Here is a 144179-nt window from a genome sequence, read left to right as displayed (position 1 = left end):
GGTGCTGCCCTGGGGGAGTGGCACTGGGTTAGTTGAGCCAGAACCTACTGTCTTCTCTCACTTCTGCCACTCCGCCATTGCACTGGCAGTCACCCAGCCAGCCCAGACTGCCGCCGCCCAGCCTGAGGTGGTACAGTCTACAGCCGAGCCTTCCAGGCCCAAAGTTGGTCGAGGGCATCCTGCAAGGCCATCTGTAGTCTCTGGCCTTGACACAAAGCAGCCTTCAACCAGCCATGCTCCAGCCACAGGGGACACACTAAGTATTAGTATTAGTACTAAGGAGGAGTATTAGAATAGGTTAGCGAAAGAGGGGATATAAGGAAATGCACAAGGGTGATTCATAAATACACAATTATACATTTTACTATTGTTTTCTAAATTTTGATTGTAATGTTTGCTGTTGTCTCTCATTTTAGTTTGGGGGCTTTGGTGTGGAAGGGCAAATTGATGTGGTTATGGGAACATCCAGAGGAACTGGGAAATGGGATGCAAATCATTGGAAACAAGCTCTAATGAGATGGTTGTGGACCTCCCTTGCAGGATCATGCTGGAGGCGCTGCCTCCTCCATTGAGAGTGTTGCTACTCCTGCTCCTCCTCGTCCTCCTGCTTTGCTCCTCCTGCACCTCCTGGTCCTCCTGCTTCTCCTGAGGTGGTGTGGCTATGCCTGGTGGCAATGGCTGTGCCCTCCTGATGGCCAGGTTGTGCAGCATGCAGCAGACGATGATGATTAGGGACACCCTTCCTGCGAGTACTGGAGGACTCCTCCCGAGCGGTCAAGGCAATGAAACCATTGCTTGAGCACTCCAATGATCTGCTCAATAATATTCCTGGTGACAGCATGGCTCTCATTATATGAAGGCTGGGCAGGAGTGGTGGAGTTGCGGAGGGGAGTCATGAGCCAGGTGGATAGCGGATAGCCCTCGTCTCCGAGCAGCCATCCGCGAGCTTGTTGTGGTGGCTGGAAGAGAGCTGGCACAGGATTCAGGATGAAGGCATCGTGGCTGCCGCAAAGATATCGGGTATTGACGGTAAGAATTCTGCTGAGGCTCGAGGTCTGGTTACAGGATATGGCAGAGCTCTGTGACCACGTCCTTACTGAAGTGCAGTCTTTGAACACACAGTTCCTCAGTGAAATTGATGTATGAGGACTGCTGTCAGAATACCCTGGAAGGGTAAGGTCTCCAGTTGCCAGGCCTGTTGTGCCTCCTCCCTCTGACGACGTCTTTCTCCCTCTCTCTCTCTGCTTTTCTCCTTGTCTTGCTCCCTCTCTTTCTCTCTGCCTTTCCCTCCGTCTAAGTAACCTCTGATGGTGACATTGGAGCAGGAGGTCGAGTGCCAACACAGCCGCCATGAAACGAGAAAAATGTTGGTGAGTCAAATCTGCCCTGAATTAAACCAAGCAATGCTTAAGAGCCAGAACAGTCCTTGAGGTCAAAACTGCTACAATCTTTGCAGCGGGCACCCTGCCGATCTGTCAGCAATCTGGAAATGATAATGGCCAACGGAAATTTTTTTGACAAGGTGGTGCCTTTAAATAGCGCTTCTCCAGTTGGCTCCCACCTGCAACTCAATAGCTGAAGCTGTCGTTGTCAGCACCAGGCGGGAGCTGAGGGGGAGAGGCCGAATTTATGTTGGGGAGCGGTAATGAGGCGGTACGCACGCCGATGACATCATCATCACCGGGCACCTCCAAGTGGGGTGCTACCAGCAGGAGCGAGGCGCTACCTGGGCGCTACCTGGTAGCAAAAGTGAGGCCAATTTCGCTGGGGTTGATCTCCTGGGTGAAAACAGATTTGCGCCCCATTAGAGTCGCCGGAGGCGCTAACGGGAGGCGCAGAAGCGGCCAATTTCGGCCCTTATGATTCTAAAATAATGTTAAAACTATCATTAAAACTACCAAATAATGTTAAAACAATGATAGTGGCAATTTTTTTGCAGCATGTACTATGCTTTTCTTTTAATTTAACAAACCTTGGTGGGCAACGAGGTGGCGGGTCCCGACCCCGTTGCTGTTTCCATCCCGGCCTCTGAAATGAGTTTCCCAAGATTGGGCTCATTAAGCACCGCCCAGCACATTTCCTGGCCAATTAGAGGAAGCAGAACAGGTGGCATAATTTGATGACGCATCATCAGCAGCTTTCCTTAAAGGGACCATGGCCAACTTTAGTTTGAAATTTGTGCTGTCAGTTTTCTGCAGCATTGAGGTGCTGCAAACACCAACAAGCACTGCACAGTGGTGCACAACTGCACCCAGACTCTCCCATGACATGCAGGGAGGTCCTCTTCCCTTCCCATGGGCAGAAGAGACCTCCCCAGGAGATCAACACAGACTGATTGCACAGGAGGACACAAGCAGGGATGTGGTCAGGAGGACCTGGGTGCAGTGTCACAAAACCTTTGATGATCTCAGTAGATCACAAAACGTTAGTACAAAACCACACTCAACCTCTTCCTGCTGTGCCTCTCATCACATCCCCATCACTCTACCATTCCTACCCTATTCCTGCAAATCCTTGCTCACACCAACTAACCTTGCACCTCCACCCATTCCACTTTATCTACATTATCTCATCCCCATCTCACTAGCCACCCCTCACATTCACCCTCATTCTAGTCCAATCATACCAACTAACAACACACTTTGGTGTTTTATGCAATGTTGATGTAAAATTTATGTTATTGTGTTGTCAAACATTGAAACCTTATTTTTCAACACTTTGTATTCTTGGACAGGTTTTGAAGTGGCTTAGTGAGTTGCAGTGAACAGTGAGACATAACGGTAACCCCCACAATGGTGATGAGTGTGAAAAGAATGCCTTAGGCATTGCAGGGATGCTTAATGGTGTTGGTGTGGGGTGGTGCCAACCTGGTGCACCATGTGGCAGCCAGAGTGTACAGCGTCGTGAAGTAAATCTGGCCTTAGTGGAGCCATCCCTGGCCTCCCAGGCAGCAATGTGGTTGAGTGCTGATGCCCTGTGTCCTGTGCAGCATCAGCTGATCGCGGAGAAGGTTGGTGGGTTGTTGTTGGTGCTGCCGGTGTGCCTGGTGCTGCTGGTGTTGGGGATGATCGTGGCGGGATTCTGAGGATCAAGGTGAGAGAGTATAAAGGGCACCCATGCTAATGGAATAGATGGCAGGTAGAGATGACAGAAGCGATCTGTCAATGGTGAGAGAGGTAATTAGGTCAGAATGGATGGAAATGTGTGTAAAGACTTGCAACATGGTCAATCTGTTGTAGAGATGCAGCGAGGAAGAGTTTGTGGATGAGGGAAGTTGTCCGTGTAATGTGAGAGCTTTTACTTTACATTTGAAGCTGTCAAATCAACAGCTGATTCAATGGCCACTGAACTCCCACCTCAGCTTGACAGACGTGATTCACAACCAGCATGGACCTCGTGGGCGAGCTGTCAGTGCAGAAGTTGAGCTCAAATTCATTCTTAAGTGGCTCTAAATAAATGACCTGAATTGGGACCCTTGCTGTGAACCCGTCGCTGCCTGTCGGGTCTGCTCAGCGCTGACAGACGCTACATTTGTTAAAGGAGCATGATGGCAGGTTCACAACGGGGTACCAACCAGCTGGGCAAAAAAAACATTTCCATCCGACCCGCCATCGATCGCCATCTGAAACTAGCTCATTTCAGTAAGTTGTCACAGCTAAAAGTGTGTGTGGCATGCATACCTCAAAACTCGCGATTGGCTCAGAAAACCACTATCTCTTAAGTTAATGATGCTGATTCACTCACATATCCCTCTGTCACCAGACAAGTGTGAGCCAGACTGCAACAATAAAGTTCCATGTTAAATGAGCGGAACACTGTAATTTTGGATGACCCCCCTCATGAAAATTTAATCTGAAAGGTGGATTGATGAATATTTTAGTGAGCAGAGGCCATTGAAAAAAAATCAACAAACTAGTTTATTCTACAGATTATACTACTGAATGGAGTAGTAAATTCTGAATCTTAATTAATTCCATAACATTCCCCGTAACATATAAAACAGTGAAGCATGTCTCAATCTCATTGTTTGCAATCTGGGGATTTTAAACAAGTACCCTTCTTCTGGAAACGAACTTTATCCCTCTAGTGGTGTCTTTTGATTTGCCAACTCTGGCAGACTTCCTCCCCACACTGTATATTTCAGTCTTTTATAATTCTTGATTGAGTATGAGCTGAAATGCGTTTCCGACCACATATCCACGGCATAACTAAGACCGCCTATTTCCACCTCCGTAACATCGCCCGTCTCCGCCCCTGCCTCAGCTCATCTGCTGCTGAAATCCTCATCCATGCCTTTGTTACCTCTAGACTTGACTCCAATGCACTCCTGGCTGGCCTCCCACGTTCTACCCAACATAAACTTGAGATCATCCAAAACTCGGCAGCCTGTGTCCTAACTCGCACCAAGTCCCGTTCACCCATCACTCCTGTGCTCGCTGACCTACATTGACTCCCAGTTAAGCAATGCCTCGATTTCAAAATTCTTATCCTTGTTTACAAATCCCTCCATGGCTTCGCCCCTCCCTATCTCTGTAATCTCCTTCAGCCTCACAATCCCCCAAGATATCTGTGCTCCTCAAACTCTGCCCTCTTAAGCATCCCTGACTATAATCGCTCAACCATTGGTGGCCATGCCTTCAGCTGCCTAGGCCCTAAGCTCTGGAATTCCCTCCCTAAACCTCTCCGCCTCTCTACCTCTCTTTCCTCCTTCAAGACACTACTTAAAACCTACCTCTTTGACCAAGCTTATGGTCATCTGCCATAATTTCTTCTTATCTGGATCGGTTTCAAATTAATTTTTTTGTGCCTTGGGATGTTTTTACTATGTTGAAGGTGCTATATAAATACAAGTTGTTGTTGTTGTTGAGTAGGCAGTGCCAAGCAGCCTGATCTCTGACCCTCTCCTTGTCCCGTGGTTGGCCAGTACGGCTGCCAGTTAAACTAACTGCCACCTCTGCCCACCCCACATACTATTGCTAGCTAATTGGAAAGTAATTGGATTTTCCAATTTCAATGTGCAAATGTTTGTTGGGATGTTGCTTAATAAACTTCCAGCATTTTTCATTTTTCATTGTAAGGCTACATAATTCAGCTTCAAATTGTTAAAGGAACTGCTTGTCCTTCATAATGAAATAGTTGGTGGCTATCAGCAGATTATATAACATAAGGAAATCATTGGCTCGGTTTATTTTCTTGTACTATTCCTATTTTAAAAGGGCACTTATGATATATATAAATGAACATTACAATAAACAAGAACTCTTCCACAACACAGGATTGACCTCATTTTTCACATTGCAGACCTCTTTATTTAAAATAAAACCTGCTCAATATTGGCAAGTAAACTATCAGGGAAAGTGATCTGATCTGGGATAGTCTTACAGTGCTCCATTACAGTTATTAGAGATTTTTGCATCCAGGTGTGAATATTTTGAAAGAATCTATTGAAATGAATGAGGAAGAACTGAAAAAAACAGGAAGGCTACAGGGATGAAATTTAGATGTGTTCATTCCCTTCTCAAACATAGGATTTGTACAGTTGGCCTTTGGCCACAGACATTCCTTGGCTAATCCGTGCTGAGTGCATTCTAATATACTTTCATGATCCTCTGCTTCGAGATGAAAATTAAATTGTAATTCGATAACGGCCAACACAAATCACCTTTCTTTTAGGAGGATGGGGAAACACAAGTAAATTAAAGAAATGTTGAATTTATATAAGTCTATTTTTTTTTATCTAGCTTTATCAACATCTTGTTTCCTTTAATCCCTAACATCAGTTATTAAAAATGTACTGCTGTACAGCAGATAGTAGAAGGGACCAGCACGAAGGCAGTGACTCTGAGTACAAATGGTACAGACTAAGGCTCTTAGAACAGCAATAAATCTTTCATATTTTCACACAAATTTTCACCTTTAATAAATCTGTGTCAAGTGAAAGATTTATAAATAAAATTGTGATAATAGGAAGCAATAAATCTTTTCATTTGGAGCAAAACCCAATTGCAATTGATTGGAATTTTAATGGTCCATTGTATCTCACCGACTACCAATGTGCCCTTTTCAGTTTTTTTTCTATTAACTGTAATGTGGTAAGGTATTGTTCAATTTATTATTGTTATCCAAGAAGCAGTAGGGGAAGTGAATAACAAGGAAAGAGTACTATTTAACAAACTACAAATCCACAAATAATTTTGTGTTTGTTTTTTTCTGTTTAGCCAAGAGAAGAATAGGGAATTGTTTTACATTAGTCTTAATGCAGTTCCAAGAATAATTACATATGCCTCAATAGTTTGGATATTAATCTAATAACTGTAAGAGCAGTTACAGTTTATTATGCACACTGTTAAATAATAATCACGTAAGCAGGTACAAGTAAAGAGTCAACTAAGGCAAACAAGCGTACAAAGCATGGCCGAGAAACTGGTTTCAGCCCTTTTCCACATGAAATGTTTGAATAGCTGCTGCGTCTGGAGTGTGCACCTGAAAACGGAGGCCCGAGGCTTGATCCATAAAACCGACAAGCTGCGGAAGCCAATCTTGAGTCTAACACAGCTCACCAGTTGAAGCCTTCTCAAGTAAGTTCTTGTTGGGGGGAGGCGGGGTAGTGGCTAGTTAACGAAAGCAGAGGGGGGGGGGTGTTGGCTGACAGCGGCTTTCAGTAGTGCTGTGGCTTCCAGGAGGAGCACTCCTACTATTGCGCCCCCTGGCTCCATGTTGAAGGAATTAAAAATTCAGAAACGTATCTGTTCTTTGGCAACGTTTAAGGACACGATTAGTATATTCAAGCAGCCTATTGCTTGTTTCAGACAGCCACCCAGGCACTCGGAGTTGGCAACTGCCAAACTTCTGAAAGGATTGGGCAGGAGGTTGATCCCCCCTACCCCCACGTGAATTTTGTGCCCGTGAAATGGGAGTGACAAGGACCAATTTCCCCCCACCCTCTTCTTTTAAATATGGAACAGGAACCAAGATGGGATCTACAGTCAAGCTTGCTTTCTACAAGCTGGATAATGTATGTAACAAGAATGGATTCATATCATGTTACAATAGAAAGGGCAACACTTTCCCGAGAGCCCCTCAACGCCCGAATGCCCACCCAGAAAAATCACTAATGTTTGGTAAGTAACGCTGGAGAAAACTTCCACTTTTAAATTAAAACTAATTAAAACTAATCGCCCGGCAAGAAAATGGATCTTGCACCAATATTCTTGGCGGTTTTCTCGGTGGTTAAGGGGAAACTAAGTAAAACGGGCATTTTTTAAAACATTTAATCTGAGGCTGCACTTGGGCCTAGGGAGGAGAGAAACCTTTAAAAAAAATTTCACTGAAAGAAAAAGTTAAAAAACATTCCCATGGCACTTTTTCATCTAATCGTCATTTTAATATTTGTCATATATCCTACATGGCTACTGTTGGTACTATCACAAGGTGTGCCACCAGAGGGCACAGAAGTGCGAGACTTGTAGGTTACCTGTACAGGTGTGCCTGGCCTACTATAAAAGGCAGGCCACCAGGAGTGATCCTCACTCTGGATTTAACAAATAAAGTACTAAGGTCACTACAGTTCAAGTACAACACATTGCCTCGTGGAATCATTATTAGAGCATCCAAATGTTATATATGTGAACTTGTATTTACTCCGTACAGCCACCAGAGGGCTCATCCTCTGGAGTCCCAAGGGATCCCATAATCCCTTGGGAGCACAGGTATTTAAGGAGGCCTCACAGGTTGGAGAGGCATTCTGGAGAAAAAGCCTAAGGCCACACTTTACTTTGAACTCACAATGTTCAGTCTTACTCTTTCTCCATACATAACAACTGGCGATGAGATACAGAAGATAGCGAACCCAAAGTTGCAGAGAACAGTGGGCATCCTGGAGAAATTCTCGGAGGGAGATGATTGGGAAACTTCTGTGGAGCGACTCGACCAATACTTCGTGGACAATGAGCTGGATGGGGAAGAGAACGCTGCCAAATGAAGGGCGATCCTCCTCACCGTCTATGGGGCACCAACGTATGGCCTCATGAAGAATCTGCTCACTGCAACGAAACCCACGGAGAAATCATACGACGATTTGTGCAGACTGGTCCGAGTGCATTTGAATCCGAAGGAAAACATTCTGATGGCGAGATATCGGTTCTACATCTATAAAAGTTCTGAAGGCCAGGAAGTGGCGAGTTATGTCGCCAAGTTAAGACGCCTTGCAGGACATTGGGAATTTGAAGGACATTTGGAGCACATGCTCAGAGACTTTTTCATACTTGGCTTTGACCACAAAACCATACTTTGCAAACTTTTGACTGTAGAGACCCCAACCTTGAGTAAGGTCAGAACGATAGCCCAGGTGTTCATTGCCACCAGTGACAATACGAAGCAAATCTCCAAGCACCCAAGTGCTGCTACAAGTACTGTGAACAAAGTGATGTTGTTTTCGAATCGTAACGTACAGGGCAGGTCACACATACCTGCAGCTGCACGTCCACAGATGTCTCAGAGTCCACCATCAAGGCCATTAACACCATGTTGGCGCTGCGGGGGTGATCATCATTTCCATTCATGCCAATTCAAAGGGTACATTTGCAAGGGCTGTGGAACAATGGGGCACCTCCAATGGGTGTGCAGGTGAGCTGCAAATTCTGTTAAACCTGCAAACTACCATGTTACAGACGAGGAAAGATCCATGGAGGATCACGACGAACCATAGCCTCAGACCGAGGAGGCAGAGGTACATGGGGTGCACACATTCACCACGAATTGTCCCCGATAATGCTGAACCAAATGGACTCCCAGTTTCAATGGAGATGGACACGGGTGTGAGCCAGTCCATCATGGGCAAAAGACTTTTGAAAGATTGTGGTGCAACAAGGCCTCAATCTAGTTTTAACTCCAGTTTGGATGAAATTAAGAACTTACACAAAAAAACTGCTTCCTGTAATTGGCAGTGATACCGTAAAGGTCTCCCATGATGGAACGGTGCACAAGCTACCACTCTGGGTGGTACCGGGCGATGGTCCCACGCTGCTCGGCAGGAGCTGGTGGGAAAGATATGCTGGAACTGGTACGACATCTGAGCGCTATTGCCCGCTGACGACACTTCATGTTCCCAGGTCTTAAATAAATTTCCTTCACAGTTCAAACCAGGCATTGGGAAATTCCAAGGAGTAAAAGTACAGAGCCACCTAATTCCGGGGGCGCACCCCATCCATCACAAGGCAAGAGCAGTACTGTACATAATGAGAGAAAGGGTAGAGATCGAGCTAGACCGGCTGCAAAGAGAGGGCATCATTTCACCGATCGAGTTCAACGAGTGGGCCAGTCCGATCATTCCTGTCCTCAAGGGAGATGGCATCATCAGAATCTGTGGCGATTACAAAGTAACTATCAATCATTTCTCCCTGCAGGACCAATACCCACTACCAAAGGCCGACGACCTCTTTGCAACACTGGTGGGAGGAAAGACGTTCACGAAGCTGGATCTCACTTTAGCCTACATGACGCAGAAATCATCGAAGGCCCTCACCTACATCAACACGCACAAAGGTATTTTTGTTTATAACAGATGCCTGTTTGGAATCCGATCAGCGGCGGTGATATTCCAGAGAAACATGGAAAGCTTATTGAAGTCGGTCTCCCAAACCATGATCTTCCAGGACGACATCTTGGTCACAGGTCGGATCGCAGTCGAGCATCTGCAACACCTGGACGAGGTTCTTAGTCGACTCAGCCATGTGGGGCTCAGGTTAAAATGCTCAAAGTGCGTTTTCCTAGCACCTGAAGTGGAGTTCTTTGGAAGGAGGATTGCGGCGGACAGCATCAGGCCCACCAACGGGAAGACGGAAGCCATCAAGAACGCACCGAGGCCACAGAATGTGACGGAGCTGCTGTCGTTTCTGGGACTCCTGAACTACTTTGGTAACTTCTTAACGGGTCTTTGCACACTGTTAGAACCACTGCATGTTTTACTATGAAAAGGGGACGTATGGGTTTGGGGCAAAAGCCAAGAAATTGCCTTTGTAAAAGCGAGAAAATTGTTATGCTCAAACAAATTGCTTGTGTTGTATTATCCATGTAAGCATTTGGTACAAGCATGTGATGCGTCGTCATATGGCGTCGGGTGTGTATTGCAAGAAGCTAATGATTCTGGGGAACTACAACCGGTTGCTTATGCATCCAGAAGTCTGTCTAAGGCTGAGAGAGCCTACAGCATGATTGAGAAAGAAGCGTTAGCGTGTGCCTATGGGGTAAAGAAAATGCACCAATACCTGTTTGGGCTAAAATTCGAATTGGAAACTGACCGTAAGTCACGTATATCCCTGTTTTCCGAGAGTAAAGGGATTAATTTCAACACATCGGCCTGCATCCAGAGATGGGTGCTCACGTTGTCCGCATACAACTACGCCATCCGCCACAGGCCAGGCACAGAAAACTGCACCGATGCTCTCAGTAGGCTGCCATTGCCCACTATAGGGGTGGAAATGACGCAGCCCGCAGATCTAGCCATGGGTATGGAAGCATTTGAGAGTGAGCAATCACCAGTCACTGCCCAGCAGATCAAAACCTGGACAAGCCAGGACCCCTTATTATCTCTAGTCAAAAGCTGTGTGCTTCATGGGAGCTGGTCCAGTGTCCCAGTGGAAATGCAGGAAGAGATAAAGCTGTTCCAGTGGCGCAAAGATGAAATGTCTATACAAGCAGACTGCCTTCTGTGGGGCAATCGAGTAGTGATCCCCAAGAATGGCAGAGACACCTTCATCAATGACCTCCACAGTACCCACCCATGCATCGTAATGATGAAAGCGATAGCCAGATCCCACGTGTGGTGACCCAGTATCGATGCGGACTTAGAGTTCTGCATTCACAGATGTAATACGTGCTTGCAGTTAAGCAATGTACCCAGGGAGGCACCGCTAAGTTTATGGTCTTGGCCCTCCAAATCGTGGTCTCGGGTACACGTCGACTATGCAGGCCCGTTCTTGGGTAAAATGTTCCTTGTGGTTGTAGAGGCGTATTCCAAGTGGATTGAATGTGAGATAATGTTGGCTAGCACATTCCGCTGCCACCACTGAAAGCCTGTGGGCCATGTTTGCCATTCACGGCTTACCCAATGTCCTGGTGAGCGACAACGGGCCATGTTTTACCAGTGCTGAGTTCAAAGAATTCATGACCCGTAATGGGATCAAACATGTCACATCTGCCCCGTTTAAACCAGCGTCCAATGGTCAGGCAGAGAGAACAGTGCAAACCATCAAGCAAGGCTTGAAAAGGGTAACTGAAGGCTCGCTGAAGACTTGCCTATCCCGAGTCCTGCTTAGTTACCGCATGAGACCCCACTCGCTCACTGGGATCCCACCTGCTGAACTGCTCATGAAAAGGGCACTTAAGACAAGGCTCTCGTTAGTTCACCCTGATCTACATGAACAGGAAGAGAGCAGGCGGCTTCAACAAAGTACATACCATGATAGCGCAAATATGTCATGTGAGATTGAAATCAATGATCCTGTATTTGTATTGAATTATGGACAAGGTCCCAAGTGGCTTCCCGGCACTGTCGTAGCCAAAGAGGGGAGCAGGGTGTTTTGGGTCAAACTTTCAAATGGACCCATTCACCGGAAACACCTGGACCAAATCAAACTCAGATTTACGGTCTATCCTGAGCAACCCACCTTGGACGCTACCTTTTTTGATCCCCCAACATACACCACAGTGGCAACCGGCACCACGGTTGACCACAAAGCAGAACCCATCATCCACAGCAGCCCAGCAGGGCCCAACACACCATGCAGCCCAGCAAGGCCTGCTGCACAGCAGCCCAGTGAGAACCCAACAAATGATTCATCAACACCAGCTTTTGCACTGAGACGATCAACCAAGGATACAACAATTGGTGACGAGATTACGAATTTTCACACGAAAATGGCTACCCTTGGTTAGTTGCAGCTGTTTGTCGATGGTGATGATTGGGATGCCTTTGTGGAGAGGCTCGAACATTTCTTCACAACAAATGACCTGGCAGGAGACGACCTGGCCACACTGGCTGTTCAGCGCAGAGCTATCCTGCTAACTAGTTGTGGGCCCACCGTCTATGGCCTCGTCAGGGACTTGCTAGCACCAGCGAAGACAACGACCAAGATGTACGAGGAGCTTGTAACCACTGATCCATGAGCAACTCAAGCCCAAGGAGAGCATCCTTACAGCCAGACACCGGTTTTATGTCCATTGACGGCCCGAAGGCCAGGAAATCGCATAATACGCCGCAGACCTCAGGAGGCTGGCGGCACTGTGTGATTTCGGCAACCACCTCAACGAAGCCCTGCGGTACATTTTTGTCATTGGAATCGGCCATGAGGGCCTTCTTCATAAGCTACTGTCGGCGGATACCAAAGTCACACTGCAGAAGGCCATCTCTGTGAGCCAGGCATTCATGACCTCAACCTGCGGTTCTAGGCAGATGACTTACTCTCAGGACTCAAACATGGCAGGTACTGTGCACCAAGTGGCGCCTTTTAGAGACTGGACTGTAGAACACGAACCCTCTCAGGGGAGAGAGAACAGGCCCCCGAGTCCCTTAACTCAGAGTCCGCCAAGGGGGGCCAATCGCGTAGCTCCATGCTGGCGTTATGGAGGGAATCACAGAGCTCACCAGTGCCGCTTTAAAGACTATGTATGAAAGGGCTGCAGCACAAAGGGCCACCTCCAGCGAATGTGTAAGAGAAAAATGACTCACTGTGTCGATGAAGAGTCTGCAGATGGCCATGAATCCAGCGCGGATTATGAAACGATAGGCAGAAAGTCAGCTCAGACCCACGACGAGGTATACAGCGTGTTTACCTGCACCACCGAGTGTTCCCCATTGAGGATGGAAGTCGAGATGGATGGTTTTCCAGTCTTCATGGAAGTGGACACCGGGGCGAGCCAGTCAGTGATGAATCAAGATGCCTTTGAGAGGCTATGGGACAATCAAACTGAACGACCCAAGTTGGTCCTGGTCCAGGCAAAGCTGCACACCTACACCAATGAACTTATCCTAGTCATTGGTAGTGCGAATGTAAAGGTACTCCATGATGGCGCAGTGCACAAGTTACCTCTGTGGATTGTTGCAGGTGATGGACCAACGCTGCTCGGCAGAACGTGGATGGAGAAAATCCATTGGAAGTGGGAAGACTTCACCCCTCCAGCGATCAATGTCCTCCGCGTTCGGAGGCACAGCAAGCCCTCACTTGAGGTTGGATCCGGTACCAGAGAGCAGACCAGCACAGCACCCGAGGCACAGACCGCTCAGCATGACTGCGTGGAGATGATCCAGCTGAGACGACCTGAACATACCTTCCAGGCTCCAGTGGTGCTGAAGAAAAAGATGGCCGCGGCCAGACCACGAGTTGCAGCGCTGATGGAGCACCACGTGGCACCAAACGGAGAAGAGGTTTGGGGTAAAGAAAGCAAGGCTCTCTTAAAGAAGGCCTGCAACCCACTACAATTAAAGGGACAGTTCCATACACTCGAGCAATGCAATAGCAACTGTAAGTTAGAGATAAAATGTGTAACTGATGATCAGAATTGTGCACATGCAACCAGTGAGGAAAAGTCGCGCGATCGCGATCGGAACTACAGAGTATCCACAACAAGTAATGAAAAGTTGTGCGATGTAGGATTTCAACTGCACGCAGCCAGTGCAGTAGCCTGCATCCCTGGGACTAGAGTTATGCACCATGGAGTGTGGCCACAAGCAGCCAATATACATGAGCTGCAGAGCAAGCGATCTCAGGAGGGCAATGGCACCGGTATCGATACCCTGCCCATGATTGGCTTCACCTCTCAGGCACCAAGCGCCATGAGCCTGAAAGAGCAAACTGTGCTAAGGCGCAGTCCCCAGACCTCGCCACCACCAAGGCCATACCTGGAAACGAAGGGCCACCCGCTGCAGTCCCCCTGAAGGGGACTGGGACCAGCCAGGATCCCAAACCAAACACCGCCCAGGCCAGCGAGTCAGCAGTTCCCTGTGCACTGCTAGACGACAGCTCCTCAGGGAGCAGCAGTGAGCCAGGACACAAAGAAAGGACAGGGAGATCACAGGCATCTGTGAACCTGCCCGACGCTAGGAACCGCGGCAACAGCCCCGAGAGCAAGCAACTTGAGCCAACCAGGTTCCCACTGCCAGCACTGGGCACCGCACCACCACCAGACTGCAGGGACAGCATCCAGCAGTTCTGGAATTAGTTTGTCCTTACGCACCGGTTACCAATCCCCAGTACGCATCGATAATGTATCTCATCAGTCTAACGTACTTGCCTTACAATGGAACCACAAATGTAATGCAAACTTGTTTTTCAGAACTTGAATGTATATGAATGCAATGAGCCTCCGGCATAATCTATATGTGGCGGGGGTGGGTGGGGGGAGTGGGGAGGGGGGAGAATGGAGTGGTCAGGGACACACACAAACAGCAACCATCAGCACTCTACTGCACCAACCACTCACCCAAGATTGAAACGACCTGCCAAGGATCAACCAGATAAAGCCCAGATAGAGCTAAGCCCAGAGCACAGTCAATGCAGAGGCGATTTGCACTAAAGGCTTAGGGGAGAGTGATGTCATGGTACTATACAAGGTGTGTCACCAGAGGGCATAGCAGTGGGAGACTTGTTGGTTACCCATACAGGTGCACCTGGCCTAGTATAAAAGGCAAGCCACCAGGTGTGATCTTCACTTTAGAGTTAACAAATAAAGGACTAAGGTCACTACAGTTCAAGCACAACATATTGCCTCGTGGAGTCATTATTAGAGCATCCAAGGATACAACAATATTTTAAAATTCTTTGCAGATTACTCACCTACCATCCTGTTTAAGCAGCTTTTACAGGGCAGTTCCCTCGGCGATCTGGATGGGCTTCCTTTGAGACAAAACTTATGCCCTGGCGATTTTCTCGGCGGTGCACGTCGGCGGTTTGGTCCCTGCGGGAGATTTCAGATTTGGGCGATACCATTGAAAAACAGAAGGGAAACTTTCGCCGGGCGGAAGAACAGCTGTACCACCAAGAAAATCGTCGAGAACCTGCCAGAAATGTAAGGAAAGTTTAACCCATAAAGCATTATGAATATATTTATCTGTCATTTCCTCCAGAAATCAAAAAGATATTTTCTTTATGCTCCTTTCATAATTATAAACTTATGACTGTGAGATCCTAAGTGTAGTATTGCAGAATTCAAAAATAGTTTACCTGTAATAAAATGTTAGGATAACATCGAGGTTGGAAAGAATAGAAGGCAAGGTAAGGTAATCCAAGAAGATGCTGCTAAACCTGCAATTTAAAAGCCCGTAGTTTGCAGGAGTGAAGAAAGACTGAGAGATGAGATTGTGGAAAAGAATAGGCAGAGCAAGAGGTTGTGTGGTGAGTCTTGAATAGTGGACCCCTGTTTGTTCAATTTTTTACATTATTGACTAGTGAATCTGATACAAAAAGAGGGGTATGCAGTTTTAGCAATATTGTTTATGCCTTGTAATACTGATGTTCAATGTCACAAACTGCTTAAAATAATGAATTATGTTTGGTGCAATGCGCACTGTTATGTTTTTTTTAATTCATTCACAGGATGAGGGCATCGCTGGCAAGGCCAGCAATTATTGGCCATCCCTAATTGCCCCTGAAAAGGTGGCATGAGCACCTTCTTGAACTGCTGCAGTCCGTGTGGTGAAGATACTCCCATAGTGCCATTAGGTCGGAAGTTCCAGGATTTTGACCCAGTGGCGATGAAGGAATGACAATATATTTCCAAGTCAAGATGGTGTGTGACTTAGAGGGGAACTTGCAGTGGTGGCATTCCCATGTGCCTGCTGCCTTTGTGCTTTTAGATGGTAGAAGTTGTGTGTTTGGGAGGTGCTGTCGAAGAAGCCTTGGCAAGTTGCTGCAGTGCATCTTATACGTGGTACACATTGCAGCACGGTGTGCCGGTGATGGATAGAGTGAATGTTTAAGGTGGTGAATGGGGTGCCAATCAAGTGGCTACTTTGTCCTGGATGGTATCAAACTTCTTGAGTGTTGGAGCTGCACTCATCCAGGCAAGTGAAGAGTATCCCATCACAGTTCTGACTTGTGCCTTGTAGATGGTGGAAAGGCTTTGGAAAGTCAGGAGGTGAGACACTGGTTACAGAATACGCAGCCTCTGACCTGCTTTTGTAGCCACAGTATTTATGTGGCTGGTCCAGTTAAATTTCTGGTCGATGGTGACCCCCAGGATATTGATGGTGGGGGATTCGGTGATGGTAATGCCGTTGAAAGTCGAGGGGCAGTGGTTAGATTCACTCTTGTTGGAGATAGTCATTGCCTGGCACTTGTGTGGCGTGAATGTTACTTGTCACTCATCAGCCCAAGCCTGAATGTTATCCTGGTCTTGCTGCAGGTGGGCATGGACTGTTTCATTAACTGAGGAGTTGTGAATGAAACTGAACATGGCAGTCATCATGAACATCCCCACTTCTGACCTTATGATAGAGGGAAGGTCATTAATGAAGCTCTGAAGATGGTTGAGCCCTGGACACTGCCCCGAGGAACTCCTGCAGCGATGTCCTGGGGCTGTGATGGTTGACCTCCATCAATTACAACCATCTTCCTTTGTGCTAGATATGGCTCCAGCCAGTGGAGAGTTTTCCCCCTAATTCTCATTGACTTCAATTTTACTAGGACTCCATGATGCCACACTCGGTCAAATGCTGCCTTGATGTCAAGGGCAGTCACTCTCACATCACCTCTGGAATTCAGCTCTTTGTCCATGTTTGGACCAAGGCTGTAATGTGTTCTGGAGCCAAGTGGTCCTGGCGGAACCCAAACTGAGCATCAGTGAGATGGTTATTGGTGAGTAAGTGTCGTTTGATAGCACTGTCGATGACACCTTCCTTAACTTTGCTGATGATTCAGAGTAGCTGATGGGGTGGTAATTGGCCAGATAGGACATACCTGGGCAGTTTTCCACATTGTCGGGTAGATGCCAGTTTTGTAGCTGTACTGGAACAGCTTGCTAGAGGTGTGCTAGAGGTGTGGCTAGTTCTGGAACACGTCTTCAGCACGGCAGCCGGGATGTTGTGATCAAACACAACTGCTGTTCTGTGCCTGCTATAAAGTCCTTACTCAATGGCACAAAACCCACATGAGGCACATTCAATGGACAAGGTCACTCTATGACCTGAACCTTTATTCACAGGACCAAGAAGTGATGACCCTGCATGGGACCTCCCTTTATATACCTGGATGACCAGGTAAGGAGTGTCTTCCACAAGTTCATCCCCTGTGGTCAAGGTGTGCATTGCTTAAGTATATACAGTATTGCAGTGGTGTTACATAGAGGTTACAAACATGACATCACCTCCCCCTCAAAGTCTTATTGGGATCATAGGTTAAGTCTTTCAGGTGGTCTACGCTCCCTCGTGGAGCGCCGCAGTTGAGCCTTGGCGTAGTGATTCCGGCCTGTCCGGGCTGACCGCTGGGACTGTGCATGTTGCTGAATGTTCTTGTTGCTCATTCACTGGCGGTGGTGTGAGTACCATCTCATGCTCTTCCTCGGGCTCCTCAGTGTCTATGCTGAACCTTTTTTTTACTTGGTCCAGATGCTTACGGCATATCTGCCCATTGTTAAGTTTAACCACGATGACCTTGTTCCCCTCTTTGTCTATTACAGTACCCTCAAGCCATTTGGGCCCCATGGCGTGATTGAGGACGAATACGGGGTCATTTATTTCTATACATCTCCCCCTTGAATTTCGGTCATGGTACTCATTTTGGGACTGGCGCTTGCCCTCAACTATGTCGGTCAGGACTGGGTGAATGAGGAACAACCGAGTTTTGAGTGTTCGTTTCATAAGTAGCTCAGCGAGCAGGACCCCCATGAGTGAGTGCGGTCGGGACCTATAGACCAGCAGTAGGCGCAATAGGTGGCATTGAAGGGAGGGTCCTTGAATCCTGAGCATGCCTTGTTTAATGATTTGGACCGCATGTTCCACCTGGCCATTGGAGGCCGGCTTGAACAGTGCTGTCCTGACATGGTTGATGCCATTGCCCGACATGAACTCCCGGAATTCGTAGCTCGTGAAACATAGGCCATTATCACCAACAAGGATGTCCGGCAAGCCGTGGATTGCAAAGACTGCACGTAGGCTTTCCGCAGTGGTGGATGTCGTGCACGAATTCAAAATGATGCACTCGATCCATTTCGAGTACATCTACCACAATGAGAAACATTTTTCCCATGAATGGGCCCGCATAGTCTACATGAATGCGTGACCATGGCCTGGTGGGCCAGGGCCACAGGCTGAGCGGGGCCTTCCTGGGGGCATTACCCAGCTGGGCACACGTCGTGCACCTGCGAACACAGTGTTCCAGGTCTGAATCAATTCCCGGCCACCAAACATGTGACCGGGCAATGGCCTTCATCAGAACGATGCCTGGATGCTCACTGTGGAGTTCCCTGATGAATGCCTCCCTGCCCCTCTGGGGCATGACTACCCGGCTGCCCCACAGTAGGCAGTCAGCTTGGATGGAGAGCTCATCCATCCGCCTGTGAAACGGTCTGACCTCCTCAGGGCATGCTCCGTGTGCGGGCGCCCAATCCCCAGTCAGGACATATTTCTTAATCAGAGATAGGAGGGGATCTCTGTTTGTCCAGAATTTGATCTGGTGGGCTGTGATGGGGGAGCCTGCACTGTCAAAGGCATCAACGGCCATGACCATCTCAGCGCTTTGCTCCGCTGCCCCCTCAGTGGTGGCCAGTGGAAGCTTGCTGAGCGTGTCAGTGCAATATTCTGTGCCAGGCCGGTGCCGGATGGAATAGTCATAAGCAGCCAGCGTGAGAGCCCATCGCTGTATGCGGGCTGACGCGTTGGCATTGACAGCCTTACTGTCTGACAACAGGGATGTTAACGGCTTGTGGTCCATTTCTAATTCGAACCTTCTGCCAAAAAGGTACTGATGCCTTTTTTTTACACCATAGTCACACACGAGTGCCTCCTTCTCAACCATCCCATATCCCCGTTCCGCTTGAGGGAGCGACCTGGAAGTATAAGCCACAGGTTGTAGTTGGCCCTCAGCATTACTCTGCTGCAACACGCACCCAACCCCATAGGACAATGCATCACATGTCAGAACCAATTTCTTACAGGGGTCGTACAGGGTCAATAACTTAGTTGAACAAAGTAGGTTCCACGCCTGATTGAAAGCCCGTTCTTGACAGTCCCCCCAAAACCAATCACTACCCTTACGCAGGAGCACGTGAAGCGACTCCAACAACGTGCTTAAGTTCGGCAGAAAGTTCCCGAAATAGTTCAAAAGTCCCAGAAATGAACGCAACTCCGATGTGTTGCTGGGCCTGGGCGCTTGTTGAATCGCCTCTGTTTTAGATTCGGTGGGCCGAATCCCATCCGCAGCAAACCTCCTGCCCAGAAACTCAACCTCAGGAGCCAAAAATACACATTTAGACTTCTTGAGTCGCAAGCCTACCCGGTCCAGTCGGCGTAGCACCTCCTCCAGGTTGTGGAGATGTTCCTCGGTGTCACGACCCGTGATGAGGATGACGTCCTGAAATACGATTGTTCCAGGAATGGACTTAAGCAGGCTTTCCATGTTTCTTTGAAAAATCGCGGCCGCTGATCGAATGCCAAATGGGCACCTGTTGTAAACGAACAGTCCCTTGTGCGTAGTGATGGTGGTCAGTAGTTTAGATACATCAGCCAGTTCTTGGGTCATGTAGGCTGAAGTAAGATCCAACTTGGTAAACAGCTTGCCGCCTGCTAGCGTGGTGAAAAGATCCTCCGCTCTCGAGAGTGGGTATTGGTCTTGTAGGGACATCCAATTGATAGTGGCCTTGTAGTTGCCACAGATCCTGACAGAACCATCCGCTTTCAGGACGGGAACAATGGGGCTCGCCCAGTTGCTGAATTCAACGGGCGAGATGATGCCCTCTCTGAAAATGGTCCAATTCGCTCTCAATTTTCTCCCGCATCACATACGGCACCGCTCTGGCTTTGTGGTGCACTGGTCTGGTGTCTAGGGTGATGCGTATCACTACTTTGGTACCTTTGAACATCCCGACGCCAGGTTGAAAGAGTGACTCAAATTGTTGTAGGACTTGTGAGCATGAACTGCGCTCCACAGATGACATTGCGTGCACATCCCCCCATTTCCAGTTCATCTCAGCTAACCAGCTCTTTCCCAATAGTGCGGGACCATTGCCCAGGACAATCCAGAGTGGCAGACGGTTCACTGATCCATTGTGTGTGACTGCCAACATTGCACTGCCTAGTACTGGAATGATTTCTTTGGTATACATCCGTAGTTGTGTCTCAATGCGTTCTAGTTTGGGTCTACTGGCTTTGAGTGGCCATAGCGTTTCAAATTGTTGAACGCTCATGAGTGATTGGCTGGCCCCCGTGTCATGCGTACAAGGATGCCGTTTAATAAAACCTTCATCATCATGGGTGGCGTTTTGGTATATGAGCTGTGAATGTTTGCCACATGAACCCGCTGAACTTCAGCGTCCATTGATTTGCCCCAAGAATCATCCTGCATCACAGACCCCTCTTCTGGTCCATCCACCTCGTAAATTAATCTGGTTACAGGCTTCCAGCACATTCGAGCTAAATGGCCACTGAGGTTGCAATTTCTGCAGACAAATTGTTGAAACCTGCAAGTCCTGGCAGAGTGTTTGCCCCCACACCTCCAGCATGAGCTGAGATTCCCATTGTTGTGAACAAAGGAGCTATGACCCGGCATTCCTCACTGATTGTCCCTTTGACTGTCCTTGAGTACCCTGTTAGTGGGTGTCAATGGCCCCATCCAGGACCGCATTGTCCACTGTGATGGCGTAAATGTTTGTTCACCCTGCCATTGTCTCTGTTGAAAACCTGATGTGGGGTCTATTGCTGCCTGGTGTGTGTCGAACTGCCCTTGCCTGCCTGCGGGGCTCTGAGTCGCGTTTATGATATTGACTCCCTGATCCCCCGCCCCGTTGGAGGCAGAATTGCATGCATATATTATTTTGGTTTCCTCCTCCCCCGCCATGAAAGTCTGAGCCATCAACGCCACCGCTTCCAGAATCAAGTCCTTGGTCTCGGTTAACTTTCGGAAAATCCCCACATGACTGATGCCCTCAATAAAGAAATCCCTTAACTTCTCCCCCCTGCAGGCATTTGTGAACTTACAGAGGCTGGCCAACCACCAGAGGTCCGCAACGAAGTCCAGTATGCTCTGTCCTTCCCGACGTCGGTGGGTATAGAATCTGTGTCGGGCCATGTGTATGCTGCTCGCCGGTTTGAGGTGCTCACCGATTAGTTTGCTGAGCTCTTCAAAGGTTTTGTCCGCCAGCTTTTCGGGTGCTAGTAGGTCCTTCATGAGCGCGTAAGTCTTAGGTCCACAGCTGGTCAGCAGATGGGCCCTTCGCTTGTCGGCCGCTGCATCTCCCAGCCATTCTTTCATGACAAAGCTTTGCTGGAGCCTCTCAATGAAATCGTCCAAGTCTTCACCAACACAGTACCGTTCCTCTGTGCTACCGGTGGCCATTCTCGTGGGTTGTTGATTCCCGTTTCTCGTCGCCAATGTAAAGTCCTTACTCAATGGCACAAAACCCACATGATGCACATTCTATGGACAAGGTCACTCTATGACCTGAACCTTTATTCACAGGACCAAGAAGTGATGAGCCTGAGTGGGACCTCCCTTTATATACCTGGATGACCAGATAAGGAGTGTCTCCCACAAGTTCACCCCCTGTGGTCAAGGTGTGCATTGCTTAAGTATATACAGTATTGCAGTGGTGTTACATTGAGGTTACATACATGACACCAGCAATGTCTCATAAAAAGCAATGAGTAGCTAATCTGTGTTTTATTATGGTTTTGGTTAAGGAAGAAAGATTGTCCAGGACACCAGGAGAACTCTGCTTTTTGAGGAAAGCCATGGAATTTTTAATACTCACTGATATAGACAGGACCTTGTTTTAACCTCTCATCTGAAGGTTGGCACATTCAACATGATCAGATTCCCTCAGTACTGTATTGTTGTGCCAGTCTGGATTATGTACTCAAGGCTTGTTGCAGGGAACCAGAAATGTTGCAAACTGAGCTAGAATCACAATCTAGGTTCAGGATATTGAATGTTTCTACATAAGTGTCAGTGACTGTCATTTTATCATTTTTAAAGGTGTACAATTAGCTCAGGGATTTACTTTAATTAATTCTCACTCTATCATATCTATATCACAATGGTAATCGATCTTATGGACTGTTCTCTCTTCTCCTTTTAAACACCAAATATACCACCCTGTATGTTGTTCCTCCTCTCAATGGGCTAGAGTTTCCCTAACTTGTTTTTCTGGCGCCCTCACCCGAGGTGCGCCATTTTTGTCCGCCTCCAAGCGCGCCGAAAAAAGACGTCGGTATTCTGGCCGCTGCCCATCCTCTCTTCAGTCGTGGTGCAGCGTGGCCCAATGGATTGGGGGCGGAACCATGTCCCGGCGCTGAAAATAGTGCCGGGACCTCTGTACATGTGCGCTAGAGTCTACACGCATGTGCAGTAGCTCCTGACAGGCTGAATCTGTGAGTACGCGCTGCAGGCTGTGTGGGAGGGGCACGAAGCACGCCATCACTAGCCCTGGCCGAATGGCTCCCTCATCGGCAGCAAGCTGCATTCCCTAAGGTAGGACTTCTATTTTTTATTTGTATTTTACTGATTGATTTTGGTGCTTTAGGCGCAGGGTTCCTTCTATTTTATTTGTTAATTAATTGCATATTACTTTTTGTGCTTTGTTTGGTGCTTGGTGGTGCTTTAAATGTAGTTACTTGTGCCGATTCCTTAACTCTACATAAGGTTTTTCTGTGCGGACGGAGGTGGCAACATACGCTGGCCTAAATTAGTTTGGAGTAACTATTTGCTGGCCAAACACCTAAAACGGGGGTAAGTGGCTGGGAATGCCCCCTTTTGAAAAAAAAACTGAACTAAAAAAAATCTAACTAACTCACTTACACTGGCGCAAATTAAATGGCCAGAATTGCAACTAAAAAGATAGTCCAGAAAAATCAAGTTGCTCCAAAAAAAAGGAACAACTCCTGGGAAAACTTAGGCCCTATATCCTTACAGTGTTGAACTCTGTCAAAGTGAATGAATGACTAGGAATCTAGAATCATAGGGGGAGAAATTCGTTCGTTAACTTTTTAAATTTTGAAAATTTAGTGGCAGGCGCAAAGGATTCTGAACTTCTTCTAAATTGGGCTTTATCGCCCCAGGAGGGAAGGTGGCGGTAAATCAAGCACTAATGGCCTTAGTGGGGCGATACAGGGGCACTCCACCCAGAGTGCTACCGAATTTCAGGTGACTTGCATTCAGCAATCATTCTTCAATCCTTCACACTGGCTCATTCCAGCTCTTAAGGGGAAGGTTCTATCAAGCTGCAGCTGCTCATTTTCACCATTCTTACAACTGAACTTGACCTGAGACCAACTGAGAGACCTCATGGCTATGGCTGCTCCTAATCCAGAGTGAAGGGAGAGAGCTCGTCAGTTTAATGACGCCGCATTCGAGGCATTGGAGGGGGCAGTGGAACCAAGGAGGGAAGTGCTGCTCCTGGCAAGTGGAAGGAGGCCATTGCCACAGGTTTTCAGAGCACTGTGGAAGGAAGTGACACAGGAGGTTTTGGCCTGTAGTGACGTGGAATGCAGCCGCACAAAGTGCTGTAAGAAGTTCAGTTGGGTGGTCAAGGCGAGTACATGCTTCAACAAGTCCGACATAACCAGCATCTGAACCTTTGTGCACACTGCGCAAACCACCACTCACCCACCAAACATCTGCAACGACTTAAACTCACATCCTCATCTCACACCTTGCCTACAAACACAACTATTCAATGACAGCAGGCATATCTCCCAGACACAGAGCTCGACTCTGACTCACACACCTTCCTTTCTTTTGCAGCCCAAGCTGGCCCATAATAGGAGGGAGCAGCAGAGGTCAGGTAGGGATGAACCTCAGCTCCAGCAGCTGTCAGACCTTGAGGAGCGAGTGCTGCGGCTCATTGGGCAGCAGGTGGTGGGTGCCGTGGTTGTCGGCAACATCAACCCCTCTGGGCAACAACGGTATCTTTATCCCCTCTCCTTTTCACATCCCACTTCACCCTCATACCAGAAGGCTTTATCACTTCCCAGCTCCTGATACTGTCTGCATTCCCTGCTCCATTCCTGCCCCCTGCCCTCACCTTAACTCGAGTCTTGTGCCTTTATGCTTTCAGATAATCAACCAGCAGATGACCAGCCTCTCCCTGAGACCCCCGCCCCCATCCCATGAGAGTGATGAAGAAGAAGAGGAAGATACATTGCATCTCTCACCCACAGGCACCACCTCAGAGACTGGCACTACCTTTACCTAGCTTAATGGAGGGGTCTGCACTGGGTGATGCACCGGGGACGAGTGGGCTGCAGCAAGGCCAAGGGGAAAGAAAGGGTAGCTTGGGAGCCAGCTCCCTGGAGGGTGAGTTCACGCACGAGTTCTGCTGCACAGGACTCAGATGAGGATCTCGATGGGGAGGCATTCACAACAAGGGTGATGGCCATGCACTCCAAGATAATAGGTGCAATGGCAAGGATGCCTGAGAACCTCTCGGCAATGGTAAGGAACGTGGAGGAGTCCACCTCCAACATTGCACCGTGGAGCCCATCATTTCCAGTCTGCAGCCGATGGTGGACTCCCAGAGAAACTGTGGGGACCCTGACCTCATGACGCATATCAAGGGTGATGTGGCAGCTTCCATTGCAGCACAGGCAGGAGCAACGCAGCATCTTCGTGCTGTAATGCAGAGAATGGTTGCTGGCATCGAAGCACTCATGCAATATCAGCTGGATGCCATGCGAGCTCTGACACCTTTCATTGTTACTGTGTCCACCACAGTTGATCGCCGATCTCACGGTGTCACAGCAGCCCACCAATATGTGCTCTGGCAGATTGGTGGGGACACTGAGGTGCTGCCCCGGGGGAATGGCACTGGGTCAGTGGAGTAGGAACCTGCTGTCTTCTCTCAGGATGACAGCATTCCTGATCCCACCATTGCCACTCCGCCATTGCACTACAATCTAAAGCCCTCTTGATGGATGGTTGAATAGGACGATCCACTGATATTTGTGATCCCGTATGTTCTTAGGTTAACAGGAGAATAACCTATATCACGTAACAAAATTGAAGATATATGATCAGGATTATAAGCCTGTAAATATTATGGCTAGAATTGTTCTGTGTGCAATAATGACACCGTATGTTTGGTGCTTACAGTGAAATGCTTCTTTTGGCAATAATGCTACTTTTAGCATAATTACCACCAGACTGCATTTTCTGCATTGAATTAAACCCAGCCATAATAGATTAGTGCACAGTGACTAAATGCTAATTAATCACTAATTAATGGGTGAACTAACTAAAATAAGCCAGGATGCCATTCTTACCATTTTTATGTGCAGTTAATTTGTGTGCTATAAGTCACATTTAATGTAAGATTTAATACCTCCTATGCTATTAGTCTAATCCTTACTCATAAACCTGCCATTTATATTCTCCTCAGTATGAATTTGCTATGATTTATGTAACTATTGGGATTCATTAACATTTATTGTGATGCTGGAGCATTTTAGGATTTAAAAGAAATCCACGATTTTCCTAATCTACTTACGAACGGGCCCAAATTTCCCCAGGAGTTGCTCCACTTTTTTTGGAGCAACTAGATTTTTTTGGAATAACTTGAACATCGCAATTCTCTCCATTTAAGTGCTGCAGTGTAAGTGAGTTAGTTAGGTTTTTTTTTAGTTCCGTTTTTTTTTAAAGGGGGCGTTACCAGCCACTTATGCCTGTTTTGGCCATTTAAGCAAGTTTAGCCAGCTAAAACTTACTCCAAACTAAGTTGGGCCAGAGTAAGTGGGCACTTTTGTATGTTCTGAAAAACCCTGCGGTGAGTTAAGAGACCAGCGCAGGGAGCCTCCAAATGACAGTGTTGTGATAGGAGTACTAGTATTTTTTAAATCCCAAGCAGCGAGACTGGACAGGGTATAGGTGCTATCAGCCTGATTAAACTGAGTATATTTTTATTAAAGAAAGCTAGATATTAAAGTACTGGAAAATCTTTGAAGATTCTTTTCTCCCCCCCCCTCCCCCCTTGCTGGATCAAAACTCTTCCCCTCCCCAATCGGATCAAAACTCTTCCCCTCCCCCCCCAATCAAAACTCTTCCCCTCCCCCCCACCCCCCGCCGGATCAAAACTCTTCCCCTCCCCCCCAATCAAAACTCTTCCCCTTTCCCCCCAATCAAAACTCTTCCCCTCCCCCCCACCACCCGCCGGATCAAAACTCTTCCCCTCCCCCCCAATCAAAACTCTTCCCCTCCCCCCCAATCAAAACTCTTCCCCTCCCCCCCACCCCCCGCCGGATCAAAACTCTTCCCCTCCCCCCCACCCCCCGCCGGATCAAAACTCTTCCCCTCCCCCCCCAATCAAAACTCTTCCCCTCCCCCTCTAATCAAAACTCTTCCCCTTTCCCCCCAAAACTCTTCCCCTCCCCCCCAATCAAAACTCTTCCCCTCCCCCCCACCCCCCGCCGGATCAAATCTCTTCCCCTCCCCCCCCAATCAAAACTCTTCCCCTCCCCCCCACCCCCCGCCGGATCAAAACTCTTCCCCTCCCCCCCCAATCAAAACTCTTCCCCTCCCCCCCACCCCCCGCCGGATCAAAACACTTCCCCTCCCCCCCCAATCAAAACTCTTCCCCTCCCCCCCACCCCCCGCCGGATTAAAACTCTTCCCCTCCCCCCCCAATCAAAACTCTTCCCCTCCCCCCCACCCCCCGCCGGATCAAAACACTTCCCCTCCCCCCCCAATCAAAACTCTTCCCCTCCCCCCCAATCAAAACTCTTCCCCTCCCCCCCCAATCAAAACTCTTCCCCTCCCCCCCCAATCAAAACTCTTCCCCTCCCCCCAATCAAAACTCTTCCCCTCCCCCCCAATCAAAAATCTTCCCCTCCCCCCCCAATCAAAACACTTCCCCTCCCCCCCAATCAAAAATCTTCACCTCCCCCCCAATCAAAAATCTTCCCCTCCCCCCCAATCAAAACACTTCCTCTCCCCCCCCAATCAAAAATCTTCCCCTCCCCCCACAATCAAAACTCTTCCCCTCCCCCCCCAATCAAAAATCTTCACCTCCCCCCCAAAAACTCTTCACTTCCCCCCCCAAAACTCTTCACTTCCCCCCCCAAAACTCTTCTCCTCCCCCCGACCAAAACTCTTCCCCCCACCAACCTGTCTCTTGTAGCCCTCAGTGCGGGAAGGCAGCGACCAGCCTGTGCGGCAGGCCACTCGGCCTGGGATAGGGGCGGTGAACATCACATCATCCCTTCGGCCAGGGATAGGGTCGCCCGGAGACCGGATGCGCTGGGAGGGCCAGCAGCTACTGCACACGTGCGCAGTGGAACGTGCAGCTGCCGGCACTCTTTTTGGCGCAGGGCTATAGCTCCGCCCACCACCTGTTCTGATGCGTTGCGCCACAGGCCACAGACCTGGAACCAACGGGGAGAATACGGAGGTAAGAAATCTGCGTCATTTCTGTACTACAAAGTTGCCGCACCTCCATGAGCTGCGCCGTTCCAGCAGAGGGGCCAAACTTGGGTCCGTAGAGTCTATGTAAAAGGCGGGTATGCAACTGCAAAGAGGACTCCATCATACAAGTTTTATGAACTACCTGACACAAGGCAGGACACTTTCTAAAAAGAAATAAGATCTCAAAAGATAAATGAACACTTCACAAAACACTCCAGAAACGGATAGTGCAGCACATAAGATGACCTCGAAACAGATAATCCTCTATTTGTTTTTAATTTTCAGCATTGAGAAAAAAAACACTTGGATACAAAATGATGAGAAATGTTTCATTTAATAGCTCATCAAAGGATAAAAAATAAATAATTTGTATAAATTGGATAGTAAAAAGAAAACAGAAGAGTAATTACCTTTATTCTGGTTACACTGTAAAATGATGAAAAGTGCTTGATTTAAAACTATGGGAGTGGCAATCACTACAAAGATCCTTCACAGGGTTAGCCTCAGAATGACACAGCAGAGTGACATTGGAGGGGTCAGCCTTGATGAGCAATATGCATGATGCCATATTGCTACTCAAGGTTGATCCCTGCAATTCTGCCAGGCCATCCTGTGAGAGGACCCTGAAAAGGATTGGCTGATGACATCCCTATGCTGCACTGAGAAGAGTAGCTTGTTTTGGGCCAATATAATCAGTATATATAGGACAAAACCAGCCTAACTCACTTTAAAGCTATTGTACCCTCCATGCTCTCTAGTTAAATCAAATCATGCTCTCATCCTTCTGAGGTAGGCCCATGGAACACCCTGAAGATGAGGTGTATACTTCCTTGTTTTTTGGTTTCCTCGGTGTGTTGGATGCTGGTTGTTCAGGCACCCAGTGAGAATCACTCACCTCTCCTTTGCGTCAGTTTTTTCTTCCTCATTTTGCCACCATTTATATCCAACAAACAACTTTGTGCTTTAATTATTAATTAATGCCTTTGCACTGTGCATCCTTTCACAAGCTTTATAATGGGTAATATTTTAAAATACAGATGAACATTTGATATGTGTTATATATCCAGTTGAACTCTAAAGGTCAAATTACATCAAGTTGGCATTTTTCTAGAGTGAATAGCAGGCCACATGTTAAAATATATATTTTTAAATCCCTCGGATTCAAGTGGTCTCCTCCTCACTCGCGGGTTCAAAAGTACAACCATTTTTATTTCAGCACCAGACAAACTTTTCTTAAAGCACACCTTTACCCTAAACTATTCTTCATTGACTTTATCAGGGGAATTTTAACTCCCCTCTGCCCATTACAGTTGAGAGAGGGTCAACAGGGTGTTAAATCTCAAATTCGCAAAACCCAAACCCAACCGCCATGAACGGGCCTGTTTCCAATTTAATGACGGTGGATATCGAGGCGTCTGAGTAACCCACACTGGAGAGGCGAGTCTGTAATTATAATCTTTAAATGAAGCTCCTCTCACGTGATTTTGGCAGCTATTTGAAATTAACACCTCCTTGATGAGTCTCCCGGGCTCGGGAAACTTGTCAGTAAAACAGAGGTGAGATTTAACGTGTAGGATTCACAAAATTCTGGGACCCTCTATTCAATGGACATGTGTCTGGAATTTAAAAGGGAACTGTGTTAGACTTGTGGAGGAGAAATGTGGACAGAAATATCTCACTATTAGGCGCCTTTGGACTAAACTAGGGCCTTTTAGATTGAGTTTGGACATTTAAAATTGTATGCTGGGTCTGCATAGGGAAATGGGATCCCTATAGGGCTGCTAACCCACCAGCAAGGCAGGCCCCAGGGAGACATTAGCAGTCTAACAAAAGCCCACTTACTAGGGACCAGATACATACATATTTTGATAGTTCTCAAAATGGCTATACAGAAAAACTCTGGCATCAGCAAAACACACAATGGACAGTATCAAGACAGATCACATTCTAACTGCACCATCCGAAAACCCCATCAATACTTTTGGGAATCTTGTATCATGCTAATGCTCAATCAGCCCACCAAAATTCACACAAAGGGATCACATTAGAGTTGATCAGCTGACAAAATCGCACAAAAGCAGTCATCAAAAATCAATTGTGCACCTGAGTTTTGACGCGAAAGTTTAAGCAGCCTCTCAGGTATAACTGGGGGCCTTGCTGGTAGCTTGGGTGGTAACCTTTGGGCTGAGGAAACACTTTTGAAGAAATGTACCCGAGAACACTCTGGAAAAGCACTTGGACTCTGGGCTCTTTGACTCTGGCTTTGAAACATCTAACTTGCCACACGAGGTTACAGCAACGCAACAAGAAGAACCGAACAAGAAGTCTCGGAGTCACTGAAATACCAACAATCATCCAGCGCTGACTCAAGGAAAAAACTTATTTACCATCAAAACGTTGACCAGTACCGAAGACACCGCAACCAGCCAAAGAATCCACAAGATTGAGGAGAGAGAAAGCAGTGTGCAACTGGTCTAAACTGCGGAGAAATCCTTTGGTGAGTGTAGTCCCTGCAATTTCAGAGCCTAACTTAGTTAGTGTAGTGGTGGGAGGTGGTTTGTTTTTTCACTGCATAACCTTCGTACCCGTTGCGTATACGTTGTCCCCCCTTTTCTGTACATTTTGTTATATACTATGAAGTTAATTAGTGTGGTGTGCTATTTTCTAAATAAAATATTTGTTCTTGCACCAAACAGCTGTCTGTCTACATCTATCACATCCCCTAAATAATTCCAAGCCCTAGACCCAGGGAGTGGGACGATTCGAACTGTCAAGGTCAGTAAAGGCTGACAAACCCACCACCCCTACATAATGGCGAGCCAGGTAGGAGCTTTATACAAAGGATGTGAGGATGTTGACTCGGTTCTGGTGGAAAGAACAAAAATGGAGAAAAGAATCTCCGAATATGTATTTAAGAAAGTAAATATTACCAAAACGTGGGTCATAAGCCTGTTACAGGCTGAGCGTCCAGTGGACGCAGCTGCTAAGTGGACTGAGAGCAAAAACCATAAAAGGTCAATAGAGAAGGCTATTTGGTTGGTCTGCTACCAAAGACAGATCCAGTTGCTGGATAGGAAGGTCAAGAAATTGGTAGCAGAGCTCCGGGAATCCGAAGAGCACTCAGCCGTAAGGGCTATGGCAGGGGAGAAAATGTTTGAGGAATTAACTAAACAAAAGTATAGCAGATTACAGCTAGAGGAGACCCACAGGAATAATCAGGACTATTTCCAATGCCAAGTAACAGAGGCAAAGGGGAATGAGCTAGCACTGCGGGAGGAAAATGCCGCCTAACAAAAGTAATAAGAGAAGAGGAGGAGAGGATACGGGATGTGCAGGCAGCCTATAAAGTAACCAGTAGCAAGGGCTTTGGGGTGGAGGATCACAGGCCCTATGAGGTCAAGATAAAAAGTTTAACCCAGGCCCTATCTAATGCTAAGGGGATGGTATGCCTGATAAGCCCAAGCGCTCCGAAGGGAGACGTGCAGGAGCAAGGGGGAGTAGAGGGGGAGAGGGATAGAGTGGCAGAAAGGGGCATCCAACCACCGCCTGTAGCCCTATCGAGGTTAAGCCTGGCAGTGCAGAGAGAGCGTATCACCGAGGAAACACAAGGGGTGTCAGGACCGGGGCCGATGTGCCCGATCCAACAACAAAAGTATGGTGCCGGCAACGGTGGTCAGGGACAAGGGGCCCTGGAGAGCTCATTTGTAATCCCCCATGGAACCCAGCAGCTCCGGGCAATGGTAGCTCATTTAGAAAAGTTAACCCCTCAAGGGGACCCCTCGGTCCATTTTATGGACATATAGCAGGCAGCCGCTATAAACGGCTGCGATGAGGCCGAACAGGCTAAAATGCTGCTTTTCTCCTTGGATCGCAAGGTATACCAGACCCTCTCTGCAGATAGCGAGAAGGGGCAGAGCACATACGCTGTGATCCAAGAAGAGGTGTTAGAGGTTCTGGGCCTAAATGATGGAAGTCCGTTTTCCCGGTCGAGAAAACCCTGCAACAGGCAGGCGAAACTCCACAGGCTTTCACAGGCAGGCTGTGGTCCGTCTACGAGAGAGCATGTGGAGGAGATCTCGACCGGGAACACCTGGACTGGAAACCAACAGCTTGCTGGCTTCGCAGCCTAGTGGCTAACTGCCTGCCACGAGTAAAAGCTAAAGCCGAGCTATGGTTCCAGCCCAGAGACCCCACCGCTACCGAGGAGTCAGTGGTTAGACAGTTAACCCTGGCTTACTGGAACGGCAGAGGGACAGTTGAGGCCCCACAAAAAGGAAAGGTCCACGAGATCCAGCCCAGTAATTCCAGGAGAGAATGGCACCAGGAAGGGAGGAGCCTTTCCTACTTAAAGAGTACGTGCAATGGGTGTGGAAAAAGTGGACACTGGCATAAGGATTGCCGAAATCCTTGGAAAGATAGGGCAGGAAAGGAACCCCCACCCTTAAAGGATTCCCCTGCCACAAAAGGTTTAACAGCCCCGGCCCAAAAATCCAGACCTGTGGCACACAATCCCTCTGGCATTCGAAGAGATTGTGGCCTCGCTCCGAACTATGATAATGGGCTCAGGGAAGGTAGCTGTAGCCACCAGTGCAACCCCATCTGCCCCACCTAATCCTGATCCATGACTAGAGCCAGCGCAGCCTGTATACCTGTGCCCTTTACAATATGATGAGTGGAAACGGCCTTGCGTGAAGATGGAGGTGGAGAGGGTTAAAGGGACCTATCTGCTAGACACTGGTGCTTCCAGCACCATCGTCTATGCAGATAACCCAACCACCTCACCTCTGTCGAATGGAGCCCCGTATTCCTTGGTAGAGTTCACAGGTAACGAGCAAGCTGGCTCGTTTTCCATTCCACTATCAATTGATTTAGGAGCACTCCACACCAAGTGGACGTGTGTCCTAATGAAGTGGGAAAAAGTGGGAACAGGGATCCTAGGCGCAGATTTCATTATTGGCCACAAGATCCTAGTGGATCTTAGAAATCATTGTCTATGGGGAGCGGTGTGCACGGGGGAAGAGAAAGAAGTTGTAGTGATCCCAGGGATACAAGGCAAAGGGATCCTATGCACAGTAAAGCCAAAAGAAGGCTATGACCTCGAGTTACTGGTCAGCAGTACCCCCAGAGAGTATCAGGCATTTGTGTGGGCAAATCTCAGAGCATTCGCCACCCACAAGCATGATTGTAGAAGGGTAACAGGGGTCGAGGTTTGCGTAGATGGGGATCCCATGGCCAGGCCCCAAAAATTATAATTTCCCTAGGGAGGCGGAGGCAGACCTGGAGATTGCCCTGGGTTCCCTAGTCACACAGGGAGTGTTGAGGCCGATAGCCACCCACGTGAACTCACCACTTTGGCCGGTTAGGAAACCGGACAATTTGTGGAGAGCCACTGTGGACTACCGGGTCCTCAATCACAATATCCCAGCCTGCGCGCCCACGGTTCCTGCAGTCGGCGACCTAATTGGAAGCATACCGGCATCTGCGTGCACCTCCACGGTGCTGGTTATCTCAACGGTTTTTGGTTCATCCCGTTAAAGAGAGGGGACCAGTACCGATTTGCTTTTACCTTCAAGGGCCAGCAATACACTTGGAACTGCCTTCCCCAAGGGTTTCATAACAGCCTCAGTATATTCCACCAATGCATGGCCAATTGTCTAAAACACTTCAGCAAGCCCCAGCAGTTGGTACAGTATGTGGATGACCTGCTTCTATTCATGAACAAGGGTGAGGAGCACGGCCCACTGCTGGCTGAACTGATGGGACTGCTAACGGAAGAGGGTTTTAAAGTCAACCCAAAGAAGGCGCAGATCGGCCAGACAGAAGTAAAATTCCTGGGTCTGACTGTGTACGCAGGCGAGAGGGCTATAGATAAGACCAGGATAGAAGCAGTGCAGGAATTGCCAGCCCCTCATTCTGTTACTGGAGTAAGATCTTTCCTAGGGCTTACCAGTTACTGCAGGGATTTCATTGAGGCCTACGCAGCCACAGCAGCCCCTCTACTCCGACTCCTTCACAAAGGAGTGGAGTGGGACTGGGATAAAAGCTGCGAGGAGGCGTTCACTCAATCAAAAAAAAACCTGCAAACCGTGCCAACTTTAGGGGCTATTGATGGGGATAAGGAGTTTTTCCTGGAGGTAGCAGCCAGTGGGGATAGCCTGAGCGCAGTGCTGCTTCAGGAGCGACATGGCCAGCTCAGACCAGTGGTCTACTCCTCCAGGGTCCTCACAGATGTGGAGAAGGCCTACTCCAACTGTGAGAGACACCTCCTCGCCACTCATTGGGCGGTAAAAATATCCCTTATCTTTATAGGGGGGTCTCCAATTACGCTCCTCACCCATCACACACATACCCAAATGCTCCTAGATGGGAAAATTAAAGAGGTGATATTGAGCAGTGCCCGCATTGCTCGCTGGACCCTACTTTTCTCCCAAATGGACTCAAAGGTGAAAGGTCTTTGCGAGCCTAGACTAGCGGCCAACATGATCTACTCAGGGGTGGCCCCATAGGTGTTCCATAGAAGGGTATGGGATGTCAATGTAGGATTTCGGGCCGAGATACATCCCACAGGCTGCGAAATCTATGTTGATGGCTCCAGCACAGTGTCGGCAGGTGAGCGACTCACGGGCTGCGGGATCTATGACCCACGGGCAGGCATTGCCCTGGCGATTAAACTCCAAGCACCATGAGCGCCCAGCATGCCGAACTGTCGGCGGTGGTGTACGTTGTGACCCACCCCAAGGAGTTCCCTACCCCGTACGCGATTTGTTCAGATAGCATGTTTCCCTGCAATTCGTATACAGAATACCTGGCCATCTGGTCCCATCATAGGTATACATCTGCGGACGGGAAACCCCGAGCAACCAAACCGTTGCTGGAGAGAATCATACGGGCTATAGGCAGTGAAGGGCAGGTGTATATACATAAGATAAAGGCCCACTCAAAGGCCGAAACTCGTGGGAGGGTAGACAGCGGGCAGACACCCTAGCTAAAGAGGATGTTTGTACGGGCAGTTTCTGGGACCCGTACAATTTAGGACCCGTGGCAGCAATTAGGGGCAGAGACAGGACACAAGGGAGTGCATGGGTAGCATTGGCCCCAGACCTTAAAATGGTTCAGACGCAGGACTCCACTCTGAGATCTGTCTTCAGTTTGCTAACTAAGGGGGAGAAAGTAGAGTGTCCGTACGGCGCAGCTAAAGTGGCTGTAAAGGAAGGCATGTTGTTTCATGGGGATCAGTGGATTGTTCCGCAGCAGCACCAAAGGGAATTCCTCCAACTGGTCCACAAGGATCCAGGAGCTGGATACCCCGGACCTGAGACCACCTGGCAAAGGGTGAAAAAGGCAGGGTGGTGGCCGGGACTCAGGGAGGATGGCTGGCAGTTTTGCTCGGAGTGTTTGGTGTGTGCAGCCATCAATCCTGACCCCCAGAAAAAGGTGTCCATGGGGCATATCAGAAAGGTAGAGGGACCATGGCAGTCGATTCAGATCGACTACATCGGGCCCCTACCCACTGCCCAGGGAGGATATAAATACTGTCTGGTTTTGGTAGATGTTTTCTTCAAATGGGTGGAAGCCTTCCCGTGCTGCACAGCAACCGCACTAGGGTCAGCTAGAATTTTAGTCAGGGAAGTGTTCTCCCTGTGGGGACTTCTACAGTAGGTGGAGTCTGACCAGGGAAGTCATTTTACCAGGAAGGTGATGCAGCCCACCCTTAAGGTGCTCGGCATCGAAGGGAAATGGCATGTCGCCCACAACCCGCAGTCATCGGGCCCTGTGGAGCGAATGAATCGGACTATAAAGGAGAGGCTGTGAAAGGAGACGGGAGACTCACCCAAGGCATGGGTGGAGGCCTTGCCGTTGGTTCCTAACGGGGGTTTGGGCCAGCCCATCGAAAAGCACGGGGTATTCTCCACACGAGCTTATGATTGGCCGGATCATGCGAACTCCCATCCATGTACTAGTCCCGGTGCTTACTGAGGGCCAATTCAGGGAAGTGAGCCGGGACAGCTTCACTGAGAATCTGTTTGAGCACCTCAAACAGATTCACTGGCAGGCTGCTGGTAACATGGGGAGGCAGCACAGGAGTAATCGATTGCTGTTGGAACCCCGTAGACACCACGAATGGGCAGTAGGGGATCAGGTGATGGTAAGGAACTTTGCGCGGGTAGGGGTTTTTGAAGCACTGTATTGTGGCCATATAATATTGTTGATAAAGCAAGCCCCATGGTGTACGCTGTCAAATTGCCCCGCTGCACAAAATGGTTCCACATCAACCAGTGCAAGCTGTAGAACCCAGGGTCAGCTAAGCACAAAGGGCAGCCGGGAGGGGTGAACCGTCCTCAGGACAAGGGCCCCCAGCCGGCAGCCTCCGACTGTGGGGGAACCGCAGGGGTAGTGGGGGCAGACTCACAGGCCGTATAAATAGGGGCCGTGAGCTGCATTACTGGAGGGGCTATCCCACCTATAGTTTGGGACTCGTACAAGCCCCAGGTACTCAAAGGCCTTAGAAGGACCTTCCACACCCCACAGCCCAAGTTCCCATGGTCCCCTACGCTACGATACAGACTGCTCCGTCCCAAGAGGGACTCCAGGAAGCAAAGACTGCGGAAGGTGGGCAAAAGGTCCCAGGCCTGCAGTACCCGACTGTAGGGAACCGGCAGAGGAGGCAGCAGCCCCACCGATCATCGTCTCTGAAGGGAACGAGCCCACAACAGAGGTAACAGCCCCACCAGGCACTGAATCCGATTATGGGAAGCCTGTGGGGGAAGTAGCAGCCCCACCGGACATAGGTTCCGACTATGGGGAACCAACAGGGGAGAGAGTAGTCCCACTAGCTTTAGGGTTAGGCACTGTTCATTGCATAGAGGGAAGGACCATCCCATCTATTGTGTGGAACTCGGAAAAACTCCCGAGTACCAACCCCGTGAGAAGGAGTAACCAAGTCTCACGGCCTAGGATGCCATGGACAAATGCTGTCTAGATACCGCAGAAGGTGCAGGACATCCAGGATGTAACCTGGCCACCCGGAGATGGGTGGCTGCATATAGCTTTGGTTTAAGTTAGTATCTATGTTAAAGGGATTTTGAGTTTTAAGATAGTGGTTTGGTTTTGGATTTTAGAGCTTTCAAGTTTAAATTTGAATAAGATTACCTTGTAGCCAAGCCAGAGAACGTTTTCTCAAAGGCAAGGCTGTCCGTTGTATGACCCCTCCAGGAAAGCCAGAAATGATGGAAGGAATCCTGTTCCTACTCGCCCTACTGGGGGCAAGCACCGGAAAGAGAGGTGATGTCGAGGAGTCCCAGATCTTTGGGTGCTGGGGTGGAAGAGCGGCCATCGTTACTACTCGAGGCGCGAGTGAGGTTGCCATTGCCGAAAGCAAAATTCACCAGAACCCTCCCATGTTTGGGCTCATTCGAAAGGAAATTTAATTTGGGACTATCTACCGAAAAGTTTGGAACTCTAAAGTGCTTATGGAAGAAATTACAAACTTTAATAAAATTATGAACTTTTACAAGACAAATTCAAGCCTGTGGGCGGACCTAGGGAACAAAGGAAGCCCACTTGATTATTGGAACTGTCTGGGTGTGAGGACTGAGGTAACCTGTCTGGAAGAAAGAGTATTTGGAAATCTTCCTCCATAAGAGATATTACCATCACAGTATCACCCAGCGATAGCTCCCCATCAACATGGGTCTGGACAAACCATTTTCAGCATATACATCCCAAAGAGGCCCAATCCAGCCTGTATGTGAAAGACTAAGCACAAAAGGACATTGCAATTACCAAACTAATATTTCCATCAGGAAACAGTTTTTCAAAGATCAACCCACGCAAGACATATCAACTTTAACGAGCCCGACAAAATATTACAAAGAAGAACCAAGCCCGCCAAAATTATACAAAGGATTGTGAACAGATTGGGCGGCAAGATTAGAACACTGAAATCGTATAACTGACCCCTGTTTTCAACAGAGGTTAGTGAGGGAGAGAGGTGGACGCTACTACCTCATCAAGACAAGGAGAGAAACCAACGTGACTGTAAAGTCCTGTCCCTTTAGTACAGATTCACACGAGACATGTAGCGAAGTCAAGGTCACTCTGGACCTGCACCTTTATTTCACAGGCTGGAATGCTGCAGTTGCCTGAGACCTGTCCTTATATACCTGTCTCTTGCAAGTGCACCCCTGGTGGTAAGGTATGCTGGTGGTTACAGGTCATGTATAGCATGTTAGGATACAGTTATATATAATAATGTAAGATACATGACAGTGACAGTTGTAAAACTCACTTCTCCAGCCTCAAAGTCTTGAAGTCTTGAAGGAAGGAAGAACCTCACCATCTACCATTAACTATCAAAAGGATTGGTAAGCATAAATCCCTGCCACCCTGGAATCTAACCTAGCTAGAATTAGGTACTGGGAGGTGGAACGTATAATTTTACTGCAAACCCCTTTGAATGTGTAGTGTATGGTACTTTATTAGTGATTATAAGTTTGACCTTGTAACTTTCCTTGTCTTGTTCTTTGTTAGAGTGATTGTAAGTTTGGCCTTGTATTTTCGTACGAGAGTAGTAGGCCTGTATTACTTTGACTATAATAAAACCAAAGTTCTTTGCATCAAACCAGCGTCCTCTGCATTTTTGTCACACCCCACAAATAAATCCAGAGTACAGAACCCAAAGGAGGGGGAGCGATTCGAAACCGCTCAAGTTGGTCGGAAGGGAACCTGACCCCCTCATAGAGACCACAACACTCCACCCTCCCCCCCCTTACAAAATGGCGACCATGGCATGACTCTGGTACATGGGGTGTGATGTAGGGAGTGCTGGTTTGGGGCAAATAACCAAAATAGAAGAGAGGATTTCCTCCTATGTGTATAAGAAAGTGAAAGTAACTAAGGAATGGGTGCTTAGTCTATTGCACACTGAGCGTCCGGCTGACGCTGCAGCCCAGTGGACAGCAAGTAAAGATTACAAAGAAGCAGTAGTGAAAGCAATTTGGTTGGTCTGTCTACAGTGACAGGTCCAGCTGCTAGACAGAATGAATGAAACATTACAGGCAGAGTTATGGGAATGCGCAGAGAACTATCAGGAAAGGGTTATGTCAGACGAAAGATTATCAGGAGAACTCAGTAAGCTAAAACAGGAAAGAAGCCAAATAATGGAAAGGTTTAAAAACAGCCAGGACTATTTTCAATGTCAGGTTACCGAGGCTAAAATTAATGAAAAGTCACAGAGGGAGGAAAGCACTCACCTCACCCTACAAGTAAAAGAGCTCCAGGAAAGATTAAAAGGTGTGCAAGCAGCGTATAAAGTAGCTAGCACTAATGGGTTTGAATCAGGAGACCACGGTCCCTGCCAGCAACAAATTAAAAGTTTAAACCTTGCTCTGTCCAAGGCAAAAGGCATGGTATGCCTAATAAGCCTGGGTATGCCCCAGGTAAACCTGAAAGAGAAGGAAGATACTACCTGGCAACTACCAGTGGCACTGGTGATTATACCGGTGCATCAGCAGGAGGGTCAAATCAGTTGCGGGGTGGACAGGGATAGTGAACCACCACCACCTGTAGCACTGAGTTTCAACTCGGCTTGGCCGCAGGGAAGAGAGGGAGGGGAGCCAGAACAGGGAGAGCCAGAACCAGGGCCAATGTGCCCGGTCCGGCAACAGAAGTTTGGCCCGCCCACCCTTAACGGGGGTCCAGGGCCGCTGGAAAGTCAGTTTGTGGTCCCCTACACTCCCCACCAGCTTAGGGCTATGATAAGCCACCTGGGAAAGCTAACTCCAAAGGGAGACCCCTCGGTTCACTTTGCGGAAGTGGAACAGCAGGGGATATTAATGGGTGCGATGATGCAGAAATGGCAAAGATGCTTCTCCTATCTCTAGACAGCAAACTGTACCAGTCCCTCTCTACTGAGAGCAAAAGAGGACAGAAAACACTTGCTGCCGTCCAGAAATACATTTTAGAAGCTATGGGCTGCAATGACAGGAGTCCCTTCTCTAGAGTAGAGAAAACGGTGCAGCTCACAGGAGAAACCCCACAGGCTTTCGCAGATCGACTGTGGCCGGTGTACAAAAGTACCTGTAGTGGGGACATAGACAGAGATCACTTAAACCCGGACGAATTAGCACACTGGCTCCAAAGCCTAGTAGCTAACAGTTTACCCAGAATAAGAACCAATGTTGAGGCCTGGATCGCCCCAAAGATCCCCAAGCCACAGAACAGGGAGTGCTTAGGCAACTGACCCGAGCTTACAGAAACGGCAGAGGGACAGAAGAGCACCCACAAAAGGGAAGGGTCCTCGAAATCCGACCTAACCAAGACAAGAGAGAATGGTGCCACGAGGGGAGCAACCCCTCCGATACAAAACATACCTGCTTTGGGTGCGGAAAGAGTGAGCACTGGAGAAAGGATTTTAAAAATCCTTGGAAGAATAGCACAGGAAAGAATTCTCCAGCCCCTGCCCAAAAAACTGAGACAGATAAGCCAGTCCCTCCCCACTTATTTGAGACCTTTTTAACTGCGCTCCAAGCCATGTTAGATGGCCCAGGAAAGGTAGCCACCGCCACTGGTACCAAAATCCCATCTGCCCCCTCCCAACCAAAACCGTGACTAGTACAGGCGCAGCCTGTCCACCTGTGTGCCCCCGAGTATGATGCGTGGGGGAGACCGACCGTACAGATGGAGGTGGAAAAGGTGAAAGGTACTTACCTGCTGGACACCAGTGCCTCAAGCACCCTTGTCTATGCAGCTAACCCCGCCACCTTACCTCTGTCTAATGGGGTCCCCTTACAGCTTGGTGGGTTTCACAGGCACTGAACATAGTGGCTCATTCTCCGTTCTGCTCTCCATTCATTTAGGTACACTCCACACGAAGTGGACTTGTGTCCTGATGAAGTGGGAGCAGGAAGGGAGAGGGATCCTGAGGGCTGACTTCATCCTAAGCCACGGGATCCTATTGGATTTAAGAAACCACTGTCTTTGGGGGTCAGTCTGTATGGGACAGGAGAGTGAGGTGATGGTTATCCCGGGAAAACAGGGAAAAGGGACGGTGTGCACCATGAAACAAAAGGAGGGTTATGACCTTGAATCACTGGTCAGCAACACCACGGTAGAAAATCAAGAGTATGTGAGGAAAAACTGATAGAGAATTCAAACAGGCTGCAAAGTTGAGAAAACACAGACCTCTGTCTACATGAGAGATGGCACATTTCATTGAGCTATAACTCCGCTTGACATTTCAGGATTTTTGGCAGAGAGCCAATTATGGGAAGACAACATATCAATTGAGCCAATAAAGTCAGTGGCCGAGGTCACGATTGTAAATTGATCCAGAATAAGTACAGACATTTTTGCCATGTGTTTCAGAAGGACAAAGGACCTTGCATAAAGCCAGCAGTTTGTTGCAGCTGCCAGAATAAAGTTATGTTAAACTATCACCAGAGTTCGCATCTCATTGAAAATGAAAAGATCTAACAATTTTGGCATCATGAACAGGTTCGCTGAGGGAAGAAACTGAATTTTGGACATCGGACCTACATACTGACATAAGGACTCCTCTTTATAAAAGTCCTCGGTCAATTGTCTAAATTCACCTCCCCTTTTACACGATTCTGAAAGCCTCCGGTTTGCGAATCCTCCGGTTGGTAATCGGCTTGAGGTCCCATAGACGTCTAAACTTCGGCGATGTATTAGTTAATTCATCACCGACCCACTGATCGGCTGGAAAGCCTATGACTCGAGACCCCAGTAAAGAAATTAGTACTATGGCAGCAGAAGATAAGAGCAAAGAATTGCCTTCAACTGTGAAAGGCGGGCAGGCCCCATCTGAGGTTTCGATAGATACAATCCTTGAACAGTTGAAAGAATACATTGAGCAACAATTCAACTTATCTAAAACCTGTATTAAGATCGAATGAAAATACGGTACCTCCAAAGGACAATGGTCCTTGGACGAGATCAAAAGGGTCTGGAGAAAAACAACCCGTATGAAAAATAAAGAATGAACCAGATGGTCCTTAGTCCTTATAAGACAGATCCGACAGCGGAATGAAATTATAACACGTTCCCAACATGATAGAGACCTGGCCAGTACAAAGGACCAATTGCAAGCGGTTTGTGAACAAATGAGACAGAAAAAGCTTGAACTTGAAAAGTTGGAAGTGGAAGTTAAAGATCTTAAAGGTGAAATTAAAGAATGGAAAAAATCATTAGGTCAAGAGACAGTAATCGGAAAAGGAAATTGTATCGGTCAATTCCCAGGGTACCCATGTTTGGATATATTAAAATTGCAAATCCGAAGACACGACCAAGGAATAGATACGGATTCTGAGTCCTCCGACAATACAGGGTCGAAGGATGAAGAATTAGGGGTGCGTTTTGCCCCATTTAAAAAATGACGAGTAGTAGTCAAATCAGAAGAGACTGCAGATGAGAGCGGAACCAAAAAAACGAAGAAAAGGCTGTATGAAAAATATTTAGTTCATGATCCGACAGACCCAGAGAAAATTGATAAATGGTCCAAGGAGTTGCCCAATCCAAAGAAAGGGAGAATGAAAATGTGGGACCAATTGGACCGCTTAAGAAATATATATCAACTTCATCCCTGGGACGGAGTGCAAATTTTGACCATAATGGTGCCAAAAACACAAGAAAGAAAATTGTATGACAAGGTAAAAGAAGCTTTGAGCGGGATGAGCAAGAATTAGACGCAGGATGGGAGGTGATTAAACACTGGCTGCAAGCCTTCAGTCCAGCAAAGACAGACTGGGGAAAAATTGCAGCCTGCCAACAGAAAGGAACAGAGGAGGTCCTGGAGTATGACGAGCGGTTTAGATGCACGTGGCTAGAACATTCGGGTATGAATAATACGGATGAGGAAATGGATGAACAAGAGTTTGGACCCCTGAAAGCAGCTTTCGTGGCAGGTCTAAAGCCAGAACTGTCCAAAATGCTTAAGGTAGTGTTACCAGACTGGGAAGGTAGAGGAACTACTTTGCAGCATTGGCGGAGTGATGTAACGAATTAGACAGGGATATGGGAGCTAAAGTCCGAGCTGTGCAGGCTATGGGATGGAAATCCTAGGATTCCGATAAACAGTCATTAGGAAAATTACCCGGAAAATGACATTATTGTGGGAAAGAAGGTCACTGGGCCAAGACATGCAGAGCGAAACAGCAAGGTCATAGCCGGGGAAGAGCACGCAGCCAGGGATACAATTCAGCCAACAAACCAGGCTCGTCACAAGATAACGACCTCATAGAAGCATTTAAGCAACTGACAATACAACAACAGAAAGAGTTACTTGGGATATCAAAAAACGATTGGAGCCCGCCCTGGCCCCTCTCCTCGCACTAATACAACAGAGGGGAGATGGGCTATATATAACTGTGAGGGTGGGCGATAAGGATGTGGACTGTCTTTTAGACACAGGGATGGAATTAACATGCTTACCCCTACAATATGGAGACTCTTTGCCGTTGGATGGTAGGGCAGGTACAGCCTATGGAGCTGGGGGGCCATAAAATGGAAATTAAAAGGACAACTTATAGGGCTGGGTCCACATGAATTAACCACGCCGGTCTGGATAGGCCCAGTAGATCAACCCCTTTTGGGAATGGACATCCTAATCCAAGTAGATTCATCGTTGCATTTCGAGGATGGTCGGGTAACATGGTCAATTAGAACCGATGAGGGGGAGGAACATGGCCCACTGCTGGCTGAGCTGCTGGAGCTGCTAGAAGAAGAGAGATTTAAAGTAAACCCCAAGAAGGCACAGATCGGCCTGAAGGAAGTAAAATTCCTGGGACTGGCTGTGCGCACTGGGGAGAGAGCCATTGACAAAGCTAGAAGGGAAGCAGTGCAGAAGTTACCCGCCCCCTACACATGTCAGGAGTAAGATCTTTTCTAGGGCTAACCGGGTTCTGCAGAGACTTCATTGAGGATTATGCAGCCACAGCAGCCCCTCTGCTCCGACTCCTACACAAGGGAGTGGAATGGGAATGGGGCAAAGGTTGTGAGGCAGCATTTATCCAACTCAAGAAAGACCTGCAGACCACGCCAGCTCGAGGGGCCATAGATGGGGGTAAAGAGTTTTTGTTGGAAGTAGCAGCCAGTGGAGACAGCCTGAGTGCAGTACTGCTCCAAGAGCGGCACGGCCGGTTGAGACCAGTGGTCTACTCTTCCAGGATACTCACGGACGTGGAGAAGGGATACTCCAACTGTGAGTGGCACCTCCTAGCCACTCACTGGGCTGTGAAAAGATCACTGATCTTCACAAGGGGATCCCCTATCACACTCCTTACCCACCATACGCCCACCCAAATGCTCCTGGACGGGAGAATCAAGGACGGGACAGTGAGCAGTGGCCGCATTGCTCGCTTGCCCCTGCTCCTCTCTCAAATGGACCTACGGGTAAAGGGTCTCTGCGAGCCAAGACTCGCAGCCAATATGATTTATCCAGGGATAGTTCCATAGAAGGGGTATGGGAAATTAACATAGGCTTTCGGGCTGGGTTACACCCCACAGGCTGAGAGATCTATGTGGACGGTTCAAGCACAGTATCTGCTGGTGAACGACTCACAGGCTGCGGAGTTTATGACCCCGAGACAGGCATTGCCCTGGCGATTAAACTCCCCAGTACTATGAGCGCCCAGCACGCTGAACTGTCTGCGGTGGTATATGTCGTCACACACCCCGAAGAATTCCCTACCCCATACACGATTTGCTCGGACAGTATGTTTACATGCAGTTCTTGTACGGAGTACCTGGCTATTTGGTCCCGCCGCGGATACACATCCGCAGACGAGAGATTCCTGGCAATTAAGCCCCTACTGGAAAAGATCATGAAAGCCGTAACGGAGGAAGGGAATATCGACATACATAAAGTGCAGGCACATTCCACCACTGAACCCGGTAGCGAGGGAAACCAGCAGGCTGACATGTTAGCCAAGCAAGGGGCCCCCACGGGCAAGCTCTGGGATCTGTACAACTCAGGACCCCTATCAGCAATCAGGGGCAGGATAGGGACGGCAGGGATAGCTTTGCCCCTGGACCTAAAAATGGTCCAGACCCAAGACCCCGTCTTCAAAACTGTCCTAAACATGCTAGCTAAAGGGGAAAGGGTAGACGGTCCGTACGGCACCACATCAATTGCCATTAAAGAAGGCATGCTGTTCAGCGGGGAGCAATGGGTAGTACCGCAACAACACCGGAGAGAATTCCTCCAGCTGGCCCACGAGGGTCCAGGAGCAGGACACCCCGGACCTGAGACCACTTGGCAACGAGTGGAACAGGCAAGGTGGTGGCCAGGACTCAGGGAAGACGTCCGCGAGTTCTGTGCTAGCTGACTGGTGTGCGCGGCCAACAACCCCGACCCCCAGAAAAGAAAGGTGTCTATGGGACATATCGGGAGGGTAAATGGACCTGGCAGTCGATCCAAATCGATTACATCGGGCCCCTACCCACTGCCCAGGGAGGTTACAAGTACTGCCTAGTATTAGTGGATGTATTCACCAAATGGGTGGAAGCCGTCCCATGCCGAACAGCCACTTCCCTGTGAACAGCTAGGATTCTGGTCAGATAAGTGTTCTCTCGATGGGGACCACCACAATACGTGGAGTCCGACCAAGGGAGTCACTTCACCGGGCAGGTGATTCAGGAGACCCTTAAGGTACTCGGCATTGTAATGTCTGTACACTTGTAATGTTTGTAGCTCCACACTGTGGATGTGGACATATTATGTACTGCAACTGCAGAGTTAATAATAAACAGAACCAGGCAGATTCCAGAGGATTCTGAGAGAGCTGCCTGCCATGTAGGAAGCTGTGTATGCTTGTGCTCTGTGAATATATCACATTTGGTGAGGAGATGGGATTTTTCGGATGATTTAACGCTTAAATTTTGTTGGTGAAGGCTGACAGAGAGACTTTGCAAGTTTGTGTCTTTGGAAAAAAGCTACAAAAATCCGAGGTAAAATACAGCACGCGGTGTGAACAGCTGGAGATTAAAATGGCAGGTGTAATTGGATATTTGGGGGAATATAGACACGATCGGGAACATTTTAAAGCGTATGTGGATCGGCTAGAAATGTATTTCACTGCAAATAACATAATCAAAGTTCCAGACAATGCAGTCCAGAACCGGGCTGTGTTGGAACATAAGAAAGCGATCTTCTTATCGGAGGCAGGTCTGGCATTGTACGAAACCCTTGTAAATTTGCTTGTGCCTGACGAGCCAAAGGACACAATGCTTAAAGAGATTTTAATGAAGCTGGAGCAGCACTATTACCCCAAACCATTAGAAATTGCTGAAAGCTATTGTTTCGGGATTCGGAATCAAAAGGCTGATGTAGGTATCAGTGATTACATCATAGCATTAAAAAAGCTATCAATGCACTGTAATTTTGGAAACTTTCAAAACCGAGCATTACGGGATCATTTTGTTTTTGGGGTGAAAAATGATGCGATCAGAAAGAAGTTATTGACGACGGATGACTTGACTTTTGAGATTGCTTGTCAGACAGCGAGGTCGATGGGCATGACCGAACAATATTCCCGAGAATTAAATAATAATTACGGTCGTCAGTCAACTGAGGTAAATCACCTGCAGGTTCAAAGTAAAAGACGGTGGGGTCCCAAAATCTCAGAAACTGGAAATTCTAACAGAGCGTCGAAGTCGTGCTATAGGTGTCTGGGACAACACATTGCTCAAAGTTGTCCATACGTGAAGGCAGAGTGTTTCTTCTGCAGAAAGACTGGGCATCTTGCGAAGGCATGCCGACTGAAGGGTAAACCAGTTTTTAAAGCTATGAGTCCAGCGTTCAAAGCTATGAGTAGAAATCCACAGAGACTACATAGCATGGAAGAACAACAACAGGATGAGGAGATGTTAAAGAGTTACACGTCATCAGGAGCACGAGGTTAACGGACAGCGATTCGGAAAGCATCAAAATCCACAGAGATGTTGCGGGATTCAAGATACCAATGGAAATTGATACGGGTGCATCCATGAGTGTGGTACCGGAGTCGCTGTACCTCGATAAATTGCATGATTTCCAACTGGAGAAATCCAAGATAGAACTGCGAGGCTACTCGGGAGAGAAAATTCCTGTGGTAGGTCGTATCACCGTACCAGTGAAAAATAAAGATCAATTTCAGAACTTGCCTCTAATAGTAGTGAAAGGAAACAAGTCTGCCTTACTAGAAAAAAATTGGTTGAGCTCACTGAAGTAAGATTTTCTGTGTGGAAGCGAGACTTTCATCAATGGCTGAGGTTATCAAGAAGTATCCGAAGGTGTTCTGCAAAACAGGCAGTCCGATCCAAGGCTTCAAGGCGAGTGTCAGGGTACAGAAGGACGCTAGATCGGTTTACTACAAGCCACGTTCCGTACCATATGCACTCAAGGAGAAAGTTGAGCAAGAACTCAAAAGGCTAGAGACTGAGAACATTATTTGTAAGATAGATCGATGTAATTGGGCTACACTACACCCATTGTTGTTGTACCCAAGTCCAATGGTAAGGTAAGATTGTGTGGTGATTATAAAGTAACCATAAACCAGGTTCCAGAGGGTAATGTCCCCAATACATTGCCAAATATAGAAGATTTGTTCACAACACTGAAAGGTGGTCAGATCTTCTCACAACTGGATCTTACAAATGCCTACTTACAGCTTGAACTAGATGAGGAGTCCAAGTCATGTTTGACTATAAATACTCATCTAGGCCTATATCAATTTAATAGGCTACTGTTTGGAGTGTCTTCTGCCCCTGCCATATTCCAAGGGGTGATGAACCAGATTTTGCAAGGTATTGAAGGGGTAGTATGTTATTTGGATGACATACTAATTTCAGCACCAAATAGGCAAATTCATAATAACATATTGAATTAAGTCCTCAAATGGCAAGAGAAGCACAGAGTACGAGTGTCTGCTCGCAAGTGTGAGTTATTTAAAAATTCAGTGGAGTACTTAGGGTACAGAGTAGACAAAGATGGTTTACATCCAACCATGGAAAAATTGGATGCAATTAGAAATGCACCCACTCCCAGGAATGTCACTGAACTTTGTTCATTCTTGGGTCTTTTGAACTATTATGGGAAGTTCCTACCAAATTTGGCTACAGTATTACATCCACTGAATGAACTTTTGAAAAAACAGGTCTATTGGAAGTGGCCAAAAGAATGCGATACAGCATTCAAGGAGTGTAAAAGCAAATTGGTAGAGAGCACCATGTTAGTTCACTATGACATATCTAAGGAGATTAAGCTAGCATGTGATGCCTCTCCGTATGGAGTTGGGGCAGTGATCGCTCATGTATCACGTAGTGGGGAGGAGAGACCAATTGCTTTTGCTTCACACACTCTCAGTGCCAGTGAGAGTAATTATGCGCAAATTGAAAGGGAAGCTTTGGCATTAATTTTTGGGGTCAAGAAGTTTCACAAATACTTGTATGGTCGTAAGTTTACCATCGTTACAGACCATAAGCCCCTAACAGCAATCCTCCATCCAAAGTCCTTTGAAGAAACGTACCCGAGAACACTCTGGAAAAGCACTTGGACTCTGGGCTCTTTGACTCTGGCTTTGAAACATCTAACTTGCCACACGAGGTTACAGCAACGCAACAAGAAGAACCGAACAAGAAGTCTCGGAGTCACTGAAATACCAACAATCATCCAGCGCTGACTCAAGGAAAAAAATTATTTACCATCAAAACGTCGACCAGTGCTAATACCGAAGACACCGCAACCAGCCAAAGAATCCACAAGATTGAGGAGAGAGAAAGCAGTGTGCAACTGGTCTAAACTGTGGAGAAATCCTTTGGTGAGCGTAGTCCCTGCAATTTCAGAGCCTAACTTAGTTAGTGGTGGGAGGTGCTTTTTTTTTTCACTGCATAACCTCTGTACCCGTTGCGTATATGTTTTTCCCCTTTTCTGTACATTTTGTTATATGCTATGAAGTTAATTAGTGTGGTGTGCTATTTTCTAAATAAAATATTTGTTCTTGCACCAAATAGCTGTCTGTCTACATTTATCACATCCCCTAAATAATTCCAAGCCCTAGAACCAGGGAGTGGGACGATTCGAACAGTCAAGGTCAGAAAAGGCTGACAAACCCACCATCCCCTACAAACGGCACTTCATGGGGATGGTTAAAGGTCAGAAGTCCTCTGAATAAAGGCTACAGTGCTCACAATTGCACGCTCAGTTCTGTCTGGGAAACGGTTTGGTGGTAGTACTTGTGGCAGACCTATTTGTAAAGTTTGGAGGTATTCAAACAGAGAACATCATCGTGGATGACATCATGGCTGCTTTTGATTGGACTTTGGACGAGGAAGAGAAAGCATCATCAACAGCAAGGGCTTGCTATGGCGGTGGCCAGCAGAGAAAGGAGCAACAGAGGGGTCGAGTTCACAGAAGGCAATACCCACCTAACAGGCTGTACAGACAGGCACTCGGCTTCCTTGACCTCTCGGAGGAGCCATGCTGCCCCAGGCTGAGGTTGTCATGTCAGGTGGTGGCAGACATCTGCAGCCTCCTAGAAGTAGACTTGCTACCTGCTGGACCTGGTGGTCACGTGTTACCAGTGGTTGTGAAAGTCACCACTCTCCTCAATTTTTTTTGCCTCTGGTTCCTTCCAGGGTGTTACAAGTGACTATCATGGGTCTCACAGTTCGCTGTATATAAATGCATAAGGCAGGTCACGAATCGATTGTTTGCCAGGCTTGGAGGTATTTAAACTTCCGCTGTGATGCCAATAGTCAAAATGTGCGGGCACGTGGATTCAGTGTCTCTAGCTGGCTTCCCAAAGTGTGTTAGGAGACATCGACTACATTCACGTGGCAATCCAAGCAGCCCCAGATCAACCAGGAGCATTTGTTAACTGCAAGGGATTTTATTCCATCCATGTGCAACTAGGTGTGCAACTGCACAAAAAGGTTCATGCAGATCTGCGGCAGGTTCCCTGGGAGCTACCATGACGCTTTCAAACTGCAGCAGTTCAACATCCCCGACCCGTATGAACCTGGAACCAGCCTTAAGGGATGGCCACTAGGCGACAAAGGATATTCCCTTCAAACCTGGCCGATGACAGCTCTGAGGAACCCCACCATTGAACAAGCTATCGGCATGCTCAAGATGCCTGGACAAGTCTGGAGATGCCCTGCAGTACTCGCCAGCGGGGGTCTCCAGGATAATCATGGTGTGCTATGTTCTGCATAACATAGCACAGCAGCAAGGACTAGAGGTGGGGGGGAACAAGTTACTCAGAATGCCTCAACTGAAGAGGATTTCAATGAAGAGGAGGAGGAAAAAGAGGAGGAAGAAGAAGATGGGGCCACCAATGCCAGACAAGCCGATCACATTGCTGCTCGGGATGCCAGGGATGCCCTATTAGCTCGAAGCTTCAGTTAGTAACTCACACTGGACCATAGTAACTATCACATCCCCTGCCCCCTACCCCCACTGACGGAAAGCAGTCCTGGAAGCAACCATCCACCTATTGCACATGCACCAATTGGTCTCAGTCAATTCATGTCTTCACATTCATCACCAAGCAGCTGAAAACCCAAGTTGGCACTCAGCAAGCAAGAACAGTGAACATGGAAAGTGGTGCAAATTAATAAACTTTTTGTGAATAAATAAATAAATGAAACTTAACACAACATTTTCATAAACACGCATGTACATATTCTCGGTGAACTACAAAGCTTTTCTTTTCCTTTAACTACTGTTCCTAGCTGGTGCAATCTCTGTTGCTTCAGAAGAGATAGAGGCAGGCTGCTCAGATCCCTGCTCTAGTTTCTGAGGTTCTCTTGGTTGACGTTCTCTGGGTATTGGAGCCTGTGAGGGACCCACCAAAGATTGCTCCACCTGCTCCTATCCAAGGACAAGCTCGGCCATCAGGAGAGGAGGCAGCAGGTTGGGTACTGGCTGAGGGAATGGCAACGGGAGAGACATGGGAATGCTTTGAGTGGAGTTCCCACTTATATGTCCCATTTTGCCATTGTTCCTCTCCTAGGCCAGTGCCACATCACTCCTATCACTCTGCGGGAGAGCACTCGGAGCAGATCAGTGGCACCTTGTAAAGCCACGGCTAGGGTATCTGTCATCCTGTTTAAGGCGGCAGAAATGTTGGCATCGCTGGTTTGCACGGCCATGGTCAGGGCTGCAGTGACTGATTAGTGTGCCGCAATTCAAGTTCCACAGAAGAGGCCACTCTATCCATAGAAAACACTCTCGCAATGGCCTGCGACATCAATCCTCAAATGCTTGAGCTGGACTCTTCCATCCTCTCTGCCATTGTGGACAGTATCACTGCCAGGCCTGTCGGTACCTCGCACATTTGCTGCTGACCAACTGCCCTTCTCCTTTCATTGATAGCTGCCTGGGCTCAGCATCTCTAGTCAGCTGAGCAGAGCTTGGAGAGGACTGTGCCCTCTGACCCAGACTCTCCATGGCTGTCCCTCCCACCATTCTCTGCTCGTGCTCACTTATGAACTATGATTCACCAAGTGAGCTCCCACCTAACTCTCTAACAGTGAAGTAAAGTGATTGTATCAGTACCAGTGCCTGCTAAGCATGTGTCCTATGATATTGCACCCACAAAAGGAATCAGTTCCTCTGAGGAAATGTCATTCAGAAGGGCCACAGGCTGCTGCTCTTTGCTTGATGGTCCTGGAGGAGAGAGGAGACGGATATGATTTAGTCATGGGAATGTAAAAATGTTGTAATTCAGCATGATTAATGCGATCATATTTCCTTCGGTGCTGAAATCAAGTCAACATCACTGAGTCTTGTATGGGATGTGGATCGGAAATATTTGATGCTGTCACCATGCAGCAGCAAAGTCTCAGTATCTCCATCTCCATTGGCAGGGACATTGAAATGCCGCTTATCTCCATGGCCTCATCCTCTGCAGATGTCAACTACACAATCTGTGGTGCAACACCTCCAGCCCGCTCCCTCGCCCTTGCATTTCTCCCCAGGGCACAAAAGATCTATGAGTGTCTGTAAGGCACATGTGCATCTGATGGATGCAGTACATTTGGTAAGGGTGGCTATCAGGCACTGGCAGGAGTTTGAGGATGTGTGCTGAGAATCAGGTGAGCTGACTGAAATGCAATTATATTGCATAAGGATTTGAATGTTTGCCACTGGTGGATGGAGAAACGCCATTTTGTCATTTTGGCCAACACATCGATCGGCCTGTCTTGGTGCTCCGTGACATGATTCAGGCCACCATCATAAAAACATAGAAACATAGAAAATAGGTGCAGGAGCAGGCCGTTCAGCCCTTCTAGCCTGCACTGCCATTCAATGAGTTCATGGCTGAACATGAAACTTCAGTATCCCCTTCCTGCTTTCTCGCCATAACCCTTGATCCCCCGAGTAGTAAGGACTTCATCTAACTCCCTTTTGAATATATTTAGTGAATTGGCCTCAACTACTTTCTGTGGTAGAGAATTCCACAGGTTCACCACTCTCTGGGTGAAGAAGTTTCTCCTCATCTCGGTCCTAAATGGCTTACCCCTTATCCTCAGACTGTGACCCCTGGTTCTGGACTTCCCCAACATTGGGAACATTCTTCCTGCATCTAACCTGTCTAAACCCATCAGAATTTTAAACATTTCCATGAGGTCCCCTCTCATTCTTCTGAACTCCAGTGAATACAAGCCCAGTTGATCCAGTCTTTCTTGATAGGTCAGTCCCGCCATCCCGGGAATCAGTCTGGTGAATCTTCGCTGCACTCCCTCAATAGCAAGAATGTCCTTCCTCAAGTTAGGAGACCAAAACTGTACACAATACTCCAGGTGTGGCCTCACCAAGGCCCTGTACAACTGTAGCAACACCTCCCTGCCCCTGTATTCAAATCCCCTCGCTATGAAAGCCAACATGCCATTTGCTTTCTTAACCACCTGCTGTACCTGCATGCTAACCTTCAATGACTGATGTACCATGACACCGATGCCACCCGAGTTGCGTCCCGAATACCGCCCCAACAGGAAATGGAGCATGCGACATTGCATTCCACTTCCTGTGAGGAGCGATAACCCCAATTTCACGGCCAGGCCACAGGAAGTCCTTCCCCGACTGGCTTACCACCCCCAAACAGGACGTGAACAAATTTCTCCCCCGCAGTTTATTTCTGAACTATTTTAGTTCGGGCAATATGTTACCTAGTTTTTGGAACCTATTCTTTGATCTTTTGTTTTAATAGTTTCAATAAAGTATTTTCATTGAAAAATGTTGTATGTGTTAGTGTTATTTTATATTTATTCATAGTTCACACAATAATTCACACAGTTAACAAAAGTAAAGTAGCTCTTTAATTTGAATTATTACATGTTACATTCAGTCAGGTGCCTTAAGTTAGTTACCATGTGGGAATATTGGAAAAAAATAGCTACAGTTTGGCAGGACCTGTGTTGGGCACTGCCTAATTATCACCAAATCAACTTTTACATGCACACATAAGGTGGTTACACGTTGGAATTTAATATCCTCTAATGATTCAGCAAATGTGTTTTCATAAAACACATGTGTTTAAGTTCATCATTATTTATTTTAAATAGGTAATCAGCTTGCTTTGAGAGAGTACACAAATGAATTTTACATGATGGTGTTAACTAGTGCACTACTGAATGAATTTCTACTGCAATATTTTTACTACAATAGCAACAATTTGCATTTATATAGCAACTTTAATGTCAAAAAATATCCCAAGGCGCTTCACAGCAGTGTAATCAAAAACACAGATGCCAAGCCAAAAAAAGGAGGGTGACCAAACCTTGTCCAAAGAGATGGGTTTTAATGAAGCTTTTAAAGGAGAAGTGGTAGGGCCAGAGGCAGAAGGGTTGAGGGAGGAAATTCCAGGGCATGGGACCTGAGCAGTCATTTATGGTCATTGGAAAATAATAAAGGAACCTGGGACTGATTTAATCATTGAAGTGATCTCGGACAGTTATCAGACAATATTCTGCGTAGAAAAGAGGGTACTGAGTCAACTGATTAAAGGACATGGCAGAACGCAGATAGCTCAACTTGAGTGGATTGAACGTGACAATTTTCCAGAAAGTTTTGACTTATTCCCTTTGAACTCATCATCATAGGCAGTCCCTCGGAATTGAGAAAGACTTGCTTCCACTCCCAAAGTGCGTTCGCTGATGGCTGAGCAGTCCAATACGAGAGCCGCAGACCCGGTTACAGGTGGGACAGACATTCGTCGAGGGAAGGGGTCGGTGGGGCTGGTTTGCCGCGCGTTCCTTCCGCTGTCTGGGCTTGACCTCTTCATGCTCTTTGCGTTGAGACTCGAAGAGCTCAGCGCCCTCTCGGACGCACTTTCTCCACCTCGGGCGGTCTTCGGCCAGGGTCTCCCAGGTGTCAGTGGTGATGTCACACTTTACCAGGGAGGCTTTGAGGGTGTCCTTGTGACGTTTCCGCTGCCCACCTTTGGCTCGTTTACCATGAAGAAGCTCCGCATAAATCATTTGCTTAGGAAGTCTTGTATCTGGCATGCGAACTATGTGGCCTGCCCAGCGAAGCTGATCAAGTGTGGTCAGTGCTTCAATGCTGGGGATGTTAGCCTGGTCGAGGACACTGATGTTGGTATGCCTGTCCTTCCAGGGGATTTGCAGGATCTTGCGGAGACATCATTGGTGATATATCTCCAGTGACTTGAGGTGCCTTCTGTATATCATCCATGCCTCAGATCCATACAGGAGGGCGGGTATTACTACAGCCCTGTAGACCATGAGCTTGGTAGATTTGAGGGCCAACCCTCTTCTCAATCTTCCTCGCCGCCATGCTCCACCTCACAATCAACAAGCTCCCCGCTGGAGTGGAACTAAATTACAGAACCAGTGTGAAGCTGTTTGACCTACGGCGCCTCCAGGCCAGGTCCAAGATCACCCCAACCTCTGTCGTTGAGCTGCAGTACGCGGGCGACGCCTGCGTCTGCGCACATTCTGAGGCTGAACTCCAGGGTATAGTCAATGTATTCACTGAGGCATATGAAAGCATGGGCCTTATGCTTAACATCCGTAAAACAAAGGTCCTCCACCAGCCTGTCCCCGCCGCACAGCACTGCCTTCCAATCATCAAGATTCACGGCGGGCCCTTGACAACGTGGACCATTTCCCATATCTCGGGAGCCTTTTATCAACAAAGGCGACATTGATGCGGAGATTCAACATCGCCTCCAGTGCACCAGTGCAGCTGTCGGCCGTCTGAGGAAAAGAGTGTTTGAAGACCTTTGAACCAAGGTTCGTGCTATACACATGAAAACAGTTTTGGCCTATCCCTTTCTGACTAAGGGCCACATGACATGGAGATAAAGAGCATAAGGATCAGGTGGAATTGAGGATCGACAGAGAAGGAGACAGCGCTGGTGAAGAAAGAACGAACACCGCATCGGCCATCTGCCCAGACTATGATCACCCGAAGTTTTGAGCTCTACTCCCCAGACAAGATTGTATAATTGCTTTTCTGGTAAACTGTCAATGATATGCACAAATAAAGTCATTTTTATAATAATCTACACTTTTCTATAACTTATTATGAACCATCAGATTCAATCAAACATATACTTTTAAGATCCTACAATAAAGTACTTCGGGAAATGGAAATGGCCTTTTGCCCAATAAGCCAGTGCCTTTTTCATTGCACTCAAACTGACGTCTGTCTTTTTGACACCTCTGATTTGAGAGTTGTGAGTAATTTAGGCTAGGAATGAATTATTATTTACGATTCTTGTACAACTTGATTATCAATCCACTAGCAAGCTGAGAGGAAGCAAAAATGAAGGTCTATTATAAAAGTGACTCATCGCACATGAGAAATATTAGGCATGAATAACCTGTGCCACTAAGTCTTGAATTCATCCCATAAATGAGAGGGTCAGATAATGTTTAAACTATGATAACATGAGTGAGTTGTGACACATGAGCAATATACTTAGCATTGGATTTTATTGGGTGAATTTTTTCTTTTTATGTGACATGTGCATCAACATTAAAGAAACTGGTCCTAACCAGATAAGGAGTTGCTGAGACCCCAGATTTAGGACTTTTTTCCCAGGGTTTCTGGAGCTGTTCTGCTGAAGTGGAAATTCACCCCCTCCGTTTTTAATACCACATGTGTCTTAACTTTAAAAAAACTGGCCCTGAAATTCTTTGTGAAGGCCAGGAGGAGATTTCACCCCAGATAAGATGCTCAGAAACCCCCATGCAAGGCTGGGCCCTTGCGAATCCAGTTCCAGGCCTAATCTCTGACCCGTCTAGTGCACTCCTGATGGAGTTATGGAGAGAGTGCACCAGAAGGGCTGGAGATTTTCATCCCCTATTTGACAGTTACCAGACACTATTCTGTGTCTGACTCTGAGGAAGTCTGTCTCTCTTGTCCAGTTGTTCATATTTTAGTGACAACAGCTATGACTTTGCCAACAGTACTGTAAAGCAAATGAGAGGTGTTACAAACCATATCAAAGCAGATTATCCCTAGCACCTCCAGAGACTTCAGTGCAAGTGACAGAAATAAACACTGCCACCGTTGGTCACCATTTTCTTTCGGCTACAATTAGGATTAACAATATAAACAGAGCAGATTCTGGAGGTCCAGAGTATTATAGAACCACTTCAATGAAAATAGTTCCGTATTGCAAGGAGGACATAAGTTTCATGTGATTACGTGACTTTTTTGTAGTGACATTGGACTGTTGTTGCTTGGGTTATCACTGGTGCAACTACATATATAGCCTTCGCAGCTGGTGGTAAGTGAATGCAATGGCTGCGCAAACTGTCTGAAGTGCCTTAATGCTCCACTATCCAAAAATGAATCCGTGTGCCTGTGGAGAGAAAACATTTTTATCTGCATGACTGATTAGAGCTGTATATATGACAAAAGCATCAATGCATTCTGGAGTATACATAATCTTGTGATATTTATTGTTCCCAAAGGACTATCGCACTAGAAATATAAACCCTATCCTAATCTAGTTTTTTTTTTAAAGAGTTGTCAGTGGTGAAGATTAAAGCACAGTCTAGTGGGAAATTTTATAAATGAACAAGTGTGGAAATATCATAAATCTTGAGTATTCCCACACTTGTGATATAAAATCAGGTAATTAAAAGCACAAACAATCATTGTATATGCAAACATATTAAAAAGCAAATGCTCTCATGGAGCATGCAGTGACATTTCAAAGTTGATTTATTTACTCTGGGAACAATTTAATGAATGTGAGATAATTTGTAAACAATGCCATCTCACTATAGGTCTGGTGTAGACCAGCTGCCTTCAGGTTTGGCACAGGGCAAATAATTCCTTTACAAAAACACACCTACTGTGCAAACATTTAAAAAGACTTCAGCTGTTTCCAGCATTAACTCACTACTGTTTTGGAGGAAGGTTTACACTGATTGAACAAAGCAGGTTATGAAGCAAATCTACAGAGTAACAACATATTTTTAAATGTCATGTTATGACATTGAAAGTGGATTTTTTTTGTCAAAAAGCAGCAGACGGCTGATGTTAATTAGATTTGTAGATACATGTTGGTTGGGTGAAGTAAGCTCAATCATTATACCCCACAAGCAAATATATAAATTGCTTTGACATAAATGATGCCTCACACATCCATCTTCATATTACTGTATTAGATTGGTGCTGTTGTGAGCCTTAGTCTTTTATTTTTTTAATTAATAAACATGCAATTGCAAGTGTGGGTTGGTTAGAGACCAAAGGTATAAATCTTAAACAAACTAGCGCCACATCAGCACAAGAGGAGACATTTGATGTAGCCCCAAGTTCAACATGTACAAATAAGTACTATTTGTTCCTACAATGCAGACTGGACAGGTCTGTAGTCTCATTCTCAAAAAGAGTTCTGTGTCTAACTGGCTTTTTGGAGATTGGTTCCCTGTCAGACCATAGGCTGCACTTTGAAAATCAGCGATGGGATCGGGGGAGCAATTCTGAAGGAATAGAAATTCTCCCTGTATACTTAGCGTGTTCTTTGCACTGTTATTGTAGAGGAAAGTGTTCCCCTCCAGATGACTGTCAGGAAAGTGGAATTAAAGGGACTTTGTTATTAATTTGGCCTGGAGTTTCCTTGGAACTGTTCCAGCTCCACCCCACAACTTTGCTGGAAGCCCCTGAAAACAGAGTTTCCATCGCACTTCTGGCAAAGTCACAGTGGTAGAACAGGAGCAGCTCCAAGGAAATTCCATCTTTTTGTTTTCTGTGGTGTTTTCAGACAGTCTACATCACTGAAAGATCCAGGATGTGTGATGATAGAACACGTCCTATGCATACAAAATAGACTCTCAGAACATCTGATATTTCAACCAATGTCAGCATATTGGACCAATCTTTGTCCATTATCCTCCTCGTGTACATACAGATTAGATCTATTTCTACCATGTATGCCTAAAGTTTACAAAATGGACTGCATACAGTGGCACTACAATTACCGGCCAGAATGGAGATGATTGGGTAATTCCACCATCAATCATGTCTGGAGACCGCACTGCTGTAATTGACTAGGATTGATTTTACGCGCATAATTTGTATTATTTTGTTAGGCTAGTAAGGGTTACGGAAACAAAGATGATAGATGGAGTTAAAATATAGATCAGCCGTGGTCTAATTGAATGGCGGAACTGGTTCGAGGGGCTGATTGGCCTACTCCTGTTCCTATGTTCCTATGGGGCCAAGTTTCGGCCTGAGTTGCTCCTGTTTTTTTGGAGCAACTGGTTTAGAATGGAGTATCTTAGAAGTTGCACTTCTCGGCATTTAGTTTGCTCCAGTTCTAGTCAGTTAGAACAGTTTCAGTTTGGAACAGATTTTTCTTTTCAAAAGGGGGCGTGTCCGGCCACTTACTCCCGTTTTGAAAGTTTAGGCAATGAAAACTTACTCCAAACTAACTTAGAATGGAGTAAGTATAGATTTTTGTACGCTCAGAAAAACCTTGCCTACACTTAGAAAATCAGGCGTAGGTTACAAATCAGACGTAGGGAATGGGGGTGGGGGGTTTAAAGGGAAGTTTACAAACATTAGACATTTCAGTTTTACAAATAAAGAGCCATCATCAATAACAAATGATAAATACATCAATAAATCAATCAAAAAAAATTAATAAAAAATTAAAAAAATTAAAAAATCAATAAATAAAACATTTTCTACTTACCGACTGCATCACCGGGAGCCCTCCAACAGCGTGCTGGGATTCCCCCACCCAGTGTGTCTCTGTCAGTGTCTCTATCTCTCTGTCTGTCAGTGTCTGTGTTTCTGACAGCGAGGGGAGGGGGAGGGGGGGGTGGAGTGGGTGGGGTGGGAGAAGGGGGCTGGAAGTGGGGGGAGAGAGGGGGGGCAGGGGGAGGGAGGGGAGAGGGAGGGAGTGAGAGGAGAGAGAGAAGGGAGGGGGAGAAGGGAGGGAGGGAGGGAAGGGGAGAAGGGAGAGAGGGAGAGGAGGGGGAGAGGGAGGGAGGGGGAGAAGGGAGGGGAGGGAGAGAAGGGAGGGAGGGAGGGAGGAGAGGGAGGCTGAACGGGCCGGGCCCAGCTGGGCCCAAGACTTCGGGCGGGGCCCAAGACTTCGGGCGGGGCTCACCCCCAGCACCGGATTTACAGGTAGGTGGCCGGGGGTCAGGGGGGGTGGGGGTCGGGTCCGGGGTCCGGTCCGGGGGCGGGGGGGGGGGGGTCGGGTCCGAGGTCCTGTCCGGGGGCAGAGTGGGAGCGGGAGTCGAGTCGGGTTGGGTCGCGTCGGGTCGGGTCCAGTCCGGGGGCGGGGGTGGGAGGGGTCAAGTCCAGGGTCGGGACAGGTCCGGGGGCAGTGGGGGGAGCGGGAGTCGAGTCGGGTTGGGTCCAGTCCGGCAGGGGCGGGCAGTCGGGTCGGGTCGGGAGGAAGCAGGAGCTGGGCGAGGGAGGTGCAGCCTGATCCATGCAGCCCCAGTGGGGCCATTCGGCCAGGGCTCGGGGCTGCGTGCTTCGGGCCCCTCCCACACAGTTTTGGCTGCCTGGAGCTACTGCACATGCGCGCCCACTGTAGCGTGCCTGTGTAGAGGTCCCGACACTGTTTTCAGCGCAGGGACCTGGCTCCGCCCCCCACAGCTCGTGCTGCGCCGCGCCCAGCTCCAGAGGACCTGCAGGGAGCCGGAGAATCGTTAAGTATTTTTTAGGCGCACTTTCTGGCGCGAAAAACGGGCGTCCAGGTCGGGGCTGCGCCGTTCTCGGCATTTTGCTGGATAAATCATTCTGCTTTTATTGGGAGACGTTGCTGTAGTTTCGGTCATGGGTTCTCTTGCTGTAGATTGTAGACACTCTTTTTAAATAGACTTTGTTTCCTGTAACATAGACAATTTACTGCAAATCCTGCCATAGGTCCCACCTCACCTCCAACTCATTGCCTGACACAGTGAAGTCAATGAATACTCTATACAAAATGCCACTTCACCTCTCTCTGCACTACCCAACAAACCAGTCTAAAGGTGTCAGCTGTGATTCAGTGGCAGCACCCTCGCCTCTGAGTCAGAATTTTTAAAAATTCATTCTGGGACGTGGACATCGCTGGTAAGGCCAGCATTTATTGCCCATTCCTAATTACCCTTCAGAAGGTGGTGGTGCGCCACCTTCTTGAACCGCTGCATTGTGGTGAAGGTACTCCCACAGGGAGTTCCAGGATTTTGACCCGGTGACGATGAAGGAACGGCGATATACTTCCAAGTTAGGATGGTGCGTAACTTGGAGGGGAGCTTGCAGGTGATGATGCTCTCAAGCAATTGCTGCCTTTGCCCTTCTAGGTGGTAGAGGTCACGGGTTTGGGAGGTGCTGCTGAAGAAGCTGTGACAAGTTGCTGCAATGCATCTTATAGATGGTATACACTGCAACCACGGTGCACCAGTGGTGAAGGGAGTGAATGTTGAAAGTGGTGGATGGGATACCAATCAGTCGGGCTCCTTTGTCCTGGATGATGTGAAGCTTCTTGAATGTTGTTGGAGCTGCACTCATCCAGGGAAATGGAAAGGATTCCATTATATGCCTGACTTGTGCCTTGTAGATGGTTGAAAGGCTTTGGGGAGTCAGGAGGAGGGACACTCACTGCAGAATACACAGCCTCTGACCCGTTTCTGTTGCCATAGTATTTATGTGGCTGGTCCAGTTAAGTTTCTGGTCAATGGTGACCCTCAGGATTGTAGTCAGACCTGCAGGAAGAATGCATTTAACTTAAAGTAAGCCAACAGTTAAAGGCTTAACAAACTACCAGCCGGAACGAATTGCAGGAAGAGATTACTCAGAGACACAGTCACGATTGATTGACTTTGTCACACTACACAATTTGTTTAAATCGATTGACCTCCCCTGGTGAGACTGTTGGCAAGAGAGGACAGGTAATGACCACAGTCCCACCAAGTCTGGAGTGATCGCCTCACCTTTTTGAAATGCTAATGTCAACCGTGTTGCAGGAATGAAAAACCCATTCACCAACCTTGCAAATGTTGATAGACCCAAAACTTCTACCCATAAAAACACTTGTGTGATAATGGTTGAACATCGAACAGAAGGAGGACATTTTTTTGTGTGATAATGGACTATTCACTGACCCAGGAATGGGAGGTGTTCAAATGGTACATCAAAGGGGGGATTGCGTCATTCATTGTCATGGGTAGGACCTTTGGATTATAAAAAGGGTGCAACTTGCAAGGGAACTGCGGGCGTTTTTTGTCAACTACACATATAGAAACTTGCTCCTCTGAATGACCGCCGGGGTGAGTAGTGTTTGAAGTTAAAGAGAATTACTGTTTGAAGTTAAAGGGAGCAGTGCAGTGATGTTTGTTCTCCGTAATATAATAAAAAGTTATAAGAATACTGAGTTGTGAGCCTTGATTATTTTTATCCCAACTGGACGGGTTCGGGTTGGATTCTGGAATTAGAGGAAAGAGAAAGGTGCAGGTTCACCGACCTACAGGATGTTTATGGTGGGGGATTCAGCAATGGTAATGCTGTTGAATATCAAGGGGAGGTGGTTGGACTCTCGCTTGTTGGAAATGGTCATTGCCTGTCACTTTTGTGGCACAAATGTTACTTGCCATTTATTAGCCCAAGCCTGAATGTCGTCCTGGTCTTGTTGCATGCGTGAATGGACTTTCATTTTCTGAGGAGTTGCAAATAGAACTGAACACTGTGCAATCATCAGTGAACATCCCCACTTCAGACCTAATAATGGAGGGAAGGTCATTGATGAAGTAGCTGAAGATGGTTGGGCCTAGGACACTGCCCTGATGTACTTCTGAAGCGATGCCCTGGGGTTGTGATGATTGACCTCCAACAACCACAGCCATCTTCCTATGTGTTAGGTATGACTCCTAACTCTCCTAGTGGAGAGTTTCCCCCCTGATTCCCATTGCCTTCAATTTTACTGGAGCTCCTTGATGCCACACTCGGTCAAATGCTGCCTTAATGTCAAGGGCAGTCACTCTCAATTCACCTCTGGAATTCAGCTCTTTTGTCCATGTTGGACCACGGCTATAATGAGATCTGGAGCCATGTGGTCCTCGCAGTTGTCGGTTCAAATCCCACTTAAGCACATAATCTAGGCTGACAGTATTGATGGAGTGCTGCACTGTCAGAGATGTCTATTTTTCAATGAGACGTTAAACCAACATCTGCCCTCTCGGGTGGTTATAAAAAATCCCATGGCACTATTCAAAGAAGAGTTGAGGAGTTCTCCGGGTGTTCTGGCCAACATTTTCTCTCAACCAACACATAAAACAGATAATATGGTCATTTATTTAATTGCTGTTTGTAGGAGCTTTCTGTGTCCAAATTGCATTGCAGCATTCCCTATAATAAACAGTGACTACACTTCAAAAGTATTTCATTAGCCATAAGGTGCTTTCAGGCATCCTGAGGTTGTGAAAGGCACTATATAAATGCAAACCTTTCTTTGTTTTTATAATCCTGAATCAATTAACACAGAACTAAAGTACAACCCGACTGAAGCGAGCTAATTCCTCACACCAGAGTTATCAAAGATTAAGTCAGGCAGAATCATTGTAACTACTAATGCACATCTACATTAACACACTAACATTCTCATATAATGAAATATCCATATTGTAAAGTCCTGACCCTGCAGTACAGACGTACACGAGGCATATGCTGAAGTCAAGGTCACTCAGGACCTTCACCTTTATTTCACAGCTCTCAAGTGCCACACTTGCCTGAAGCCTGCCTTTATATACCTATGTGGAACAGGTATCCAGTGTCTCCTGTAAGTGCACCCCTGGTGGTAAAGTATGCTTGTGGTTACAGGTCATATCTAGTTACAGTCATGTATAGCATGGTAAGATACAGTTATATACAGTAGTGTGAGATACATGACATCACCCTCCCCCAAGGTCTTATTGTCTTTATAGATTCAGTCTCTCAGGTGGTCTATGCTCTCGCGTGGAGCGTCTTGGTTGTGGTTCAGTTATTTGCCTTGGTGCCTGTTTTTCTTTCAGTGTGATTGCTGGTATCTCGCCTGGGCTGTCTGTTTCATTCAGTATGATTGCTGGTATCTCGCCTAGGCTGTCTATTGAGGCTGCCCTTTCCTCAGGTTGTTCCCTCTGTCTGTCCACCAGGTGTGGTGTGAGTTCCACATTGTAGTCAGCCTCTGGTTCTGCAGTGTTGTTGGTAAATCTACTTTTTACTTGGTCTACATGCCTCCGGCAGGTTTGGCCATTGTCCATTTGTACAACCAGTAGCTTGTTTCCTTCCTTGCCTGTTACTGTCCCTGCAAGCCATTTGGGACCCCTGCCATAGTTTAGCACAAACACTTTGTCCCCTATCTTATTCCACCTCCCCCTTGAATTTTGGTCATTGTACTCAGTTAGCTTCCGGCGCTTTGCCTCAACAATTTCATGCATGTCTGGGACAATTAACGAGAGCCTAGTCTTTAAGGTCCATTTCATCAATAGTGGCGCGGGGGGAACCCCAGTCAACGAATGCGGACGAGATCTGTATGCCAGCAGCAGTCGCGACAGGCTTGGATTTTTAGCATGCCTTGTTTAACGATTTGCACTGCTCGCTCCACTTAGCCATTGGAGGCCGGCTTGAAAGGTGCCGTCTTAACATGATTTATGCCATGGTCAACTATAAAATCTTGAAATTCTGCGCTGGTGAAGCACGGACCATTATCACTGACCAATATGTCAGGAATTTCATGCATTGCAAACATGGTTCTAAGGCTCTCCACAGTGGTGGAGGTGGTGCTCGAGTTTAAAATGGTGCACTCGATCCACTTTGAAAATGCATCGAAGACTACGAGGAACATTTTGCCCATGAATGGGCCCGCATAGTCTACATGCACCCACGACCACGGTTTGGTGGGCCAGGGCCAGGGGCTTAGGCGGGCCGCCACGGGGGCATTACAGAGTTGGATACAAGTGGTGCACCTTAGGATGCAGAGCTCCAAGTCCACGTCAATGCCAGGCCACCAGACATGAGATCTGGCTATGGCCTTCATAAGGACGATCCCCGGGTTCTCGCGGCGGAGCTCCCGGACAAACGCCTCTCTGCCTTGCAAGGGCATAACTACTCGGCTGCCCCACATCAGGCAGTCTGCCTGTAGGGATAGTTCATGCATGCGCCTATGGAAAGGTTTGATCTCCTCAGGGCAGGCATCGCGAGCCTCTGCCCAGTAACCAGTTAAAACGCATCTTTTGACTAAGGGTAACGTGGGGTCGCTGGTAGTCCAGGCTCTGATTTGGCGAGCCATCATGAGCAAACCTGTGGATTCAAAGGCATTGATTGCCATGAACATCTCACAGTCCTGTTCATCGGACCCTTCCGTGGTCGCCGGGGTAGCCTGCTAAGCACGTCGGCACAGTTGTCTGTGCCTGGTCTGTGCCTTATTGTGTAGTCGTAAGACGCCAACATGAGTGCCCACCGCTGAATGCGCGCCGAAGCGTTGGCGTTTATTGCCTTGCACTCGGATAGCAGGGACGTGAGGGGTTTGTGGCCAGTTTCTAATGCGAACTTGACCCCTAAAAGGTATTGGTGCATCTTTTTGACACCATACACGCATGCGAGCGCCTCCTTCTCAACCATATCGTACCCGCGCTCCGCCCGCAAAAGTGACCTGGTGGCATAAGCAATGGGTTGTAATTTACCCGCATCATTGACATGCTGTAAAACGCACCCGACCCCGTACGTTGACGCATCACATGTAAGAACTAGCTTTTTACCTGGGTCAAAAAAGGCTAAAACACTGTTGGAACATAGAAGGTTGCATGCCTTATTGAAGGCACGTTCTTGGGCATCCCCCCAAAACCAATCGCACCCCTTTCTGAGTAGCACCTGGAGAGGCTCCAGCAGCGTGCTCAAGTTCTGCATAAAGTTCTCAAAGTAATTGAGTAGCCCGAGAAAGGCATGCAGTTCCGAGACATTCCGGGGCCTGGGTGCCAGACGAATTGCTTCGGTTTTGGATTCTGTTGGTCGGATTCCATCAGCGGCAATCCTTCTGCCCAAAAATTCAACCTCGGGCGCGAGAAACAGACACTTGCATTTCTTAACTCTTAGGACTACCCGATCCAAACGACTTAGTACTTCCTCCAAATTGCAGAGATGGGAGTCGGTGTCCCTGCCCGTGATGAGTATGTCATTTTGAAACACAACCGTCCCCAGGATGGACTTGAGCAGACTCTCCATGTTGCACTGGAATATAGCAGCTGCCGACCTGATGCCAAATGGGCATCGATTGTACATAAAAAGGCCTCGATGTGTGTTGATGGTGGTGAGTAGCTTAGACTCTTCGGTCAGTTCTTGCGTCATATACGCAGATGTGAGAGCTCGTTTCGGGAAAAGTTTTCCTCCAGCCAATGTGGCAAATAAGTCCTCCGCTCTGGGCAGCGGGTATTGGTCCTGTAGGGAGACTCTGTTTATGGTAGACTTGTAATCCCCACAGATTCGAACGGATCCATCAGGCTTCATGACGGGGACGATGGGACTTGCCCAGTTGCTAAATTCCACGGGTGAGATAATGCCTTCCCGCAGAAGCCGGTCCAGTTCGTGTTCAATCTTTTTCCTCATCACAGAAGGCACAGCTCTAGCTGGTCTGGCATCCTGTGTGATGTAGATTTTGACTTTAGCCCCTTCGAAGGTGCCCACACCTGGCTGAAAGAGATGTTCAAAACGACTTAGAACTGTTGAGCAGGAGGTCCGCTCCTCTGACGACATAGCGTGAACATCATCCCATCTCCAATTTAGTTTTGCCAGCCAGCTTCTCCCCAACAGTGCTGGGAGGTCTCCAGGGACAATCCACAGGGGAAGTCGGTTCACCGTCCCTTTGTGTGTGACTGAGAGCATGGCGCTGCCAAGGACTGGGACGATTTCTTTGGTATAGGTCCTTAGTTTGGTGTCGATCCTTGTGAGTTTTGGTCTGTTGCTTTTGTGCGACCACAGCTTTTCAAATTGTTGGACGCTTTTGAGAGGTTGACTCGCTCCCATGTCCAGTTCCATGTTGAGAGGTATCCCGTTGAGTAGGACCCTCATAATTATTGGAGGCGTCTTGTTGTAATAACAGTGGACATTGATCGTGTTGACCCACTGTATCTCGGCGTCCCGGGCATTGTCCCCACCGTCTTCTGGTCCGCTTTCTGACCCTTCCGATTCATATACCAGTCGAGCTGCTGTTTTTCTGCACATGCGAGTCAGGTGCCTTGTATAGTTGCAGTTTCTGCAAACAGCATGCTGAAATCGACACCCCGTTGTTGAGTGCCTTCCCCCACATCTCCAGCACAGACCGCTTCCATTATTTCCGAAGAATGAGCTGCGTCTGGCTGATCTCGCTTGAGCTTCTCTCAGTCTGTAGTTGATTGCTCGCATAGTGGGTTGATGAGGTGTGAACGGCCGTTCCTGTGGCCCTTGATGGCTTCTGGTGCCACTGCCTGCTTTTGAAGGCCTGCTCTCCTGCCTTTGTCTGTGTGTGGGGGTCGCGGCTTGTTTCACGCTGTGAACCCCTTGTTCCAATGTTTCGTTAGTTGTCGTACCCGCAGTATAGCTCAACCTCGTTTCTTCTTCTCCTGCCAAGAATGTCTGTGCGACCAGTGCTGCTGCCTCTAGGGTCAAGTTCTTGGTCTCTATAAGCTTTCGGAATATGCCTGCGTGGCCTATTCCTTCAATAAAAAAGTCTCTCAATACTTCTTTCCTTAGTTCATCGGAGAACTCACATGAACTAGCCAGCCTCCGAAGTTCCGCCACAAAGTCGGGTATGCTCTGGCCCACACAGCGTCTGTAGTTGTAGAACCTGTGCCTGGCCATGTGTAGGCTGCTCGCTGGCTTCAGGTGGTCTCTCACCAGTGTGCTCAACACCTCAAACGACTTGCTTGCTGTTTTCTCGGGTGCCAGCAGGTCCTTCATTAAGGCGTATGTTTTCGAGCCACAGCTGGTCAACAGATGGGCTCTTCTCTTGTCTGCCTTATCATTGCCCAACCAGTCTTTGGTTACAAAGCTTTGCTGGAGCCTTTCTATTAAGTCCTCCCAATTGTCTCCAGCATTGTATTTCTCATCTGAGCCGTTGGTAGCCATTCTGTGGATTCTGTGATCCCGTAACTTGTCGCCACTGTAAAGTCCTGACCCTGCAGTACAGACTTACCCGAGGCACATGCTGAAGTCAAGGTCACTCAGGACCTGCACCTTTATTTCACAGCTCTCGAGTGCCACACTTGCCTGAGACCTGCCTTTATATACCTGTGTGGAACAGGTATCCAGTATCTCCTGCAAGTGCACCCCTGGTGGTAAAGTATGCTTGTGGTTACAGGTCATACCCAGTTACAGTCATATATAGCATGGTAAGATACAGTTATATACAGTAGTGTGAGATACATGACACATATTGCCACAGACATTCTTCAGTTTAGAATAAGCATTTCATTAAAGAATTAGGCCTCGAAAATCTGCGGTGCCGATGCCACTGACTCTGCCAAAATTCACAGGTTAGGGATGGACCAGTGAGAAAACCAGCGCCCAAGTTTACTCAAAGCTTTTGTGTTTAGTTTGCAGTGAGCATTATGTCAAACATTTGCACGAGTCTCTCTGGTAGCAAATCGCAGATCCCTCATAGGAAAAGTGTACAGGTAAAAAAAATAACATTTACATCCTTTTTCTAGAGTTTTCAATGATCTCCTGTGAAAGTTATTGCAGGAGATCGGGAGTACTCTGTGGAAATTCAGGGCTTTAGTTCACAGTCAGTGATTGTATTAGCATTGAGTTTACAGCCTTCATTGTGTTACACAATTAGTATACAGTCAGTGATTGTATTAAGCTTTTAGAGAGAAGCTATTAAACCAACAGTTCATTTATCATCTGGTCATTCAATGTCCATCAGCCCATTTCCTTGGAGGCGGATGGTGCATCACCATCTGTAGCTGTCTCCCTGGCTTGTCAGCGAGGCTCTAATACCCAACACGCACTGCTGGCTCAGTGGTGATGTGCATCAACCTTACAAAGGTCGGAAATTAAATACCATGATGATAACCGTTACAAACTGGCACTTAAATTCCGATTTGGCCTTCCCGTGGGCATTTTAGAGAAAAAATCCGCACTTACCTTAAGCTGCTGCACATGTCCGCACTTCCGAACCTGTGGCCTCCTTCGACTGCCAGTTGCAGTGCGTGCACGTGGGGATGTGCGCAGTGCTGGAGCTGGCGTCACATGACTCTGGGCAGTCAATCAGGTAAGGTATCATCGTAATTGGAGTTCCGCAGGGTCCTAAACTCCTATTACTATGATTGTGATAGACCCAAAACACCCAAAACACAGCCCCAAACACTAAAAAACAGTAATAAAAAATAGAAAATAACTACACTACATTCATTTAAATTAAAGTTATTAATATCTTAAAAAAAATAATTTCCCGATTTTTTAAAACATTTTTGTAAATAAACTTACCGTTGTGGGGAGGGTTTTTAATGATAATCTATGTTTTAATAACTTTATTTTTAGATGTTTTGTGTTTTTTAAAACACTTGTGCCTGTGAAAGTAGGCTATGTGCCTGCTTTTTCAGGTGCAACATTTTTGAGAACATTTGTAAGCGTAAATATCGGGAATTTATACTTACAAGTGCTCTCGCTCCCAATCTGGCTACGATCTGTCAAGCCAAAAACTTGACAGATCGGAAATGCCGGTTTTCAGTGCATGCACATTGCGCGCTGGAAACCGGCATTTCCGATGCCTTCCCAGGTCCGTAGGAACTCCGTACAGGCCCAGGGAGGCCAGAATTTCAGGGTCAATACTTCTGTTGGATGAGCGTGGAACCTTTGTTATCCTTACAACTTAAGTCCTTCAGTTCTTTTTGCTTGAATTAACTCTGCATGCTTGAACTTGGGCTGTTTTGACTTGCTCTGGCTAGACTCTATGGGACAAATTTTCATCTTCAGCTCATGGGCGTAATCTGGTGGAGCCAATCGCCCGCCCGTTATAGAACACAATGGATTGAAAATCCTGCAGGTTTTATAACAGGCATGTGATCCGCTTGACCAGATTACCTCTTCTGCAGTAAAGATAAAAATTAAAAAGATAAAAGATAAAAAAATGAACAAATTTACTGGCTTCTGCTGCTGACCGTGGACTGAGTGAACCAACCTCTCCTGACATCTCACTTCCCAACCAATTGCCTTGGAGATGAATATGGCCATCTTTTCTTTCTTAAATTTTACCTATTTAGGGATCAATTCTCAATGTTGATTTAAGATAGGTTAAATAAGTCCTGTGAGTCGCTTTTGATGTGTCAATCAATTTTGACAAGCATCTGTTAAAAATTACAATGATCAAATTGTTTGCATATTCTGATCAGACCAGATCATCCTCGCATGTTTATATTTCTTAAAATCAATAGTAAGTTAAACAGAGCTAAGCCCATAAAACCAGCTTTCATATTCTGGTAAAGACAATCTCTTCAGGGCCATTTCACTGGTTTTACAAACACATTGACCCATCTGTTTAGCCTCAAGGCTGATTGGGAGACAATATATGATACTCGTGCTGCCAGTGTCCCTTCCTCCAGCCAATTGATGGTTGTCAGGGTATGTGTGGGACAGTCTTTTCTCTGGGTTTCCCATGGGCTGCTTTATTATTGGTATCATAAATCATTAGAATGGCGTTTAAGCATATCGCCTAAACCAGAAATGAGATTACAATCTGGGAAGTCGCTTCCACACAACTTACTTTTTCAATTAGTTCATTTATTTTTCAATGGATTCTGTTTTGTTTAATTTTGTACTGCAACTAATTGGTGTGTGATAATGTTCACAGTTGAGGATTAATCATTGTGAAGTAATCACTTCAATTTTATTGTATCATAACCTATAGTTGAATCTCATTGCATGTTATATTCTATAATGGCTTTAATTAAACTATAGGAGCAGGCAGAGTATAACAGATGTTGAGATTATGTCATAATAGTGGCAGTAACTGAATTAATGGATATGTCTATTTTGATAATCTTATTGCATGTGAATTCAATAGTTCTGTTATAGAATGAGTTGCGGCAATAACAACAGTATTATTAATGAAATTACAACGCAAGAGTGATAGAGGGCAAAATTGGACTACTGTGTGCCTGGCATTAGCGCCTGTGCCGGGCTGTGGCCACGGCACCCCACATACCCAGTGGGGTAATGGAGGCCCCTCGCCCTACTGCAGAGCTCGCAGCGTGTCCTCCCCTTTAACGGAAGGGTTGAGGCCTGTGCTCATGCCAGCACTACGCGGAGAGGTAGTACTGCAACATTCGCACACTTACTGCCCCAATATTGCGCTCCATCTCCTCTCGGGGACGGTAACCCCAATTCTGCACCAGGCACAGGATGTCTTGCCTCGTCTCAGTAACCGGCCACAAATGGGACGATACCGAATTTTGACGTCATAGAGTTAGAGAGATTGAGAGAGGAAGTGTTACCTTACAAAAACAGATCTCGCCATTGACCAGCACTAGTCCAATTATTGCATGTTTTAGAACATCACTTATCTGGGCAGAGCCCTCCATTATGATAACTCATTTACCGAGAAATTTGGTTGCAAATCACCTGTTGTTTGGGCACTACAGTTGTCGAATTGGGAACAAAATGGCATCCGAGCAGCGCGCTCACACTTTTAGTGCAGGCTGCAACAGACGGCATCTGAGTGAGATGGTAGGCTGGCCTTTAGGAGCATGTGCTAGAAGTATGGTGAGTAGTCAGATCGTGACATCAATCAGCGTCCCACGCTGATTTGACACCAGTGCAGCAATTGTCGTCGACATCACTGAAGCTAACACCCTCTCTTAATAACAAAATCATCCTCCTCCTCCTCCCCTCCTCCTCCTCCTCCTCCACTTCATCCTCATCCCCTTCTCCTTCTCCTTCTTCTTCCCTTGACTCTCCCTCTTCACGTTGATCCACTGGGTGGGCAGGCTGGATTTTTTGCGTGTCGTGATGGGAGATAGGGTGAAACATGCTACAATATATGCAGATTGTAAATCAGAAGAGATTGTGGGATGAGGGGAAAGTGGATTGTGAGAAGGATGATAATGTATGAATATAATGGCATCTTGTATTCTTTCAGCCCCGTCACTGTGAAATATTTCGATAAGTAATTAGAAAATTTGCTAGTTTGTGATCCAACGACAACTGACATTTCTTTGGATTTGGATCCAACATTTGTTTGATGAGGGCACGTTTTACAATTTGTACTGTGCGCTCTGCTGCACCATTTGAAACAGGGCAGTACGGTGGAACTTTGGGGTGTTTCACACCATTTCTGCACATGAACTGTGCAAATTCTTCTGAACAAAATTGCGGCCCATTATCAGACACAATTTCTTCTGGGAGGCCATATGAAGAAAACAATCTACGCAAATTGTCTAGTGTTTTACTTGTTGTTATTTTCCACATCGGATACATATCTACCAACTTTGAATGGCTATAAACCACAACAAACAATTGTTATCCTTCTAGCTCAGCAAAATCTACATATAACCTTTGCCACAAATTGGGAGGCCATTTCCATCGCTGTATTCAATTGATTTTGTTTTCCAAAATGATAACTTTCAGGGGCTCAGAACTTTTGTTTGACAGGAACAAGCACATTTAACATAAGAAAATAAGAATATAAGAAATAGGAGCTATAGGCCATACGGCCCCTCGAGCCTACTCCGCCATTTGATACAATCATGGCTGATCCGATCATAGACTCAGGTCCACTTCCCTGCCCGCTCCCCATAACCCCTTAATCCTGTATCGGTTAAGAAACTGTCTATCTCTGTCTTAAATTTATTCAATGTTCCAGCTACCACAGCTCTCTGAGGCAACGAATTCCACAGATTTACAACCATCTGAGAGAAGAAATTCCTCCTCGTCTCAGTTTTAAATGGGTGGCCTCTTATTTTAAGATTATGCCCTCTAATTCAAGTCTGTCCTATCATCCTATCAGTGGAAACATCCTCTCTGCATCCACCTTGTCAAGCCCCCTCATAACTTATACGTTTCGATAAGATCATCTCTCATTCTTCTGAATTCCAATGAGTAGAGGCCCAACCTACTCAATCTTTCCTCATAAGTCAACCCCCTCATCTCCGGAATCAACCTAGTGAACCTTCTCTGAACTGCCTCCAAAGCAAGTATATCCTTTCGTAAATATGGAAACCAAAACTGCATGCAGTATTCCAGGTGTGGCCTCACCAATATCTTGTATAACTGTAACAAGATTTCCCTGCATTTATACTCCATCCCCTTTGCAATAAAGGCCAAGATTCCATTGGCCTTCCTGATCACTTGCTGTACCTCTGTACTATCCCTTTGTGTTTCATGCACAGGCATCCCCAGGTCCCGCTGTGCTGCAGCACTTTGTAATTTTTCTCCATTTAAATAGCAACTTGCTCTTTGGTTTTATTCTGCCAAAGTGTATGACCTCACACTTTCCAACATTATACTCCATCTGCCAAATTTTGCCCACTCACTTAGCCTGTCTATGTCCTATTGCAGATTTTTTGTGTCCTCGTCAAATATTGCTTTTCCTTCCATCTTTGTATCATCAGCAAACTTGGCTATGTTACACGCGTTCCTTTCTTCCAAGTCGTTAATATAGATTGTTAATAGTTGGGGTCCCAGTACTGATCCCTGTGGCACCCCTCTGGTTACTGATTGCCAACCTGAGAATGAACCATTTATCCCGACTCTTCATTTTTTGTTAGTTAACCAATCCGCTATCCATGCTAATATATTACCCTCAACCCTGTGAACTTTTATCTTGTGCAGTAATCTTTTATGTGGCACCTTGACAAATGCCTTCTGGAAGTCCAAATATACCACATCCACTGGTTACCATTTATCCACCCTGTTCATTACATCCTCAAACAATTCCAGCAAATTTGTCAAACATGACTTCCTGACTGAATTTTGCTTTTGCAAATGTCTTGCTACTGCTTCTTTAATAATGGACTCCAACATTTTCACAACTACAATTTTTAGGCTAACTGGTCTATAGTTTCCTGCTTTTTGTCTGCCTCCTTTTTTAAATAGGGGCGTTACATTTGCAGTTTTCCAATCTGCTGGGACCTGAAATTTTTCAGGGTTTCATACAACTCGGGGCCTTCTTCAGTCAAGAAAATAGCCCATTTTCTTTCTAACACCACCCGGTTATGCTTTTAATCATCGGGGACTTCAACGATTTTGCAATGAAAAACATTTCTAGCTGCTCCATATACGCTCCAAAAGTCTCTCGGTCATGATGAAACTCATTCAAGCACCCTATTGTTCCCATAAGCGCGGCCATCTGGACTCTTCATTTCAGCCAACTATGCTTGTAATTTACCTTGGACTTTTAGCTTTTCTGCAAAAAAAGAACCTCTCAAATTCTCTCTGTCAGTTGGCTGAATCATCCATCAACAAAAATTCAGCTAGGGAATCCAATTTTCTATTCTACGTCGCATAATGTGACATATTCTTTACAACATCACTAACAAACACATTACACAAGATGGCTCCAATGTGACTTTTTATTGTATTTACATTAGGGATTGCATTACCACAGTAGTCCACTAGGTGGAGCAGTAGTCCACTAGGAGAGCTCGATTACAGCAGGTTAGCTTTAATTGGAGCAACTTCGCATGACCTTCTGCCCCCTACTGAGTGCTCAGCCACTCAGCAGCATGTATAGTGCTTGGCTGAAAGCTACTATCATGTTAATTAGCAAGCAGCATGTATTTTATGTGCTGCCCGCATTCCTCCAAAGGGGCGCGGTTTGCTATTGCATTGTGCTCCCCGCACCCATTTTTGCTGAAATCGTATTTCTAGTAGAAATTAGAGTTCATTTAACAATACTAATTACAAAGATATTTGATCTATAGTTAGTATAAAGAAACATAAAATAAGGGAGATCATTAGAGGTAAGGTACCCATCTGATAGATTAAAGTGAGATAGTCTGGGCACCATCCAAGACTAGAGAGACAGTTTGAAATGGGCCCTTAGTACCAGACCGCGTACTGCTTCTTAGCAGTAAAAGAAATAAGGCAAATTCCACTGAGGTAAAAGAATGTATAACATGGACAAAGTAGGGTTACTGGAGGTAGGAGTGGCCAAGATACTACCTTGGGTCTGAGTGACAATGGTATTTTGACCACGAGAACCAATTAAAAAAGGTGATTTAGTTAAAGACCAAATATGTACACGAGCCAAACAAACCTTTAATAAGAAATTGATTAAAACATCGATACTCAAGGAATAGCTTCAGACAGAGACTGCTGGGAGAGCAACAAACAGACTGAAGACAACGTCATCTGTGACCGAGAGAGTCCAGAAACCAAGGACTGCAAGCTTTCATTCAGTTATCACCTTTTGTTAAGTATATTATGCTGTAAGCTTAATAAATCTTGATCTATTGCTCAAACATACTGACTGCTGCAGATTGTCCAAGAACCTTTACAAAGTTCTACACAGGCCTGAAATTCCGAGCTGTGAGGATGACCAGTTATGATGCCATGGTGTAAATTGCGAGGTCACATAACTAAAATGCTGAGGGGATTCAAGCTCTGTAAAACCAGCCTGGAATGCTGTGGATATGGCAGGAAAAGGCCAGACGAGATACAATTTTTGATCCCAGGTGGTTGGCAGTTTTGAGTGCAGCAACAGAATATAAATGGAGTAATGTTGGTTTACAACAGTAGCGTAAAACAGTAGCAGGCCGTTTTCCATCATGCCTAATTGACTTCAATGGAAACGAAAATCGGCACGGTGTAAAACATTCTACCAATTGGCTCTGAGCCTGTGTCGCACTACTGGCAAAGACCAATTTCACCCCAAAAAACTACTGCTGCTTAAAGGGGGCCGTAGCAGCACTGGAGCAAGCTGGAGTGAAGGATAGCAGCCAGATTGAAAAGAAAGACCAATAAACTTCAGAGTTACAGAACATGAAAGATGGGCTGTTGAGAGCTGGGGACTGAAGAACGTTTGCAAGGTAAGCAGCCAAGGCAAGCTGTTGCCCTTAACCCTTCCTGTAGTCTTTTTATATGTGTGGCATTCCTCCACTTATTACCCTTGGTGTTCTAGGACTGTGCTCTGAACCTCGGAACCCTTTCTCCAATCCTGTGTCATCTGTTACCGACAAATGCACCTTCCATCTGCATGAGCAAGTCTCAGTACATCTTTCCTTGCTTTTTGCCCTTCTATAACCTTGTATGTCATTTGTTGTAACAACCCCAGCCTTCACATCAATACTTGTGTCTTTTTCTTCTCTCTCAGGCCATGAGTGGTGGTCCTCCCAATAATAAACCTCTAATCCTTCCTGAGGAAAAAGCCTTGGGATTATGGGAGCCATGGGATGGAGAGGCAGGATGACAAGTGGCTGCTGCAGGTCTGTCTGGAGATTCTGCAGCTTGCCTGTGTTATGATTTAAAAGCAAAACCACACTGGCAAGCCATATGATTGGGTACCTTCAAAAGCTACAGAGGAACAGTCATAGTAGCTACATTATCATTTTAATGTCTCTTGGTTTTCTTTTCCTCTAGATAACCCAAAGCAAGATGGCGTTGAGGAGGAGGAAGAAAGAGGCACGCTGATATCCACCTCTGCACTGCAAGCCAGATCCTCACACACATTATTATTTACCTTTTCTCTCACTCGCCAGCCCAAAGAAATTCACCTGGGGATGTAGGCAGTTCCACTGGGGGATTTCAATCTGCGAGGCACAGCACATGAAGGTGCTGGAGGAATCAACAGTGAACATGAGATTGGAGGAACGGTGGATGCACAGAAATCAGCCCCTGAATCCAGAATCTACAGATTCATCTCTCTGGGGCTCTGATCTAAGAAGGACACTGATGAGCTTCAGTCTCACCAGGGAGTGATCCTCTGAGGTTAGGATTAAGGCAAAGAGAGATTAAGGGGCTTTATCATTTACCTGACCTATAATAAATGATGGTAGTATTGGGTGTTCAAAGTATTCCATTCATATCACTGACTTCCATCACCTTGATAACCATAACCTTTGTGTATATATTCTTTTTCTTAGGCAGTTCCTCGGAGTCAAGGATGACTTGCTTCCACACTAAAACTGAGTTCACAGGTGACTGATGAGTCCGATGCAGGACCTACAGTCTCTGTCACAAGTGGGGGAGACGGTGCTTGGGGTGTGCGTTCCTTACGCTGTTTTTGCTTAGTCTCCGCTTGCTCCCAGCGAAGAGATTCGAGGTGTTCGCCTTTCTGGGTGCTTTGCCTCCACTTTGAGCGGTCTTGGGCCAGGGATTCCCAGTGTCGGTGGGGAAGTTGCATTTTTCAAGGCGGGTTTGAGGGTGTTCTTAAAGTGTTTCCTCTGCCCTCCTGGGGCTCACCTGCCCTGTCGGAGCTCTGAGTAGAGCACTTGGGTTGGGAGTCTTGTGTCATAGAAACATTGAAAATAGGTGCAGGAGTAGGCCATTTGGCCCTTCGAGCCGGCACCACCATTCAATAAGATCACGGCTGATCATTCACCTCAGTATCCCTTTCCTGCTTTCTCTCCATACCCCTTGATCCCTTTAGCCATAAGGGCCATATCTAACTCCCTCTTGAATATATCCAATGAACTGGCATCAACAACTCTCTGCGGTAGAGAATTCCACAGGTTAACAACTATCTGAGTGAAGAAGTTTCTCCTCATCTCAGTCCTAAATGGCTTACCCCTTATCCTTAGACTGTGTCTCCTGGTTCTGGACTTCCCCAACATCGGGAACATTCTTCCTGCATCTAACCTATCCAGTCCCGTCAGAATTTTTAATATTTCTATGAGATCCGCTCTCATCCTTCTAAACTCCAGTGCATACAGGCCCAGTCGATCCAGTCTCTCCTCATATGTCAGACCTGCCATCCCAGGAATCAATCTGGTGAACCTTCGCTGCACTCCCTCAATAACAAGAAAATCCTTCCTCAGATTAGGAGATCAAAACTGAACACAATATTCCAGGTGACGCCTCACCAAGGCCCTGTACAACTGCAGTAAGACCTCCCTGCTCCTATACTCAAATCCCCTAGCTATGAAGGCCAACATACCATTTGCCTTCTTCACAGCCTGCTGTACCTGCATGCCAACTATCAACGACTGATGTACCATGACACCCAGGTCTTGTTGCACCTCCCCTTTTCCTAATCTGCCGCCATTCAGATAATATTCTACCTTCGTGTTTTTTCCACCAAAGTGGATAACTTCACATTTATCCACATTATACTGCATCTGCCATGCATTTGCCCACTCACCTCACCTGTCCAAGTCACCCTGCAGCCTCTTAGCGTCCTCCTCACAGCTCACACCACCACCTAGCTTCGTGTCATCTGCAAACTTGGAGATATTACACTCAATTCCTGCATTTAAATCATTGATGTATATTGTAAATAGCTGGGGTCCCAGCACTGAGCCCTGCGGCACCCCACTTGTCACTGCCTGCCTTTCTGAAAAGGACCAGTTTATCCTGACTCTTTGCTTCATGTCTGCCAACTAGTTCTCTATCCATGTCAGTATTTTACCCCCAATACCATGTGCTTTAATTTTGCACACCAATCTCTTGTGTGGGACCTTGTCAAAAGCCTTTTGAAAGTCCAAATACACCACATCCACTGGTTCTCCCTTGTCCACTCTACTAGTTACACCCTCAAAAAATTCCAGAAGATTTGTTAAGCATGATTTCCCTTTCATAAATCCATGTTGACTTGGACCGATCCTGTCACTGCTTTCCAAATGTGCTGCTATTTCATCTTTAATAATTGATTCCAACATTTTTTCCACTACTGATGTCAGGCTAACCAGTCTATAATTATCCGTTTTCTCTCTCCCTCCTTTTTAAAAAAGTGGTGTTACATTAGCTACCTCCAGTCCATAGGAACTGATCCAGAGTAGGTAGACTGTTGAAAAATGATCACCAATGCATCCACTATTTCTAGGGCCATTTCCTTAAGTATTCTGGGATGCAGACTATCAGGCCCCGGGGATTTATCGGCCTTCAATCCCATCAATTCCCCTAACACAATTTCCCGCCTAATAAGGATATCCTTCAGTTCCTTCTTCTCTCTGGACTCTCGGTCCCCTAGTATTTCCAGAAGGTTATTTGTGTCTTCCTTTGTGAAGACAGAAACAAAGTATTTGTTCAACTGGTCTGCCATTTCTTTGTTCCCCATTATAAATTCACCTGAATCTGACTGCAAGGGACCTACGTTTGTCTTCACTAATCTTTTTCTCTTCACATATCTATAGTGTCGGGCATGCAGACAACGTGACCCGTCCAGTGGAGCTGATTGAGCGTGGTCAGTGCTTCAATGCTGGGGATGTTGCCTGAGCAAAAACATCGACGTTGATGAGCCTATGCTGCCAATGGATTTGCAGGATCTTGGGGAGGCAGCATTGGTGGTACTTCTCCAGTGCTTTGAGGTGCCTGCTGTACATAGTCCATATTTCTGTGCCATATCGGAGGGCGTGTATCATTACTGCTCTGTAGACCATGAGCTTCATGCCGGATTTGAGGTCCTGGTCTTTAAACACTTTCTTCCTCAGGCGACCGAAGGCTGCACTGGCACACTGAAGGCAGTGTTTGACTTCGTCATCGACGTCTGCCCTTGTTGCCCGAGGTATGGGGAATGGTCCACGTTGTCCAAGATTTTGATTTTGGGGGGCAGTGCCGTGTGGTGGGGGCAGATTGGTAGAGGATCTTTGTCTTACGGATGTTTAGTGAAAGGCCCATGCTCTCGTATGCTTTGATGATGGTGTTGACGATGGTTTGGAGTTCGGTCTCCGAGTGTGCGCAGACGCAAGTGTCGTCTGCGTACTGTAATTCAATGACAGAGGATGAGATGACCTTGGATCTGACTGGAGGCGATGGAGATTGAAAAGTTTTCCTTTTGTTCTGTAGATTAGTTCCACTCTAGCGAGGAGCTTACTGAGAGTGAGGTGGAGCATTGCAGCAAGGAAGATCGAGATGAGTGTTGGTACAATGACATAGCCTTGCTTGGCCGGGCGGTCCGTACGTGAATTGGGTCTACAATGCTCTGCATACATGTGCCTTAAGAAAATCATTACAGGCATTGTCCTTACATTAATATTATTATTATATAGAAGGTGATGCTGTGTACCACCTTTGTCATGTTCCTCTGCTATTTATCTGTCATTCTTGCTCTCTGACATCTTTTTACAAATTGTCTCCCCTTTACTCCACCCTTTGCTGAAGAAGATAACTCTTACTGTGGTATCTTTCCATGGACAACAGCAGTCCTCCGACACCTTACACAAATTCATGTCCACATATTCCAAAAGAAGTCAGTGGAAAGCGATGAATTCCAGTAATGTTAATCAGTTTTTTCCATAGCCTGGGATGCTAAAGCCAATTGTCAGAGCTCAATTGCTGCCTCGGCTGAGATTATTTAACTCAGCACAGATGAGGAGCCAGACTTGAGATCTTCTGGTCTGTCGGTTTGGTTCTTCACTGAGCACTGCCTTTAACCATAAGCCAGATGTGGCCAATGATTTAAAACTCAAGAGCCAGAAAAAGAAAATGTATCCGTACAAAGAGTTTGAGGTTTTAAACATTGTATGGTGGAAAGCTCCCTGGATTTCTCACTAGGAACGTATGTCATGCAAGAAATTAAGACATCTTTCAGAATTCCAGCCTGCAAAAATCTAATTATTGTGAAAATACTTGATTACCGATAGTATGCCAGGAAGCAGAAGCTAGTCCAAGATTTTAAACCTAACATACAAACATATCGTCAACCTTGTAAAACATTTGTTGATTGCAATTAAACAGTTTGATATTAATTCTTGCCACAGAGAGCATCTTCACACGAATAAGTTCACCTCAGTGAAATCTCAGCAGAACTTGCTCCATATCACAACATGAATACTAATTTAGAGGGCTTCGATTTTACTGATGTTTCCAGGGAGTTGCTCTCATGAAATTTATCAACTTTTTTCAATCTCTTTCCTCAGCGAAACTTTCCTTAAAGCACTCAACCTTTGAGGGATGAAGTTGCAACTGTGCCTCAGGACCTCACTACAACAACAGTAAGTAAACAACATAATAAAACATCCCAAGGTGCTTCACAGGAGCGTTATTAAACAAAATTTGACACTGAGCCACATTAGGATAGGTGACCAAAAGCTTGATCAAAAAGGTAGTTTTTAGGAAGTGTCTTAAAGGAGGAAAGAGCGGTAAAGAGGCTTAGGGAGTGAATTCCAGAGTTTTGGGACTAGGCAGCTGAAGGCACAAACGTCAATGATGGTGTGATGAAAATCGGATATGTGTAAAAGGCCAGAATTACTGATCCCCCATCTTTGTCCCAATTGCTCCAGCAATTTCAACTTTAAACTTTTATCTTAAAATTAAACACTTCAGTATAAATCACATCTAAATCCTTTCCATGGAAAAATTAACAAAATTCCTGAAACACAACTGAGAGTTGAAGAGAAAACTATCCCAAAATGGTAATGAGAATTTATTTGTAGACCTATCAGTATATAGTCAAGGTAAGGGTGAAAAAATGGCAGAGATACTAAATAAGTATTTTGCCTCAGTTTTCACAAAGGAGGCATTGTAGAACTATTAGAAGTGGGTTAGGATGCTGAGGATGTCACGAATAGCACGTTTAGTGAGTTGGCCACAGCGCAGGTAAAAGTTACACAGCCAGATAGGGAATGGGTGACCAACTGGAAGAGCAGTGAAAGGAAGGTAGTGCTTCCCCCTGAAAAACAGATACACTGCTTTGGGTACTATTGAGGGGGATGATTCATCAGGGGAGAGCAGCAGCAGCCAAGTTCAGGCACCGTGGGTGGCTCTGCTGCACAGGAGGGCAGGAAAAAGAGTGGGAGAACTATAGTGGTAGGGGATTCTATTGTAAGGGGACTAGATAGACATTTCTGCGGCTGCAATCGAGACTCCAGGATGGTATGTTGCTTCCCTGTGTCAGGGTCAAGGATGTCTCGGAGCAGCTGCAGGACATTTTGAAGGGGCAGGGTGAACAGCCAGTTGTCGTGGTGCATATAGGTACCAACAAAATAGGTAAAAAACGGGATGAGGTCCTACAAGATGAATTTAGGGAGCTGGGAGCTAAATTAAAAAGTAGGACCTCAAAGGTAGTAATCTGAGGATTGCTACCAGTGCCACGTGCTAGTCAGAGTAGGAATCGCAGGATAGCTCAGATGAATGCGTGGCTTGAGGAACGGTGCAAAAGGGAGGGATTCAAATTCCTGGGACATTGGAACCGGTTCTGGGGGAGGTAGGACCAGTACAAACCGGACGGTCTGCACCTGGGCAGGACCGGAACCAATGTCCTAGAGGGAGTGTATGCTAGTGCTGTTGGGGGGGAGGTTAAACTAATATGGCAGGGGCATGGGAACCTATGCAGGGAGACAGAAGGAAGTAGAATGGGGCAGAAGCAAAAGATAGAAAGAAGAAAAGTAAAATTGGAGGGCAGAGAAACCCAAGGCAAAAAGCAAAAATGGCCACATTACAGCAAAATTCTGTGCCTCAATGTGAGGAGTATTCGTAATAAGGTGGACGAATTAACTGCGCAGATAGCTGTTAACGGATATGATGTTAATTGGCATCATGGAGACATGGCTCCAGGGTGACCAAGGCTGGGAACTCAACATCCAGGGGTATTCAACATTCAAGAAGGATAGACAGAAAGGAAAAGGAGGTGGGGTAGCATTGCAGGTTAAAGAGGAAATTAACACAATAGTAAGAAAGGACATTAGCTTGGATGATGTGGAATCGGTATGGGTGGAGTTACGGAATACCAAAGGGCAGAAAACGCTAGTGGGATTTGTGTACAGACCACCAAACATTAGTACTGAGATTGGGGACAGCATCAAACAAGAAATTAAGGATGCGTGCAATAAAGGTACAGCAATTATAATGGGCGACTTTAATCTACATATTGATTGGGCTAACCAAACTGGTAGCAATGCGATGGAGGAAGATCTCCTGGAGTGCATTAGGGATGGTTTTCTAGACCAATTTGTCGAGGAACCAACTAGAGGGCTGGCCATCCTAGACTGAGTGATGTGTAATGAGAAAGGACTAATTAACAATCTTGCTGTGCAAAGCCCCTTGGGGAAGAGTAACCATAATGTGGTAGAATTCTTTATTAAGATGGAGAGTGACACAGTTAATTCAGAGACTAGGGTCCTGAACTTAAGGAAAGGTAACTTCAATGGTATGAAACATGAATTGGCTAGAATGATACTTAAAGGGTTGACGCTGGATAGGCAATGGCAAACATTTAAAGATCACTTCGATGAACTTCAACAATTGTACATCCTCGTCTGGAGTAAAAATAAAATGGGGAAGGTGGCTCAACCGTGGCTAACAAGTGAAATTAAGGATAGTGTTAAAGCAGCAAACCTGAGGACTGGGAGAAATTTAGAATTCAGCAGAGGAGGACAAAGCGTTTAATTAAGAGTGGGAAAATAGAGTATGAGAGGAAGCTTGCTGGGAACATAAAAACTGACTACAAAACCTTCTTAGATATGTGAAGAGAAAAAGATTATTGAAGACAAACGTAGGTCCCTTGCAGTCAGATTCAGGTGAATTTATAATGGGGAACAAAGAAATGGAGGACCAGTTGAACAAATACTTTGGTTCTGTCTTCTCGAAGGAAGACACAAATAACCTTCTGGAAATACTAGGGGACCGAGGGTCTAGTGAGAAGGAGGAACTGAAGGATATCCTTATTAGTCAGGAAATGGTGTTAGGGAAGTTGATGGGATTGAAAGTCGATAAATCTCCGGGGCCTGATAGTCTGCATTACAGAGTACTTAAGGAAGTGGCCCTAGAGATAGTGGATGCATTGGTGATCATTTTCCAACAGTCTATCGACTCTGGATCAGTTCCTATGGACTGGAGGGTAGACAATGTAACACCACTTTTTAAGAAAGGAGGGAGAGAGAGAATGGGTAATTATAGACTGGTTAGCCTGACATCAGTAGTGGGGAAAATGTTAGAATCAATTATTAAAGATGAAATAGCAGCGCATTTGGAAAGCAGTGACAGGATCGCTCCAAGTCAACATGGATTTATGAAAGGGAAAACATGCTTGACAAATCTTCTAGAATTCTTTGAGGATGTAACTGGTAGAGTGGACGAGGGAGAGCCAGTGGATCTTGTGTATTTGGACTTTCAAAAGGCTTTTGACAAGGTCCCACACAAGAGGTTGGTGTGCAAAATTAAAGCACATCGTATTGGGGGTAATGTACTGACATGGATAGAGAGCTGGTTGGCAGACAGGAAGCAGAGAGTCGGAATAAATGGGTCCTTTTCAGAATGGCAGGCAGTGACATGTGGGGTGCCGCAGGGCTCAGTGCTGAGACCCCAGCTATTTACAATATACATCAATGATTTAGATGAAGGAATTGAGTGTAATATCTCCAAGTTTGCAGATGACACAAAGCTGGGTGGCAGTGTGAGCTGTGAGGAGGATGCTAAGCGGCTGCAGGGTGACTTGGACAGGTTAGGTGAGTGGGCAAATGCATGGCAGATGTAGTATAATGTGGATAAATGTGAGGTTACCCACTTTAGGGGCAAAAACACAAAGGCAGAATATTATCTGAATGGTGGCAGATTAGGAAAAGGGGAGGTGCAACGAGACCTGGGTGTCATGGTACATCAGTCGTTGATAGTTGGCATGCAGGTTCAGCAGGCTGTGAAGAAGGCAAATGGTATGTTAGCCTTTATAGCTAGGGAATTTGAGTATAGAAGCAGGGAGGTCTTACTGCAGTTGTACAGGGCCTTAGTGAGGCGTCACCTGGAATATTGTGTTCAGTTTTGATCTCCTAATCTGAGGAAGGACGTTCTTGCTATTGAGGGAGTGCAGCGAAGGTTCACCAGACTGATTCCTGGGATGGCAGGACTGATATATGAGGAGAGATTGGATCGACTGGGCCTGTATTCACTGGAGTTTAGAAGGATGAGAGGGGATCTCATGGAAACATATAAAATTCTGACGGGACTGGACAGGTTAGATGCAGGAAGAATGTTCCCGATGTTGGGGAAGTCCAGAACCAGGGGACACAGTCTAAGGATAAGGGATAAGCCAATTTAGGACTGAGATGAGGAGAAACTTCTTCACTCAGAGAGTTGTTAACCTGTGGAATTCCTTACCGCAGAGAGTTGCTGATGCCAGTTCATTGTATATATTCAAGAGGGAGTTAGGTATGGTCCTTATGGCTAAAGGGATTAAGGGGTATGGAGAGAAAGCAGGAAAGGGGTACTGAGGTGAATGATCAGCCATGATCTTATTGAATGGTGGTGCAGGCTCGAAGGGCCGAATGGCCTACTCCTGCACCTATTTTCTATGTTTCTATGTTTCTATGTTAGTGAAGTTAGCTACTCAGAGAGAAATGAATAATTAAAGAAGCTATTCAAATTTTAAGTAGACAAAGCATTGGATTTGGATAGTTTGCATCCACGGGAAGAAATTGTAGAGGTTCTGACTATAATTTTGTCAAATTCTGTCGAAAGATAACATGTGCCAGAGACTGGAGTTTGCCAAATGTGATATCTATTTTCAAAAAAATAGATCAAGGTAAACCAGTAAGTTATAGAGCAGTTAGTCTTACTTCAGTTGATACTAAATTACTGGAGTACATAATACGATGAGGTTATAGAATACTTGGAGAAACAGGTGGGCCAGTCAACATGCATTTCTAAACGGTAGGTTAAGCTTACCAATTCATTGACCACATAACAGTAAGGAGGGAAAAATCAAATACATTGAAGGTGGTTAGTATGGATTTTTGAAAGTATTTAATACGGTACCGTAAAAGACATTCATGGCAAAGATATGGAACATAGAATTAAGGGGAATGTGGCCACAATGATACAGAAATAATTGGAGGGCAGAAAGCGAAGGTTAGGTGTAAAAGTTTCTGAAACTGGAAAAATGTGGTGGGATAATTTTAACTGATGGTGTAAAACAAGCGATAGCGGATCTGCCGCCCGTTATACACCTCTCTTCAATTTCCTTTCCATTGATGTCAATGGCTAATGTGGAGAAAACCATCAACATAGCCTTGATGGGGAAAATTACCTATTTATGCACTATCTTTTGCATGATTTTTATGTAAATAACTAAGCACTAGTTCCCAGCTCAATGCTGGGAAGCTGGCTTTGCAACTGATGTAAAGGTTCTGTGGAGGCAGGATGAAGGGTGACAGCCCCTATTTCTCTGCATTTTACTTCCTCCAAAAGTCTTGCCAGACCTTTAACACTGCCAGATTGCAGACCACCTCCCCGCCACCATCACCAATATTTGCGTACTATGCCTTCTGCACCTGTTACCAAGGCTTCACTCCCCAATCTTCCTTATCCTCAGCTTTCACTCCCCAATATTCTCACACTCTGGAACGACACCCTGCTCAAATATCACAGGATCCCCTCCCAAAAGTACCATATCCGGGAACTCTTCCAGTAGGTCCATTCCCAGAGACCTCCTTCCCCAATAATCCCAGTCCCCAGCATCCAATTCACTATTCCCAAAACCAAATGTCCACCTCCCATTACTTCTGGACCCTGGACACATTACTCCGTATTCCTAGACTTTGATACCCTCTCTGTGCCACTCCCATATTCCATGATTGCCTGCCTAGTGCTTGCATAATCCAGAGGCCACTTTCAGTGCCCCCTTGGAACTTCCAATACAATGTTCTTACATCCCATCCGACTGCTCTATCAAGCAACACAACACCCATTCTCCAGTACTGCTACATGCCTCCAATTACTTGCAGCATGGAACATTGAACCATTGAGGTTTACAGTACAGAAAAAGGCCATTCAGTGAACATGTTTGTGCGGGTTCTTTGCCACAGCAATTCAAAAGTAACCCTTCTGCCCTACTTTGTATCTTCCTCTGCTTCAGATAGGTATCCAATTGTAATAGTCTTTGCCTCAACCACTTACCTTGGCAAAGCATCCCATGATGCAACAAATCTTGTTTAAAAAGGTTTCTACAAACCATCGCTTACTGATAATTTTAAAATGATGACCACTCCTTACTGATTTGCCAAACAAAGGAAATAGTCATTCCTTAGTCATTCCATCAAAAAATATCATTATATTCCATCATTTCATTCATTTAGAATATTTTTTTGCAAATGAAGGAATTAATAACATGGCAGGGCTTTCTGGGATTTTTACTAATTTTTTGGAGATCATTTTTTTTAAATTCATTTATGAGACGTGGGTGTTGCTGGCAAGGCTAGCATTTATTTCACATCCCTAATTGCCCTTAAGAAGGTGGTGGTGAGCCGTCTTCTTGAACTGTTGCAGTCTGTGAGGAGAAGGTACTCCCGCAGTGCTGTTAGGGAGGGAGGTCCAGAGTTTTAACCCAGCAACAATGAAGGAACGGCGATATAATTCCAAGTCAGGATGGTATGTAACTTGGAGGGGAATGCGCATGGGATGGTGTTCCCATATACCTGCTGTCCTTGTCCTTCTAGGTAGTAGAGGTCACGGGTTTGGGAGGTGCTGTCGAAGAGGGCTTGGCGAGTTGCTGCAGTGCATCTTGCAGATGGTACACACTGCAGCCATGGTGCACTGGTGGTGGAGGGAGTGATGTTTAAGGTGGTGAATGGGATGCCAATCAAGCGGGATGCTTTGTCCTGGATGGTGTTGAGCTTCTTGAATGTTGTTGGAGCTGCACTCATTCAGGCAAGTGGAGAGTATTCTATCATACACCTGACTTGAGCCTTGTCGATAGTGGAAAGGCTTTGGGGAGTCAGGAGGTGAGTCACTCACCACGGAATTCCCAACTTCTGACATGCTCTTTAGCCACAGTATTTTTGTGGCTAGTCTAGTTAAGTTTCTGGTCAATGGTGACCTCCATAGAATATAGATGGTGGGGGTTTCAGTGAATATAAACCCATCTAGGGGTATGCTAGCATAGTGGTTATGTTACTGGACTCCTTGGGCTAGAACCGTCATGTATCCTACATGGCTACTGTTTGTACTATCACAAGGTGTGCCACCAGAGGGCACAGCAGTGGGAGACTTGTAGGTTACCTACACAGGTGTGCCTGGCCCAGTATAAAAGGCAGACCACCAGGTGTGATCTTCACTCTGGAGTTATCAATAAAGGACTAAGGTCACTACAGATCAAGTACAACACGTTGCCTCATGGAATCATTATCAGAGCATCCAAGGACATAACGAGATTACGGACATTCACGCGAAAATTGCTATCCTTGGTACGTTGCAGCAGTTCGCCGATGGTGATGATTGGGACACCTTTGTGGAGAGGCTCAATCATTTCTTCACAGCAAATGACCTGGCAGGAGACAACTTGGCCACACTGGGTGACAAGCGCAGAGCTATCCTGCTAACCAGTTGTGGGCCCACCGTCTATGGCCTCGTCAGGGATTTCCTCGCACCAGCGAAGACAACGACCAAAACGTACAAGGAGCTTGTAACACTGATCCGTGAGCAACTCAAGCCCAAGGAGAGCATCCTCACAGCCAGATACCAGTTCTACACCCACCGATGGCCCGAAGGCCAAGAAATCGCAAAATACGCTGCAGAACTCAGGAGGCTGGCGGCACCGTGTAATTTCGGCAACCACCTCACCGAAGCGCTGCGGGACATTTTTGTCATTGGAATCGGCCATGAGAGCCTTCTTCATAAGCTACTGTCAGCGGATACCACAGTCAAACTGCAGAAGGCCATCTCTGTGAGCCAAGCATTCATGACCCCGACCTGTGGCTCTAAGCAGAAGACTCACCCTCAGGACTCAAACCCGGCAGGTACTGTGTACAGAGCGGCGCCTTTTAGAGGCTGGACTGTAGAATGCAAACCTTCTCAGGGAAGAGAGAACAGGCCCCTGAGTCCCTTAACTCAGAGTCTGTCGAGGGGGGCTAATCGAGTAGCTCCATGCTAGCATTGTGGAGGGAATCACAGGGCTCACCAGTGCCATTTTAAAGACTATGTATGCAAAGGCTGCAGCACAAATGGCCACCTCCAGCTAATGTGTAAGAAAAATATGACTCACTGTGCCGATGAAGAGTCTGCAGATGGCCATGAATCCAGCGCGGATTATGAAACGATAGGCAGAGAGGCAGCTCAGCCTCACAATGAGGTATACAGTGTGTTTACCTGCACCACTGAATGTTCCCCGTTGAGGATGGAAGTCAAGATAGATGGTGTTCCAGTCTTCATGGAAGTGGACATGGAGGCAAGCCAGTCAGTAATGAATCAAGAAGCCTTTGAGAGGCTATGGGACAATCAAGCTGAACAACCCAAGTTGCACCCGGTTCACGCAAAGCTGCGCACCTACACCGATGAACTTATCCCAGTCGTTGGTAGTGCATATGTTAAGGTACTTCATGATGGCGCAGTGTACAAGTTACCTCTGTGGATTGTTGCAGGTGATGGACCAACACTGCTTGGAAGAAGGTGGATGAGAAGATCCATTGGAAGTGGGAAGACTTCACCCTTCCAGCGATCGACATCCTCTGTGCCCAGAGGCAAAGCAAGCCCTCACCTGAGGTTGGATCCGGCACCAGAGAGCAGACCAGCACAGCACCCAAGGCACAGACCGCTCAGCACGACTGCGTGGAGATGATCCAGCTGAGACGACCCGAATGCACCGCACTTTCCAAGCTCCAGTGGCAGGACTCTGGAGGGAGAAAATCGGATCCAATGGCGACTTCCCAGCTTCGGAGGCAGAATCCGGGAAGAAGAGGATCACTGCAGTTGACATCGTGGATGGAGGAAAGATGGCGCCCGAACCACGAGGTGATACGCTGAAGAAAAAGATGGCGGTGGCCAGATCATGAGGTGCAGTGCTTATGGAGCAACATGTGGCACCAAACGGAGAAGAGTTTGGGGTAAAGAAAGCAAGGCTCTCTTAAAGGAGGCCTGCAACCCACCACACTTAAAGGTACAGTTCCACACACTCAAGCAATGTAATAGCAACTGTGAGTTAGCGATAAAATGTGTAACTGATGATCAGAGTTGTGTACATGCAATAAGCAAGGAAAAGTCGCGCGATCGTGATCGGAGCTACAGGGTATTCACAATAAGTAATGAAACGTTGTGCGGTGTAGGATTTCAACTGCACACAGCCAATGCAGTGGGCAAACACCCATCGGGAGAACACAGGTCCAGCGAGCTACCCAACGCTGTAGCCTGCATCCCTGGAACCAGAGTTATGCACCATGGAGTGTGGCCACAAGCAGCCAATACACATAAGCTGCAGAGCAAGCGATCTCAGCAGGGCAACGGCACCGGTATCGATACCCTGCCCCTGATTGGCTCCACCTCTCAGGCACCCGATGGCACCAACCGCCATGAGCCTGAATGAGCAAACTGTGCGAAGGCACAGCCCCCAGACCCCATTGCCACCAAGGCTATACCCGGGAATGAAGGGTCACCCGCAACAGTCCTCCCAAAGGGGACCGGGACCAGCCAGGATCCCAAACCAAACAACGCCCAGGCTAGCGAGTCAGCAGTTCCCTGTGCACTGCTAGCCGACAGCTCCTCATGAAGCAGCAATGACCCAGCATGCAAAGAAAGGACAGAGAGGTCACAGGCATCTGTAAACCTGCCCGACACTCGGAGCAATGGCAACAGCCCCAAGAGCAGGCAACTTATATAGAAACATAGAAAATAGGTGCAGGAGGCCCTTCGAGCCTGCACCACCATTCAATAAGATCATGGCTGATCACTCCCCTTTCCTGCTTTCTCTCCATACCCCTTGATCTTTTTAGCCGTAAGGGCCATATCTAACTCCCTCTTGAATATATCCAATGAACTGGCATCAACAACTCTCTGCGGCAGGGAATTCCACAGGTTAACAACTCTCTGAGTGAAGAAATTTCTCCTCATCTCAGTCCTAAATAGCCTACCCCTTATCTTAAGACTGTGTCCCCTGTTTCTGGGGAACATCGGGAACACTCTACCCACATCTATCCTGTCCCGTCCCATCAGAATCTTATATGTTTCTATGTATAAAGGCCCAGTTGATCCAGTCTCTCCTCATACGTCAGTCCTGCCATCCCGGAAATCAGTCTGGTGAACCTTCACTGCACTCCCTCAATAGCAAGATCATCCTTCCTCAGATTAGGAGACCAAAACTGAACACAATATTCCAGGTGAGGCCTCAACAAGACCCTGTACAACTGCAGTAAGACCTCCCTGCTCCTATACTCAAATCCCCTAGCTATGAAGGCCAACATACCATTTGCCTTCTTCACCGCCTGCCGTACCTGTATGCCAACTTTCAATGACTGATGAACCATGACACCCAGGTCTCGTTGCACCTCCCCTTTTCCTAATCTGTCGCCATTTAGATAATATTCTGTCCACTCGTTTTTGCCCCCAAAATGGATAACCTCACATTTATCCACATTATACTGCATCTGCCATGCATTTGCCCACTCACCTAACCTGTCCAAGTCACCCTGCAGCCTCCTAGCATTCCCCTCATAGCTCACACCGCCACCCAGTTTAGTGTGTCTGCAAAATTGGAGATATTACACTCAATTCCTTCATCCAAATCATTGATGTATATTGTAAAGAGCTGGGGTCCCAGCACTGAGCCCTGCGGCACTCCACTAGTCACTGCCTGCCATTTTGAAAAGGACCTGTTTATCCCAACTCTCTGCTTCCTGTCTGCCAACCAGTTCTCGATCCACATCAGTATATTACCCCCAATACTATGTGCTTTGATTTTGCACACTAATCTCTTGTGTGGGACCTTGTCAAAAGCGTTTTGAAAGTCCAAATACACCACATCCACTGGTTCTCCCTTGTCCCCTCTACTAGTTACTTGAGCCAACCGGGTTCCCACTGCCAGCACTGGGCACCACACTGCCACCAGACTGCCTGGACACCATCCAGCAGTTCTGGAACTAGCTTGTCCTTACGCACCGGTTACCGATCCCCGATAATGTATCTCACCAGTCTAACGTACTTGTCTCACAACTGAACCACAAATGTAATGCAAACTTGTTTTTCTGGACTTGAATGTACATGAATTCAATGAGCCTCCGGCATAATCTATATGTGGGGTGGGGGGGGTGGGAGCGGGGGGCGGGGGAGAATGGAGAGGTCAGGGAGACACACAAACCGCAACCACCAACACTCTACTGCCAACACAAACACCAACCACTCACCCAAGATTGAAACGACCCGCCAAGAGTCAACCAGACAGAGCTAAGCCCAGAGCACAGTCAATGCAGAGGCAGTTTGCACTAAAGGCTTGGGGGAGCGTGATGGCATGTATCCGACATGGCTACTGTTTGTGCTATCACAAGTTGTGCAACCAGAGGGCACAACAGTGGGAGACATGTAAGTTACCTGTACAGGTGTGCCTGGCCTAGTATAAAAGACAGGCCACCAGGTCTGATCCTCATTCTGGAGTTATCAATAAAAGGACTAAGATCACTACAGTTCAAGTACAACACGTTGCCTCCTGGAGTCATTATCAGAGCATGCAAGGACATAACAAGAACCTCCACTTTTTTTGCATACTTAACGCCCACTTAACGCCCCTTTTACCACTGAAATGACGCGTAATGCCCATATATCGCCATTTTGGCACAAAATGGAAACTGACGGGCATTTTTTGGAAACTTATCACTGTGTGTTAATTTCCCCATGGGCTTAATGCCGAGAAAAAATATTACCGCCCGCCCACTTTTTTGGGGTGAAATCAGCAGAATGAGCAAAATCAACACCCATAATATCGTCCAGCGTTACTTTCCGCACGGAATTAAGGCCAGATTCAATATTAACACCCACCCACTGTTTTTTGTCGTAAAGAGCATATTTACGCAAACTCGCGGCCATGAAGATCGCCCATTGTCATTTTCAGCACCTCGCACACATATTGCCCACAATATCGCTCGTCCAAAAAAACCGCCCACAAAAAGTGGAACTAACCGGAACGAATCACAACGTTATGGGCACCATGTTCTAGATCACATCGTATCCTTTAAAAGGCTGCTGTGCTTCAACCTCGGCGGAGTTCGGGTGTACTCTGCAGGTCGTTGGAGTTGATGTGAACATCTGTAAAAACATCTTGACCATACTGTGACCGATTGGAATTGAAGAGGTGTCTTCGTCGGGACATTCCTTGTTTGTGAGCAATCGGTGGAAAACAGAGAGCTACTGCAATGGGGCCTGTCCTTTCTCACCCTCTCTTGGTGACCAAATACATTCAGCAGACGCGACATCGCTAAAGGAATGCTCCACTGCATTATGTGCCCAATGTAAGACGTGAAAGACAGATGAGGAGGACCAGACATTACACCCCCTGCAAGTACAAGGAGAAGTATTCTTACCTCGACTTGCCCAACACCACCTGCCTTCGGAGACTGTGTTTCCACAAAGAGGTTATCACTGAGCTATGCCAGCTGATAAGGACAGATTTGCAGCCTGCCAGCACAATCAGGACTGCACTGGCTGTCGAGGTCAAAGTCACAGCGGCACTGTCATTCTATGCCTCGGGTTATTTTCAGGCCTCAGCTGGCGACATTTGCGGACTTTCTTAGCATGCCATACATCGCTACATTAGACAGGTCACTGAAGTCCTGTACGCACGCAGTAGGGACTTGATCAGCTTCCCTATGACCAGGGAGGTACAGAGTGAGAGGGCTCTCGGATTATCCAGAATTTCAAACTTCCCCAAGGTGCAGGGAGCAATAGACTGTATGCACATCGCGATGTGGGCACCTTTTCAGGAAGCTCAGGTTTTTAGGAACCACAAGGGATTCCGCTCCCTGAATGCCCAACTGGTTGTCGACCACCGGCAAGTTACATTGGCTGTGAATGCTCAATTTTCAGGCAGCATCCATGATGCTCACATCCTGCATGAGAGCACTGTATCTGACTTGTTTAACAATGAGCCACAAGGTCAATGTGGGACAAAGGATATGGCCTCGTCACCTGGCTGATGACCCCCCTGTGTGACACCCACACCAAGGCCAAGAGGCAATACAACGAGAGCCACAGAGCAACTCGTAATATCGTGGAGAAAACCATTGGAGTACTGAAGCAGTGCTTTAGATGCCTGGACCACTCAGGAGGCGAGCTCCAATACCACCCTGAGCAGGTAGCTCAATTCATGGTCGTCATGTATGTATTTTGGGATCACTAGCCACTAGATGGCATCACTGTTGGAGGCCATTGGGCTGCATGCACGTGTGTGCAGCCGAAGTATAAAAGGCCAGCCATTTTGTATATTAGTCACTTTGGGCCTTAATAAAGCAGAGCCAAGGTCATGCCTCTTGCAGTTAAACAGTACTCAGTCTAACAATTATTGCATGCACAACATTTGGCGATGAGGCATCAAGAACCTTTGCATGCAAAAATGAGCACAATTGGATTGTTGGAGCAATTTGTGGAAGGAGCCAGTTTGAGCCACTTCTTCGTGGCCAACAAAATGGAGGAGGTCGGCGACGGGCAGTGTTCCTCATGGTTTGCAGTCCAAAAATTTATGGTCTGATAAATAATCTACTCCTGCCTGTGAGTCCAACAGAGAAGACGTCTGAAGTATTGTGTACACTGGTACAGGACGATCTTAAGCCAGACAAAGGCATCATCATCTCGACATACAAATTTTAAACGCACGTTTGGTCAGAGGGCCAGAATGCGGCGGAATTCGCTGCCGACCTGAGATGTCTAGCGGGACCGTGTAAGTTCGGGGCTGTGTTGGCAAACATGCTGCAGGACTTCTTTGTAATTGGCATCAACCACGAGGTGATCCTGCGTAAATTACTGATGGTGGAGATGTTGGACTTGAACAGGGCCATCACGATCGCTCAGTCATGCATGACGACGGATAGAAGTCTAAAGCAGATATCAGTGAAAAATCGAAACTTGGCAAGTACTGTAAATATGATTGTTTTGGCATTCGGCAGAGCAGCACAGAGCCTACCCGATTGTGTACGCGAAACCTGTGGCTGCCCAAAGTCCACCAGTGGGAATGCATCCAATTTCTTCGTGTTGGCATTGTGGGGGAAATCACTGGCACCAGTAGTGCTGATTTAAGCAATATAGCTGCAAAGGCTGTCTGAGAGTGAGGCATTTCCAGCACAAGTGTCCGCAGATGAGCAAGCGTGCTGCGACACACCACGTGGAGGATGATGGTCAAACTAGCGCGGATCCGGATACGCAATCCGAGATACCAGAGGAGAAAGTGTATGGACTGTATTCGTTTCTAACTAAGAGCAAACTGATAATGATCAACGTGAAAATTATCGATGGAACTGGACACGGGCGCAAGTCAATCGATAATGAGCCAGAGGGCATTCGACAAGCTGTGCGTTATGAAGGCTGTGAGGCCCAGGCTGAGTCCAGTCAATGTCAAATTGCACACGTACATCAAAGAACTCATAACGATGATTGGCAGTGCCACAATTAAAGTGTCGTATGACGGTGCGGTTCACGAGTTACCGCAATGGATTGTCCCAGGCAATGGACCAACGCTGTTCGGCAGGAACTGGCTTGAAAAAATCAGATGCGAATGGCATCAAGGCGTTGTTGTTGGAAAAAGATAAATGTGCCCAAGTACTGAGCAAGTTCCCCTCGCTGTTTGAACCAGGCATCGGCAACTTGACGGGAGCCAAGGTGCAGATCCACGTGGACTCGGATGCAAGACCCGTCGATCATAAAGCTCGGGCAGTTCCGTACATGATGAGGGAGAAGGTTGAAATCGAACTGCACAGACTCCAGCATGAAGGGATCATGGGCTCAAATTTCAGCCTGAGTTGCTCCTATTTTTGGGGGCAACTAGTTTAGAATGGAGCATCTTAGAAATTGGGCAGGACCGGAACCAATGTCCTTGGGGGAGTGTTTGCTAGTGCTGTTGGGGAGGAGTTAAACTAATATGGCAGAGGGATGGGAACCAATGCAGGGATACAGAGGGAGACAAAAAGAAGGCAAAAGCAAAAGACAGAAAGGAGATGAGTAAAAGTGGAGGGCAAAGAAACCCAAGGCAAAAAACAAAAAGGGCCACTGTACAGCAAAATTCTAAAGGGTCAAAGTGTAATAAAAAGGCAAGCATGAAAGCTCGGTGCCTCAATGCGAGGAGTATTCGGAACCCAGGAGAGGGTTCTGAGCTAGTTAGAGTGGGTGAGAGCTCAGATGAATAGGACCCCAAGAAAGAATGCAAAAGGCAGGAGGCAACAGAGCAGAGTAGCACTGGGGTAAGTGTAAATCACAAGGTGATAGGAAGGGACAATTTGTATGAATATAAAGGGGCTGCAGGAGGAGTCAAAACTAAAAATCATGGTTTAAAAACTAGTATTAAGACACTCTACCTAAACGCACGCAGCATTCGAAATAAAGTAAATGAGTTGACGGCACAAATCATTACAAATAGGTATGATTTGGTGGCCATTACAGAAACGTGGTTGCAGGGTGGCCAAGACTGGGAATGAAACATACAGGGGTATCTGACAATTCGGAAAGATAGAGAATAAGGGAAAGGAGGTGGGGTAGCTCTGTTAATAAAGGATGATATCAGGGCATTTGTGAGAGATGATATTGGCTCTAATGAACAAAATGTTGAATCATTTTGGGTGGAGATTAGAGATAGTAAGGGGAAAAAGTCACTGGTGGGTGTAGTTTATAGGCCCCCAAATAATAACTTCACGGTGGGGCGGGCAATAATCAAGGGAATAATGGAGGCATGTGAAAAAGGAACGGCAGTAATCATGGGGGATTTTAACCTACATATCGATTGGTCAAATCAAATCGCACGGGGTAGCCTTGAGGAGGAATTCATAGAATGCATACGGGATTGTTTCTTAGAACAGTATGTTACAGAACCTACAAAGGAGCAAGCTATTTTAGATCTGGTCCTGTGTAATGAGACAGGAATAATAAACGATCTCCTAGTAAAAGATCCTCTCGGAATGAGTGATCACAGTATGGTTGAATTTGTAATACAGATTGAGGGTGAGCAAGTTGTGTCAGAAACGAGCGTACTATGCTTAAACAAAGGGGACTACAGTGGGATGAGGGCAGAGTTGGCTAAAGTAGACTGGAAACACAACTAAACGGTGGCACAATTGAGGAAAAGTGGAGGACTTTTAAGGAGCTCTTTCATAGTGCTCAACAAAAATATATTCCAGTGAAAATGAAGGGCGGTAAGAGAAGGGATAACCAGCTGTGGATAACCAAGGAAATAAAGGAGAGTATCAAATTAAAAACCAATGCGTATAAGGTGGCCAAGGTTAGTGGGAAACTAGAAGATTAGGAACATTTTAAACGACAGCAAAGAATGACTAAGAAAGCAATAAAGAAAGGAAAGATAGATTACGAAAGTAAACTTGCGCAAAACATAAAAACAGATAGTAAAAGCTTTTACCGATATATAAAACGGAAAAGAGTGACTAAAGTAAATGTTGGTCCCTTAGAAGATGAGAAAGGGGATTTAATAATGGGAAATGTGGAAATGGCTGAGACTTGAAACAATTATTTTGCTTCGGTCTTCACAGTGGAAGACACAAAAACCATGCCAAAAATTGCTGGTCACGGGAATGTGGGAAGGGAGGACCTTGAGATAATCAGTATCACTAGGGGGGTAGTGCTGGACAGGTTAATGGGATTCAAGGTAGACAAGTCCCCTGGTCCTGATGAAATGCATCCCAGGGTATTAAAAGAGATGGCGGAAGTTATAGCAGATGCATTCGTTATAATCTACCAAAATTCTCTGGATTCTGGGGAGGTACCATCGGATTGGAAAGCAGCTAATGTAATGCCTCTGTTTAAAAAAGGAGGCAGACAAAAGGCAGGTAACTATAGGCCGGTTAGTTTAACATCTGTAGCGGGGAAAATGCTTGAGGCTATCATTAAGGAAGAAATAGCTGGACATCTAGATAGGAATAGTGCAATCAAGCAGACGCAACATGGATTCATGAAGAGGAAATCATGTTTAACTAATTTACTGGAATTCTTTTAGGATATAATGAGCATGGTGGATAGAGGTGTACTGATGGATGTGGTGTATTTAGATTTCCAAAAGGCATTCCATAAAGTGCCACACAAAAGGTTACTGCAGAAGATAAAGGTACGCGGAGTCAGACGAAATGTATTAGCATGGATAGAGAATTGGCTAGCGAACAGAAAGCAGAGAGTCGGGATAAATGGGTCCTTTTCGGGTTGGAAATTGGTGGTTAGTGGTGTGCCACAGCGATCGGTGCTGGGACCACAACTGTTTACAATATACATAGATGACCTGGAAGAGGGGACAGAGTGTAGTGTAACAAAATTTGCAGATGACACAAAGATTAGTGGGGAAGCGGGTTGTGTAGAGGACACAGAGAGGCTGCAAAGAGATTTAGATAGGTTAAGCGAATGGGCTAAGGTTTGGCAGATGGAATACAATGTCGGAAAATGTGAGGTCATTCACCTTGGAAAAAAAAACAGTAAAAGGGAATATTATTTGAATGGGGAGAAATTACAACATGCTGCGGTGCAGAGAGACCTGGGGGTCCTTGTGCATGAATTCCAAAAAGTTAGTTTGCAGGTACAGCAGGTAATCAGGAAGGCGAATGGAATGTTGGCCTTCATTGCGAGAGGGATGGAGTACAAAAGCAGGGAGATCCTGCTGCAACTGTATAAGGTATTGGTGAGGCCGCACCTGGAGTTCTGCGTGCAGTTTTGGTCACCTTACTTAAGGAAGGATATACTAGCTTTGGAGGGGGTACAGAGACGATTCACTAGGCTGATTCCAGAGATGAGGGGGTTACCTTATGATGATAGATTGAGTAGACTGGGTCTTTACTCGTTGGAGTTCAGAAGGATGAGGGGTGATCTTATAGAAACATTTAAAATAATGAAAGGGATAGACAAGATAGAGACAGAGAGGTTGTTTCCACTGGTCAGGGAGACTAGAACTAGGGGGCACAGCCTCAAAATACGGGGGAGCCAATTTAAAACTGTGTTGAGAAGGAATTTCTTCTCCCAGAGGGTTGTGAATCTGTGGAATTCTCTGCCCAAGGAAGCAGTTGAGGCTAGCTCATTGAATGTATTCAAATCACAGATAGATAGATTTTTAACCAATAAGGGAATTAAGGGTTACGGGGAGCCGGCGGGTAAGTGGAGCTGAGTCCACGGCCAGATCAGCCATGATCTTGTTGAATGGCAGAGCAGGCTCGAGGGGCTAGATGGCCTACTCCTGTTCCTAATTCTTATGTTCTTATGTAAATTGCAATTCTCGGCATTTAGTTTGCTCCAGTTCTAGTGAGTTAGAACAGTTTCATTGTAGAACAGATGTTTTTTTTCAAAAGGGGGCGTGTCCAGCCACTTACATCTGTTTTGAAAGTTTAGGCAGTAAAAACTTACTCCAAACTAACTTAGAATGGAGTAAGTGTAGATTTTTGTACACTCAGAAAAACCTTGCCTACACTTTAGAAATTAGGCAGAGGGAACAAGAGATGGGGGGCCGGGAAGGGAAGTTATGGAATTTTAAAGCATTTCACACTTTCACTTCTACAAATAAAGAGCCATCCTGAATAATAAATGATAAATAATGCAAATAAAAAATACATTGAATTGTCCTACCTGTCTGAAGCAGCAGCAGCAGCAGCCTTCTAGCTGCGAAGATTCAGGCCATTCGGCCAGGGGATAGGGGAGGCGTAAAAAGCACCAGGAAGGAGAGCCAGCCAGCCAGCCAGCCAGCCAGCAAGTTTAAAAGTTAAATTTGTACTTCAAGTATGGGTGCTGCATAATCAACACCACGGATTATGTAATGGTTCTCCATCAATTCACTGCATAGGAGAGAATTGATTAGAGCTCACCACACCAGGAGCATCATTGCCCATAGGCTGATGGGCAGGAGACCTTTCCCACCTCGGCAATATCGAGCCAGGCATTTGTACCTGGACATGAGCGAGGCTGATTGTGTCAAAAGGCTGCGTTTCCACAGAAAAGTTGTCGTTGAGATCTGTGATAGGCTGAGAGCAGATTTGCAGCCCAGAAGCAGGACGCTGAAGTGAAGGTTACAGCTACACTTTTCTTCTATACCTCGAGATCGTTTTAAGCTACAACTGGAGATGTGTGCACCATTTCTCAACGTGCAATACATGCTTGCGTTTACCAGGTCCTGGCTGCACTGTATGCGTGGAGGAATGACTTCATCAATTTCCCAATGACGGGCCAAGCGATCCATGAGAGGGCTGTGGGGTTCTCAAGGATTGCCGGCTTCCCAAAGGTACAGGGCTGCATTGATTGTATCTACATCGCCTTGCGAGCACCTGTGGAGGATGTCGAGCAGTTCAGGAATAGAAAAGGCTTCCACTCCATTAATGTGCAGCTCATGTGTGACGACAAGTAGCGCATCATGTCAGTCAATGCGAGATACCCTGGCAGCACCCATGATGCATTTATCCTATGCAACAGCGTTATAGCTGGCATATTTGAGCAGCAGCCAGAAGGGCAGAGCTGGCTACTGGGAGACAAAGGGTACGGCCTCACCACCTGGCTCATGACGCCCCTACGTGTAACACGGACGGAAGCTGATCATCAGTACAACATGTCGCACATTGCGATGCGCAGCATCATAGAGAGGACCATTGGCATCTTGAAACAGCGTTTCCGATGCCTGGACCATTCCAGAGGCCACTTGCAATACTCCCCTGAGATTGTCGGTCAGTTCACTGTTGTGTGCTGCATGCTGCATAACTTAGCTATCATGAGGCAGCAGGAGCTGATAGTGGAACCAGAAGACCCATATGAGGGGAGAGTGCCTGATGATAATAATTTGGAAGAGCAGGATGAGGATGTAGACGACGATCAGGAAAGCATGTAAGTGCCTGATGCCGGAGCACGAGGTCAGAGGAGGGCGGTCCATCGTGTTCCTTTAATGATTGCTCAAGCCCTGTGCCAGCAGCTCATCCGTGAACGCTTCAACTACTGATGCCTGAGGGCTCAGCGACAACTGTTCCACATGGACATGTTTATTTTTTGGAGTTGTTTTTATATTGTGTTGTGTTAATGGAACATGATTCTGTTTAATGAAAAAATATTTTAGTGAAAATTTAACGTTAGTGTAATAAAATATTTGTTGTATCAAACTTTACTTTTTAATATGACTCTTTAAGATCACTTATAAGTTGTAAAGTTACAAAATTACAAAAATTTCAATGTGAAAAATCTTATACTCTTAAAATCACTTAAACTTCAAGATCATTTTTTCGGTGCAAAATTAAATAAATTACAAAATGTGAGAGCATTTACACTATTAGATCACTTAAAAACCCTAAGATCACTTATAAGTTGTAAAGTTACAAAACTTACAAAACAATTTCAATTTGAAAAACGTTACTACATTTATATCAAGAACAAGAACAAAAGCAGCAAAGAAAGGCTGCAACCATCTCTCATCCACATCTCGGTGAATGTTCACTTCTTCATGGGGGTGTCATTTGATTGGCCGGGCTGTGTGCCCTTATTGCAGCAGCTACCTCACCCAGGCCCTCCCTGATGGCCTGTGCCATCACTAGCACTCCCTCTGACATTCCCTCCCTCATTTCCCATGTCTTTGCTGCTATTTCTCCCATCAGTACCGCTACCTCTTCACCTACTGCAGTGACGCTGCCCACGAGTGATTGGGTAAGGTCATTGCTCTCCACACCCAATGCCACAACCTGAGCCACATCTGTTGCACGCTGCATCTCAGGAGAGCGTGTTTCCAATCTCCTTCTCCTCTGTCTGGGATTACAGGTCGTGACTCCGAGGAACACCTGAACAACCTGGAAGAGGTTCTACATTGTCTGGACAAAGTGGGACTCAGACTGAAATGCTCAAAGTGCATCTTCATGGCACCAGAGGTCAAATTCCTGGGGAGGAAAAGTGCTGCTGACGGCATCAGGCCCACGGACACGAAAACCAAGGCCATCAAGAATGCACCCAAGCCGCAGAATGTGATGGAGCTGTGTTTGTTCCTGGGTCTACTCAACTACTTCGATAACTTCCTACCTAAATTGAGCACCTTATTAGAATCACTGCACAGGCTGCTAAGAAAAGGCGACAACTGGGTGTGGGGTGCGTCTCAAGACAGAGCTTTTGAGAAAGCCACTAATCTGCTTTGCTCTAACAAGCTGCTGGTAAATTATGACCCATGTAAACGTTTAGTATTGGCCTGTGATGATTCGTCATATCGAATTGGTTGCGTACTCCAACAAGCTAATGAGTCGGGTAAACTTCAACCAGTCACGTATGCTTCAAAATGTTTGTCTAAAGCGGAAAGAGCCTACAGCATGGTAGAAAATGAAGCACTAGCCTGTGTGTATGGGGTTAAAAAAATGCATCACTACCTGTTTGGTCTTCGGTTTGAACTGGAGACACATCACAAGCCGCTCATTTCACTGTTCTCTGAAAACAAAGGTATCAATACCAATGCTTCATCCTGCATCCAGAGATGGGTGCTGACACTATCCGCTTATGATTATGTCAGTCACCATAGACCTGGTACCAAGAAATGTGCCAATACTTTGAGCTGTCTGCCCATGCATACACCGGAGGTGGAAATGCCACAACTGGCAGACCTATTGTTAGTTATGGATGCTTTTGAGAGTGAAGGAACCCCTGTCACGGCTCAACAAGTTAAGACCTGGACCAGTCAGGACCCGATTTTATCGGTGATGAAGAGTTGCATCCTGAAAGGTGATTGGTCTGCCATACCCAAGCAAATGTGCGAGGAGGCCAAACCTTACATTCGTCGCAAAGATGAACTGTCTATTCAGTCGGATTGTATACTATGGGGCAATCGTGTTGTTATGCCCAAGAAAGGGAGAGAGAAATTTGTACGTGAGCTACATAGCACACATCCCGGCATTGTAATGATGAAAGCCATTGCCAGGTCTCATGTATGGTGGCCGGGAATTAACTCTGAGCTGGAATCATGTGTGCATCAGTGCAACACTTGCATGCAGCTCAGTAAAGCACCAGCAGAATCGTCGCTGAGTCTGTGGTCATGGCCGTCCAAACCATGGCCCAGGTCCCTTCCTGGGGAAGATGTTTTTAGTTGTGGTGGATGCATTTTCGAACTGGATAGAGTGTATAATACCATTCAGCACATCCACAGCTACAATTGAGAATCTCAGTGTCATGTTGCCTGACATCGTTGTTAGCGACAATGGATCGTGCTTCACCAGTCAACAGTTTCAAGAGTTCATGAAACTCAATGGTATCAAACATGTAAGGTCAGCACCGTTCAAACCTGCATCCAATGGGCAAGCAGAACGTGCTGTTCAAATCATAAAGCAGAGTTTGAAGCGAGTAACCCAAGAGTCACTGCAGACCCGCCTGTCATGCATACTACTTAGTTACAGGACAAGACCACACACACTTACCAGGATCTCGCCTGCTGAACTAATGATGAAGAAAGGTCTTAAGAACAAGCTATCTCTTGTACACCCTGACTTGAATAATCATGTTGAATATAAAAGACAAAGTCAGCAAGGGTATCACAATCGTGCAGCTGTGTCACATGATATTTCTGTAAATGATCATGTGTATGTTCTGAATTATGGCCAGGGTCCCAAGTGGATCACTGGTATTGTAATGGTCAAGGAGGGCAACAGAGTATTTATTGTCAAGCTCAAAAATGGGCAAACATGCAGGAAACATATGGATCAGACAAAGCTGCGGCACACAGACGAACCGGAACAGTCGGAGGAAGAGACAATCGACGACCAACCAACCTACCCCCAGTCATCAGAGGACTCAGTGGTCATCAATGAAAATAAACTTTCAATCCCTGACATGGCCACCACTATTCCCACAACGTCAGCCACCCAGCCACCATTCACAATAGACTCTGAACACTCAACCAAGGCTGGAGTTGAACTGAGACAGTCAACCCGGGAACGTATAACACCGGACCGTTTCAATTTGTAAAAGACTGTGTTAATAGCTCAGAGGGAGGTATTGTCATGTATGTACTTTTGGGATCACTAGCCACTAGATGGCATCACTGTTGGAGGCTATTGGGCTGAACGCACATGTGCTATTGCATACACAACAGTGGTGGTGTGCTCCATGCTACACAACTTGGCTATCAGGAGGGGACAAGAATTGCCTGATGAGTCTGACAGTCCACCTCACCAGAGAGAGTAAGAGGAGGACGAGGAGGCAGATGTGGACATTGGCCCAGACAATCAGGCTGATGCTGAAACCATGCCCCCACCCCCCTATAGACCGCATGAAAGGACACATGGTGGCATGATAGCTGCAAGAGCCTTACATAAGGAACTCATCAATGATTGCTTTGCCTGAAAGATCGTTGGTGTTATTTACAAGGCTGACACACTGCTGGGTGTGCAGGTCATACATCAGTGGTGGGCATCACCTTGGTGACAGTTAAAGTTTAAGTTGATTGAAGTTAAGTGTGATTATACCCTTTGATGTTAAGAAATCACCAGCGTGTAATGGTATAGCCAATGTGCTACAAGGTTTTGTTAAATAAAACCTTTTAAACTGAACATTAGTCTGAAATCATCAGTATTTCTGTACAAACCAATCCTTCCCCCTCCCCACCCCACCCCTGCATCTCCTCCCCACCTCTACCCCTTCCCCTTCCCCTCCTGACTCCAAGCCACCTGGCCGAGGAGGTCCTCAGGCGATGCTTCATTGGGGTGGGGAGGTGACGGCCAAAGTGCTGCTTGGACAGATATGGGAGAGGTCGGTCCCGAGGTGGGAACATGCTCTGAGCCAGAAGCAAGATGTTGCTGCTGGCTCTTATGTGCGGTTGGCAATGGAGGTGCGGCACCTTGGGGTGCAGTGCCGCACTCCGGGACCACTGGGAGCCCTCTGCCACCAGTGTTCCTGGTTACTAGCTCCAGGGTCTCCTCCATCCCTTCCATGTTATATCTTATTTGTTGGACAACAACTCGGTGCCAACTATGTACTTGGTGCTTATAGGCTTTTTGCTACTGGTGAATCTCCGTCGTGCCTCCCACAACAGCCAGACAAGCACACACCACAGCCACACACACTTTCAGTGCCTCTGAGCTCCCTCTCTCTCTGTCTCCTCTTCTGCGCATGTTATGATGACCCTTGACCTCCTGAATCACGGGAATCGAGCGTTGCCATGCCATTGCTAAAGACAGCCACACTTTATGGTAGAAGGTCAAAAGAATTTAACGCTACCGCCCATTTGATATCACTCGCGGTAACACCCATTTTCAAAAATGGAAACTAGGTGTTTTGAGAATGGCGAGAAGCCGGCGATCACCCTTTTTTAATGCCCGCACCGGAAATAACGCCCATTTTTGGGCGATAAGCACAAAAGTGGAGGTTCTAGCCCCAAGTCATGGTCAACATATTCACTGAGGCGTACGAAAGCATGGGTCTTACACTAAACATTCATATGATAAAGGTCCTCCACCAACCTGTCCCCGCCGCACAGTACTGCCCTCCAGTCATCAAGATCCATGGCGCGGCCCTGGACAACGTGGACCATTTATCAACAAGGCCTCTTAACAACAAGGGCAAACATTGACAACGAGATTCAACACCGTCTCCAGTGCAGCCTTCGGCCACTTGAGGAAAGAGTGTTCGAAGACCAGGCCCTTAAATCTGCCATCAAGCTCATGGTCTACAGGGCTGTAGTAATAACCGCCCTCCTGTATGGCTCAGAGAAATGGACCATGTACAGTAGATACCTCAAGTCGCTGGAGAAATACCACCAATGATGTCTCCGCAAGATCCTGCAAATCCCCTGGGAGGACAGACGCGCCAACATTAGCGTCCTCAACCAGGCCAACATCCCCAGCATTGAAGCACTGACCACACTCGATCAGCTCTGCTGGGCAGGCCACATTGTTCGCATGCCTGACACGAGGCTCCCAAAGCAAGCACTCTTCTCGGAACTCCTTCACCACAAACGAGCCAAAGGTGGGCAGAAGAAACATTTCAAGGACACCCTCAAAGCCTCCTTGATAAAGTGCAACATCCTCATCAACACCTGGGAGTCCCTGGCCAAAGACCGCCCTAAGTGGAGGAAGTGCATCCGGGAGGGCGCTGAGCACCTCGAGTCTCATCGCCGAGAGCATGCAGAAATCAAGCGCAGACAGCGGAAAGAGCATGCGACAAACCAGTCCCACCCACCCTTTCCCTCAACGACTGTCTGTCCCACCTGTGATAGGAACTGTGGTTCTTGTATTGGACTGTTTTCAGAGTGGAAGCAAGTCTTCCTCGATTCCGAGGGACTGCCTATGATGATGATGCTGATGTTACTGGGCTAGTAATCCAGAGGCCTGGACTAATGATCCGAAGACATGAGTTCAAATCCAACCACAGCAGTTGGGAAATTTGAATTCATTAATAAATAAATCTGGAATTTTTTAAAAAGCTAGTATCAGTAACGGTGACCATGGGCCCAATTTTGGCCATTCCTTGCTCCAATATTTTTTGGAGTAAGTTGGTTTTTCTGGCGTAAGTTAATAAATGGTATTTTCCCCAATAAACTTGCTCCAGAGTAACTCAGGTACGATTTTTTTTAAGTTGAGTTTTTTTTTCAAAAGGGGGCGGTTCCCAGCCACTTACGTCAGTTTTGGCCATTTATGCCTCTTTGGCCAGCTAAAACTTACTCCAAATTGACTTAGGTCAGCGTATGTGGACAGCTCTGAAAAACATTGCTGGCAGTTAAGAATTCGGTGCAGATTAATACACTTAAAGCATCACAGTTCCGAGCTTCACACCATTTATTCTGATCTATCTTTCTTGGGTCCAAAGTGGATAATCTCAGCCAGGGCAAACAACCTTTCAACATCTATTTAATGAAATTAGCTTATAGTTCTTTACTTGATCTAGTTTAAGTTATAGGTATAGATTATATGAAATATTTAAATATGTAACATGAACCACTACAAGTATTGAAGCCAAAAAACAGAACCTCCTTCTCCTCTCTGCACCAAATTCCCACTTACCAAATTCCCAACTTTTGCACTCCATTTCTGACAACTCTGCATGACCCTGAATAAATACTGCAGGATATTCCCCACTCACCAGGTGAACACTGGGGCATCCCTTCGGCCAGGGATAGGGTGCGGCGAACATCAGGGCGTCCCTTCGGCCAGAGATAGGGGCTGCGAGCAGCGAGTCCTGCTCACAGCCTGCAGGACACACTGGGAGGGCGAGGAGAATGTGCGCAGACTCCATTGCGCATACGGACAGCTGCCGGCAGTGTTTTCTGCGCTGGGCTGTTACCCCGCCCCCCACTGCACTATGTACACCGCGCTAGGACAGAGCGGGCAGGATGGGGCCACTTTTTTTCGACACCGTTTCCAGTGCGCAAAGTCGAGCATTTAGGGTAAGTGCGCCGAAAAAAGGGGTTGGGGATAATTGGGCTCCATGAAACTACCGGCTTGTCATAAAAAAACAATTTGGCTCACCAATGTCCTTTAGGGAAGGAAATCTGCCATTCTTACCTGGTCTGGTCTATAAGTGACTCCAGACCCAGAGCAATGTGGTTAACACTGAAATGTGGCTCAAAACCACCTTCTCAAGGGCAAATAGGGAAGAGCAATAAATGCTGGCTTTGCCAGCGATGCCCACATCCCATGAATGAATACATTTTAAAAAAATGAATGCCAAGGGGAGATGGCTCGATGCTTGCTTGTTGGAGATGGTCATTGCCTGGCACATGTGTAGCACGAATGTTACTTGCCACTTATTAGTCCAAGCCTGAATATCATCCAGGCATGCGGGCATGGACTGTTTCATTATCTGATGAGTTGCGAATGGAACTGAACACTGTGCAATCATCAGCGAACATCCCCACTTTTGACCTTATGATGGAGGGAAGATTATTGATGAAGCAGCTGAAGATGGTTGTGCCTAGGACACTGTCCTGAGGAACTCCTGCAGCGATGTTCTGGGACTGAGTTGATTGGCTTCCAACAACCAAAACCATCCTCCTTTGTGCTCGGTATGACTCCAGCCAGTGGAGAGTTTTCCCCGATTCCCATTGACTTCAATTTTACTCGGGTGCCTTGATGCCACAATTTGTCAAATGCTTCCTTGATGTCAAGAACAGTCACTCTCACCTCACCTCTGGAATTCAGCTCTTTTGTCCATGTTTGCACCAAGGCTGTAATGAGGTCTGGAGCCGAGTGGTCCTGGTGGTAACCAAACTGAATTTCGGTGAGCAGGTTATTGGTGAGTAAGTGTCACTTAATAACACTGTTGACACCACCTTCCATCACTTTTCTGGTGAATGAGAGTAGGATGATGAGGCTGTAATTGGCTTTTTTGGATTTGTCCTGGTTTTTGTGGACAGGACATACCTATGCGATTGTCCACATTGTCGGGTAGATGCCAGTGTTGCAGCTGTACTGGAACAGCTTGCCTAGAGGCGTGGCTAGTTCAGGAGCACAAGTTTTCAGCACAACAGCCGGGATGTTGTCAGGGCATATAGCCGTTGCTGTATCCTCTACGATCAGCTATTTTTTGATATCATGCGGCGTGAATCAAATTGGCTGAAGACTGGCTTCTGTGATGGTTGGAACCTCAGGAGGATGCCGAGCTGGATCATCTATTCGGGACTTCTAGCTGAAGATAGCTGTACATGCTTCAGCCTTGTCCCTTGCACTCACGTGCTGCGCTCTGCCATCGTTGAGTATGGGGATGCTCATGGAGCCTCCTCCTCCCATTTTCTTTGATTTTATCCATGGAGATGGAGCTGAAGTAAATTAATTTGAATTTTATATGGTCCTATTTTAGTCACAGTTATCAGGCCATGAACCCCAATTGCAAAAGTCACCAACCAACCGTTGGAAGTTACCCCAGTCTCTTGATCAGGGTGCACCGCCACAATTGCAATCAGAATGGGAAATCATCTGTAGAACATTGGATGCATCTCATCCTGAATGGAAACATTATTTTTGTTCAGCCAGGAGCTGTCATCACTTTGCCAGAAGGAAAGGTTATGCCAGTTCTGACAAAAGATGTAGACGTTTGTAATTACTGACCGCAGTGGTCAGGCAAACACAATTCTTTTAAATGTGAGCTTGTGTTCTGTATTTATACCTGAGGGACCTAATGGTACAGATGTAATGCGGCCTAACCTGTTTGTTTAAGTGAGATCTTTTCAAGTTAAGACCTTCCAGCACTGATTTAAACCAACTGAACTAAATCAACAGCTACCTTCAACCAGAGCCTTGGAGAGCAATTACAGTCATTGCTTAGGTTTTGAACCTAATATGCTCTGTCAGTCTGAATGATTTGTGTTTATTGTACCACAGTCTCATTTCCTGGGCACAAAGTTGTGAAATCTGATGCAGTGCTAAGAGAGAAAAAAATTGCATGATTAAAACTATTTGACCTCAGCACATTTGCAGTATGAAAGTACATATGTCTGAGCGACCATTTTGGTTTGTAGTACAAAGTTGTATTGATGTTGGCAGCTGAAGTTTCCCCAATCCCAAAGCCACATGAATGGTTTCCAGTTTCAGCCAAAAAATGTTTTCCACATGCTTTAGTGTGGACCGATTTACAAAGCAGATTTTTGTGGAGACAACGACCAAGGGTTTCATAAAGAACTGCCTTCTCTGGGATCCAGGAAACCACAACAGACACGTTTCTAAAGCAATCTAATTATCCACTTGAATATTTTTCCAGATGTATCCAATGGCTAGAAATATTATAATGAAAAAGGTATTATTAAGTACCATGGACTGAATCAGTCACATAATAGAGCTCTGTTTGTCTTGAGAAAATGTTGAGACATTTCCGCATTGTAGTTCTGAAACTGGGCCTGAAATACTGCAAACAAAATAGAACACTCAAGGGAGAGGCTATTAGCAGTATCAGATTTGAGCTAGTTGATAAATAAAGAAAGGAGAGACTGTGCGAGTGTGTCATCTTAGCTTCCAAATAGCTGTGCGCATAGTCTGAAAAGAAAAACAAATACAGGCTATTGATTCTAGAGCAGACAAGTCAGTCTCTTGGGTCGATCTGATTCTGACTTTTTGGTTGCCAGGAAGTTGTGCTGTCTGTAAGTATCACAGAGATGGTAATATCATATATGTATGTCCATGTTAGTCTCTTAGATCAAAAAAGTGCTGGAACTGAGTTGTACCCCATGGTGATTCTCATTTTATCTGCTCAGCAAGCCTAGTTAGATCTGTCAGTGCTTTGCTGGGAGTACTGCGTTCCCCAGGTGGGATCATTTAACTAAACTACCAGTGGAACTGCTGTTTGTACAGACAAAATAGTTATAAAGAAGACCCTGCAGCAAAACTTCCTGAGTATGATCATACAGTGTAATACAATGTCTAAACTGGCAATTGTTAGTTCTTGAAGCAGCTCTTCCCCAGCACTCTATGTTTTCTTATCTTTATGTGCTTATAGGATAGAAATGTGAGATTTAATTTACAATTTATAGAAAACTCTGATTACATTAATTTCATTTACATTTAAAAGTAAGATTGGATCGCTTTTGAAAATCTATAAATATCCTAGAATTTCTTTGAAGTCAACTATTCATAGAATCTTACAACATAGAAGGAAGCCCATCATACCTGCGCTGGCTCTCTAGAAGAGCTACCAATTACTCCCACTCCCCAGTTCTTTCACCATAACATTGACATGTTTTCCTTGTCAAGTTTATACCTAATTCCATTCTGAAAGTTATTATTCAATTTATTTCCACCACCCTTTTCGGCAATGCATGCCAGATCACAACAACTTGCTGAGTAAAAATAAATCTCCTCATCTCCCCCTGGATTTTTTGCCAATTATCTTCAATCTGCATCCTCTAGTTACCAATTCTCCTGCCAGTGGAAACAGTTTCTCCCTATCTACTCTATCAAAGCTCCTCATAATTTTGAACACCTCTATTAAAACTCCTCTTGATCTTCTATGCTCGAAGGAGAACAATCCTAGCTTCACTGATCTCTCCACATAACTGAAGTCCCTCATCCCTGGTATCATTCTGGTAAAAATACTTGAATTTGTTCGATTAAAAAAACTGGCTCCAGTGCCCAAAGAAGTTTCATTACCTCAGATGAGTGGTCAAGGTCAGTGAATGCATCTACAACAGCCATCTCCTATTAACTGCACCCCTAGCCTCACATATTGCTCAACGCTCAACCTCCTCCTCCACCGCCCACCCCATCACTCACCTACCAACAATGTCTACCAAACACGAGGCACACTTCACATTCCTAGCTTCACCTCACCCTCTTGGAGGAGCTGGAGCTAGCCATTCTTGGCAAGGGCATGGCTGAACATTTGGCCAGTGGCAGGGCTGAAAGGGTACAAGATGCCAGTGTCTTCATATGTTATCCTCCTTCTCACAGCCCACATCTCCTTCATCCCACAATCTCTTCTGATGTACAAGTTGCATATGGTGTAAGCATGCACCCCTTCCTTTCCCTTCTTCCCATCTTCCCCTCACCACAACGCTACCCTTGTGCCTTCCTCATTTCGGACACCCAAGAAATCCAGCCTGCCCAGCCAGTGGTTGACCAAGAAGAGGGAGAGGAGAGTGAAGAAGAAGAAGAAGATACATCGTCACTCAATTTCACACGCCCAGCCATCAGCTCCTCGAGGTTGTCCTGCAAGACCATCTGCAGTGTTCCCCACTGAAAGTCAGCAGCCTTCCACTAGCCATGCTGCAGCCACTGAGGTAACACTGCGTGACATCACTCAGATAGGCAAAGGCACATGCAAGACAGTCACTAAGGGAATGCACAAGGGTGATTAGTTGATTTTTTGATGTAATATTGGCTGCATATAAGGCTAAAGTTGGATTGGAAAGTTTGCTTTGTGATGGCTTTTATTTCAGTATTGTGGTCAAACAAACACTGTGATGGTCAGTAAGAGAGGGAAGGTATGGTGTGGGACAAATGTTGAAAGGAGAATTTGGACTGTGGTCACTGGTAATGCAGGCGAGTGATTTGATCCGAGATATCCCAGCCAGAAAGGGAGTGTCAGAGTTGCCTCCTTTCTAACGCTTCCTCCTCTTCTGCTTCTTCCTCTTCTGTATATTCTTCTTCTGCTCCTCCTCCTCTCTCTGTGAGCAGCTTGCCTCTGCTTCACCTCCATGTGATGTTGCAGCCCAAGTGGTGTTCTCAGAGGCCTTCCTTTAACATCAAAAGCCTTGCAAGGATCCAACAGCATACCCTGCACTCCTTGCACACTTTTTAAATGTATAGCACCTAGCCACTATTCCAGTAAAATACTTATCTGAAAGATGTCTCTGTCCCTTTAAGAAGCACTGACACCATCTCTGTTCAACTACTGCATGCATGTTTTTCCGGGCGTAGTTTGGAGAAGGTATTATGATGTGCGGCGACGTCCAAAATCACAGTCATGCGTTGAATCAGGTGTTGCAGCCAATTGACTTCACGATCTGCACATGTACATTGGAGAGGCGCGCACAGGCAGCAGCAGCGCTGTCAACCTCTACAAAATGGTAGCCGTTGTCCTGCGCCGGAAGCAGGCGGCCACCATTTTTTCAAGAAAACCAGCCTCAACGGCCAGCGCTACTACATGGAATTTTGCGGCCATTAAGTTAACACATTAATATTAACCTCCTTCACTCACTTGAGAAAAAAGCAGTATTTGGGACCTAAACAATCCTATTTCTTTCATACTTTCTATTAAGGGGAGTTTCGGTATGACTGCCAGTCACCTCTGGAAAGAACCAGATTATATGACAATAATTGCTCTCCACTTTTGTAATAATCCCCATGAAATTTAAAAGTACTATTTTCATGATAATGTATTTGGCAAAGTCTTTTTTTGACTGGAATGGAGAAGAGTCAGAGGATGTAGGTAATGTGATAAAGCATTTCAGTAAATCACATGGTTATAAACAACAACAAACACTTTTTCATGAACCTGGTGCTCCTTTAAATGGAAAAAATATATCAATAGCAGATAAGATGGAGGGGTCGACCATTACTTCAACAGAAGATCAGCGAAAGCTCCTCAGAAACAGCGTAATAAGCTATTTACATGGCTTCTTCAGAGCTTCTGTCAAAGTTACGCCTAGAGATGAGGGAAACCCCAGCAGAAATTCTGGCCCCTAAACTCAGGTAGGCAGCATGGGCATCTCAAAGGAAATGTTGCAAGTGAATTTAAAAGGTTTCTAGGTCAAAAAGGCACGAGGACCTGAGTTAATGTATTGTAGGGTACTGAAATCTTGTATGTTGCCCTGGTGAATATTTTCAAAGGTTCATTGAGAATTGGGGTTGTGCTAGATTATTGGAGAAAAGCACATGAATGCTTTTATTTTTTTTAAGGATTACAGTGACCTTAGACCAGTGAGTTTGACTTCTGTGGTAGGGAAGCTACTGGAAAGTATCATTACAGGGTTATTATAGAGTTGCTATAAATAATCATGCAGAATATATCGGTCTGATATGGGATACCCAACACATCTTCAGAAAACAGAGGTCATGTTTGACAAAACTAATCCACCTTTGTTGAAGAAGTCACTAAGATGTTGCATCAAAGAGACTTGGCACATGAAAATAACATCACCAAAAAGTGGTCTGGTGCATATGGGTCGGATGGCCTTTACTCTTCCTAGATATATGACATGACATGACATGACATAAGTTTAAGTGGTTTTATTATTTTATTTGGATTTTCAAAAAGGCCTTTGATAAGGTCTTATGACTAAGGTCAGAACATGTGGAGTCAGGGGACAAGTAGCAGAATAGATAGCAAACTGGCTACAAAACAGAACATAGGGAGTAGGGGTTAAGGGTCAGACTGGCAAAAGGTGGGAAGTGGTGTTCCACATGGACCGGTGCTGGGACCATTGTTGTTCACTATTTACATAAACGATTTGGATTCGACAATCGGAAGTGCAATTTTATCATTTGCAGATGACACCAAATTGTGGGGGTATAGTTGGGAAGATAGTGAAAAAGTACAGGAAGACATTAATAAACTTGCAGAATGGGTATGTAACTAGCAAATAAATGTCAATATAAATAAGTGTGAGGTGGTGCATTTTGTGGAAGAATAAGGAGGCCACATACCCTTTGAAAAATAAGAATCTCAAAGGGATAGAGGAGCAAAGGGATCTAGGGGTACAGATACACAAATCACTAAATGTAGCAACGCATGTTAATAAGGCCATAAAAAAGCAAACAAAACGCTGGGGTTCATTTCTCGAGGGATAGCATTGAAAAGTAAAGAAGTTATGTTAAACTTGTATAGAACCTTGGTGTACTGTGCACAGTTCTCTGGTCTCCATATTATAAAAATATATAGAGGCACTGGATAAGGTGCAAAAAAGATTAACAAGGATTGCACCAGAACTGTAAAGTTATACCTATCAGGACGGATTTATTGGGTTGGGGCCCTTTTCTATGAAAAAGAGACAGCTGATGGGTGACCAGAGAAAGATCTTTAAGATTACGAAAGGGTTTGATATAATCGATGTGGAGTAGATGTTTCCACTTGTGGGGGAGTCCACAGCTAGGGACCATAAATATAAGATAGTCACTAATAAATCCAATAGGGAATTCAGAGAAACTTCTTTACCCAGAGAGTGATTAGAATGTGTAATCTGCTAGCACAAGGAGTAGTTGTGGCAAATATCATAGATGTATTTAAGGGGAAACTAGATATACACATGCGGGAGAAAGGAATAGAAGGTTACACTAATAAGGTTAGATGAAGAAGGGTGGGAAGAGGATCATGTGGAGCATGGACCAGTTGGCCTGAATGGCCTGTTTCTGTGCTGTATATTCCATGTAATTCTGTTTTGAATATCCTGTTAACTTCTGTTAACCTGTTAGCTTCTGTATAAATAATGATCAATAGAATACCAACGTATTCCTCTTTAAAGAAGACTTTTGTAACCATCTTGTGGATTAAGATGGCTATTTCACTTCACCCTATTGTGTATCATTTCATGTAGCTTGTAATTTAATGTAACGTCTGCATTGTATTACATTATACAATAAGTACTGTCAGCTGATTTTTGACTTTCATCTTTATCCAACCAGCTCACAAAACGATTTGACCTTTATGAGGGATTCAAAAGTCTTGTAATTGCTGCTATTAAGTTTTGCTAAATAGGACATATGAAATTGTAAATATTTATGTCAAAGTAATATTTTGATGCCTACACCGTGTACCATATTCTAATCCATTTTAATGATTTGAAGTAATACACTGTCTTTGAAAGTGTAATTTCATCTGCACTGGCTAATGTCTCATACATATCTATTAGAGTTTTATTGTTGCGCTCTTAACATTTTTGGTATAAGCACTCAATAAAAAATCATATTCTTAATGGTATTTTTAGCAATTGTCACAGTTAAATGTCCCTGCTCCAAATTTCCCTTGTATGGATAATTTTATATCTAATTCCACAAAGTCACCTAAAGAATCTCATTCTTAGAATTCCTCCTCTCTGAAGGAAATACAGACATTGGATTTAAACAATAGGAAATAATAATGCAAATTATGAATATACAACAGTTAGGCAGTGAGACCGCTCATAAATGCATCTTTTGTTTCTTCTGAAGTCTCATGTTTCAAAAAAAAAATAAAAAAACAGGCAGTGCTTATGTTTCCGTCATCTGTAACACTCACTCGATTGTTCTATTGCAGTTGAGCAAATTACAATTCCAAACATAAAACCATCCAAAACTGCTTCCTGTGTGTCACAATGTTTTAAAACCAATTACTGTATTGCAAAACTAAGTTATTTATTAGATCTTGCAAAGTTTTATTTCATCTAAATTGCTGATAGCCCCCTTTCATTTGCGCTATACATTACTGCATCCCATTCATCTCATAATTTCGACTAAATTGAGCACTGACAAATTTTATAATCCGTCTCTAATTGTGCGCCAGACTGCAACTGATTATACAAAATTCCAAGCAATTATAAGACCCTCTGAGAAATGTTGGCAGCAAATGTGGATTATATGCCTATAACGGAAAGCCAGATGGAAAAATACTGAACAGAAACCTTACCTAATATGTTTTTTCTGACAAAAACATGTGGTTTCAAAATATGTGAATATTAATCTCTCAACGCAGTTAACCTTGGGTGCATACAGGAAACGCATTTGCAGATTGCAACCTGTGCATAGTTTGTGCTTTACTTTATCTCCCAGCTTGGTTTATTTAATCCACATTATTGTGAAGGAAAGTAAGAACAGTATATAGGGCCCATATAGTATTCCCACATTACTCTGCCAATGTGCACTTTGAAAATACCTGCACTCCTCCACTAAGCTTCAGATCATAACTTGAGTCAATTACAAAGCTTTCTTGAAGATGCTATTACCGACCATTACTGCACCAATATAAAATATTTATTTTAAAATTTGATGTATAAGCTATGCCGACAGGCATGTTTTTATATCCGCTAAATACTGGAGAGTTACTTATATATTGGTGCCACATATAAACCTGGAAATTGTTCTCTACAGTATTATTACATAGAAACATAGAAAATAGGTGCAGGAGTAGGCCATTCGGCCCTTCTAGCCTGCACCGCCATTCAATGAGTTCATGGCTGAACATTCAACTTCAGTACCCCATTCCTGCTTTCTCGCCATACCCCTTGATCCCCTTAGCAGTAAGGACCTCATCTAACTCCTTTTTGAATATATTTAGTGAATTGGCCTCAACAACTTTCTGTGGTAGAGAATTCCACAGGTTCACCACTCTCTGGGTGAAGAAGTTCCTCCGCATCTCGGTCCTAAATGGCTTACCCCTTATCCTTAGACTGTGACCCCTGGTTCTGGACTTCCCCAACATTGGGAACATTCTTCCTGCATCTAACCTGTCTAACCCCGTCAGAATTTTATATGTTTCTATGAGGTCCCCTCTCATTCTTCTGAACTCCAGTGAATACAAGCCCAGTTGATCCAGTCTTTCTTGATAGGTCAGTCCCGCCATCCCGGGAATCAGTCTGGTGAACCTTCGCTGCACTCCCTCAATAGCAAGAATGTCCTTCCTCAGGTTAGGAGACCAAAACTGTACACAATACTCCAGGTGTGGCCTCACCAATGCCCTGTACAACTGTAGCAACACCTCCCTGCCCCTGTACTCAAATCCCCTTGCTATGAAGGCCAACATGCCATTTGCTTTCTTAACCGCCTGCTGCACCTGCATGCCAACCTTCAATGACTGATGTACCATGACACCCAGGTCTCTTTGCACCTCCCCTTTTCCTAATCTGTCACCATTCAGATAATAGTCTGTCTCTCTGTTTTTACCACCAAAGTGGATAACCTCACATTTATCCACATTATACTTCATCTGCCATGCATTTGCCCACTCACCTAACCTATCCAAGTCGCTCTGCAGCCTCACAGCATCCTCCTCGCAGCTCACACTGCCACCCAACTTAGTGTCATCCGCAAACTTGGAGATACTACACTCAATCCCCTCATCTAAATCATTAATGTACAGTGTAAACAGCTGGGGCCCCAGCACAGAACCCTGCGGTACCCCACTAGTCACTGCCTGCCATTCTGAAAAGTACCCATTTACTCCTACTCTTTGCTTCCTGTCTGACAACCAGTTCTCAATCCATGTCAGTACACTACCCCCAATCCCATGTGCTCTAACTTTGCACATCAATCTCTTGTGTGGGACCTTGTCGAACGCCTTCTGAAAGTCCAAATATACCACATCAACTGGTTCTCCCTTATCCACTCTACTGGAAACATCCTCAAAAAATTCCAGAAGATTTGTCAAGCATGATTTCCCTTTCACAAATCCATGCTGACTTGGACCTATCATGTCACCTCTTTCCAAATGCACTGCTATGACATCCTTAATAATTGATTCCATCATTTTACCCACTACCGATGTCAGGCTGACCGGTCTATAATTCCCTGTTTTCTCTCTCCCTCCTTTTTTAAAAAGTGGGGTTACATTGGCTACCCTCCACTCCATAGGAACTGATCCAGAGTCAATGGAATGTTGGAAAATGACTGTCAACGCATCCACTATTTCCAAGGCCACCTCCTTAAGTACTCTGGGATGCAGTCCATCAGGCCCTGGGGATTTATCGGCCTTCAATCCCATCAATTTCCCCAACACAATTTCCCGGCTAATAAGGATTTCCCTCAGTTCCTCCTCCTTACTAGACCCCCCGACCCCTTTTATAACCGGAAGGTTGTTCGTGTCCTCCTTCGTGAATACCGAACCAAAGTACTTGTTCAATTGGTCCGCCATTTCTTTGTTCCCCGTTATGACTTCCCCTGATTCTGACTGCAGGGGACCTACGTTTGTCTTTACTAACCTTTTTCTCTTTACATATCTATAGAAACTTTTGCAATCCGTCTTAATGTTCCCTGCAAGCTTCTTCTCATACTCCATTTTCCCTGCCCTAATCAAACCCTTTGTCCTCCTCTGCTGAGTTCTAAATTTCTCCCAGTCCCCAGGTTCGCTGCTATTTCTGGCCAATTTGTATGCCACTTCCTTGGCTTTAATACTATCCCTGATTTCCCTTGATAGCCACGGTTGAGCCACCTTCCCTTTTTTATTTCTATGCCAGACAGGAATGTACAATTGTTGTAGTTCATCCATGCGGTCTCTAAATGTCTGCCATTGCCCATCCACAGTCAACCCCTTAAGTATCATTCGCCAATCCATCTCAGCCAATTCACGCCTCATACCTTCAAAGTTAGCTTTCTTTAAGTTCTGGACCATGGTCTCTGAATTAACTGTTTCATTCTCCATCCTAATGCAGAATTCCACCATATTATGGTCACTCTTCCCCAAGGGGCCTCGCACAACGAGATTGCTAATTAATCCTCTCTCATTACACAACACCCAGTCTAAGATGGCCTTCCCCCTAGTTGGTTCCTCGACATATTGGTCTAAAAAACCATCCCTTATGCACTCCAGGAAATCCTCCTCCACCGTATTGCTTCCAGTTTGGTTAGCCCAATCTATGTGCATATTAAAGTCACCCATTATAACTGCTGCACCTTTATTGCACGCACCCCTAATTTCCTGTTTGATGCCCTCCCCAACATCACTACTACTGTTTGGAGGTCTGTACACAACTCCCACTAACGTTTTTTGCCCTTTGGTGTTCTGCAGCTCTACCCATATAGATTCCACATCATCCAAGCTAATGTCCTTCCTAACTATTGCCTTAATCTCCTCCTTAACCAGCAATGCTACCCCACCTCCTTTTCCTTTTATTCTATCCTTCCTGAATGTTGAATACCCCTGGATGTTGAGTTCCCAGCCCTGCTCATCCTGGAGCCACGTCTCCGTAATCCCAATCACATCATATTTGTTAACATCTATTTGCACAGTTAATTCATCCACCTTATTGCGGATACTCCTTGCATTAAGACACAAAGCCTTTAGGCTTGTTTTTTTAACACCCTCTGTCCTTTTAGAATTTTGCTGTACAATGGCCCTTTTTGTTCTTTGCCTTGGGTTTCTCTGCCCTCCACTTTTCCTCATCTCCTTTCTGTCTTTTGCTTTTGCCTCCTTTTTGTTTCCCTCTATCTCCCTGCATTGGTTCCCATCCCCCTGCCATATTAGGGGTACCTAAAATGTTTATGGTTATGCGAATGAAATTGTGACACAAATAATACTGTGTTTAAATCATTATATTAGAGCTCAAGACAAGTAAGGGGTTAATGTATAAGTTGTGTTTACTGGGATTGCTTAAGTTTTGTTTTCCTGGAAACTTGTATTAGAGCTTGAGACAAATTTGGGCCAAATTTTCGGCTTTCGGGTTTTCTCGCCGAAAACGGTAGCGATACCTGAAACTTACCGTTTTCGCTGCGCTACCGTTTTTAGGCCAAACTTTCAGATTTTACGTTCAAGGGGGGCATTGCACGAGAATTCATGGTGCAAAAACGCGAGTTTCGCCAAATTTAGTCCGGGGCCGGGAACGCTGCAAGAGAGGCCTTGGGGTGGTGGGGGGGGGGGAGGAGGGAATGCCAAAAAACGTTCAAAAAACACTTACCTATCGAATCGCTGAAAAAAAATGTAAAATAAAAACTTTAACTTATCTTTATTGCAGGTTTTCTTACTTACCACCGCTGGCAGTGCTGCATCGACAGGTTTGACCTGCCGGTATTCTGGGCGTGGGGTCCGGGTCGGACAATCCGCGGCATTGCATGTCGGTGCACCTCTCCCCAGCGGTACATCCCATCGCCGTCGCAAACAACAAGCTAAGGAACTCACCCAGGCTTTGCGACTGGGTTTTCACCGCGGAGGGTCAAATCGCTGCTAAATCCCAGCGCAAACCTATCGAAAATCCGGCCCGTATATATAGAGTCTTCAGACTAGTATTAGATTAGAGTTTGGCTGAAATGGAAGCGCTTTGTGCCTTGGCAGAACAGCCCCTGCAGTCGCAAACAAACTGCATGTGTGTGGCTGCCTGGCCCAGAAATCGGCGCGGTCTCGGCCGGCAAGACCATCGGCAGGCCGAGGCCATTAGAGGGAGCAGCGTGCAGCGGCATATCATTGCAGGGAGCAGCGCGTGCTGCTGCAGGAGGGCGACGGCTGATTGCAGCATGGGCAAATACAGCAGGAGCGGCGAGGTCGGGACGAAGGAGCGGCGAGTTCGTAGGGGGTTATGATCGGGGCCCAGGAGAGGCATGAGTTCGGGGCCCAGAAGAGCCGAGGGCCCAGGGGCAGCACAGGCCAGCCCTTCCTGCAATATGTGTGCGCACTAGATCCGTGCAGCAGAGCTGGCCTCCAGTCATCTTGGTTAATCCTTGCCACGAGTCCAAGACTTAGCTCTGTCAAGCCCATGTGGTGGCTGGGGTGCAACGGCCACCACACGTTAAAAAAACCCACGCACAGGCATCTTCTACACTTCAGGATGTAGTCCGGGATCCAGAATATCATTGAAACACCTGTGAACGCATCTGTTTTCGGTGTGGAAGCAAGTTATCCTCGTTTCGAGGGACTGCCTATGATGATGATTAGATTAGCGGGATAGATTCATAACATCCCACACAGATGGCCTTGCCTTCCAGGCTAGCTGTCTGCTGTTTGCACGTTAGGATTTTGACTTTGTTTAATGAATCTTTAATTTGGCCAACTAAGGCCCAACCTATGTTTCTTCCATTATTACTAATAGCCATATTATAATGCTAAGGTAGGTACTGGAGTTCGTTTAACAGATCTACTTGTGAAGATGTGTTGAAATTAATCAGTATAAGGACATAGAATAGAAGGAAATTATGAGAATTTATGGGTTAATGCATCATCTCAGGATAAAATCGGGGCCGAAATTGCCCTCTGCCCAATATGCAAAATGGCGGCCCCTCCACGGCGACTCGGCAACCAGTCCGCACCAACACTTGGCTGCCGCATTCAGGCGGCCACAGGCCTTATAGAAAAGGATAATTTCAGCCCTGTTAGAATAAGGCCCTAATCTGATCCTCCCTCCCCTCTCCCCAGATGATCTTGAGGCCGACTACAATCACCCCACCCGCCCCTCTCTCCTGGTCGCTCGATGGCTCCGTTCTTCCTCAGCTCCCCCAGCCCTGGTCCCCCAGATGCACCTGATCCTTCCCTCCTTCCTCTGTGCGGCCTAGTGCCACAGGCCTACTCGCCCGCAGCCAACAAGAACCTTCAGATGCAAATCAGGCTCTGCCGTTAAAGTCGGCAGGGCCTGTGGGAAACCTATTCTCCCAGATTTCCCGCCCACATCGGAGTATCACCCCGCCCCCCCCTACCCCAGTCACAACCTGCCTTCCTCAAGAAAATCCAGACCCCATCTCTATAGAGACAAGGTCCATTTAGCTAATTCATTGTTCTTGCCAAGGACTGAATGGAACACCACATTTATCTTGGTTTTTACTAGATCAATAGAAGTATCCCTTCCTGTTACTCTCCTGTGTCTCTTTATTCATCCTCTTTCTCTGCGTTTCTCTCTCTTAGTCGCTCTGTAGGGTTGAAATTCATAGTTTCACAAATTTTAGCAAAAGGCAGATGTATAAATCAACGTTTCCTCCTTTTCCTAATGTTTTTTTTGATTACCCCAATAATCTCTAGACTCACCCAATTGTGTCCTTTTAATGCAGTGACTTCCAACTTATCCGCCAGCAATCCCTTCCAACTCTGCCCACAAAATTGATAAGGCATCCACACTCTTTCATTCCCCAGGTCCCTGTTTCTCTCAGCGATTCACGCAGCTGTTTAAAATCCAGTTAGCTACTTAGCTTAGACTTATGCAGCTCAGTAATCGGGCCCCGTTTGCTTTGGGGAAACCTATGGCCAAAGATTGGAGGTGTCTTAAATCAGATCTGGTATTAAAAATAGGAAGATTTCATTAAAGCAGAATCCATCGGCCAGAGAAAAGGAAAGCACTTTGTACTGAAGATGCATTGCTGGTCTACACATCTTCCTTAATGATGGACAGAGGAGGAACTTTTAACGAGGGTGAGCGCATGGGTTTGGGTGCGGGTGAGGGGTGAAATTCAGGAAAAATGCGAGCGCATCGGGAAGCTGGCTCTAGCCCGCCGACTTCCACATTTCACTCCAGCGTGTTAGGCTGCGTGCACACAATCCCCTTGGGAGAGGCGGATTGTCAACTTCAACATGTTAATCACTCAATTAGAGCGATATTAATGTATGTTTTTCAGGCTCTACAGGTTTCCCAGGCTTCCTGGAACTCGCCAGTGAAAGCAAGGCAACAAAACAGTGGCAATTGAGGGGGCTGAAGCCATGACAGGGAAATATGCCAATAAGTACTGAATACTCACAGCTAATTTCTTACCTGCTTATGGGAAAGGGTTTGTTCACAGTATCTGTGCTGAGAGGTTAATTTGCATACGTTGGAGGTTGAGAGGTCTGATCGACACTTTGAAGCTCTGATCTATCAGATCAGCATGGATGCCGCTTATGCTGTATTACTTTGGACCTTAGATGAGGACCAAAATGACCCCCCCGCCACAGCATCTGCAGCAGCAGAACCTGTACCAGCAATCGTCTGCTGCTCAGAGACATGCAGCTCCACATGAGAGAGGGGATCAGCAGAGAGGTGCAGCTCGCAGGAGATGATGTTTTAAGTGGGTATTCCTTGTCTCTGAGCAGCCAGAAGCAAACTCTGCTACAAGGTGCGAAGAGATCAGGGAGGGTGGACTGCCGCAGGACAAAGGCATCATAGCAGCTGCCCAGGAATCTTGCACGCACCTGCATAAACATTTTTTTTGTGGTTACACACCAGCTGCACATTGATGGAGTGGAAGCCTTTGCGGTTGACAAACTCTCCTGGGTGATCTATGGCTACCTTAATTGCCACATGTGTGCAGTCGATGGTACCCTGCACCTGTGGGAAGCCTGCCAGAGCCACAAACCTGAGCACCCACGCATTCTGACTGGTGTCATCTCAGGTGAAGTTCACATAATTGCCGCCCTTGGCAAAGAAGCAATCAGCCACCTGTCTTATGCAATTGTGTGCCACGCCTGCAAACTTCGACCTTTTCGCTGACTTTACCGCTGGGCCCTAAGCGCACTCATAAAAGCATGCCTGCAGTAGACCTACAGAGACGCAGCCAGCGCATTTTAAAGGGGCACACACATCTTTCAGGTAAGTTTGGAATTAAGCTTTTGGACAGTTTTTTAATATTTTACTGAAGTAGTGGTTTTGTGCAATAGATGTTGAAAGTTTTTTAAAGTGTGCAGGGAGTGCTGCTGGATGCGTGCAAGGCTTCGGATGGTAAAGTAGGACCTCTGAAAAGCCAAAACATGCTGGAAATACTCAGCAGGTCAGGCAGCATCTGTGGGGAGAGAAACAAAATTTATATTTCTGGTCGATGACCTTTCATCAGAACTGGAAAATATTCAAGATGTAACAGCTTTTAAGCAAGTACAGAGACTGGGAAAAGCGGGGAGGAAAGGAAAAACAAAGGGGAAGGTCTGTGATAGGGTGGCAGGCAGGAAAGATTAAATGACAAAAGGGATGATGGTGTAAGGCAAAAAGTATGGTAATGGCACAAGTAAAGAAATAAAAGATGGATCTAAAGGAAGTGTAAATGGGAATATCAGAATCATTACCAACAGCTGCTATCCAAAAAGATGAGAGCGGTGGTTATCATCTTAAGGGTTAGACTTTCCACTTCACATCGCCCATCTATGACCCATCTATCGCTCAAAATGGACCTCTATGGCCTATTTTGAGCAAAAAGGTCCAACACATCGCCAGAAAAACAGGTACCTAAGTTTCCACTTTGATTGCTGAGATGATCGCCCAAATGATTGCCCACACAAGGCCCATCCCAAGTTTCAGCACCTAGCATGTACTTCGCTGGGCCGATGCAAGGCCCAAAAGAGTGCTGATAAATAGTTGCTTTTACTGGCCTAAGAGAAGCAAATGGGCACTACTGACGCCATTTTGAAGTTCGGAGGAAGGGTGAAGGCTTAGTTGTGAGTTATTTAGAAAGTTAATTTAAAGATAATTGTACTCAGAATATTGAAACAGGGAATATAAAGAGGTATTATCAAGTTATATTTGGTAAATAGGTTTTATATATTGAAATTATTTTGTAAATGGCTTTTTACATAGTGAAATTATTTACTGATATTGTTGGGGCCTATCAAACTGACTGGTATACAGCGTAGAGATTACAGAGAGTGCAGAGTACAGTGATTAGAGAGTATAGAGTAGAGAGATTATTAAAATTAGTGAAAGTAATTATTGATAGTGATATGGAGCCTATGCTTTCCCTGCCTTTAATTGCAACTGCTCACACACTGGTTACTGAAAAGATCAATCAAAGAGGTGGCAGAGAAATGCGTAGATGGAGACGAAGACAGAGGAGACTGTACAGCCAACGAAGGTACTTGGGGAAGCAATCCTACCTGAACTCGTCTGAAAATGCTTGTCTTAGGAGGCTGCGATTCCGAAAGGAGGTCATCGAGGAGATATGTCAACTGGTCAAGGGTGATCTGCAGCCTTCCAGCATCATCAGAACCGCACTGTCCATTGAGGTGAATGTTACTGCTGCCCTAGCCTTCTATGCATTGGGATCTTTTCAGGCTTCAGCTGGCGACATCTGCCATATCTCTCAGCACACTACACACTGCTGCATTTGACAGGTGACTGAAGCCCTTTACGCTCGCAGGATGGTCTTCATAAGCTTCCCAATGACCAGAGAGGCACAGACCGAGAGGGCTTTGGGTATCTTGAGAATAGCAGACTTCCCCAAGGTGCAGGGAGCAATAGACTGCACGCACATTGCCCTGAAAGCACCCTTAAAGAACGCAGAGGTGTTTCGTAACAGAAAGGGGTTCCACTCACTAAATGTGCAGCTTGTTGTTAACCACAATCAAACAATTCTGACAGTAAATGCAACATGATGCACACATCCTACATGAAAGTGCTATCCCTGACCTGTTTAGCAATCAGCCAGAAGGTCACGGATGGATTCTGGGGGATAAAGCATATGGCCTTGCCAATTGGCTGATGATCCCTCTGCATAATCCTGTCACTGAAGCACAGAAACGGTATAATGAAAGTCACATAGCGAGTTGGAACATCGTTGAAAAGACAATTGGAGTCCTAAAGCAGCACTTCAGATGCCTGGATCATTCTGGAGGCAGTCTACAGTACCACCCTGACCAGGTCGCTGAGTTTATTGTGGTGTGTTGCATGCTGCATAACCTAGCTATAAGAAGAGGACAAGTAGAAACATAGAAATATAGAAAAATAGGTGCAGGAGTAGGCCATTTAGCCCTTCAAGCCTGCACCGCCATTCAATAAGATCATGGCTGATCTTTCCTTTAGTATCCATTTCCTGCTTTCTCTCCATACCCCTTCATCCCCTTAACCGTAAGAGCCATATCTAACTACCTCTTGAATATATCCAGTGAACTGGCATCAACAACTCTCTGTGGTAGAGAATTCCACAGGTTCACCACTCTCTTGGTGAAGAAATTCCTCCTCATCTCGGTCCTAAATGGCTTCCCCCTTATCCTTAGACTGTGTCCCCTGGTTCTGGACTTCCCCAACATTGGGAACATTCTTCCTGCATCGAACCTGTCTAACCCCGTCAGAATTTTAAACGTTTCTATGAGGTCCCCTCTCATTCTTCTGAACTCCAGTGAATACAAGCCCAGTTGATCTAGTCTTTCTTGATAGGTCAGTCCCGCCATCCCGGGAATCAGTCTGGTGAACCTTCGCTGCACGCCTTCAATAGCAAGAATGTCCTTCCTCAGGTTAGGAGACCAAATCTGTACACAGTACTCCAGGTGTGGCCTCACCAAGGCCCTGTACAACTGTAGCAACACCTCCCTGCCCCTGTACTCAAATCCCCTCGCTATGAAGGCCAACATACCATTTGCTTTCTTAACCGCCTGCTGTACCTGCATGCCAACCTTCAATGACTGATGTACCATGACACCCAGGTCTCTTTGCACCTCCCCTTTTCCTAATCTGTCACCATTCAGATAATAGTCTGTCTCTCTGTTTTTACCACCAAAGTGGATAACCTCACATTTATCCACATTATACTTCATCTGCCATTCATTTGCCCACTCACCGAACCTATCCAAGTCACTCTGCAGCCTCATAGCATCCTCCTTGCAGCTCACACTGCCACCCAACTTAGTGTCATCCGCAAATTTGGAGATACTACATTTAATCCCCTCGTCTAAATCATTAATGTACAGTGTAAACAGCTGGGGCCCCAGCACAGAACCTTGCGGTACCCCACTAGTCACTGCCTGCCATTCTGAAAAGTCCCCATTTACTCCTACTCTTTGCTTCCTGTCTGACAACCAGTTCTCAATCCATGTTAGCACACTACCCCCAATCCCATGTGCTTTAACTTTGCACATTAATCTCTTGTGTGGGACCTTGTCGAAAGCCTTCTGAAAGTCCAAATATACCACATCAACTGGTTCTCCCTTGTCCACTCTACTGGAAACATCCTCAAAAAATTCCAGAAGATTTGTCAAACATGATTTCCCTTTCACAAATCCATGCTGACTTGGACCTATCATATCACCTCTTTCCAAATGCACAGCTATGACATCCTTAATAATTGATTCCATCATTTTACCCACTACCGATGTCAGGCTGACCGGTCTATAATTCCCTGTTTTCTCTCTCCCTCCTTTTTTAAAAAGTGGGGTTACATTGGCTACCCTCCACTCCATAGGAACTGATCCAGAGTCAATGGAATGTTGGAAAATGACTGTCAATGCATCCACTATTTCCAAGGCCACCTCCTTAAGTACTCTGGGATGCAGTCCATCAGGCCCTGGGGATTTATCGGCCTTCAATCCCATCAATTTCCCCAACACAATTTCCCGGCTAATAAGGATTTCCCTCAGTTCCTCCTCCTTACTAGACCCTCCGACCCCTTTTATATCCGGAAGGTTGTTTGTGTCCTCCTCAGTGAATACCGAACCAAAGTACTTGTTCAATTGGTCCACCATTTCTTTGTTCCCCGTTATGACTTCCCCTGATTCTGACTGCAGGGGACCTACGTTTGTCTTTACTAACCTTTTTCTCTTTACATATCTATAGAAACTTTTGCAATCCATCTTAATGTTCCCTGCAAGCTTCTTCTCGTACTCCATTTTCCCTGCCCTAATCAAACCCTTTGTCCTCCTCTGCTGAGTTCTAAATTTCTCCCAGTCCCCGGGTTTGCTGCTATTTCTGGCCAATTTGTATGCCACTTCCTTGGCTTTAATACTATCCCTGATTTCCCTAGATAGCCACGGTTGAGCCACCTTCCCTTTTTTATTTTTACGCCAGACAGGAATGTACAATTGTTGTAGTTCATCTATGCGGTCTCTAAATGTCTGCCATTGCCCATCCACAGTCAACCACTTCAGTATCATTCGCCAATCTATCCTAGCCAATTCACGCCTCATACCTTCAAAGTTACCCTTCTTTAAGTTCTGGACCATGGTCTCTGAATTAACTGTTTCATTCTCCATCCTAATGCAGAATTCCACCATATTATGGTCACTCTTCCCCAAGGGGCCTCGCACAACGAGATTGCTAATTAATCCTCTCTCATTACACAACACCCAGTCTAAGATGGCCTCCCCCCTAGTTGGTTCCTCGACATATTGGTCTAAAAAACCATCCCTTATGCACTCCAGGAAATCCTCCTCCACCGTATTGCTTCCAGTTTGGTTAACCCAATCTCTGTGCATATTAACGTCACCCATTATAACTGCTGCACCTTTATTGCACGCACCCCTAATTTCATGCTTGATGCCCTCCCCAACATCACTACTACTGTTTGGAGGTCTGTACACAACTCCCACTAACGTTTTTTGCCCTTTGGTATTCTGCAGCTCGACCCATATAGATTCCACATCATCCAAGCTAATGTCCTTCCGAACTATTGCCTTAATTTGCTCCTTAACCAGCAATGCTACCCCACCTCCTTTTCCTTTTATTCTATCTTTCCTGAATGTTGAATACCCTTGGATTTTGAGTTCCCAGCCCTGATCATCCTGGAGCCATGTCTCCGTAATCCCATTAATTCATCCACCTTATTGCGGATACTCCTTGCATTAAGACACAAAGTCTTCAGGCTTGTTTTTTTAACACACTTTGTCCTTTTAGAATTTTGCTGTACAGTGGCCCTTTTTGTTCTTTGCCTTGGGTTTCTCTGCCCTCCACTTTTCCTCATCTCCTTTCTGTCTTTTGCTTTTGCCTCCTTTTTGTTTCCCTCTGTCTCCCTGCATTGGTTCCCATCCCCCTGCCATATTAGTTTAAATCCTCCCCAACAGCACTAGCAAACACTCCCTCTAGGACATTGGTTCCGGTCCTGCCCAGGTGCAGACCGTCCGGTTTGTACTGGTCCCACCTCCCCCAGAACCGGTTCCAATGCCCCAGGAATTTGAATCCCTCCCTGCTGCACCACTGCTCAAGCCACATATTCATCTGTGCTATCCTGTGATTCCTACTCTGACTATCACGTGGCACTGGTACCAATCCCGAGATTACTACTTTTGAGGTTCTACTTTTTAATTTAGCTCCTAGCTCCTTAAATTCGTTTCGTAGGACCTCATCTCTTTTTTTACCTATGTCGTTGGTACCAATGTGCACCACGACAACTGGCTGATCTCCCTCCCTTTTTAGAATGTCCTGCACCCGCTCCGAGACATCCTTGACCCTTGCACCAGGGAGGCAACATACCATTCTGGAGTCTCGGTTGCGGCCGCAGAAACGCCTATCTATTCCCCTCACCATTGAATCCCCAATCACTATTGCTCTCCCACTCTTTTTCCTGCCCTCCTGTGCAGCAGAGCCAGCCACGGTGCCATGAACTTGGCTGCTGCTGCCCTCCCCTGATGAGTCATCCCCCTCAGCAGTACCCAAAGCAGTGTATCTGTTTTGCAGGGGGATGACCACATGGGACTCCTGCACTACCTTCCTTGCACTGCTCTTCCTGTTGGTCTTCCATTCCCTATCTGGCTGTGGACCCTTTCCCTGCGGTACGACCAACTCACTACACGTGATACTCACGGCATTCTCAGCATCGTGGATGCTCCAGAGTGAATCCACCCTCAGCTCCAACTCCACAACGCGGACTGTCAGGAGCCGGAGATGGATACACTTCCTGCACACATAGTCGACAGAGACACTGGAGTCATCCCTGAGTTCCCACATGGCACAGGAGGAGCATAACACCCGAAGGAGCAGTCCTGTCATGACTTAACCCTTAGATACACTTAAATTGGCAACAACAATGTTAAAAGTTACTCACTGATATAGAAGAGAAAAAAGAAAAACTACTCACCAATCCAGCCAATCACTTACCCTCTTGGCTGTGATGTCACCTTTTGATTTCTTTCTACTTCTTTTTTGCCTTCTTCCTGTAGCTGCACAAGTCACGCCTTTTATAGGCCTCTCCACGCATCTCCTCGACGCTGCTCCCGACTGCCGCCGACGCTGGGCCCCGGACTCCCTGCTGTGCCTTTTATAGGCCTCTCCACGCACCTCCTCGACGCTGCTCCCGACTGCCGCCGACGCTGGGCCCCAGACTCCCTGCTGTGCCTTTTATAGGCCTCTCCACGCACCTCCTCGACGCTGCTCCCGACTGCCGCTGAGGCTGGGCCCCGGACTCCCTGCTGTGCCTTTTATAGGCCTCTCCACGCACCTCCTCGACGCTGCTCCCGACTGCCGCCGACGCTGGGCCCCGGACTCCCTGCTGTGCCTTTTATAGGCCTCTCCACGCACCTCCTCGGTACTAAATGGCCTACACCTTATCCTAAGACTATATTCCCTGGTTCTGGATTTCCCCAACATCGGGAACATTCTTCCCGCATTTAACCTGTCCAGTCCCGTCAGAATCTTATATGTTTCTATGAGATCCCCTCTCATCCTTCTAAACTCCAGTGAATAAAGGCCCAGTTGATCCAGTCTCTCCTCATATGAGAGCCCAGCCATTCCTGGAATCAGTCTGGTGAACCTTCGCTGTACTCCCTCAATAGCAAGAACGTCCTTCCTCAGGCTAGGAGACCAAAACTGAACACAATATTCCAGGTGAGGCCTCACCAAGGCCCTGTACAACTGCAGTAAGACCTCCCTGCTTCTATATTCAAATCCCCTAGCTATGAAAGCCAACATACCATTTGCCTTCTTTACCGCCTGCTGTACCTGCGTGCCCACTTTCAGTGACTGATGAACCATGACACCCAGGTCTCGTTGCACCTCCCCTTTTCCTAGTCTGCCGCCATTCAGATAATATTCTGCCTTCGTGTTTTTGCCCCAAAAATGGATAACCTCATATTTATCCACATTATACTGCATCTGCCATGCATTTGCCCACTCACCTAACCTGTCCAAGTCACCTTGCAGCCTCTTAGCGTCCTCCTCACAGCTCACACCACCACCCAGTTTAGTGTCATCTGCAAACTTGGAGATATTACACTCTATTCCTTCATCCAAATCGTTAATGTATATTGTAAAGAGCTGGGGTCCCAGCACTGAGCCCTGCGGCACTTCACTAATCACTGCCTGCCATTCTGAAAAGGACCCGTTTATCACGACTCTCTGCTTCCTGTCTGCCAACCAGTTCCCTATCCACGTCAGTATATTACCCCTAATACCATGTGCTTTAACTTTGCACAACAATCTCTTGTGCGGGACCTTGTCAAAAGCCTTCTGAAAGCCCAAATACACCACATCCACTGGCTCCCCCTTGTCCACTCTGCTAGTTACATCCTCAATAAATTCCAGAAGTTTCGTCAAGCATGATTTCCCCTTCATAAATCCATGCTGACTTGATCCGATCCTGTCACTGCTTTCCAAAGGCGCTGCTATTTCATCCTTCGTGATCGATTCCAACATTTTCCCCACTACTGATGTCAAGCTAACCAGTCTATAATTACCCGTTTTCTCTCTCCCTCCTTTTTTAAAAAGTGGTGTTACATTAGCTACCCTCCAGTCCATGGGAACTGATCCAGAGTCGATCGACTCTTGGAAAATGATCACCAATGCATCCACTATTTCTAGGGCCACTTCCTTGAGCACTCTGGGATGCAGACTATCAGGCCCCGGGGATTTATCGGCCTTCAATCCCATCAATTTCCCTAACACAATTTCCCGCCTAATAAGAATATCCTTCAGTTCCTCCTTCTCACTAGACCCACTGACCCTTAGTACCTTCGGAAGGTTGTTTGTATCTTCCTTCATGAAGACAGAACCGAAGTATTGGTTCAATTGGTCTGCCATTTCTTTGTTCCCCATTATAAATTCACCTGAATCTGACTGCAAGGGACCTATGTTTGCCTTTACTAATCTTTTTCTCTTCACAGCTCGGGCTGCAGGTCCACCTCCAGAAGGAGGGAAGACAGAAGAACCAGCCGGCGAGGATGAAGAAGAGGAAGAGGCGGAAGAGGACGCAGGCAAAGACATAGGGGATCGCAATCAGCCTGGCAATCTAGCACCGGGACCACCACCCCACTCCCGAAGACCAGTAGCCAGGGGCAGTTACACAGCTGCTAAGCTTTTGCGTCAGCAGCTAATGAAAGTTCATGCAAAGCGTTCAATCATTGTGGATTTTCAAATGCTCATTTATAGTTATGGTTAATCAAAAGTTTCATTTGCGTGGGGTTCTCATTGTTGTCTTGCCTGTACTGGCCTATCATTGGCATTAACCAGTTGATGTGGTGTATTTGGACTTTAAGAAGGCTTTCGACAAGGTCCCACAAAAGAGATTAATGTGCAAAGTTAAAGCACATGGGATTGGGGGTAGTGTGCTGACATGGATTGAGAACTGGTTGGCAGACAGGAAGCAAAGAGAAGGAGTAAATGTGGACTTTTCAGAATGGCAGGCAGTGACTAGTGGGGTACCGCAAGGTTCTGTGCTGGGGCCCCAGCTGTTTACAGTGTACATTAATGATTTAGACGAGAGGATTAAATGTAGTATCTCCAAATTTGCGGATGACACTAAGTTGGGTGGCAGTGTGAGCTGTGAGGAAGATGCTATGGGGTTGCAGAGTGAATTGGATAGGTTAGGTGAGTGGGCAAATGCATGGCAGATGAAGTATAATGTGGATAAATGTGAGGTTATCCACTTTGATGGTAAAAACAGAGAGACAGACTATTATCTGAATGGTGACAGATTAGGAAAAGGGGAGGTGCAACGAGACCTGGGTGTCATGGTACATCAGTCATTTAAGGTTGGCATGCAGGTACAGCAGGCGGTTAAGAAAGCAAATGGCATGTTGGCCTTCGTAGCGAGGGGATTTGAGTACAGGGGCAGGGAGGTGTTACTACAGTTGTACAGGGCCTTGGTGAGGCCACACCTGGAGTACTGTGTACAGTTTTGGTCTCCGAACTTGAGGAAGGACATTCTTGCTATTGAGGGACTGCAGCGAAGGTTCACCAGACTGATTCCCGGGATGGCGGGACTGACATATCAAGAATCAACTGGGCTTGTATTCACTGGATTTCAGAAGAATGAGAGGGGATCTCATCGAAATGTTTAAAATTCTGACGGGTTTAGACAGGTTAAATGCAGGAAGAATGTTCCCAATGTTGGGGAAGTCCAGAACCAGGGGTCACAGTCTAAGGATAAGGGGTAAGCCATTTAGGACCGAAATGAGGAGAAACTTCTTCACCCAGAGAGTGGTGAACCTGTGGAATTCTCTACCACAGAACGTTGTTGAGGCCAATTCACTAAATATATTCAAAAAGGAGTTGGATGTAGTCTTTACTACTAGGGGGATCAAGGGGTATGGCGAGAAAGCAGGAATGGGGTACTGAAGTTGCATGTTCAGCCATGAACTCACTGAATGGCGGTGCAGGCTCGAAGGGCCGAATGGCCTACTCCTGCACCTATTTTCTATGTTTCTATGTTTAAGTAAAGTTTAAAGAAAGCACTACTACAGTAAGAGAATTAACAAATAAGGATGAACAACTGTAAATTTGTTAACTAATGTAACTAGGATAGAAGGCACAAAAAAATTTGTTGAATACAAAAAGGTTTTTTATTAACAAAATATAAAACTAATTTTAATAAACTAACACCCTCCCTCCACCCACCATCCCCCCCAAAGCCACCCTTCCCTTCAAATCTCAACAAATTAAACACAACAATAACGATAACGATAACGATAACGATAACGATAATAATTAACATTAAGACAACCATGGCGATAATAATTTACAATAACTATTCAAAAAGTAAACAAGTAAACATTGCTAAACAAATCCCCCCACACTATCTGCAGCCACGTTTCCCTCAGGTCCTTTCCCGCCACGTGTTCTTACCCCATCCGCCCGTTTAGGTCTACCCTGATCGACACCAAGATGTTGTGCAGTGTGGGATCGCAAGACTTCCTGCCGCGGTGGAGGTGAAGGAGAGGAAGTTGAAGCCTGAGGCTCGACTTCCGAGTCCAGAGGAACTGTGCCCTCCGTACTCGCTTGCATGCTCGGGGTCTCGCTGCGAGCTGACATGACACATTGGGGTGCAGCGTCGTGTGCAGCCAACAACACATGCCGAAGGGCATTGGTTGCGGCGGTCTGCTCACGAATTGCCTCCAACATTTCCCGTGCTGTCTGCATTTGCATGGAAGACCAATTGGAGAAGTTCGTGCTGAACTCGCTCCAGGTTTTCGGAAACTGGCTCCAGTTCTCGGAGAACTTGCTCCAGCTTGCGGAGAACTGGTTTCAGTTTGCGGAGAAACCCGCGAAACCCTGGATAAGGTCCCGACCGATTGCGACCGTCTCCCTGCACAGGGATAGCAAGCTCTCCGTCTGACTCTCCATGGTAGGAGTTCGGCCACCCTACTAACCCGACCTCCATGGGGTCGACGTTGGCAAAATTTCACGCCTTGGCGTCACCACCTGTACACTGCTTGATCCCGGTGCCTCTTCCATCTCAATTGATATGTCTGTAGGTTGTTCCCCCCCCCCCACAAAAACAAGGTCATCTTCCTCCTCCACCTCCTCCAACGCCTCCTCCTCCAAAGCCTCCTCCACCTCCTGCTCTTCCTCCACAGTTCGCATGTTTTCTTCCTCTTCCTCCTGCAAGCTCATTGATGTCCCTGGTTCTGATTCCACCGACACTTGATCTTAAAGATACAAATGACGTTTCTAAACATTTATAAACATTTAAATACTAAATAATAGGATATTAACAGTGCTCATTATTATTAAACATACATTAAAAGTACATATCAATACATAACACTTTTTCAATAACCCAATACATATGACTAATTTTCAATACCCCATACCACAATGGTTCACCAGGGCTGACATGACCTCATTCGTGAATCATGAATACGTCAAAAGTCATAAAGCATTATCATAAAGCATTATCATTGAAGGACATTACAAGAGTATCTAAGATATTTTAAAGATGTATTTGATAATGTTTGATACATTGCACAGTTCCCATTACTCACGAGACTCGAGGGTGGGTTCGGCCACACTGCGGGTTGTGACCAAATGGCTGTTAGGCCCCACTAGGGCCACCACAAGCTCCTCGTATTCACTTAATGTTTGAACCTGTGCCGAGCCACTGCCTGTCCTCCTTTGCTCAGCTCTATTTAGTGAAATCTTCTTCTGTAAATGATAAGATAACATTGCATGGCATAAGCTAATTGACTTGGTAATAAACATTTCAGATTGACATAATTCAATTTGCATTGACTATGGACAATAGGAACAATATTGCACAATATAAAATTCAACTTAGTCTTAGGATGCATAAATTATTTCATAATTTAATTAATTAATACTATAACGAAATGACATTGAATATTGCAATTTAAATTTCCAAACATCATTTAAATATAAAATATGTATCATTTTAAATATAAAATGCAACTTACTCTGACTGCTGACAGCAAGCTGTTCTATCTTTTACGGCACTGGTCCGGAGTCCGCACTTCATTGGCTGTTGAGGTCACCACGTCGGCAATCTCTGCCCATATGCGACAGTATGCACAGGGTGGAGGTTTCTCCTGCCCACCCGTGTTAAGTCCACCTACTTGCCGCTCACGATGCTCACCAGAGCCTCGTTCGCCTCCTCGCTGAAGGGCTTAACCCTTTTCCGGTCCAATTCAGCCTCCATTATCTTATTTTGTAAAATTATGATTTTACACTGTATATTTAATTTTCTATTAAAGGGTTAGGGTAATTTTCTGTGGTAAATAATAATTTACAAATGGTTATTCTTTCAAAAATTAAATAAAAAAGGTTAATCTACATACACAAGCTGAGCTGATAATCACAAGACTTTTCCTCTCTCTCTCTCTCTCTCTCTGACCCTCCCTCTGCTTCTGAGCATGTGTGATGACCCCTGACCTCTCAAAACACGGGGAAAAAAAACAAAAAAAAACACATGCGCACATTACCGTTGCTAGGGAAGCTTTTTTTTCCGGGGTAAAACCAAGTGGAAAATCGGGGAAAAAAATGGGCAATGTGCCGACGACCAGCAAGGCCGAGACATCCCCCATCGCTGGAACATCGCCCATTTTTGGGGGCGATGGCTCCCTAGTGGAAAGTCTAGCCTTAAATTTGTTGAACTCAATATTGAGTCTGGAAAACTGTAAAGTGCCTTCTCAAATTCATAGCAAGAAAAGCAAGCAATGTTCCCTAAACTTCAGCCAGCAATTCTCCCTCATCCAATATCACCTCAAAATAAATAAATTGGTCATTCATTACATTGTTGCTGTACAGCGCTGCTTATAAATGCAAGTCCTTTCTTTTTTTACATAATATACACTGCACTCTAAAAGAATTCTGTGAATGGTTTTGAAACATAATGTGATAAGGTGTTCCATAAATCTATATCATTCTTTTCAATCATGTTGCCAGTGTGTATTAGAAACAATTTTGCAATACGTATTGGTGGAAGCCTTGGAAAATCTGCCCATATATAAATATTTTTTAACGTAGTTTAACTTTTTTATTGTAATTTTTTTCTCATCGTTGCTGATGGCACTTTCCATCATTACTTGTGGTTATGTCCATCCTAACATCCCAGCCCAAATATGGTAGCATCTCAAGTAACCTCAGTTAAGAGAGGCTATCATTTCATTGGCTTCCTTGTATTAGAATAAAGAATGATTGAGTTTGTGGGGTTTTTTGTGGCAGTCATTGAAGACTTTCCAAATAGACATAGCAATGTGAATAATATAATTGCCAATAATGAAATGTCAACTACGTGCCTGGCCAACAGGACTGTTTTTACTGTCATAAGGGATGAAAGGGACCAGTGATGTGCTGCTGTAAGTGGATGGTAGAAACGTTGTAACACAAACAAGCCATTTTTCCTTTGACTTAAGAAATTGTCAACAAATACAGTGATCAGAAATATCCAGCAAATCCCTTCAAGAAAAAATAATTAGAAGAACTGAACTGTTTTGCTGAGATTGTTTTTGTAAGTGCCCAATAATTGAACTGAACTGAATGATTTATATAACATCTCTACATAAAGAAAAGCCTCTAAAGGAGGTCATCAGCACTTGGTCCCATGATTGGAGCACATGAAGCAATTTTTTGAAACCAAGCACCATAATTATCTGTGAGGAGTCTATTCATTTATTGAATGTTCTCCTTTTCGAAAAACTAAAGAATTGAATTAAAGTAGTCCAGAGACTTTCATACTCTAAAGGCACTTATTTTCATAAACAACTCAGTATTAACAACTGATGCACTTGACTGCTTGAAAAAAGCAGGAAGGATGCAAAGCATGGCAAAACTGCATCCCCTATAGCCATAGGTGAAGGTTACAGAGCAGCCTTACATTGAATTCCCAATGCAGGAAATGGCTTGGTGATCCTATCAGTTGTAGCATGTGTTTTTCATTAACTGATATATCAAAGAGGCAATTTGTGTTGACACGGAAATAGAAGTTGGCACAAATCTGCCCATATTGTGAATTTAACCCGCTGACAGATAGAGATTTAGTCATTCTTGCTTATGATAGATTTTCTTTAATTAGTGGAATGCTCACCTGTGTCCACATTAGCTAATTGAGAAAAAGGTTGGCCATCTGCTTAAGGGTATTATACATTCATTGGTCTATAAATGGTTTCCTCGAGTCAGTGCAATTTTGTATGGACATAAGAACATAAGAAATAGAAGCAGGGGTCGGCAAGACGGCCCCTCCATGGATTAGAATGTGTAGATCCAAATGAGCGGACTTTAAAAAAAAATGTCTGCATACGATTATAGAGTTCACAGTGCAGTATTTTTGATCAAAATTATTCAGGCGACAGAAATAATGTAACTTTATTGGCATTTAAAAGCACATTTTAAAGAAACAATGAAGAACATTGTAGAAGTGTTGAGTACACAGAATAAACTTTAAAGGCTGGAAATTCCGCAACCTTCCGCCGGGTTTTTCGGCGGTATTTCGCCATTTTGGGTGGAAAACATTGCGGCGGGAAATTTCCTGAAGTGTCCTGCGCCGGCGGTTTTGAAATACCGCTGGGGAGCGGACCACCAGTGGGCGAGACTGGAAAAAGCGCTTTTGCCCAATATTTGGCTCGGCGGTCACCCGTAGATTGGACCAAAAAAATCACCGAGGAGAAACCTGTCAGTGCAGCCCTTGGAACGGCAGTAGGTATGAAACCCTGCAAAAAAGGTAAGTTAAAGTTTTTATTTTTTAATTCTTTTGCAGCAATTTGCTAAAAAAGGTTCGTGTGAATGTTTTGTGATTTTTTTATTTTTTGTTTTTTGGAAAAAAAAACATTTGGCTGTGTCCCCCTCCCTATGCCCAACTCGCAGCGGTATTGGTCTCGGAGAAAAGTTGCAGACAATTCGTGGTTTGCGCCGTGAATCTTCGTGAAATGACAATTTTTCCCGCCGGGTGCTATTTTTCCTCTTTTTTCCTGAATGTTCGGCTTCGAAATCATAGCGAAGTCATAGCGTTTTTTTTCTGCCAAAAAAAGTGCTGTGACCCAAAATCACATTTCTGGCCCATGCATGAAGCTGAAATGGTATCAATAATCCTTTTACTTCTAAATTCTGAATCTAAATCGAGCCCAATGAACAAAAAGAGTCCCTTCTGTCTGATGGCTGAGAGAGTTCTATATTAAATAAGCTTAAGATGACTCCACGCAATTGCTAGTAGGCATGAGTCCATAAAATGAACACATTCAGCACTAATTGGCACTGAGTTTGCTATCTCAAACAGACATAAGAACATAAGAAATAGGAACAGGAGTAGGCCATACGGCCCCTCGAGCCTGCTCCGCCATTCAATAAGATCATGGCTGATCTGATCATGGACTCAGCTGCACTTCCCTACCCGTTCCCCATAACCCCTTATTCCCTTATCACTCAAGAAACTGTCTATTTCTGTTTTAAATTTATTCAATGTCCCAGCTTCCACAGCTCTCCGAATCAGCAAATTCCATAGATTTATAACGCTCTGCGAGAAGAAATTTCTCCTCATCTCTGTTTTAAATGGGTGGCCCCTTATTCTAAGATCATGCCCTCTAGTTCTAGTCTCCCCCATCAGTGGAAACATCCTCTCTGTATCCACCTTGTCAAGCTCCTTCATAATCTTATACATTTCGATAAGATCACCTCAAATTTTTCTGAACTCCAACGAGGAGAGGCCCAACCTACTCAACCTTTCCTCATAAGGCAACCCACTTGTCATGTATGTAACCTCAATGTAACACCACTGTATAACTGTATACACTCAACCTAGATGCACACCTTGACCACAAGGGGTGAACTTGTGGGAGACACTCCTTACCTGATCACACAGGTATAAAAAGGGAGGTCTCACGCAGGGTCATCACTTGGAGTCCTGTAATAAAGAGTTAAGGTCACAGAGTGACCTTGTTCCCAGAATGTGCCTCGTGTGGTTTCATGCTGTAGAGTAAGGACTTTACATTGGCGACGAGAAACGGGAATTCATGACCCACGAGAATGGCCACCGGTAGCACAGAGGAACGGTACTGTGTTGGGGAAGACTGGGACGATTTTGTCACGAGGCTTCACCAAAGCTTCATTGTGAAAGAATGGCTGGGGGATGCAGCAGCCGACAAGCTGCGGACCAAAGACTTACGTGCTCATGAAGGACTTACAAGCACCCGAAAAGCCGGCGGACAAAACCTTTGAAGAACTCAGCAAATTGATCGGGTAGCACCTCAAACCGGCGAGTAGCATACAAATGGCCCAACACAGATTCTACACCCACCGACGTCAGGAAGGACAGAGCATACCGGACTTCGTAGCGGACCTTCGGCGTTTGGCCAGTCTCTGTAAGTTCACAGACGCCTGCAGAGGGGAGATGCTAAGGGACTTCTTTATCGAGGGCATCGGTCATGCGGGGATTTTCCGCAAGTTAATTGAGACCAAGGATTTGACTTTGGAAGTGCGGCGTTGCTAGCTCAAACTTTCATGGCGCGGGAGGAAGAGACGAAAATAATATACGTGTGCAATTCTGCTCCTAACGCGGCGAGGGATCAGGGAGTCAACATCATCAATGCTGGTCAGAGCCACACAGGCAGGCAGGGGAAGTTCAACACCCCCCAGGCAGCAATAGACCCCAGAGTAGGACTTCAACAGAGACAATGGCAGGCTGAATGGACATTCACGCCATCACTGCGGACAATGCAGCCCATTATGGGGCCATTGACACCCACTAATAGAGTACTTAAGAGCAGTCCAAGGGACAGTCAGCGTTGAATGCCCAGCCATAGTCCCTTTGTTCCCAACAATGGAAGCTTTAACTCATGCTGGAGGTATGGGGGAAAACACCCAGCCAGATCTTGCAGATTTCAACAGTTTATCTGCAGAAACTGTAATCTCAATGGCCATTTAGCTCGAATGTGCAGGAAGCCTGCAACCAGACTAATATATGAGGCAGATGGACCAGAAGAGGGTCCTCTGAGGCAGGATGACTTTTGGGGCGAATCGATGGATGCCGAGGTTCAGCGGGTCCATGTGGCGAATATTCACAGTTCATACACCAAAACGCCACCCATGATGATGAAGGTTTTGTTAAATGGTATCCCTGTACGCCTGGCGCTGGACACTGGGGCCAGCCAGTCACTCATGGGTGTTCAGCAATTTGAGAAGCTATGGCCATTTAAAGCCAGTAGACCAAAATTAGCACGTGTTGAGACATTATTACGGACTTACACTAAAGAAATCATTCTGCTGCTAGGCAGTGCAATGTTGGCTGTCACACACAATGGGTTAGTGAATCGGCTGCCGCTCTGGATTGTCCCAGGCAATGGTCCCGCAATGTTGGGGAGGAGCTGGTTAGCCGAGATGAACTGGAAATGGGGGGATGTTCACACAATGTCATCTGTGGAGCGAAGTTCGTGCTCACAAGTTCTGCAACAATTCAACTCACTATTCCAACCTGGCATCGGGACTTTCAAAGGCACTAAAGTAATAATACACATCACCCCGGATGCCAGGCCAGTGCACCACAAAGCCAGAGTGGTTCCGTATGTAATGCGGGAAAAGATCGAGAGTGAATTGGACCGGCTGTTGAGAGACGGCATCATCTCGCCTGTTGAATTCAGCGACTGGGTGAGCCCCATCATTCCCATCCTAAAAGCGGATGGCTCTGTCAGGATCTGTGGCGACTACAAGGCCACCATCAACCAGGTGTCCCTACAAGAGCAATACCCGCTCCCGAGAGGGGAGGAACTTTTCACCATGCTGGCAGGCAGCAAGCTGTTTACCAAGTTGGACCTCACTTCAGCCTATATGACCCAGGAACTAGCCGACAAATCTAAACTACTGACAACCATCACCACGCACAAGGGACTGTTTGTTTATAACAGGTGCCCGTTTGGCATTCGATCAGCGGCCGTGATTTTTCAACAAAACATGGAAAGCCTGCTTAAATCCCTTCCTGGAATGATCGTATTCCAGGACGACATCCTCATCACGGGTCGAGACACCGAGGAACACCTCCACAACCTGGAGGAGGTGCTACGCCGACTGGACCGGGTAGGCCTACAACTCAAGAAGTCTAAATGTGTGTTTTTAGCCCCTGAGGTTGAGTTTCTGGGCAGGAGGGTTGCTGCAGATGGGATTCGGCCCACTGAATCCAAAACAGAGGAGATTTGACGAGCACCCAGGCCCTGCAACACATCGGAGTTGCGTTCATTCCTGAGATTGCTGAACTATTTCGGGAACTTTCTGCCGAACTTGAGCACGTTGTTGGAACCGTTACACGTGCTCCTGCGTAAGGGTTGTGATTGGTTTTGGGGGGACTGTCAGGAACAGGCTTTTGATCGGGCGTGAAACCTACTTTGTTCAAACAAGTTGTTGACCCTGTACGACCCTTTTAAAAAATTGGTTCTTACATGTGATGCATCGTCCTATGGGGTTGGGTGCGTGTTGCAGCAGGGCAATGCTGAGGGTCAACTACAACCTGTGGCTTATGCCTCCAGGTCGCTCTCTCAAGCAGAACTGGGATATGGCATGGTCGAGAAGGAAGCGCTTGCATGTGTCTATGGCGTAAAAAAAATGCATCAGTACCTCTTTGGTAGGACGTTTGAGTTAGAGACGGACCACAAGCCATTAACATTCCTGTTATCTGACAGCAAGGCTATCAATGCCAACGCATCAGCTCGCATACAGCGATGGGCCCTCACGCTGGCTGCTTATAACTACTCCATCCGGCACCGGCCCGGCATTGAAAATTGCGCTGACGCGCTCAGCAGGTTTCCACTGACCACCACTGAGGGGGCAGCGGAGCAAAGTGCCGAGATGGTCATGGCTGTCGATGCCTTTGACAGCACAGGCTCCCCTATCACAGCCCGCCAGATCAAAATCTGGACAAACAGAGATCCCCTCCTATCCCTGATTAAGAAATGTATCCTGACTGGGGATTGGGCGCCCGCACACGGAGCATGCCCTGAGGAGGTCAGACCGTTCCACAGACGGATGGATGAGCTCTCCATCCAAGCCGACTGCCTATTATGGGGCAGCCGGGTAGTTATGCCCCAGAAGGGCAGGGAGGCATTCATCCGGGAGCTCCACAGCGAGCACCCAGGCATTGTTCTGATGAAGGCCAATGCCCGGTAACACGTTTGGTGGCCGGGAATTGATGCAACCTGGAACACTGTATTCGCAGGTGCATGACGTGTGCCCAGCTGAGTAATGCCCCCAGGGAGTTCCCGCTCAGCCCATGGCCCTGGTCCACCAGGCCATGGTCACGCATTCCTGTTGACTACGCGAGCCCGTTCATGGGTAAGTTGTTCCTTATTGTGGTAGGTGTGTACTCGAAATGGATCGAGTGCATCATTCTGAATTCATGCACGTCATCCACCACCGTGGAAAGCCTCCATGCGATCTTTGCATCCTGATTAATGCTAATGGCCCATGTTTCACAAGCTTCGAATTCCGAGAGTTTATGTTGGGCAATGGCATCAACCATGTCAGGACTGCGCCGTTCAAGCCGGCCTCCAATGGCCAGGCGGAACGTGCAGTCCAAATCATTAAGCAAGGTATGCTCAGGATTCAAGGACCCTCCCTACAATGCCGCCTATCGCGCCTCCTGCTGGCCTATAGATCCCACCCGCACTCGCTCACGGGGGTCCCGCCCGCCGAGCTACTAATGAAATGGACACTCAAAACCCGGTTGTCCCTCATTCACCCAGTCCTGACCGACATAGTTGAGGGCAAGCGCAAGTCACAAAACGAGTACCATGACAGTAATGCGAGGGGGAGATGTATAGAAATAAATTATCCTGTATTCATCCTCAGTCACGCCATGGGGCCCAAATGGCTCGAGTGTACTGTAATTGACAAAGAGGGGAATAGGGTCATCGCGGTAAAACTCAACAATGGTCAGATATGCCGTAAGCATCTGGACCAAGTAAAAAAAAGGTTCAGCATCGACATGGAAGAACCTGAAGAAGACCATGAGATGGAGCTCACAACACCGCCAGTGAACGAGCAACAAGAGCATTCAGAAGAATGCACAGTCCCTGCGGTCAGCCCGGACAGGCCGGAATCACTACAAGCGACAGACACTCACGTCAGTGTCCAACAACCAGAGCCCCAACTGCGGCACTCCACGAGGGAGTGTAGATCACCTGAAAGACTAAACCTATGATTCCAATAAGACTTTGGGGGGAAGGTGATGTCATGCATGTAACCTCAATGTAACACCACTGTATTACTGTATACACTCAACCTAGATGCACACCTTGACCACAAGGGGTGAACTTGTGGGAGACACTCCTTACCTGATCACACAGGTATAAAAAAGGTGGTCCCACGCAGGGTCATCACTTGGAGTCCTGTGAATAAAGAGTTAAGGTCACAGAGTGACCTTGTTCCCAGAATGTGCCTCGTATGGATTCATACTGTAGAGTAAGGACTTTACACCCCTCATGTCTGAAATCAATCTGGTGAACCTTCTCTGAACTGCCTCCAAAGCAAGTATATCCTTTCATAAATATGGAAACCAAAACTGCACGTAGTATTCCTGGTGTGGTCTCACCAATACCCTGTACAGCTGTAGCAAGACTTCCCTGCTTTTATACTCCATCCCCTTTGCAATAAAGGCCAAGATACCATTGGCCTTCCTAATCGCTTGCTGCACCTGCATACTATCCTTTTATGTTTCATGCACAAGTACCCCCAGGTCCCACTGTACTGTGGTACTTCGCAAGCTTTCTCCATTTAAATAATAACTTGCTCTTTGATCTTTTCTGGTAAAGTGCATGACCTCATACTTTCCAACATTATACTCCATCTGCCAAATTTTTGCTCACTCACTTAGCCTGTCTATTCCTTTTGCAGATTTTTTGTGTCCTCCTCACACATTGCTTTTCCTCCCATCTTTGTATTGTCAGCAAACTTGGCTACGTTACACTCAGTCCCTTCTTCCAAGTCGTTAATATAGATTGTAAATAATTGGGGTCCCAGCAGTGATCCACTAGTTACTGGTTGCCAACCAGAGAATGAACCATTTATCCCAACTCTCTGATTTCTTAGTTAGTCCATCCTCTATCCATGCTAATATATTACCCCCAACCCCGTGAACTTTTATCTTGTGCAGTAACCTTTTATGTGGCACCTTGTCAAATGCCTTCTGGAAGTCCAAATACACCACATCTACTGGTTCCCCTTTATCCACCCTGTTCGTTACATCCTCAAAGAACTTCAGCAAATGTGTCAAACATAACTTCTTCTTCATAAATCCATGCTGACTCTGCCTGACTGAATTTTGCTTATCCAAATGTCTTGCTACTGCTTCTTTAATAATGGACTCCAACATTTTCCCAACCACAGATGTTAAGCTAACTAGTCTATAGTTTTCTGCTTTTTGTCTGCCTCTTTTTTTAAATAGAGGTATTACATTTGCAGTTTTCCAATCTGCTGGGACCTCCCCAGAATGCAGGGAATTTTAGTAAATTACAATCAATGCATCCACAATCCCTGCCGTTACTTCTCTTAAGACTCTAGGATGCAAGACATCAGGTCCAGGGGATTTATCTGCCATTAGTCCCATTATCTTACTGAGTACCACCTACTTAGTGATTGTGATTGTGTTAAGTTCCTCTCCCCCCATGGCCATGCAAAGTGCCAGTGGTGAAGCAGCAGGTGCTCTTTCTGAAGTTGAGATTTAGATGTGCAGTCGGGGCAGCGTAGACTGAGCTTCACACTGCATATATACCTGATCTAGAAGTATTTGATGCTGACATTGGGTATAAAAAGTGTGAGAATGAACAATGCCAAAATAAAAGGCCCCCTCACACATGTGCAC

This window comes from Pristiophorus japonicus, chromosome 1 (genome assembly GCF_044704955.1).
Source record: "Pristiophorus japonicus isolate sPriJap1 chromosome 1, sPriJap1.hap1, whole genome shotgun sequence".
In the NCBI taxonomy this organism is placed as follows: Eukaryota; Metazoa; Chordata; class Chondrichthyes; family Pristiophoridae; genus Pristiophorus; species Pristiophorus japonicus.
The sequence above is the reverse complement of the archived record's forward strand: the minus strand, read 5'-3'. Positions refer to the sequence as shown.